This window comes from Oikopleura dioica, chromosome 2 (assembly GCF_907165135.1).
Source record: "Oikopleura dioica chromosome 2, OKI2018_I68_1.0, whole genome shotgun sequence".
NCBI lineage: Eukaryota > Metazoa > Chordata > Appendicularia > Copelata > Oikopleuridae > Oikopleura > Oikopleura dioica.
Genome location: NC_137292.1, coordinates 718632 through 844158, shown reverse-complemented (window position 1 = coordinate 844158; position 125527 = coordinate 718632). Strand labels below are relative to the sequence as shown.

The following is a 125527-nucleotide window of genomic DNA, read 5'->3' as shown; positions in this document are numbered from 1 at the left end:
ATTTTGACTATTTGTCAAAACAATAACGTTCTTGAGACAGAGAAGTTGTTGTTTAGTTCTCGTTTTCCAGTGTTTTTGTAGGGTGACGGGCGGCCACGTTCTGCCAGAACGGCGTTCTGCAAAAACAGAACGGCGTTCTGCAAATGCATAATGGCGTTCTGCATGAGAATTTTTACGATGTAACTTGATTCTTATCAGTTTTAACGCATTCAGCTAAGCTTAAAGAATAACTCATACTTGAAAAATTCTGAGATTTCCTTTAAGACAGGCGCGAAGCGCATATATTTTGAGTGCAGAACGCCGTTCTGTATTTGCAGAACGCCATTCTGCATTTGCAGAACGCCGTTCTGCTGCAGAACGTGGCCGCCCTACACCCTTTTTGTAAGATTTGACGGGAACATTCGGAACATTGGGGACATTCAGGGACATTCGGGGACATTGGGGACATTCGGGGACATTCGCTACATAGTCAGTGTCTACCATTTTTTGAATCTTGGTTATTACATAAAGATTTTTGGAGAATCAAACTGTCCTTCATTATATTTCTTGATCAAAGTAAGTTGCTTCTAAATACAACTTTTCGACTTAAATTAAAAGAGGGCAAAATTGTGAGAGTGAGCTTCATATATTTAGTTTGAAAAAATTTATAATTTTGTGGGCTCGAGGCGTGTTTGAAAATATGTGGAAATCGCTTTTTCCGAAATATGACACCTGATACTTGAAAATGACTTTTGCGGAGCAAAATTCTAGCCCCTATATTTCTTATGCTCATTCGAAAGAACAACGCCTAAGGATTCGAATGGTATAATTTTGAGGGTCTGAGTCATCACATATGACGTCATAAAGGCCCCCTTTTGAAAAATGGTCATGAAGCCCTGTATCTCCGAAAATTTTCAGAATTATATGGAGATTTTGCTATCGTTGAAAAGCTTAGCTTAAACTGTGTATAGGCACCCACTGCGCAAGAGAAAATTCCAAGCGAAAAAATATTTTTGAGACAAAAAATTTTCAATAAAAATTTTTTCAGAATCATTACTTGCGCACCAGGTGCCCATACACAGTTTCAGCTTGGCTTTCGAATGATACCCATATGTCCATACTTTTTCGAAAATTTGTGGAGACACAGGGCTTCATGACCTGTCATTTTCAGGTACTTTAGGCGCTAGAATTTGACATTCTTCGTGGCTTGGACACATAAAAATTGTACCATTCGACTCCTTAGATTCTGCGCTACAAACTAAGCACTAAAAATATTGAGGTCAGGATTTTGCTCCGCAGAAGTCATTTTCATCTATCACCTCCGCGCTCTCTAGCGCCAAAACTGCGAGATAAATTTTTTTCATAAAAATTTGATTTTAAGTTGAGGCATAGATCTCCAACCTAAGAGTGTTTTAATTCCAAAATTCAAGAGCATCTATCGCTCAGTTCTGTTCAAAAATTGCCGATTTCGAAAATGGGGACCCCCTTAAATGCGGGAAACTAGTCTATGATAATCTAAACTAAGTCCTTAAAGACGACCCTACTTAACAAGGATTCCGGCCAAATCCTCAAAAATTTTAAAAATTTTACTGATGAAAAGTATTCTTTAGACGAAGATTTAGAGGCAAACGTGGAGAAAAAATAGGGTTGCAATGGTAATAAAGGTCGTAACGGCCGATTTAAAAATGTTGTTTTTGCTTAAAAATCGTTATTTTTTTTTTTTTATTGAAATTTTCCAAAAAATCGCTTAAACCCGTAATTTTTTGATATTAACAGTTTTAATCTGTTAAAAAAATTAATTATACATAAGAAAATTAAGTTTTATTGGTTTAAGGACCCCTCCGTCATCTGATAATGACTTTTTCAAACACGGTTTTCGGGTTGATCCCCTTAAGTTTTTTGAAATATTTTTGAATTATTTTGTAGCCCGATAGTTGCTCTAGGGCACCAGAAGGAAAACAAGCTTATAGGCCTCTTAAGGGTGTCGCAACGATAAGTTAAAGTGAAAATATTTTTCAAACAGTGATATCATTGTGATCACCTTAACTGATCAAAATTTTTTTATGTTGAAAATTTAGCTGAGACCCTTGTCGAGGGCACCGCACCAAGTTTATGATGATATCTTAAGGGTTTCACTAAAGAAAAAGTGTTTGAAGGTTGGTGATCGGCCGAAAAATGGGCAAATTTAGCTAAAAAAGCCCGAAAATCATGATTTTCAAAGACGATTTTGAGGGTCAAAAAGTCGAAATAGAATTTTACGACAATAAAGAAAAATGATCCTCAGAACTCAGAGAATCAATTCCCAAAAATCGTCAAACATGACGGGTGGGTCCTTAAGTGCGAAAAAAAAAAACAAATTCTAAAATTCCGAAGAATCTCGACTTAAAATCAAAAATTTTCTATATCAAAGTTTATCCAATCAAAAAAAGCTGGGGACCAAAAATGATTCTTTTTTTATGGAGAATTCAAAAAAATAATCAAAAATTTGAAAATCGAAAAATAAAATTTCCGTCCACCTCCCCCTATATTTAAGGGGATGGTCGTCAATATCAGGGTTTTTCTTGAGCAAAAAAGCGGGAAAACCTGATTGGATAAAGATTGGATAAAGAAAAAACAAATTGTTATGGGAAAATAACAGGGTTTAAAGAATTCATCCGCGAAAACAAGAAAAAAATTTGGCTAGAAAGAAATCGGTCTAAAATCCCGTAAAAAAGGGCCATTTTCGCAAAAATCGACCAAAAACGTTCATTTTTTTAACAATTTTCTCAATTTAACCCCCTAAAACTTATTTTCATCATACGATTTTAGGCTCAATAGACTCGCCAGAATCTGTAGATTCCAAAAATATATAATTCATATGCACACTATTTGTATAAGTGTGATTTCGATCACCACTGAAAATCCATATTGACGTCCCCCCCTTTAAGCGTTCAAAATCTCCGAATTTGAACAAAAAGAAGACAAGAACAAACAAAATTGCCAAAGTCTTTCATAGCCTATAAAAATCATTTTCTCCTATAAATTATAGGTAGACTGATTTTTCTAGGGTACGTAACAAGTGAGAGCGGCGCCCGTCCAAAAATTTTTGAAATTTTAAAAGTGAGGCCGAAATATTTGAAGTAACAAAGTTTTACGTTATCGTATAACCGTAGTCCGGGGTTTCTTCTTTTGGCGTCGGCCCTTTTTTGCCAATTATGATGCCTTACTATTTCTTGCGGTCATCTTTTTTCTATAAACACAAAGAAAACTCGTTTAGTATGACGGTGCTGGTGACGATCTTATCTGAAAGACCTTTAAATTGACCTTCTTAAATCTTTAAGAAAAGGAGCCATTATGGCAAGAGCGGTCACCTCATCCGGAAGTTTCAATTATAAACGGTGCGTCACCGAGTTTCACGAGAAACGCCCTTTCAAAAGTTCATTTTGGATATCCTTTTCAAGATGTTCTTACCATAAAATTAAAAATGCCATCATCGTCATCATTCATATACTGTTTTCTGCGAAAATTTTTGTGTATTCTACTGTTGGATCTTGTGGAAGTTCAGCTACTTTTGGACAAGAGAGAATTTTCTGCCGAGTATTTATGTGCGTACTAGTCACCCATGTTCGATTTATGTTTATTTATCTTGATAAAATTAGACATTTCCTCATATTTTCGGCGGGAGATCATGTCCCAGTTTTGTTCTCGAAAATTGATTTCATAACATTGGTATCATTTGAAAGCTTAAATCCCGCTGAGAAAAATCATGATATCATTATTTCTTAAATATCATTTAAGTAAAATTCATAAATTTAGAAAAATGAGAAATCGGTCAGAGGAATAAACGTTGTGGCCGGATGATAAGGCTCGAGATCCGCGATGGTCGCGTGACAACTCGCGCGGCGCCGAAAACGTCGATTTTCTTGGATACACTACGTTTTCCTCAAACGACGTTTCGTTAAACCGACGTTCTCCTCAATGATCAGAACGTCGGTTTGATCAAAACGTTGTGTATCCGATTTTCTTAGGTGCCGCGGAAAGTTCAAGGAGGTGTAAGAAAAAAGAGTTCTTTTTTTTTGGAGCAGAAAAAGGCTTTATTTCTGTGAACAAAATGAGAGTGCACACAGTCAAAATGAAACGGCGGTAGAATGAGGGCAAAAGATGACTTCCGAGCTTTTCTTCTCTCCGTTTTTTACCTTCCAGGATCATTAACTGTAAATTCAAAATCGAAAGAGGCGATTTTCTGGAAATAAGATTTTCTGGCATATTAGATTTTCTTGCATATTAGAAAGTCTAACTGCCAGAAAATCGCTTCTCTCATCTTGGCGAGTTTGATCAGGCTTAGCATAAATTGGTGTTTAAAACTTTGCAAAATTACGGCATAATTCATCTTGAACAAAGAGATTTGAGAATTTCTGGGACGCTCAGAATTAAAGCTAAATAACCGATATTGCCAATATTGATCTGTGCTGGAGGATTAAACATCAAAATTGCAGCCTAATACTGGGTTGTCACTGTCATTTAAAATTTATTTGGACATAGAAGACTGCTTGCTCAAATTGTGAGCTAGGTAAGTCCCAGACTATTTTCTCTATAATTTTCTATAAAAGACCTCCTCAACGATTTTTTCGAAATATTGGAAAAACCCTCCTTGATTAACCTTTGTTAACATTTAGATAAATTATAAAAGCCTTTAACCCTGCCCCGCCAAATGCACCTCAGGAGGTGCATCTTTCGATTTTTCAAATTTTCAATCGTTCATAATTTCTTCTTTACGAAATGATTTTTTGAAATAGTCCCTAATTTATGAGAACTCTTCAGTTTCCTTTATTAACTATGAGAGTGAAAGTTCAACCTTAGTTGAAGACCCGAAAAAATGTTTGCGAAAATTGCATTTCGCGGGGCTGTGATTAACTCTATCTTTTGAATAATTCTGCACAAAATATGATGAATTTTTTAATGTTTGACTTTTTTTTTTTAGAAGCATATCTTTGTCTGATCGATATTTAATGGCGAACCCTCAGCTTGAATAGAAGATAAATATCCAATCAATCGGATTTGGGTCTGTCTTCAAAAGGCAAAATTTTTGTGAAACAGTGAGTGAGCTCTTGTTTAACTTTTTTCTGGCAAATTAAAGATATTCTCGAAAAACGTGCGAAATTGGCATTTTGTAGGCCGGTGTTCTCAGAAATTTTAATAAATATCCCAACAATTATATAATGAAAAGTTTTATTCGTCACCTCGGCTACCAAAAATCGAAAAAAAATTATGAATTTAACCAAAAGTGGACTGGCTTGAGGGTCTTTAATTTTTGTTTTCCTCAGATTAGTAACTACCAGCAGATTTAAAGAAGTTTCTCTTATCTACAGACTATCTTAGACTTTTATTTAAGTAATGACTATATCTTTAGGCAAGCCGCAACTCATAATCTTAGCTTTGTTAACTTAGCCCCGAACGATCTCTTTTTTCTCTTGTGACTGATTGCAAAATCGAAGACACGGGATATGGCAGGACAGCGCCAGCTAGCGCACTCTTTCAAAAGGCCGTCATAGTATTGTCAATTCCGTGAATATCTTGAAAAGAAAAAATAGCATGCGATAGTCATACAACCTGCTGATTTTTTTTAAACTTGTTTTTTTCTTCACTTTATTTTTATGATTTTTATTCCGGGCCTATAGGTTTTCGTAAATCTCTCTGAAAAATAAGGTGTCTTTTATAAAACTTTCGATCTAAAATAATAATCTGCCAAGAGCCATATTCTCCCAGGATCTTAATTTTTTATAATTTTGTTAATTTCGCCCCCTTCAACGCCCCCTAAAATTTTTATCACATGATTTTAGACAAATTCGGCAGGATCTGTTATTTCCAAAATATACAATTCATATGCAGACAATATGCACAAGTGATATTTCGATCACCCCTTAAGGGTAATGGTATACATCGGCGCGGCGCCGCTCGCTCGATCCGCGCTCCGCAAGAACCTATTTCTAACGAGGCCATAAAATCTGAACGGATCGAGATTTTTCCAAGATTTAAACAGATTCGGGATCCTTAAACTCTCTTCTATAAACTGATCGAAAATGGTAACAATTGTCAAAGAGGAACAATGTGAAAACCGCCAGTCTCCTACAAATGACATTGGAAGTATGCAATTAGCCTGGGTACTCATTTTTGAAAGTGGCCAACTTTCGCTACCTTTGCGCCTCCATTTTCCTAAAAAATCTCTAGAACATGTTATTTCAGACTTCAAAACAACCGTACCCAGGCTAATTGCAACCTTCCATGACATTTTCTCCGAATTTTCTCATCCAAATTTTTTGAAAATTAGACTGTCTTGTAGAGAATTGTCAGCTCTACAATTCCTGTTTTTCAGAATTTTCATTTCGGCTTAGCGCGAGAACCAATCTAGCTTCAAACCAAGCGCGGCGCGAGAAATATGCAGCGGAGAGGCGCGAGAAAGAGTAGCACTCCTTTCAAATTACGATATAAAATTAATGCAAGCTTAAAACAAAAATCTGAACAACAGGAGTTGTAGACCCGACGATTTTCTACAAGACAGTCTAATTTAAAAAAAATCGGACGAAGAATTAGTACTGATATAAGGGTTTTAATAGAGTTATCTTACTTCGAAAACTCCGATTTTCAAATTTTGAGACCCAACTTTTAATCGAAGGTCTTACATTATGGATTTTTTGAGTTTCTGAATTTTGTTGGGTGGCAACTTTAGACGAAGGAATAAGCTTCCTAAAAATATATGAAGTTTAAATTTATTTCAATATTTTTACGGTTTTACGCGTGTTTGAAAATAGGCAAAAATGGCGATTTTGCTCGGTTTGAGTAAGAATATCGCACTCTAGCTCCTCAAGCGGTCAAGAAAAATATCTTTTGGGAACTGGCAACTTTAGAACAGGGTTCGAGCTTTCTATTCATATGGTTTTTGTTCTTCAACTTCAGCTCAAATTTGTCTGAGCGCTGTTCAAAAACTGCCGAAATCACAAAAAGCAGGGACTACCTCCTTAACCCAAACTTAAACACAGCCCGAAACCTAAACTCAATTGTGAACCTAGTATCAATCCCAGACAAGTTACCAAAAATGAATGAAATGGAAGAAACTCGGGTGTCCTCCCAATCCCAGGGATTCGAAAGGTCAAATCCGAAGTGTTCTAGAAACGCTTCAGTGTTATATATTTAAAATTTTAAAACAAAAATATTCTCAAAAAAGGGTTAGGGTAATCCCCGGGATAACTAATCAACAATTTTTGAAAAATCTGTTTTCGGAATCTCATTTTGACCTTATTATGAAAATTATGGATTCTACAGGTCATAAAACGATTTTGAGGCTTCATTTTTTGGGGGTCTATCTCGACTCTAATACCCTCAAAATCGCGTTTGAAAACTGACTTTTGGACGAAAAATGACGAAAAAAAAAACCGAATTTTGCTGAAATTTAAGATTTTCGTTGGTCAAAAAATGGTCCGAACAAGTTTTAATGATGTATTGAACTTTTAGGCACACTCAGAAGCCAAAATATGGCTGTCGTGATATTTTCGATTTTTCGAATTAATTTGTTAACGGCGGGGGGTCTTTCTTTAAATTATAAAGTTTATTAGTTATATTATTTAAAGTTATATTAGTTTAAAACTAAGTTAGGGTTAGGCTAGAGACCACAAAAACAAATCCTATCCTTATTGGGGCGTTCTAGAGTCGTCGAAAATGGCCAGTGGTCATTGACCAGCCTCCGAATCCCGGGGTTTTCGGCATAACCCCGGGATTCCCTTTATAGGTGAAGGGAGGGGGTCCTTAAAGTTCAAATAATTTTTCGCGATGGTTATCTTGAAAATTATTTCCAAACATTTGTTTCACAATAAAATAAAGAATCCTCCTCCCGTCAACGTTTTGGTCAATAAATAGAAAATTCGAAAAATGAAATATGAGGCCTTCTAGGAATGTCTTGGGGTTAAACTCATTATTTTAACTTGTAAGTTGCAATTTTTTTTGGTTTTTAATGGATTTTTTAAGTTATACACACTTAGATCCAGGGATCTAACTTTTTTCGCAAAAATCGCAGTAAGCGAATATTTTGCGATTGCAATGCGAAATTTCGCAGAAAATTCGCAATCGCAAAAATGTTTTCGATCAAATCGCAATCGCATCGCAATCGCAGCTCAGTTTTTGCTAATGGTTCGCAAATTGCGATTTTTTTGCGAATTTCGGTCTTATCAAAACGCTCCCTTGTTATTCTTACATGGGTTTTCTTTGACTGAGAGCCTATTATCTATGTTCCAAAAGCTGAATTGAAAGCCTGACTTCAAAAATTCTTTTGTAATTCCTTGAAAATTAATTTTTTTACGCTAAAATTCCGAAAATAATGACAAAATCTCAATTCGAGAAAAATTCGCAATTCGCGAAAAAAATCGCAATCGCATCGCAATTTGCGGAGTATTCTGCGTCGCAATCGCATCGCAATCGCAATTGATTTTCGACAAAAATTTAGATCCCTGCTTAGATCGTTAAAATTTAAATGCTTCGATAATAAGACAATCAACATATTTTATTCATTTATGAACATATATAAATTTTGCAATTTGTTCATCTGCGAAAAAAAAACAATAGAATAAATGATAAAAATAGTATTTCTTTTATTTTTTTTTCAGAAAGGAGTTTTACTAGTCCTTGCATGGTCCGTTCCATTCACCATAATCGAGATTATCAAGTACAACGACAAGTGAACCAGAAAGGATACATTTAAGGTAATCGAAGATGATTAAAGGATTCAAGAGATGATAAAATTTTAAATCTAATTCCTCAACGAGAATATTCCATACAGGTTTTGCAGCGTAAATAGCAGAACCATGTTGCCACCACGATCCTGTGACGAGGGATTCTCCGATTTGTTCGCCGAAACATTTAAAATCCAAGAATTTGCATCCACTAAAATGCAATTTAATATCGAGTCCCATAAAGATCGTGAGCTCTTACTCGGCAGCATTAAGGGCAATGTAGAGGAAATTAACAACGGCAGGACAATAACGATTATTCCAATCTTCGTTTTTTCTTTGAGTTGCAATCGTCATCATATTGTTTTTTTGGTCAGTGTTACATTTGGCATGTGAGTACCCTACAAAGAAAGAAATTTATTGAAAAAAAAATTCTTAACGCTTGAACGCATATTGCGCTGATTTCTTCGCAGAGCCCCTTTGAAGCTCGATACCTCATACTTTGCTTGACGAAAATTTTAAATGGAACCCCACTTTAGGAGCCCTTTTTCGATGAGGAATTCGAATCTGGTATCAAAAAAAAATTTTTAACGTCAGAATAAAAATTTGGCTTAAGAAAGAAAATTTCCGATTTTTTCGTATCATGCTTTTAAGCTTTACAACAAAACTTTTTTCTGCATTTGTTCTTGAGATTAATGAAACAGAAAAAGAAATGGAAAAAACTGGTTAATTTTCAGGTAATTTTAGAAATCACTATCTTTCGCGAGGTTCGGGTTAGGGTTAGTATTAAGAACTATTATGGGCTTGTTTGCAAGTGTCTGAGCTTCATTTTCATAGCTTTGATTTATTCCAATCTCGACCACAATCGTCGCTAGAGCGCTCTAAAGGTTCTGCGCAGAATATGCGTTCAGCAGGAAAAAATTTCGTGCGTTCATGCGTTAAAAAGTCGCGCAGAACTTATATAGGTAAACCCTTCTTCTTAAAATCCGGATGTTTTAAGACTCTTCAAATTTATGCAAATTCAAACAAGCTGTCTGCCAACCAGACAGAAATACATGTAACCTACCTTCATCTGGATGATTGTCGACGATTAAAAAACATCTGTCATGAATTAAACAAGACGGTTGCAAATGACATGTTTTAATGATGACCTCTTCATTAACCCTCTTCAAAACTCGTGCAACCTTGTCGATGACATATTCAGGGCAAATACCCAATAGATCGTTCTTGAATATCTGCTTGAACTCGTGAACTTCTGTCGGAATTGAGCAGGGTCTTGTTTTGTTCGGCAAAATGTGGTCCCAACATTTGTCCGAAAGTGGTGTTGAATCTTTGCAACTAAATTTTATGTTACTTTTAACGCATGTGCGAATTGGCCCCTTTTTTCGAATGTCATTGATATCATGTCATTTTTGACATACTATTTTGATCATAGAAATTTTTCGCATATAATGAATGATTACAACGACGCAAATCTAATGTCTATCAAGGCTCGCTTAATCAAGCTTTAGAGCGAGTACAAGCATTAAAAGTCGAGTTAAAGCTGTAGCTCAGAAATTGAGTAGGACCTTGAGCGAGACTTGTGAGCGAGTGCTCCTATAAAAGCTCCTAATCATGCCCATTTAAGATGAGCCATTAAACCTGAGTCTGCCCTAAAACTTGAAAAATCGGAAAGCGTCATTGTCAGAACTTCGGAAAAAGAACTGAATTTTTATTTTAAGTTTAACTTACTATTTGTCAATAACATTCGTCGAGTCCGTTCTAGTCAGATCCTTCCAATCGTCAACAATGCATTTGTCGCCTTTTCGGGTCCGTTTGACATAAGCGTATTTATCTACAAAATAAATTTAAAAATAAAAAAATTTGGCACCTCTCAAGCTGAACAGAGGCGGCTGCTTATTAGAATTTAGTAAATGGCATGAGCCACCAGATCTTAAACAGTTCAGTTGAGCTACGGGCTTATGGTTTGCTTGAATAAGATTGCGCACTAACCATTTTCAGCTAAGGCCCGAAAGAAGAGAAAGTGGCCACCTTCAGAAATGAATTTCCTTCTAGAATTTGCGCGCAAAGGCCGTAGGCCCGCAGCGTGCTCTCAGACACTGAAGCTTTGTCTTTAAATGATGATCTTTTTCATGACTAAGCAGAGTAGTACTGCGTTTGTGAAGAATAAATCTGTTTTTGCAGAATAATTTACTTTTGCAGAATTGTTCTGCATTCGGCAGAATATTTCTGCAAAGCGCAAAATTGTTCCTCTCTTATCAGATTTTTTCTTTTTTTTTATGTACAGTCAGAGTCCAAAATAAGGGACACCAAGATAAGGGACTTTTTTGCTCAAAATACCGAAAATCAGCGGCAGAAAAAAATCGAATTTAAGGGACTTTCTGAGATAAGTAAGCTTTTTCTGTTTGTTGATTGCTAATAAAAGGTATCAATAACCTTGATTTCAAGCAGTTATGCGGCAAACGGAAGTCATTCGCCTTTCAGAATATGTTTTCCTCTTTCAAAAATGTCTTCAAAACCACAAAAACAATAAATTAAGCTTATTTTTCCGCTAAAAATATACTTCGAAAAATTTGGCAGCGACATATTTTTGCTTTGATGACCCAATTTAAGGGACTTTTTCGAAAATTTTGGAGCAAAAAGAGTTTCTTATTTTGGACTCCGACTGAGAATAGTTCTGCATGCAGAAAAATTTCGAGCTCCTCCCGTTTCAGCAATGCAAATGTATATTGAGGGAATTTTACCTTTTGAAATTATTTTTTGTTTATTTTAAGATCTTACCGGTATTGCCTGGACATTTTAATTTCATATCCTTGCATGGTTTTTCTTCGGTTCTGGTCTTGAATTATGATTGCAAGCTTGCGCAGCAGCGAAAAAGAGGTAAATGAGAAACTTCATCGTTTGAATTGGCCAACAAAATTTGACGAATTTATATCAGAAGTTGAACCTTTCGGTCTCAATAGCGCTATCCAAGCAATTTTTCTTGCAAGATTGCAGTTCATGAGCGCCGCGGCAGAAATGCTCCGCGACGCCTGAGTTCTCATTTTAAAAGAGGAAAGAAAAAGGCGAATTTCAAGCAAGATGTTTGTTTTCATTCCTTTTTTCTTTCAAGGCGCCTCTGCACAGGTAAAAATATTAAGAAAGCTCGACAAATTTTCACTTATGTTTTTAGACAAAATTTAAAGTTGCTTTTCTCAGTAGAAAGACAGTAGTCGAGAACTAACGGGCAATTTTAACGCTTGATCAAGGCATTAATATTGGAAGTTAAAGATTTATTTGTGATGCTGAATCGCTGATTCACCTTTCTATTACGCTTATGCTCAAAATAATGTATTAAAAATAAATAACATAAATAAAAATAAATAACATAATAATAAATAAATAACGTATTTAGTGCAACTCGGAAAAATTAACCTATTCGACTCAACCATGGGAAGCTTTCACCACGGAATGGATATCTGTTCCAACATACGCCGACGGGAATGTAAATCATGTTTTTAAACTTGATGGAATAAGAGAACGGATTTCATTTTTCAATAATTTCCATTTGAGTCGACGCTTAAATAGCAGAAAAAATATTGTCTTTTACTTTTGCAATCGATCAATTTATGTGTTAGAAATGATAGAATTAAAAGATTTCGTTCGTCTAAGTTTTTAATGAAATTCGATAAAGAAAAGATATTTGCACCGGCTTTCGAATCATGGCCAATCACGATGATTTCGTCCTTCGATCTTCTATTTTCAACGGCGTTCCTTATGAACCGGAAAATTCAACTTTTATAGGAAACAGTCTACAAAAAATTTTCTCATAATATCGATTTTAAAATTAAATGTGTTAAATGTTATAAAGAAATGGAAAATGATAGCTGTGAACATTTCGGCAAATGCGACGTTCGTCTTTGCTGTCCACCTTTTTCGGAAGAAGGAATTGATTCTTTCGGCTTTTTCAGCTGCGACGATGACGCAGAAAGACCCGAAGACGGCAGAATTTTTGAAAATGCAGAAGGAGGGCCCTTTTATACCCCCTATTTTGAAGGATTCGATCTTGTTGAAAAGAAAAGGAACATTCTTTTGGATGACGCGAATTTTCGTTTCGACATTTGTCAAGCTTTCGCGGCTCAGCAAGTCGACGACTCTTTTCAATTGAACTCGTTTCTTTTTGCTCAAAGCTTTTTCGAGGAAAGCAATCTAGCCGACTACGAGATCGAGAATGATCAAATGCGATTTTGCTGTTCAGGATCCGTCCATCCCGATATTCAACTCGATTCTTTAGTCGATGCTTATGTCGAAAAAATTGAGAACATTAATGTCTTCAAAAGAGCGAAACGAAATAAACGATTCCAGAAAAAAACCATTCAAGCTCTTGAACAAAAAAGGAGACAAATGAAGAACGAATTCAAGAAAAAACAAGATAATTGTCTTTTCTCTCATTTAGCTGAAATAAAGTAAGTCGATTAATCTTTCGATTATTCAATCACTTTCATCAATTTTTTAATTATAATTTTTCAAGACTATCGACTGCGGAAAAAATCGAAGACTACACAATTGAAATTTTCGACAACTTGGAAGTATGGGCAACTCAATACACTTCTCGCTGCGACGAAAAAGAATCAAAATTCACAATTAAAACAGTTCAGTCTTTAATGAATTTGAAGACGAAACTTCTTCTTAAATTCTGATTCGAAAATAAACATAATTGTCTCATAAAAATCCTTTTTTCCACATTTTATATTCTTTGAGCTTCTATAAAAATTTTTTTAGTTGAAAGGCAATTAATCTTAATAAAAATAATAAAAAAATCGGATAAAGACTTAAGGACCCCCCCGTCAACAATTTTCGAAAAATTTATTTTCGGAATTTCAAAATTTTGACCCCAGAATTGGATTCTACGGGTCAAAAAACGATTTTGAGGCTTCATTTTTTCGGGGTCTATCTCGACTCTAACACCCTCAAAATCGCGTTTGAAAATCGGACTTTTTGAGGAAAAATGACGAAAAAGTCCAAATTTTGCAAAATTTCAGATTTTTCTTGGTCAAAAGGTGCTCCCAACAAGTTTTTATGATAAATTGATCTTCCAGGAACACTTAGAAGCCAAAATATGGCATTTTTGAAATTTTCCATTATTTGAGGAAAATCGTTGACGGGGGTTCCTTAAGGAGGTAGATACCAAGAATTGGGATTTTCATTCATATTTTTGTCCCAAATATAAAAAAGTTACACCCTTGTTTCATTTTGAAAAGAAAAAATTAAGACCTTTTTCAAATATCTATGGAAGCCGAAATTTCGGATTTCAAAGTCAAGGAATTTCTCGTCAAAGATTGCTGACTTTCCTAAAATGGTCATAATGGCGACAATCGGAGGTGCCCGATTTGCATTGTCGCACCTCAAAAGCTCAAAAAATCTTTATTTTTGGTTTCCAGAGGAAATAGATAATTGCCTGAAATGATTTTTGAGCAGAAAAAATAAGGGAGTTACTATGTTAAAAATGAAAGAAAACACTGACAGGAAATCCGATTCTTCATATCTAGCCCCTTTCGCAAGCTGTGCAATTTTCTCGTTCATGGGGCGCTTGTTACATATTGCAATTCCTTACATAAGGCGAAAGTTCCACAAGTGCCTTACGATTGGCGCTGCAGTGGAATTAGTGATTAACCAGGCGTAAACTCGCTTTCAATAGTTAACCATCTCGATACCACCACGCTTCAATAATATTTTTATGACAACCATGATATTCAAGTTTTTATCAATCGACTGAATTTATAAATGGCTGCAATTGAGAAATCGGCAAATCAGGTGGTCGGCCAGACAATCCAAAACGGACAAGATGTGGATATTTGGAAGAAACCGATTTGTCCTTCAAAAAGAAGCAAAAAACCGGATGTAAGTAGAGAGAGAATAACTCAAATTGATCTTTACTGACGCAATTAAAAATGAATCAAAGCGTTTTTTACGCTCTATTTGGTACGCCTTTATATAAATCAAGAAAACGACTTACTTAGAATCGAATTCAGGTCAAGAAGCCAAACAAGAGAATCGCTCTTGAAACAGACAAAGAAGTCAAAAGGATGAAAAACAACGAGGCTGCCCGGAAATGCAGAGAAAAAGACGCATGAAAACCTGTAAGACTCATTAAAACGGCTCTTTTATCGTGAACTTCTAGTGGGATACATAAAGGAAGCAAAGGAAGCAGTTGCATTCAACTCTTACATAAGAAAGAAACTCCTGAACTTTTATCTTGGGCTCAAAAATGAAGAATATGTTTTTGTAAATTTTGATGAAAAATTGAGCCAAAATCAGAAAGCTTCAGGAAAAAACATTCCTCCAAATTCGATGCTCTTTAATTCTTCCAAAGCTTGCAATTTCCTTGGTAAGTTTTTCGACTCTTTTTATTGGTTACAATGAAATCATAGATGACTTCCTTGAAAAATCAACTGAAGCGAAGAAAATGGTGGTTAATGATCAGATGATGGAGCATCATCACATTTTCGGTATCAAATAAAATGAATATTAGTTTGATGATCAACTATTAAGCAATTGGACGAGAAACATTGAGAATACAAAAAATGCTTCATCAGCATAAGCTTGCTAAGCAAGTCGCCAGGTTTTTCCATTTTCTTATTTTCCTCTATGTTTTCTTCAGTCTGAACGCGTCAACCCCAAACTCGGTGTCTTCGCCTTCATCAACGAATTCGAGCAATTCGAATAGCTCCAACTCCCCACCGCAGAATAATTCCGGTGAGTCATTAATACATCTTCTTCAATTGATAGTTCAGACGAAATTTCGACTCCAACATCATCAACGACTTCTGATAGAACTGATGCTGGATCAAATAACTCTGAGGAGAGTTTCGGTAAGCACCTTATAAAACAAGCAATCTTGATAGGAAAATAAGGGTCTGACGAAACGAGAAAAGATGACAAAAGTCCTGATCCTCCACCCGGTAATTTAACCCTCTTAACAACGATTACAAAGCTCAAATTAGACATCATCAACATCGATTCTCCGTCAACATCAAAAAAGCCCGCGCTGGATAAGCTAGCCCAATTCTCATTAGGAACTAGCGTTATCAATCTAAAAAATGAATCGTTACGAAGCGAAATACGTTAGACAAAAAGCGTTGATAAAAAGAGACCCGCCATCGAATTCGAGAAATCTTAGCTTTATTTAACCCTAGGCACTGAGTTGTGAATTACATACAACTACAGTTGTTCGTTATTTTTTCTCGCTCCGGCGACCCGTCAGTAGCTTTTTTTGATGTAGCTAGAGTAGTTTAATGGTCTTTTCTCCAAAAGACTTACAAGAACTACTGTATAGAATATACAGTAAGATATGCTCTAGCTAACCAATTATCAGGTGCGAGTTAAAATTCGGAGAAAACTTTTAGCGTCAAATTTGTTGAGAGAACTTGAACTCGTAAAAGTTAAAAGCAGTTTAAAGCCCTTGAAAAACGAGGGATAATTTTTGTGTGGCTGATGGGTTGCCTGGTTCGGTAATTTGTCTTGGATCAACCCAAGCAAGGCTAAGAACTGGCGAAAAAAACGCTTATCTTTTTCGATAAGAAAGGACAATTTCATATTCTTCCGAGCAGAAGCATGGCTCCACGATCATCACAAGAAGGTCTCATTATAACTTTTTCTCAACCTGTTATATTTTTTTCTCTAGAAACACCGCGGAATACTCTGATGCCGACAACGAGAAACGACTCTTCAGAAGCAAAAACATGTTGAATATTTCTTCTTTTTCAAATCTAGATTTTCATTTTTTCTGATTTCCGATGCGTTCTCTTCCTTGATTTCAATAAATAATTTTATGTCAAAAGATTGTTTCAGAACCCACGGGAGCATTTAATTTTGAAGCGGATAACACTCGATGAGCGTCAACTCTGATCTGCCCTCACTCTCGTCATCCTTCTGAGGCTGACGTGAGTCGGCATGAAAATCCCGTGTCGTCCACTTATGTAAATCGAATGAGTCGCCAAGTCGAAACCTCTTCTAGCCCTTCACGTTGCACAACCAGAACGCAAAAATTCAGTACCCAAATTTCATTAAAACTTATCTTCAAAGTAGAACTTGTTGAAAAATTGATTTTCAAGGAAAATTTTCATAAAAAATCGAATATTTTCGGTCCTTTTTTTTGGTCAAATTTTCGACCAATGAAATTATTTTATTCAAATTTTGCCACTAAAAATCGATTTTTGTCGTATTTTATGTCTATTCCAGCCTTTTTGGTCTTTCAGAAAAAGGGGCTTTGGAATTTCTCATTATCGAAATTCGAAGTTCCTAAGGTGCTAACGGTCGATAATGAGCCTTTTCGTTGAGAGTGTAATCACAGTTAGGACACCCCGTTCACGTGATTTGCAATTTTCAGACTCTTCGTAATTCTGCGGCCCAATTAGTAAGCTTGTTTTAGTCAATTAGCGTAAATTGATTTGTTGACGCCTTGATTTTCGCAAGACCATGATTTCGATCAACACAAGAGTCAAGACTTGCGCGTTTTAAGCGAAACCGCAGCTTGTTGGGAGACAACACCGTTTCGTGCTCCGGGGTCAGGAGCAGGTCGGAACCGCCGCGTGAAATCCAAATAGAGGGACGCGATTCTGTTTGTTGACGGCACTGCCTGGCGAAGACGGATTACGAGTTTTTAGAGGACTCGAAATTGAAAATCAAAAAATGAAAAAGAAAATCGAAAAATCGACTTCTAAAAAAGCCAAATTTGCTGATCGAAATCAACAACGGATCAAGACGCTGCACCAAATAATAAAAGAACTTAATTCCTCTTATCTTACATTCTCAACACGCTGCTCTATTGCCGAGATAGAGGCTTTATCGCAGAGCTAGAACTAGCTTGCTTTTTATGGACATTTAACTCGCTCACTTGAGAGAGGCTTCCTTTCTCCCAACGATGCCTGGATAAGCCGCTAGTTTTGAACTGATAAGGGAGAAGGGATTTGCATAGTTTGCGTTTCCGCAACTGGAGTGGCTTCAATAGAAAAAAAATAAGAAGCAGAAAAAAAAATTAGATGAAAAAAAAATTTTTCATAAAAAATGAGAAAAAAATTTTTTTTTTCAAAAAAATAATAAAAAATTTTTCAAAAAAAGTTAAAAATTTTTCAAATTTCTAAAAAAAATATTTTTTTAATTTTAAAAAAATATTATTTTTTTTTCTCGTCCGATTTTGAATTTGGCTGATCTCCAAAGAATCCGCCATCCCCGTAACAGAGCACTTATTAACTCTCGAACTGTCAAATTTGACCATTTCCGGCGCGCGATTATCCATCAAGCTCGAATTTTTAAATTTCTAGTCGCCGAAAAATTTTCATGTCAAGTAGCTTGGTTTGCGCTCATTTTCAGATTGATTTTATCTTAATTATCGAAGACAAGGGCTGAAGCTCTATTGTTTTGCTATTGACCCTTATTTTTCGTGTCGAACATGTGCTGAGCGCAGCTCTAAACCTTCTCCTCCCCCATCTTCTAATCACCGACGAAGGGAGAAAAAACAAAAACAAAGAAGGCGAGGTCCAGGGTCCATCGACTATGGAGATTTATCATTTTCAGAATGAATTATAAATGTCGCTCTGTCGCCCTTAATTTATGGATAAGTATTTTATTAGCTATTCGATAGAAAGAACTTCTGGGCTCGGCAACCTGTGTTAAAAACCTGAGTCAGGGTATGATAAAGCTTTTTTAGAAACGAAGCATTTTCATACCCTGACTCAGGTTTTTTACACAGGTCGCCGAGTCCTCAGATAAAAAAAGAGTTCCAGAAAAGGGATGGCGTCTGGAACTGACAAAAATTTTGATAAATTTTGCGCGGGCGGCAACTCAGCTTCTGATTGGCAGATTTGCCGAATCAAGGCTTCTGATTGGTTCAGAATTTCAACGCAAAATTTGTCGAAAGTTTTGTCGATTTTTTGTCGAAAATATTTTGTCGATTTTTTGTCGAATTTTCGTCGAAAAATTTGTCGAAATCATGGGTAAAACAAAATAATAAGGGGTATCCTCTTAATTTATTCAAGTTGATAATTACAGAAGTAAAATTTTTCAAAGCAAAGATCAGAATATAAATCCCCCTCTTTGATCGACCAAATCCATTTCCTAAGAAAGTTATTCTAGCCCAAGGTGGCTCAAACTCTTCAAAAAAACTTCCTTTGAGTTGTCTTTTTTTTTCCATATTCCTGTTGTGCCAACAAAGGTGTTCTTTTATGCCTTGGATTTCGGCAACAGAAACATCAATAGAGCGCGTCCGGCGCAATATCTTTAACGCGCTCTTAGGCACGCAGCGCTTTTACTGACGAAAATGCAAGTGTTTTGGTAATACGAGATTTTTTGACAGAACTGCAGCCAGCAATTGATAATCTTATAAGCGCGAAAATAAAGATATTAAAGCACTTTCCCATCCAAAAAGTGGCATGGGTTCAAAAACTGCAATCTTCACAACTTTGGCTCCTTCAAGACAGCTGTGGACAATTGCATCAACCCTCTGACAAAAAAGCCACTTTCTAACATCCAAACCGTTCTTGTTCTTGTTATGTTGGGTTTAGAACCGCTGTCAAAGGTGCTATTTCCGTCTGAAAGCTGTGGCGTTTTTTTCTGTTGCGCGTTTACATAATTCGATTTGACGCCGAAATTGAGGCGAACCTGCCGACCCAAAACACAAAGACCTTTTTGCGCAAAACGAGCGATTCGGACAGCCCTTCCGATAACTGGATTAATGTTTTCGGATAACAAGCGGAGTTTTTGAACTTCTGGCTTCAAAAGATGTTCAACTGAAATATAAGGAGCTGGCGATATTTCGACCCGAAAATATCTTTCGAAAAAATTTTCATCTGCTCCAAGTATCACTTTATAATTCAAGTGCCACCCCTAAGATGGCACCTGTTTGCTTTTTAGACCCTTCAACCCTGCTCTTAGCTTATTCACTTAACAAATTTAGCGAGTTATTTTCAATTTTGGAATCCCAAACTTACAACAACCCGATTATTCAACCGAAAATTTTCATCATAAACATCCGTTTCCGCGAAATTTTGAAATCCATAATCCTTAATTGCATGAAATGAGCTTTGGAGATTTTTGGCTATGTTAAAAGACGGATTTAAAATTTAAATTGGAGAAGGAGATTCACCCATTTATCACCTGCTGATATAGAATTCAAATGAAAAAGGAGAAAAACGAGAAGAAGGGGGTTTTATCAGGGATAGATGCAGGTGCATTAATCTTGGCGAAAAATGGACTTCATTTTGGCGGCTTTCCAGACTTTTTCAAAAACCATAAATGCTCTATGGCTCTATTTTTTGTGGATGTTTAATAATTTTTTCAGTTCATTTTTGATATAATGAGTTCAAAATCGTCGAAAAAAACAAAAGAAAAATGAAAAATATTTTTTCTCAAATTTCCCAAAAATCTGAAAAATTAACCCGTTGCGCGTGTTTGGCGTAAAATTACCCACACCAAGAGGTGCAATGAGAAAACTTATTAAAATTGCGTGAATTGGCGAGTCTCACGAATGTTGCAAAAATATCTACCTTCTCCGAAACCGCCGCTAGAATTCCGAAGCGACCATCTTTAAGGGGTTGATATCGCGACCAATTTTGGTTAAGTGATTAGCCCAAGAATCAAGAAAAGGCGACCGCTTGGTACTTGAACTTATCATCTTCGTAAAAGGATTTATCATGGGGGCATACCTAGGCTCGGCAACCTGAGTACCGGTAGAAAACCTGAGTCAGGGTCTGAAAGATCCAAAATTAAAAGCCGCGTAGCGGCTTTGTTTTATCGAAGCCGTAAAGCGGCTTCGCAATATTTATATCCAATCTAATTTTTAAATTATTGCGAAGCCGCTTCGCGGGTTCGTTTTTTCATGTTTGATCTCTCAGATCTTTCAGGTTTATTTCTCAGGTTGCCGAGCCCAGGGGCATACAATAAGACAAATGGATAGATAGAACTTTTTCTACAATAATTTATCTAAATTTAAAGAAAAAACATAAAAAGTCAAGTCCCTTAGCATTCGCCTTTTTTGTAGCAAACATACTTTGGAAGAGAAAGCAAACTTTAAATAATTGAATAGCGGTAATTTTGTCTGAAATGCAAATATTGCCTTTTTGCTGGGCACGAAATTTGTTGAGAATATCAGCATTCTTCAAAATTATGAAATTCTCTCTTTTTATTCTCCCTGTGCTCCTTTCTGCCGAAATCGGTAAAGCCAAAAAAGTATGCAAGAAAGAAGCGAAGAGATATTTGAATGAGTGTTTGGAGGAGTGCTCTGGAATCTCGGACAGACGATGTATATCAGAATGCAGGAATGAGGATAGAATCGATTAGCAAAAACCTAAAATGTGCCTTAGTATGGTTAGCACCTTTGTAATTGGCTTTATCATTTTAATATTTTTTTATATAATTCTATCCAAAAATCAAGGAAAGACATGAAAGCAATCAAGAATAGCTGCTTTGAAAAACTTGATGAACAAAAAGCCCAAGAAGATAAGCAAGAGAAAGTAAAACAAAAGATAATAAGCATTCTCCAAGGAAACCCGGTAATAATTATAAAAAAAATAACCTCGCTTTAACAATTCTAGGAATCACAACCAGTTGAGCCAGAAACCGAAAAAGAAACACAAATTCAATTATTTGAACAAGAGGCGGAACTTTTGGTTAGACAATTACTTCTTGATCGAAGTAAGACTTGATAATTTAAGGCAAAAGAAGATGAGATTGAAGTTTTGCGCTACCACAAAGAACAGCTCGAAAAGAAACTTGCAGCGGAGGCCAAACAGGAGTCAGATTTGCTGGCAGAGCAGATTGCAGTACTTTTGCAGCAGAAGAAAGAACTTGATGATTTAGCAGAAATAAGATTCCCATCAACTACTGAAACTATGACAACAACGACCACAACGACTAAAAAGTCCGGCTTGAAGACCTTTGGAAAAGTAATTGGTTGGATTTGTTTTGGAATTTTCTGCTGTTTTTTTGCTCTTTTTGTATTTGCTTGCTTCATACCACAAGGAAAAACGTTATCATAACAACCGCGAATGCCACGGCAAAAAATAAAATATCGAGTGAAAAATAAAATTTCTAGTAAATACGACTAAGTAAGATCTTCGTTCCCTAGTTATTGCAAAGAGAGAAAGTCCTCACTTGGCTTAGCCAGATCTGCTTGAACAAGGGCGCCATAAGTGGATTTTCAAAAGTCGCCATATATGGCGATGATTTTCTCGGGGCAATTGAATGAAATACTCGGTAGACTAACTGTTACAATATTGAAGATATTTTTAAATTTTTCGATAAAAATGGCTGTTTTCCAAAAAAGTTAGCATCGTCACTCAGCGGGACGTCCGGTTTTGTGTCGATTGGGCCCTCTTGAATCTATCTGACAAAAGCAGTTTTCATTCTTGAAGAAGTTTTTAGGTGCCCTTAGCAACCCGCCGCGCCAATTGAGCTTTATGCGCGGAGCTTCCGGTCGATTCCGCTTCATTAACAGGAAGTTGCCCATAATGCCAAAGAACCACTGCTCCGCGAAAAATCGATTCTTCATTGATTTTCAAGAGCCAGGCTTGAATTTTTATGTTGTTTTCTTCTTATTCTTTTATTGTTCCGTTTTTCTCAAAAGTCAAAAGTCTGATTTCAATTTTGAATCATAATTAACGACCAAGAACAACCTTGTCTCTCAGAAGAAAATACCGGGGTTATAAAATTTAAATGCTTTTAAGGCCGGATAGTTGTTAAATTCAAATCCATCACTTTTTGGGTCGTTTTTCCCACTTCTTCTTACTAGAACTTTTTGAAAGAAAAACAATGAAATAGTTAATAGAAAGAGATAGTCAAGATCAGAGTTCCGAATCACTTCATTTCAACTTCAATAAAGTTAACTTTGAAGTTAAAGTGATCAACTTTAAAAAAGTAACTTCACTTCACTTCATTTTTCTCGGAAAAAATATAACTACACTATAGGGACTATACTCTAGCGAGTAGATACTTTCAAACATAACTGCTCAAGCCTTGAAAAGTGTTACTCTCTGTTTCCTCTTATCTCCAGAGCTCAACGCTCACCTCTTCTGAATCTGAAATAAAACGACACATTCGCCTAAAACCTCGTCTCCTGAAATCACCCCCGAAATTGCAACTAGAGATTTGAATAAAGACAAGCTTAGAGATTCTAGAGAGCAGCTAGAGAGATAAACTTTAGTCTTTAATCTTTAGTCGCAGAATACTAGTCCCATTATTGGTGACTGAGTCCGTGGACCAAACTGACGAGTGTGAGTGTCACAGCAGAGAAAAACAAGCAAAGGTAAATTTGCAAAACAACAGAAAGATGGGGAAAGGTATAAGCCTCATCGACCTCAAAATAAGTCTTTCGACAACAAAGGCAAAGCTCTCCGATTGGGCAGATATTTTAGACAAAGATATCCTTGTTGGGAACCCCTCAAAAGAGGACATACTTTCTAGATTTACGGAAAGGGGTAACGCTGTCTCATTTGTGCTTTGCTACAAGGGTAATAAAGTGTTCATTTTCCCCGCAAAAATTGTAAAACTAGATGCAAACCTCTACTTAAGTCTAAGTTCAACCGATAACTTTTTCACTAAAGTAAAAGAATCCTATGGACATGTTAATATCTTACGGCATGCCAGAGACTAATGATTCATTCATTAAAAGTGCATATTTCAAGGGCTCCCAGAATCAAAGGCTAAAAGCGGATTAAAAGCCATCGCTACAGATGAGCTTGCTGAGCCAATTTCGAAATTCTACATATGCGATTTAATGACGGCTCCAGTATTACCAGGTGGGACAACTGTAGCTCAAGGAATGCCAGGGCCCACTTCACCAGGCCCAGTGATAACAAATCAGTCTTTCATACCAGGCAACCCACCAATCACGGTAATTTCAAGTTTACCATCTGAACCTAGAGTTTCGCATACGTCATACCCACCAAGGTCAAGGCGAGTGAAATTTGAATTTGACCAGCCAGAGCCCGATTATCAGCAGGGCCAACAAAGGTCTGAGCCAACACCAAACTCTTCTGAAATACCTGACCAAGAGAAGATTTTCTCACCAAGGCCAACCCCTACAGTTGAAATCAACAATCTTTCGCGAAACGAAAAGCCATTTTCAAAAATAAAGCTCCACCCATATGATGAATCACAAGACCTCTCTCGGTGGTTAGATAATAGCATGACTTTGCTTAAATACCTAGGAGTGTCAAATCTAGATCGAGTCATCGGTTGTCTTTTGGGTGAGCTTAACCCGCAACTTCAAGCAAAAGCGATAGAGGAATTGGCCAACCATCCAAAAGTTAAAACATTTGCCGAGTTTAAAAATATTTTATTGGGTACTTTCGCGATTTCCGAAAGCGAGAAAGAAAGGCAAATTGAGCGCTTAAATTACAGTCCTGATCAAGCGGTTAGAACCTTTTTCTTTTCGCTAAGAGGGCTTGTAGAAAATCTTCTAGGACCGGATACTGAGGCAAAGGTTCTAGATAAAATTACACTTTCTTACCTGAAAAAGAAGCTACCCGCATTTGTTACTCGCGAGGCAGCCTTTATCGCACTAACTGAAAAGAGCAAAGACGTGAATGAGATCCTAGCGATGGCCCAGACTATAATTGACATGAAAAACATAAAAACAATAGAGGTTAATAATTTTGCCCAAGAAAAACGACAAGCGCAAAAGAAACCCCGCACTTGTTGGTATTGTGGTTTAGTCGGGCATGTGAAAGCAGAATGTCGAAAAAGGCAGAAGGAAGAAGCAGAAAAAGATAAGAGCGGACCACAACGTTCTGAATCCACGAAACAGCGAAAAGAGCAGATCGTCTGTCGGCGGTGCCTAAAGGTTGGGCACAAAAGCCCCGAGTGCCGAACAAAACTGTAAGAAATCTAGACAGTCAATAACTAACAAATGTTGCCTATAATAACCATTCAACTAATCAATTATGACCTTCACAATGATAAAATCTTTTCTATGACACTGAATAACTGTCTCCTAGACAGTGGTGCTACAAATAATTTTATTAACAAATCTGTTTTAAATGCACATTTCCCAGCTCAAGAAAAACTAAAATCATATTCAGTTAACAATGCTATTCAATCTAATCTTACCAAAGTCACGGAAGAATTAATCTGTAACATCAAAATTAAGAAAAAGGAGTATATCAATTGTACATTTGACGTGATTCCACACATGAGTTATGACTGTATATTAGGATTCCAATTCTTAAAAGATCATAAAATCAATTTTGATGGAGACCCAAAATTTCTTAATGTTTTACCGGCCGAGGATTTTCCACTTGAAGTGGAGGTGGACAGTGATCCTGAAATTTGCAAAAGTTTTACACTTTTGCTGAAAGAAGCTACATTTATCGAACCACTAAGTTCGATGTGGGTACCCTGCGAGGCAAAAATATAACTTCGGAAATGGTAGAGGGCACGGTAAAATTAAGTGTCCCACAGAAGTTAGGCCAGTACGGTCTGGAAATTGAAGAAGAGTTTAAGACGAATTGGCGCCGAATTCGCTTAACAAACAAATCTTCTGAAAATATTTTTCTTATGGAAGGAGTTACTTTAGCGGTTGTTATTGAGGCAAATACAGAAAATGAGGCTATTGCTTTTCTTAATTCCCTGATAAAAAACGACCAGCTTTCAGAAATGGAAAAAGATATCGCACTAGCGGAAACGGAAGCTTGGAGGGAAATGAGAAACTGCCTTGTCGAGAAAGTTTCGGTGCACAGTGAGATACAGAACGCTCTGAAAAACGTGCCAGATTGGCTGAAACCAAGATCTCTCGAAAAACTAGAAAAGCACAGTTGGATCTACGCACGGTCCGCAAACGACGCAGGACTCAACAGCTATTTTACCGTCACTCTAGATACAAAGGAAGGTTCCCAGCCTTCGTACTCAAACCAGTACAAGATTGATCAATCTATGATCCGAGAAAGTAGCGAGCTGATCGAAAACATGAAAAATAATCTGATCGTTGAATCATGCATGAGCGCGTGGAATTCACCAGCGATTTTTCTTAAAAAGCCTTCGGGACAATTAAGACTAGTTAATAACTTTTCCAGTAAGGGTGAAAATTCCGTGAATAGCAGCTTACTTCCTGTGAAATTCCCGCTAGCAACAATCAGAACACTCATGTCCCAAATCAGCCAGGCTATTTCGAGGTTTAGAGAAGAATTCCCAGATGAAAGAATAAGGTTTTCAACAATTGACCTCAAAAATGCTTTCTTCTGTTTGCGAATACATTCAAAAGATCGGGATATCACAGCGTTTAGCTTTAACGCCGATCAAGTTCGGTACAAAAGACTCAGTATGGGTCTTTCAGTGAGCCAGGAATCTTCTGCTTTTTCATAAACGCCATTTTAAAGAATCTGCCAAACAATGGGAAAATCTATGAGATTGTTCCATACATGGACGATTTTATGCTGATATACCCTGAAAAGTTCTTACCTGAGGTACTTGGGGAAGTCTTAGAGCGGCTTGAGAAAAATGGTGTTGTAGTTGGGTTGAGTAAATGTGCTTTTAACGAGAAATCGGTCAAGTTTTTAGGCTACGTAGTGACTGAGAAATCGGTGATGCCTGATCCGGACAAGCTCAAAGCCCTCATTGATAATTTTCAGTACCCTGAGTCACTAAAATCTGCGCAGAAGTGGCTTGGAAGGCTTAATTTCTATTCTCGCTCCTTAAGAGACCTATCAGTCAACCTTGGACCTCTTAAAGCGGAAATTGCAAAGGGCCGTAAATACAGTCTCAACAACGAGATTAAAATGGGCTTGGACAGAATTAGGACTCAACTCGAGAATGGCCATCTCAAACTGAGTCACTTAAAGTTCTATGATGGGTCGGATCATCGCTTTATATTTGTCGCAGCAGACACTTCGGGTGTCGCTACTGGTGGCATAATCGGAAACTGCCACTACAAGGATAATGTGGTCTCAAACGTCACAATTGCGGCTTACACTAGTAGGCCTCTGGACAAAGTTGAAAAATTACTCAGCGCCCGTTGCAGGGAGCTAATCGGACTCACAAGTTCGATTAAGGCATTTTCTGACTTGATTCCGAAAGACAGACCAATCTGTCTTTTTGTTGACCATAAGAGTCTGTCAACAATGAAGGAAATGCCCGAGGCAGACAAATACAGGCATACGAGGACAAAACTTGCCTATTCGGTTCTCCTTGAATTTCCGAATGCAAGAATATTTTACTTGTCAAATCAACATGAGCTCATAAAAATTGTAGACGCTTTGAGCAGACCAGAAGTCCTTGATGTGGAAACTCTGCCAAAAGAGTACTACAACCCTAAGGCTAACTTTTCATCAGAAATGAACGCTTTGGAAATAAAGCAAGCTCGAACAACCGTTGATCGGTCGGTCATTGAAAAAGACCAAGACAGTGATCCGATTGTGTCGACACTAAAAAATAATGTCCGAAAATCCCCTCGGAAATTTCCTGAATATACAGTAAGAAATAATCTCTTGTATCGAAAGACAAAAGATCGAATGAGAGATCTGGTAGTCGTCCCGAAAAAGAGTGCCGAGGATTTGGTAAATTATTACCATGTTGTAACGGGACATGCAGGGCGTCAGGTTCTTGAAGACCGACTAAAAGAGAACCCCTATGGATTTATAACAGGAACAATTTAATCGTAAAATCAGTGCGGAGTTGCCTCCTCTGCCTAATACGATGTCCGGAAAAATTCATACGCCCTAAACCGAGTGAGTACAAAAGAATCATTCCGAGTCTAGCTCCCTATAAACACGTCGGAATCGATTGCATTGAGGTGAAAGTAGACGATCGAACTGCTGTCTTCTTAACAGCAACAGATCATTTCAGCTTGAAAGTTCACGTAGAACGCATCAAAAATAAGGCAGTGGAGCACATGGTGCAAGCCTTAATGATTTTCTGTAGTGAACACAGCATTTGCTCGTGGGGCCAACTCACCTCCGATAACGGATCAGAATTCGTTAACAGATGTATAAAAGAAGTTTATCAAAAACTCAATATTTCTCACTCAAAAACTTCATGCTATAATTCGTCGGGGAATCGGGCGGAACGAAGTCACCGCGACTTGCGTGGACTTCTTCGGACTCAGACATTTACATTTGATGAGGTTAACTTTACGGTCCGAATGGCTGTAGCCCTCATGAATAATCGCCCGAAAAAGCGCTAGACGGGTTAAGCCCTAATGAATGTCTCCTCGGAATTCCCCCACCCCTCTTATTCGACGATTTAGCGCTAAGTCCTCTTGAAAAGATTGATAGTAGGATTGATCGTCATATGAGTATCATGAACGATATCCACCTGAGCCTCGGGTTCAAAAAGGTTCAAGATTACCCTGTTTTGTCAGAGCCCTCAGGTGTTGACCTAAAGGAAGGCGATTTGTGTGTTGCAAAAAGTACTTCGGTAAACTTAGGTCATAGGCGAAAAAACTTAGGCCCTTTCAGAGTAGTTCGAGTTGGCTTATTTGGGAGCTTCGAACTAGAACACATACTAACGGGTTGGCGAACTACTAGAAATCAGAGGCATTTACTCAAAATCTTTCTTTCAAAAAATGATGAAAAACTGTTAAATAGTGACAACCTTTTTATTGAAAATGACTATCTGTTAAACCCTTTATTTCAGCCAAAGGAAATTGCAAAATCGCCACTTGAACTGGCTGGCGAGTCGCTGACAGAAGACGAAACACACAGCTACAATTTACGAAGCAAAAATGCGAATAAGTAAAGTTGCAATTTGTTTCACAATTATTACTAACACGATCGCTTTTTCAAATGTGTTTATTACTAATCACACAAAAACAGCTTACTACATTAATGGAGAGGACACCAAGGAAATCGCACTATCCGTGAGCCCAGCGCCAATCACAGAAAAATTCGACTTCCCCAACTGTTACAATACCACGATTAATATTACTGAACACGAAGTCGACCAGTTGAACTGGATGGTCGCGGATTGGTTAGGAATTCAATATCAACCAATTAATGACTTTCAAATTCGAAACGGGCGATTTTTCTTTTCCCCAGATGTCGAAAAATCGAACCTACAAAAGTATATATAACTGCAGGATCACAAACTAAAACCAAAACTAACATTCTTTATCAACAAAAAGTTATAAATGATAATTACCAATCATCCCAACGCTTTTGTCAACTTAGAGGGGATGGAACCAATTGTCATATACACTTGAAATGTCTTCAATGCCGAATCAAGTTCTCATTCTCGGTAATTTATTTTTGAAAAATGAGTTTATTTGGACAAAAGCACTTTTCGATGGTAAACCAGTCGAGGTAAATGAAGTCGATATATTAAGCTCCAAGTTTAGAGCAATGAGTGCAAAAATCGAAAATTCACTTACCGACAGCACTGAAAATAAAAAACACTTTTTCACTTTCACCGTAAGTTTCAAAAGTTTGAAGATTAAAACCAGTATGGTCGACGGTAAAAGTGTGAAAATCAATGAAGACTGTACCAAGCTAGAAATCGCGCAAATATGCCCAATATTCAACAACGAAAGGAAAAGACGCCAAGCGATGCTTCTCGGAGTAACAGCACTCCTCAGTGGCGTGATAGGAGCAGAAACCAGCTCGTTGTTCCATTCATCTGATTCGGTCGCGAGGTTTGATGCAGAAGCAGCAAGAATAAAAGAAACAGATCTTGTATCCGCTAAAACTTACGGCGATATTTTGAAAAAGTTTTCAAAAATCGATGTTGCTCTAGCTACGGAAACCAGCGATCTGAACGAGTTGTATAATAAAAACTGCCGCACCAACTTCGCGCTGCTTGAAGAACACTTAGAACAAGAAATAAAAACCGCATTTCTGGAGTTTCAGGTAAAAATAAGGGCAATAATTGCGTCGTCCTTCAGCGTTTTCCCAACAGGAAAAGTAAGTTCCATTATCATAAAACACTGTTCCATGGCTAACAAAGATATGGAAGCACCTTGCGTAGACTATTACCGAAAGCACAGAGAATACCGTGGTGTGTCAGCTGTTTTAAGACCAGGAGAATATCCACGCATTCGGATACATTTTGAATACAAGGCACCTGTTTTCGCCAAATTTGACAGAACATTACGCGTTATGTCCGCACCAATTCCAATTTCACAAAACAAAGAGACAAGAACATACTTTTATCTTAACGTCAAGCACCCACAAGCTATTGCCATCTTGAATAACACAGTACTAGACTTAGAACAATGTGACGAAATATCTGAGTTTTCCAAGTCAATCTTTTGCGCAAACAGCATTCTTCTTCCGTCGAGCTTGTGTGCATCAGGTATTATCCACGGTGAAACGACAGCATGCCACACTGAAGCACTCAAAAGTAACCAACCATGCTTGTATAATACCTACAAAAATTACGTGGTAATATCACACTTTTCTCCAGTCCGCCAAATTAAAAATAACAAAGTTCGAATACCCATCCAGTTGCTTGAGAACCAAGGAGAGAACAGTAAAAATGTAACCACCTTGAAACGCACACAAGAATCGATGCAATTGATTTGCGGCACATCAACCCATTATTCACCAGCAATAACCAATCTCGATCAACCAGAAGAACTCGTAACATTACCTAAAATAGGGTTTAATCTCAGATCAAACGTTATCGATAAAAAGACACTGTTGGATAATGTTAAGATGGAAGAATTCAAAAATCTCAATTTGACTGACCTGGCAAATGACAGCAAAGCGATGGAAAAGCTCGCAGTCCAAGACATAATAGTCGGTAAACACTTGCCAATTTCTTTCAGTTCTCTAGCACTTCTCATGGTTATTGCCGGTGCTGTTTTTCTCTACATGCGAAATCGACGAAAAAATCGAGCGACAGAAGAAGTGCGCATTGTCCGGCAGGGCTCGTCGCGCGCGGTATCAATGCACCACATGCCGCGATTGGACAGCGCGCTGTAAGAAAACTTCACACCTTTGAAAATTTGTTAAACTGCGCTTCAGTTTAAATTTTCTCTTTTAATTTGCCTAAAAACTTGCGAAAAAACAAAAAATGTTTCCCTATAATTCCCTGTATAATTTCCCTGTGTAATTCCCTAACCCCCGTTTAAGTACTAAAAATTTTATTCATTGGAAAGGAGGCAATGCGTCCAAGTTCAGCGTTCAAAAAGAGTCTAACCGGCGCTTCCGGTTGAAAGTATTGAAAAGACCAAAAAGAGAGAATGTTTCTCCAACAAGCTTGATTAAGCTTCTGAACTTGTGACCTAATCCAATCTTCCAAAATTCTAGGGAGGAGAAATATAGGGACTATACTCTAGCGAGTAGATACTTTCAAACATAACTGCTCAAGCCTTGAAAAGTGTTACTCTCTGTTTCCTCTTATCTCCAGAGCTCAACGCTCACCTCTTCTGAATCTGAAATAAAACGACACATTCGCCTAAAACCTCGTCTCCTGAAATCACCCCGAAATTGCAACTAGAGATTTGAATAAAGACAAGCTTAGAGATTCTAGAGAGCAGCTAGAGAGATAAACTTTAGTCTTTAATCTTTAGTCGCAGAATACTAGTCCCATTATACACTTCACTTCAAAATTCTCTGAAGTGATATTTTTAACTTCACTATACTTCACTTCAAAAATTCGAAGTCGCGAATAACTTCACTTTACTTCACTTTAAGTCAATGAAAAAGTAACTTCAATTCACTTTGAAGTTATTTTTGATGAATAAAAAATCTAGAATCGCTCATTATCAAGCAAAACTTCCCATAAATGTCTGAGTTTCTTTCAAAATGACGGTCTTCACCTCACTTCAAAATTTTGATATTGAAAAATAACTTCACTTCACTTCAATTTCAAATGAAGTTATATTTTTAACTTCACTTCACTTCACTTCATTTTCCTCAAAAATATAATCACTTCACTTCACTTCAATAAGGCAATGAAGTTATTTTTCAAAGTAACTTCACTTCAATGTTAAAGTGAAGTGATTCGGAACTCTGGTCAAGATGATCGCGTTTGAAGAAATCAAGGAATTGCCGATAAATGATGAAGCAAATTTTCAATACAGCGATGATTTTCTCAGCATGCACTGGTCCAACGAAAATGACTCGAGAGAAAACAGTAAGAAAAATCAAAATCCGCACTGATCAAAAAAGTTCAAAAGGCAATTCAAAAGAAAAATGAACTGAAAGAACAAGATCAAATTTCGATTCAGCAAATTTTTGTCATTCTTTTGACAGTTTTTCTTTGTCTCTACTCCGTTTGCTTGAAAATAATGGTAAATTGAAGAACGCGAGTCAGAATTTAAATGTATATTTTTCAGAGAACAACACTACGAAATCATCACAACCGAAAATTTGTCGCCTGATTGGTTTTCTGTAAATAAATATCAGTACAACGAACAAGATTTATCTTCGTGATCGCAAGTTAGAAATTATCATCAGTGTTCTTTCATAAAAATATGCTTTCAAACTTTTCTTCTTCGTTGAAATCGTCAAAATAATAACAAGTTTACTACAGTTTATTATGGAATTTTTGGACATCAAATTTTTGGACATTTTTTCAATTTTAAGGGGTTTTCTTGGGTCACTTTTTAAAAACGCTTGTATCAAATTTTTGGACATTTTCTGCGCCAAAATTTTTATTCTACAATGAAAAAACAGTTATTGAATAAGATTTGACATTTATTTTTATTAAAAATTTTCTTTTTATTAAACTTTTTCTTTCAGAAAGATAAAATTAAAGGTTTTTCTCTTTCCCCAAGAATATTTTTGTCTTTGGAAGAAGGAGGAAAAAGAGGATGATCGAGTTTTTCCTCAAAAAAAAAAATTTTTTTAAGCGATTTGGTTGGGACATTTTTTTTGGGAGCGTGTATCAAATTTTTGGACATTTTTGAGAAAATCATGGGATAAAAAATGTCCAAAAATTCCATAATTAACTGTATCAATAAAAGCTCAAAAAATGATTTCCGAAACGAACGAGCCGAGCTGGGACTATTCCGCAATAACAAGAAACCACATCAATACAATTATTCTATTATTTTTATCGTCTTCAAGAGAACTTTTGCACAATTATTATCATAAATTTTATACCATAAGTTGAAAATTGTAGTCGTCCTTCCGCTCACTTTATCATTCAACTTTGAGCCACAAAAATATACAAAAAAATATACGAAGACAATAATTTCTTTGGTAAAAAAGATGGTATCACTAAAAGTCTTGGAGAGAAAACCTAACATCGAAAAAGAAGATGATCGGATATTGACGCTTCTTTTTTGCGTTGTCCTGTTCGCCTTACTCCTCAATTTCTATTTTATTGGCTTCAAAATGATAAAAATGATGATGGTGAGTTTTAATGGTTCAGATTTTATTTTATATTTTTTATTTTAAGAAAGCAGAAAGCCGAAACCGAAGTCAAAATAAATCTGTTTACCGATGATTCTCTTGAATGTTACTTATGAGTCATGATCAGAAATAAGAAATAAATACAGTACTTTTTGACCACGTGGTTGCGTGCGAAATTTCATCAAGATGTGTTGGGACGAGGTTTGAGCTAGGTTGTTATCAGGGATCCCCAAGATTAGCTCACTTTACTACAAACAGCTCAAGTACTCTATCTACACGTCTAAGCTCCCTCACTTGCCCGTAGCATGAACAACGTGAATATACGTTTGTCTCTCCTGCCGACAGATGCAAACGCAGAAGGGTGACTTTTTGGGAGAAAAAACTTCTTCTGAAAAAAGGGATTGGCGACAAAAAAAAATCGACAAATTTTGCGTGGGCGGCTACTCGGCTGCTGATTCGCCGGTTTGCCGAGTCAATGCTTTTGATTGGTTGAAAATTTCCACGCAAAATTTGTCGAATTTTTTTTTGTTCGTCCCAGAAACTTCCCCGAAAAAAACAGTGAGGCGCGTCTAAAGCCGGCTAATTAAGAAGCTGTGTGCTCTTATGCAATCCCCCCTTCTCGTCCATTTTTGCTAAATACCAAAAAGGAAGTAATGACCGGATGTGAACGCGGCCGCATCATTGCCCACGTGGTTGTGTACCAGCATCCGAAATTCCATAACTTCGATGCGAACCATAATTTGCTGCTCAGCGTATTTTTCATACAAGATAATTTGGATTCATTTTCAGACTTTCTTTTTGGTAGAAAGCCGCAAAAGACGCCACGTGGGGAGAATTTGAGGCAAGGGCGGTCCAGATCCGATTCGCGATTTTCGATCCGGGGCAAGGAAATTCTACGGGAAGAAGAAAGCGCGACGCCAAATCTACCGGGGATTTGAGGAATCCAGCCTTCAAATAGGAGCTTTTTCATCTTTTCCTTTCTTAGGGATATCATCTTTCTAAAAGCTCTGCCTTTCAATTTTTGAAGATTTTGATGAAGCAAAATCCCTAGAATCCTCAAAAGAAGAGGGTCTTACAGTGCATGCTAGAATCGAGAAGCCGCTTGCGGCTTCGAGTGAACGAAAAAGAAAGCCGCGCTTTGCGCGGCTTTATCACTCTTTTGCTCGAAGCCGCAAGCGGCTTCTCGATTTTTGAGTAAGGCAAGAATGAGTGTTGAAATGAAATTTTTCTGAAAATAAACGACGCCATATGCGCTTATTTGAGTTCGACAAGATGTTTAACAAAACTGAATTTCCCGTTGATTCGTACGTATGAATAACAGGCCCAGCTGCCGCCCGGGTACTCCAAACTTGTCAAATTGCTAATTGACTTTAGATAAATAAGGGGTCGGAAATTGAGAAACTGTCAAAATCGTAACTTTCGAACTTCCGGCGAACAAATTTGACTTTCATGGGGAGAAAGAACAAGCAAGTTGTCTAAAAAGAACATAATGATTTACTTGGAAGACGAAGGCGCGCTAATTGCTTTAGTTATCCAGCTCAAGTGTTCGAAAGCGCGGGCTTCTTTGCGGTATCCGCATGCTCTTCACTTTGTCCGGATTTTTCCGAGCTCCGAGATCAAAGCAGCCTGAGCTTTGCACCTTCTTTCTTCCTCTCCGCGTCGAGTTCACGCCTCGGTGACGACACATTCTTACACCAGTAGCACTGAATGCGCTTATCAAGTGTGTTCTTGATTTCTAGAGCTCTTGAATACGGTACATATTCTAGAATATTAAGTTAATTAAGATCGAGAAGCCGCTCGCGCGGCTCAAAATTTTTTATATCTCGAAGCCGCGAGCGGCTTCTCCATTTTGGCGGATGAAAAGTTAGAGTCAAATTTCTAAAACGAACTCAATCAAAAAACAACGCCTCCATTTCGCGCAATAGAAAGAAAGAAACAAATTAATTTAAATAACCTAACATGCCATCAGAATAGTTTTCCTCGACCGGGCGAATGGCAACCCGGCAATCGAGGAGAGCAGCTTGTGAGAAAATTTCATTAACCCGAGCGCGCGGTGTGTTATCCATAGGTGGTACACATTTTTGCGCGGTGTTAATTTGAGAAACGGTCGGCTGCGAATTTCGAAATTAGGTCCCTCCTCATATGTTTTCGGGCGGAGATATACAGTTAAAAAGAAGATGAAATATCGGACGACACTGGTTTTGTCGCCGAAGGTCTCCTAATGTCTCCAAATGTCGCCGAATTTCGCGGAATGTCTCCTAATGTCGCCGAATGTCGCCGAATGTCTCCAAATGTCGCCGAATGTCGCCTAATGTCTCCTAATGTCGCCGAATGTCTCCTAATATCGTCGAATGTCGCCGAATGTAGCGAAATGTCGCTCAATGTCGCCGAATGTCTCCAAATGTCGCTGAATATAGCGGAATGTCACCAAATTAAAAAATGACAAAAATGTCGACATTTGGCGACATTACCAGGGCACCCCAAAATATCTGTCGCCAACTTGGGTAGAAATCAAAACTGCGAAACGCCAAAACCAACTTTGGCTTACGAATATTTGACTTGATGAAAGGGTCCTGTCGGGGTGCTCCAAGCGTATTTGGATTGTGTCAATGCTGACCTTTGACAAGTGATTACACGATTCAAGGGGATTAAAGATCACCGGAGTCGTCTTTTGTTTGAGATCTTGATTTGGGCTTGTCGATTTCATTTCTTGAAGTTTTGAATTAGAAAATTTAAAGCTCGAGATTTTGCAGTTTTATTTTGTTGATCGGCTTTTTCGATTGATAAATATTCATTCCAAAGCCACGGCATAGTAGCTGCTTTAGCGGATAAAGAATTCAACGGATAAATCCTTGTGAGCATTTTTAATGCGATTGTGGTGGCCTCATACCGTTTTCGCACGTGTGGCGAGACAGACAGCTGGCTGCATCTGACTTAATCTATTCCAGTGGATCATCAAAGGCACAAGGAGATGGTTCTTGTGCTTCGAAAATATCCTCAAAGAAGAGGGGGTTCTTCAAATCGCGTTTTGAATAATCAAAACAGCTTATTTAAATATGGTTGCCCCATATTCGAAGACAACTCTTAATGATCTTTCTATAATTATTAAAAACTTTTAAATTGATATCTTTTTTAAATATATAATTTTCCTTCATTCGGCGTCATTCGGAGACATTTGCCGATATTTGGAGACATTTGCCGACATTTGGTGTTATTTGCCGACATTTGGTGACATTTGCCGACATTTGGAGACATTTGCCGACATTTGCAGACATCTGGTGACATTAGGAGAGATTTGGAGACATTCGGCGACATTTATTTTCTATCGACAATAATTTCACCAGACCTTGAAGCTTCGAAATCGCCATTTTGAATTCTTTCTATTCGAAAAATATTAAAATCCTCTTTTCCAGCAGCGTCCATCCCTGCTGAGTATCTTATAAACTGGCACCACGCCCATAAATAGCCCCATAATGGGCTTCTTTGAATTATCATTGCCGGATTACCAAGCTCATCAAAAGGAATAACACTTGACCGCGTCATTATTTATTCAAAAACGAAAGAATATCTTAAAATGCGGATTATTTTAGAAATCCATATTTCTTTCATATTGGAACTTCTCCATCGAGGTATCAGCGCCTGGGTTTGAGATAAATCTGTTGCCTGAAAATAAATTTAGAAAAAGGAACGAAACTTATACTCCAGTGACCCTGGCTCCCTTATCGTTTTTATTTTGACTCGAGATTGATATTGAAGAATAAGCAATTCGCTTTAAAATTGTTATTATGCAGGAAAAGCCGGGTTAAACTATTATCCGGAAGCCGAAACAGCCTCGTGGAATTCCTCACTTTTCGGCGGTTATTAGCTTATCCACAGGTGCGACTCTTCCTACGAGATTGCCCTTTCAACTGTTCCACGAGACGCTCTGTTCACAGAACGCTCAAATCTGAGTAAAACTTATTTTCAGTTTCTTTTTCACAAAAAAATTTTGCTAAAAACCAAAATTCGCGGCTAAAAATGTTCGTTGAAAAAAAACCAAAATCGTGAGTTTTCACGAAAAAAGAAAAAGAAATCTTTTTTTTATTGAAAAAATCAAAATCATGAGTTTTCACGAAAAAAAAATCTTCTTTTTTTTGAGAAAAGAATCAAATCTTAGCATTGATTCTTCCGTTTTCATAACAAGGGAAGGTATTAAGAAAGCGATTTATTTCTTCACGGGACCCAGCGTCCTGGCATTTGTCTATTTTTAAAAGGCGACGGAGTGTTCAACTTGAAACAATAAAGAAATGACAGGCTTTCGTAAACCGAGGATATTATAATTTTTGGAGCTTGCGGTTGGATCTCTTCGATCGGAAAAATCGATTTGTTCAACTCTGATTTTTTACTTTCTCGTTTCTTCATGGGGTTTTTTAGTTGAGAAAGGCAATGAAATTGAAGTAAGGTACATCTTTATTTCCAAAACAGAGGGAACATGGCTTGTAAAGTAGGAGATTATGTCAAGCTCGAAAAGGTGCTAGCGGTCGCAGTGAATTTGCGGATGTGGCTAGCAGCGCTGCCACGTGAGTATTACTTTGCGCGGCTAACGTGCCGTAAGTTGCAAATGTCGCGGACGTGAACCGACACCAGCCAACCTGTCCAAGTGCCAATTATCAGACGTCAGTTCCTGGCCGAACTCGACACCAAAACCTTGTTAGAAGTCAGACGATACAAATCTGCCTGTCTTTTTCGCTTGTTTTGAGAGTCGCTTAAAAACTCAGAGTAGACAATAATGATCTTGCTTTCGAAAACAAAGATTCAAAAAACATATGGCTTAGTATTCTAGGAACAGGGGAACCCCCCCCCCATTTGTCCTTGTGGACGGAACTCCCTGATGGAGGGGGGGCTATCTCTCTCTAGTGAAGTATTCCCCCCCCCCCGTCAATTAATCCTAGTTGACGGTACCCCTGATGGGGGTTTCTTTCTCTTGAAAAAACTTCCCCTTCAATTTGGCCTAGTGGACAGAACCCCGGATGGGGGAGGATTTTCTCTTGAGAAGAAACTCCCCCATATGCCAAAAACGGGGAGCTCTACCACCGTAATATCATCGATAATAAACCATTTAGGTACCTTCTGAGTCGATATGCGCCAACGGGTTAATTTCTTCAAAGCCCTTGGTATTTTTATTCGCTTGAAGTATCGCCCAATCCTTCCGCCATTTTCATCCCGCCTTCCCATCTCAGTCGCTCCCCACGGGGGTTTGCCCTTCCTGGATCAATAAATCTGTCTAATTAATTATCCGTACTTATGGCTGTTCGGCGTGTCTTCACCCCAGGAGCCGTTGTCCATAAATGTCCACGGAGGATATAAATTTCTCCCTTTTTCAATCAACGCGCCCGACCTACTATCGAGCGTATTGATCCGTAGCCCGTGTCCTCTAAAAATGATTGAATAACCGCAGTCCTCAAAAATCGACTTTTATTAACGAAGAAGCTATTTTTTGATTCCCGCGGCATCTGGCTCGCGACCTGTTTTGAATTGATGCTTTATCGAGTGTTCTTTTGGGTTAATTCAAGTTCAAATTGAATGGGGTTGATAATTATAGAGCTCGAAAATCAATCTTTTGAAATTCGGCAGTTGGAGATGATTTTTCGTTACATAAGTTAGTTTCTTGAATGTCGCGAAATGACAGCTCGAAGCGGTGATAAGAAACGAGTTGTCCTTCCAATCGGGGTCAAACATTGTTATCTTTGTTCCCGAAAATATTCTATCTCTTTCGACCTGCTGAAAAGGCCAGCGCGATACTGCGATTGCTCAACTCGGCTCGCCAATTTGCATTTTCGGTATTTTATTTTTCAAAATTTCTAATTTTATTTTCTATTTTTAAGAATTTTTATTCGGGCTCAGCTCAGATTCAAATCAGCTCGCTAAAAGTGAGCAAGCTGAGCATTGAGCTGAGCTCAAAAAAGTCTGAGCTGAGCATTGAGCTGAGCTCAAATAAGGCTGAGCTGAGCTTTGAGCTGAGCTCAAGAAAGGCTGAGCTGAGCATTTTGCTGAGCTCAAGTAAGGCTGAGCTGAGCTTTGAGTTAAGCCCGAGAAAAGCTGAGCTGAGCTCAAGAAAGGCTAAGCTGAGCTTTGAGCTGAGCTCAAGGAAGGCTGAGCTGAGCTTTGAGCTTAGCTCAAGAAAAGCTGAGCTGAGCTCAAGAAAGGCTGAGCTGAGCTCAAGAAAGGCTAAGTTGAGCTTTGAGCTGAGCTCAAGAAAGGCTAAGCTGAGCTCAAGAAAGGAAGAGCTGAGCTGAGCGAGCCTGAGCTGATCTTTTGAGCTTATTTTCGCTCAGCTCAAATTGATCAAAATCAATGTCAAGTAAATAACCTCCTGATTCAAGAGCTATTATAATTTCAATCAAGGGGAAAAGGTGCTCAACGAACCAGTGCCAAGATAAGCGGGTCATGAATTTGAGTCAAAGAGCTAATGAGTTGATCAGGGAGGGGATTAATTAAAAATATTCTTCAGATTAGCTTTTATTGATTTCAATTTCGGTATTTTTTCCTTGAACTCAAATTTCTGGATAATTCCTCTTTTTAAATTTCGAAGATTTAGTATTCTAAAAGGGAAGAAATAGTACCACCACGGGATTACTAGTTACGTCTGCCACTAATGTGGCATCCTGTGGCGTGGCGTGGTTCTTTTTTCGATGAGCCCGTAACTGACCGATAATGCGAAAATGAGTTTTCACGATTCGTGGTTACTATAATTGAATCTCCCCGCCGAGCAATAATTTGCAATTTTCATCATGCTTTAGAATTTCCTTCGCTCTGCACTTTTTCGCTCAAAAAAGAGACACTCTGTATCTCCAGAAAGAGCAAATTTGCCATTCGGAAAAAGATTATCAGATATCGCGGAATATCGGAGATATTCTTCCGGCTTGCAGAAGGGGTATCAACCGTTCTGATTCAATATTTATTCTTTTATTTTGATTTTCCCTTTTTCAAGACTTTTGGCACATTCTGGACCTTACAACCTTGATAGGTTAGGGTTAGGGTTAGCTCATGGGCGAGTTCCAGGTTGTCGAATTGTTGTCGATTCGAGTAAAATTTTACGATGAAAAAGTCGATAAATAATGCCAAAAACCGCAGAAAACAAGATCCTGATAGCGCGAAAATTAAGTTCGACGTAATGTCGTAGTGAGGTCACCACGATAAGGCTCCACGTTCCCAGCTCCCGTCCAGATTATTTGTAGTTACATATCTGATAAGCATAATTCACTGCGCTTTAATTATCCGACTCTTACATAGTCTCGCTTCCGGGAACGTTGCGGCTGCTCGGTTTTGGAAGGCGCACTCACGTGGGAAGCGAGAAATTGTGATAACAGCGGGAAGGATCAAACAAGGTAAATATTTTGACTAGAACGGGGATAATTGCTTTATATTGAGACCGGAGCCAAATTGTTCATAGAAAAAAGTGCTGAATATTTATTTATTTTTCAGTGGGTCGATTTTGTTAACTCATCGACGCATGATTGTCACGAAACAGCCAACTTTTCCATTTTAGTCATTTCAAAAAATTCCGTGTAAAATGATGGATATTTTGGACTTGTGGGCGATTCCAGACTAAAATTAGACTAAAATGTTAAAGTTGTCGATGAATTGGGAGAGTTGCGTCGAAGGGTTAAAAAATTAACCTATTGATAACTCGATTTCTTTTTAAAAATTTGTATTCAGTTTTAGTTTTGAGCTGATCCGTTTCTTTTTTCAACAAAAGCTTTTCCTGTTTTGGATTCGAATTTGCATAATCCCATCTCGAAATGAATCTTCGGTGGCATGAAATTCGACTATCCTCAATTTTCAAAGAAGCATGTGTGGTTCTCCTTGGTGGTTCCTCCCAAGACTCCACGGGGCTCCGCGGCGGTGTGCCTGGCAGGATTAGCCGGATTTGGAGGATCTTTTTCGCAAATCCGCGCCTATTTTGAAATTCCCTGCTTTTTCGCACTTCGGAGAAAACTTCGCTTGTTTCCGAAATTTAAATTATTCTTTGGAAAAAGATTCGAGAGGTGATTTATTCATTGAGCCCGATGTGGGCTTGTGTCGATGCAGGATGTCCAGGTTCATTCAAAAGCGGCTCAATTAAGAAATTATAAAGTCAGGCGCTTTTGTTGGCTCAATCGGAGGTTTATTCAAAAGCAGAGCAGAAAAGAGAGCTCTTCAAGAGCACTGAGACAATTTGCCAAAAATGATATGCCACATTTTCTCGATTCAAAGTCAAGGGGTTTTTTGGCTCGAAAATTTGAAAATTTCCATATTTGAGTAAATTTTTAAAACTTTCGAAAATCTTTTTTTTTTATTCGAGAAGCCGCTCGCGGCTTTGAGAAACGAAAAAAGAGCCGCACTAAGCGCGGCTTTTTCATTTCAGAGCTCGAAGCCGCGAGCGGCTTCTCGATTGCGCATGTTCTTGAATTGGTAATTTTTCAGCAAAACAATTTGTTTCTTGAAAGTTTCCATGAAAAATTTTAAGCGTAAAATTGTCGCCTCGTTCAGTTCTGACAATTTCCTTCTTTGGCAAATAGCTATCACGAGCTTAGTGGTTCCCAGAGCGGTGGCGAGGTGGGTTACCTCAGCGGGGTAGCGTACCAATCCGCTACCACCGGTGAGGCGGATTTACTTCTGATCCTTTAGGATCCGCAAAAATACGCGCACTGATACCATGGGAGGGAACCTATCAGCTCATTATTTCTTCCTTTAAAATCTGTCAAAAAACTACCTTGGTAGATAAAAAATTATAAATCGAATCACAGACCACGTTTTTGCACTGTACTTAGTAGCTTGTAATAAGATAACAACCCTTTGATCCTCCATCTCCAATTCGAGTACGATTATGGTTAATCCAGAAGCGCTGTCACGCTCCATCCGCCGCGTAAAAATCGGCTGTCAGTTCCAGATTCAAAAATTCCGAAAAGAAAAAAATTGCAAGTTTTCAAAATTCAAAACTCAAAAATTCACCTCGCCCCAATGTCGACTTTCGTTCAATGGGAACAAAATAGTGACACTTCATCCGAGCCGCATAATCCCCTCGCCAATTGATTTTCGGGACGTAAGAAAGTAAATGAGCTTCTTTTTTTGGGCACTAGAATTTCAAAAACTGGAAATTTCAAATTTCTTTATCGCTTGAAAAAAAGGTGAAAGAACTTCTTTTCCGTGAATAATTTTTTATTATCACCTGCTCAAGAAAAAAAATAACAAACCCGCTTCTTTGAAGAGGGAGAGATTATTTTTTCTGGATTTATTTTTCCTCCCTGGAGCTGGAGACATAAAGGGGCCGAATTAAAATAACAGTTTGACGCCCGTCTGAGTATACAGAAGCGGGGCGAGGTCGAGTGGTTAAACGCATCAGACCGGAAATTTTGCACAAAGAAGGATTTTTTTATTGTGCAGTTTTTAGTGTACTGGAATTTTTTCACGGGGAATGTCCTTTTTCTGATGATCTTATATGATCAATCGTCTACCAAACTATCTGTCTAGTAGACTGTTTAATTATTATTTATCATATACAGGCAATATTATTTTTCATCAATTATTTTAGCCTGTTATTTGCCAGCATTTTGGTTAACCTACGAAGACGGGTTAATTGGAATTCCTTCCCTTTTTTGAAACTCAAAGAGATCAAAAAAATGACATCAATCTGAAAAGAGTCTATTTCCACCTTGAAAAGTGCTTGACCACAATTTCCATAAGAGTAATCCCCCGCAGGGAATAACCTTGTTAGCTTGCCTCTGTGTTCTTTTCGCAGAAATGGATCAGATAAAGACGGCCACTTCCAAGCGCGGCCACCGCGGTCGGTAAAAAGGCCGTTAGGCAACATTTAACACCTTTTTTTGGAGTTTACTCAAGCAGCTACTAATTACACGCGAAGGCGGATATTTAGGGTCAATTTTAAAAAAATTATTTTTTATTAATTTTCAAAAAATTATTTTCAATTTTTGAAAAAAAAATTATTTGGACGGCCGAAATAATTAAAATTTATGAAAAAAATGGCCGCGAAAAAGTCGATTTTCAAATTTCCCGCGAAAATTTTTTCTTATTTTGGCGCCAGATTTAAAGAAACGAATATTTTTTGCGAATTTTCTTGGATTCTTTAGAAATTTTTCTCAAAAAAAGACGTCAAAAATGAACTTACATTTTTCGAGAAGTAACAGTCATTTGACATGTTTTTGAGAAAAAGATGTTTCAAAAAGAACATTCTGCCGTTAAATTGCAGTTCAAAATATTTGTGGCTTGGTCTGGTGATACACAAACGCACGAGTTTTTCTGCTTTTGGGAGCACGTGGCTCCCGCTGCAGCTGACCGAGAAAGTTTTGGATTAGCCCAAATTTTCGGAACTGGCAGAAGAATGACAGTCAGAGGATTAACCTTGATTTTTTTTTCCAAATTGAATGACGGAGATCGGACACGGGAAGATAATGCTAATGACTGATTGATTTCTAATCGCAAGAAATAAACAAAAGAAGGCAAGGACTTTCTCAGGTTATTTTTTTGGTTTCATTTAAGTGGTTTTCAGATAAATTGGAGGATACGCGCCAATTATTTTTCTCTCTCTGAACACCATAATTCTTTGATTATCTATCACAATAAGAATTTTTTCGTGATGCAAAAGTTGATTACTTTTTGAAAAACTCTATTTCAAGTAAATGGTTTGCCCGATGAAAAATGACCTCTTTTAAGTCTTAAAATTTAAGAGCATATAAATCAGGAAAAATAATGACATTATCATTCTGACTATTTACCCTTGGGGTTTTTCTCATGCCCCTTGCTGGTTTTGGGCTTTTCAAGGTCATAAAAAGTGGCCAATCTCGGATAGATGCTCCTAACTTCTTTTCTCCCCACTTCTGGAGAAAGCTGACTATATTATATAGTCTATATAAGCTTGTAAACTTTACAAGTTGTAAAGGAGGCTTTGACCGTTCAGAATAAGTATAGTATGCCAATTAGGCTTGAAAAGGATGATACAGACTTCTGATAAGTAGAAATTTTGAAAATTGCGAATGCCCTTCTTATTTCTCTAGAAATATCATAAAAATCAATGCAAACACCAAAACTCTGATATTAATTTTCTTATTTTGTATTTTAATTGAGAAATAAATGTCGATTAAATTATATTACCAGTATAAGATAGAAGCATTATTCCAAAGACTCCTGTTAACCCTCCCTCTTAAAAATGAGATATCATAAAATGTTATGAATGTTCATCGTAAACAGATTTTCGACTCCGGACATATCGAGTAAAAAGCACTAGAAAAAGAAGGACCATATCTTGCGTGTTCCGCTCTGCTTCTCATTTGAGCTACTTACTCTCCACCCCCTTCATTTTCGCCGATTTTCAAACAAAACAGAAACACCCGGCCTCAAACCTAAAACAATACATCCACCTTTCACCAGTTCATCGGCGCAAAAATCAGATCAAAGGCGAAAAAACTTAACCGTAAGCGCTTCCCTCTAGCTTTTTATTTTTTGAGGCACCCCCTGTTTTGTCAGCGGAGAAAAGCGCAGCGTGACGCAACAGTAAATAAAAAAATACCGACAAATTTGCCGGAAGTAAAGAGCGGAACGAGTTCTTAGCCTTTTTGGGCGCTGAAAGAGGGTTGAAATCGAGCGTGGAAAGTAATTATGGCGGCGCGGTTTTATGGCCGCCTGATCGATCAACATATGGAAGGTGGGAAACGAAATTGCGCTTTGATATGTTTTCGGTTCTTTTTGGGTTGAGGTGGGAAATTCGGGGTATTTGAAAAGGAAAGGGATGTCGGATTGATAGATTGGGCCGAGAATTGAATCTGAACGGAAAGAAAAAGTAATCAAATTTGTTCAATTTTCGACCAAAAAAAACTCGACAAATTTTGCGTGGGCGGCTGCTTGGCTGCTGATTGGCCGGTTTGCCGAATCCAGGCTTCTGATTTGTTGAAAAATTCCACCCAAAATTTGTCGGGATTTTTTGTCCCCTTGGAATCCTGCGTTGAAACCTGAGTCAGGATCGGAAAGAAAAGCTCAGGGTTTTACACAGGTTTCCGAGCCCACGTACTTTCTTTTTACAGCTTGAATGAGTTTTTAGCTTTGTGAAAGAATTTATATTTTCGCTGCTGGAACTCCAATTCGATTTTCTTCTTTTTTGTCTTTGAAAATCAGGACACAGCTGGAGTTGAAAATTCGTTGTTTAGGTTTTGGAAAATTCTTTTCCACTGGTTGCATAATTGATGATGTCTTTCCATTGTGCGCAATTGTGCAGAACCTGGCACGCGTTTTCCAAATTTCAGGCCATTTTTTACACTTGATGATCTTCTTCTTCAAAACCAAGGAGGCAGCCCTCGTAGACTTTTAAGAAAAAAGCGAGCGAATCTGCTTGTATCAAGTATTTAATATTTTTGGAAAGACAAAAAATACAACTAAGAACATGGTGTTTTGCAAGAAACTTGGCATGAAAACGGTAATTTTGTAGAGCCAACAAGAATGGAGTTGTGAATGCATATTAGTTCACAGGGAGTTAATGTGAGTCCCGGGAAACTCAATTATGGATAGGGTGTTGATATAACCAATCCAACCATCCATCCAAAATATGGACCCCCAAAAGGAAAAGACGATTGGATCGCTAGAAAAAAATCAGAAATCTTATATCAACACCCTAATTATGGAATAAGAATCTAAATTATTTTGATTAGGGAGAATGGACCCAAATGACAAGTTAAGGACCCCCCCCCTCCCCGCAAGCTTTTTTCGAAAAATCAAATTTCGGAATTTTAGAATTTTGACCCCGGAAATGGATTCTACTGATCCAAAAATGATTTTGAGGCTTCATTTTTCGGGGGTCTATCTCGACTCCTTAACCCCAAAAATCGCATTTGAAAATTGGACTTTTCGCCGAAAATTGACGAATTTGCCCATATTTTGGCAAAAGTATTGATTTTTCTTTGTCAAAGATTCCTTTTATTCAGTTTTTGAAGCAATTTTAACCTTGGGACGCATAAAGAACCAAAAATATGGTGTTCTTAAAAATTTCCATTTTTTGTAGGGAAAATCTGACGGGGGGTCCTTAAATATTTTTTTTATATTTCATAATGAAAATCTTTTTTCTGTATTATTTTCGTTTCCAGCTGATTGATCCCCTTATTCCGTAAAATTTCGTCCATCGCCTTATCCCCTTGATCCGCTCCTTATCACAACACTTTTTCGTAATCGTGATAATCGCTCCCACAAGACGCAGGTCCCCCTCGCTCCTCAGCACCTTCCACTCTTTCAGTTCCATTTTCAGCTCCCTAGCGCGCTCACCGCTGCGTTCTCCGATGCGCGCGCGGGGTGGCGCTGCGGAGTTCCCAAAAATCGCGCGTTTTTTTCGCGGCGCGGTACCGATCTCGATTTTTGTAGATTTTTTTTTGAAAGACACGCCAACTGAGTGATTAGCGATTGGCTTTTTATTAGGTCGTACCTTTTTATCGCTTCGAAAAATAGACCGTGTCGTCAACTGATTTTTTTCATATTTTTATAAAAACTCGGAAATAGAGATTACAAAAGAAGAAAAAAGAGAGTCTCAGAAGAATAAGAAGAATTAACACTTATGAAGAAAAGATTATAGAAGAGCGAAAAGACAGATAAAAATGCTGACAGGTAAAAAATACGATTTTTTTCTTAAAATTTTAATAAAAAATAAATTTTTAAAAAAAAAATCTAATTTTTGAATGCTTCGATTTGGTCAAAAATTACTTTTTCTACTGAAAAAAAAAAAGAAAATTAAGGGTTTCCCTATCAAAAATGAATTCTAACAGAAAAACTTTTAAATATTTTTCATAAAATGATTTCTGAAATTTTCTTATTTTAGCTCGAATTTTTGAAGTTTTCTGTAAAATTTTCATGTTTTTTTTATTAAAGTCTTTTTTTGATTGTTTTCGTTGCTTTATGCCCCCAAATATTTGCAGATTTTATCGACTTTCGCTACTGATGGAGAAAAAGATTATGCAACTTTCGATGGATAATTATGGGAAAGTTTCATTTTCGATTTTTTCTTCGAATTGAGCCAAAAGAGTTGGATCAATTATCATTTCCACGGGTGAGCCGCGGGCCACGAGAAATAAATGATCGATAGAAAGAACAAGACGAAGAATTAAGATATTCTATTATCGCGAGGCCGAATCTCTGTACCCGCCCTTTTTCGCGGTTTTCGCAGCTTATAGAATTTTTTCCTCAGAACGAAATTTTCTAGGTTGATTTTGAAGGTGGTTTTTTCGATGAAAAATTTATTCAAATTCTAGTCAGCTAATTAAGATTCATCTAAATCGAGAAGTTCCAAATTTAGCCGGCCGAATTTTGAACTGTCAATCGGTTCGTCCGTCCGGTAATTTATTCTTTTGCCGATTTATCGCCTGTCATTTCGCGCGGGGCAGGAACAGTCGTCTTTCCCAAGATGTTAAAATGTCAATTTATTCAACCCGCTGTCAAAATTTATCTTTCACAAATAGAATCGCTTTCTCCCCTCTTTTTTGGGTACCTGAGAAAGTTTGCCAATGTTTTGAGCAAATCGTAAAAAAATTTTTTTCATGAAAACTCATTTTCGACGCAAAATTCGCGCGCGAGAAGTTTGAATTGATTTTCGTCGGAAGAATTAGCTGGTTAAACTGAACTAAGCCGGATAAATATTGCATAATAGCGGAAAGAAAATCGACATTTTCGCGCGCGAAAAAACGGACGCTTTTCGAGTCGAAAATGAGGCTTCATGAAAGTTTCTTTTTCGGATAGAAAATTGAGGTTTTTCGAGAAGAAAATGAGTTTTCATGAAAATGTTCTTTCGGCTCGAAAATGCTCTCTATCTTTAAAATAATGTTCACTCAAAATATACAAATGATTAAATTTTCCTGTAGCATAAATAATTATTCAAACTATTCAAATAAACTGGCTCTCCTCCCTGTTCAAAAAATTGCGTCCACGTACGGATAGTTCAGTTCTGAGCGAAATTTAGTTATTTATATTCTCATGCATGTTATTTTCTATGTTCTATTTTGAGTTGCTTTTCAAGTGCTCTGACACTTCAGATCCAATTTCAGCGGCATGTTTCACTCTTCTGAGTTTCTTTTGTACTTTCCGTGTCCTTATTTTAACACACGCGCCTGAGGGCATGTCAAAAAGAAGGAGCGATACACGCATGAATAGCAAAGCCAACAATTCAGATTTCTTCATTTTTTTCGAACAAAGAAGCGCGAAAAACTAAGCTGGTTTTACTCACTTGGGCACACTCAAAAAGAACATGGGATTATGGCACAATTGAGAAGGCGGATTTAGATGCGCTTTATTAATATAAATCCGCATGTTGCGCTTAGTAAAGTTAATTGAGCGCGAAAGTTGTCAATTTGTAAATATTTTATGCGCGAAGCAGATTTGATGATGCGAAATAATAATAAAGAAGATACCGTTTAAAAAATTTTAAGGATTTCAAAAATTTATTTTTTAAGAAATTATTTAATTTGCTTTATAAATTGTATACTTCGATAAATATTCGATTAACCAATGAAAAACCCGAAAACTAAATGATGACCAATCGGAATTCGAGATTCTATTTTTTTGAGAAAATCTTAATTATGATTGGGCTCAATATATTATTAGATTTATTTTTTGAAAAGACCTAATTTTTGCATTCAAAATCAGCTTTTTAGATAAAAAAAACTGACTCTCGGAATTCTTCCTTCTGTCGCCAACAGAAGAAACGAATTCTGAAGAGAACAGAACTTAAAAATGTATGTTAACGATATTTGTTCAGCATTGATCCTTCTGCCGGCGCTGGCTTCTGCGCGCTCGCGGACGGGATGTCCGGGGCAGACGCTGGATCTGGTCTGCCCCAGCGGCACCGAAATCAATATCATCAAGGCCATGTTTGGCAGATTCGAGGTAAGCATTTTTCGTCAGTTACAGGCCTGTCTGTATCTGCCCAAATCTGTCAAGAACATTTTCCAGCGATTATTGTTTGTTTACTCGTGTTCAAAAATTGTTATTCTAGTCCGACGTCTGCCAAAGCGCCAAAACGGAACTTGCGCCAAACAAGAAATGTTCACTTCCTGTCGTCCATACCAAACAAGGTACATTTTGTGCGTAAACGGATTACACGCAAAAAGGAGAAACAAGAATAGAAATATTTTGAGCTGTTCTTCCGGAATTTCAATCAATAAATTTCCGGAGCTGATACCATCAACTCGATTTTTTTCAAAAAAATATGATGTTTATTTTTTAAAGAACAGTTTTAACTTCTTTCTATTTTAAGATTAAGGGTGTATCTCAGCTCTTTTTACAAGAATAAGAGCAGTTCAAATCCTTGAAAATTGAACGAAGCAATCAAAATCCCAAAAAGGATGCATTGACCAATCAAATTCCACCTTTTTTCGAGCCATCTTTTTTTTCGGTTAAGGGTGTATCTCAGTTTTTTTCGATAAAAAAAGCAATTCGAAACCTTTACAAATTGAATAAACCAATCAAAATGCGCAAAAAAAAAGCATTGGCCAATCAGATTCGAGCTTTTTTCATCCCGTCAAAGACGCTAAGATCACAATGATGGATGCCCCTAATTATCTCAATTTTTTCAGCTGTCTCGACCGCTTGTAATGGAAAGCCCCAATGCTCCCTGGCAGTCGACCCATCCACTTTTGGCACCGACCCTTGTGACGACGGCACTGGCTACCTGACCGTCGAGTACGACTGCGAAGCCGTCGACTTCGAATGCCCCGGCGTCGCTCTTGCTGCTTCGACACCCCGAGAACAATTTACTCAATACAGACAAGAGGTAGGATAAAACTATTGGAAATTGCCAAATTGAGTACCGCTCGGGTCTAAAAAAGGTCAAATCGAATTAGAGCGACCACGTTCCCGCCGCAACCACGTTACTAACAACTGGATTCAATTAACCCCCCTCGCGCACTGAAAAAAAGAGAACAAATCGCATTCTCGCGCTCATTATTGCAATCAAAATTGCAGTCAGTTTGCCAAAAGCTGAGAATATCAGAAAAAAAACTTGCCCAGCGACCTGTTTTCTTTTGATAAGGAAAAAAGGGCTTGAGACTTCAAAGTGCGTCTCTGTTTTTCTTTATCGAGTACCCAGTGCACCTATTAACCTCTTGGCTCTGGCCGAGAAAGATCAACTTTAAAATTGCGAAGCTGGTGATTAATTTTCGAGATCATTTGAAAGATTCGTTCTCAGACCATTTTTGATGACTAATTTTGGCGCTGGAAGTTTTGGAACATAGCAAATTGAATCAAGTAGAACTAAATTTCGACACTCTCAACTCATGTATCGAAATTGGAAATCCGGATGATTAGGCGCTGAGCCAGAACATATGGCTTATTTTGAGCCGAAACAAAAAAGCGATACTATATTCTATTTATATATCATTTTCAAATATTCATGGATATTCAAATATGCATCAAAAGCCTTTCCCAATTTTCAATTTTCCCAAATCCTAAAAAAGCGCTGGAATTTTTCAACCATGAACTTGCAACTACTAAAAAGTCGTTGAATAACTCATTTTCTTCAGGGAGCCTGGGCGACCGATCCTTTGGACAGCGAAAGCCGCGTGTACTTCCTCCCGTGGGATCAGTCCGGAGCCACCGAGTTGAAAGAATTCCGCAGCTTGGAGAGTCTCGTTCAGGGCAGCCAAGAAACCCACTACAGGTAGAAAATATGCAACCAATACATGCAAAAGTCTTGATTGAATCCTCTCCGCAAAAACAAGAATAGAAAAAATTCCACTTTTACCGAGTTGACCATCTTTTTAGGCTGGACACGCGCGCGGATGGAACTGGATTTGTTGTTAGAGATAGGAAGCTTTACTACAATAAGCGACAATCAAGACAGGTAAGCTTCTACCCCTGTTGACACCCTTAATGGGGAGGCGTCTGGAGCCGAAAAAAATTTCGACAAATTTTGCGTGGAAATTTTCAACCAATCAGAAAACTGAATTCAGAAAACCGGCCAATCAGCAGCCGAATAGCCGCCCACGCAAAATTTGTCGAAATTTTTTGTCGGGTCTAGACACCATCCCGTGTTGACACCCTTAAATCAAGCAAAGCAGGTCCCCCATCCAATCACCAATCCTTTCATCACCCAATAAAAGTCAAGCTAAATATGTCTCCGGTACCCTTTAAACTTTTTTTATGGAGGACACGGTCCAAGTCATATACCTGCCAATCTACCTCGTTAAAACCGAAAAGCCGCTTCTCAAGAAAATTTTAAAATTTCACGGGCTTTTCTGTTTCCATTTTCAAGTCTCCTATAAAACCAGTAGCAAGAAGAAGAGCTCCTTGATAGATAGCTTCTCGGAGCAGCCACATCATCAACTGCCGGGACAAGTGCCAAAACAGGCCTCGCTCAAAGTGATATTTTTCGTTGATAAAAATTATGTTTCCCAAACATAACTCCTCAATGCTGCCTTATGCTGCGGCCTGGATATCTCAATCACCCATTTGGTGGTTCTTGATATCCTATCTTGTTCGGGCAGTTTCGGCGAAAAGAACCTGTTATGCGAGGAAGAAAATGATTAATCAGAAAAATGATTGGCAATCATAAATTGGTGATGATCAATTTATGATCGCCGATGGCCGTCATTTTTCACAAGTACTAAACAACTTCTGAGGAAGCCGGTCAGAATCTGGTCAATTATTAATCGACTCATTTTTCTTTGAAGAAAATCGGGAAAATGAGAATGAGGAGCGAGGCGCAATTTTGGAACTTGATCGCACTTAAAAAGCACCACCGCTAATTTTCCGCCCAATTATCTTTCCAAGTGTTCGCTTCACGGATGAATACCATCCGCGGTCCTCCAAGTACATCTCAACCGGTTACGCCTCCCAAATAATCCAGCACAAGTTTGGTAATCTTCCCTCTCCTTAGCTCGTGTGCAGCTATCCTCTTACCAAGGCTATCCCCCTCTAACCGCGAGCACTTGAGAGGATGGTTCGCGGAATGTGACGCGGGCAGGAGCACCTCTTGGCACGGATTAAACAAAACTTTGAGATTAGCTCAAGACAATTTTTCGATAAAGATGGACCTTGTTTATTTTATTTTTTGTCACGGGAATTTTTTTTCTGAAAAGTCAAACAATTCTCAAATTTTTCTTCTAGATCGTCATGTACGATCTGGAGCGGCGCTTTGAATCCCGGACCGTGGAGCTTCCCGATGCCAACTACTACGACACCTCTCCTTACTCCATCGATCGCAACACAGACATCGACCTCGCCGTGGATGAATCCGGGCTCTGGGCCATCTACGCAACGGAAAACAACAACGGTCAAATCGTCCTTTCTCAGCTCGATCCGTCAAGTCTCAAAGTCTTGAAGACCTTCAACACGCGTTTCGAAAAGACGATGGTTGCTGAGGCTTGGATGACGTGTGGCATTTTGTACGCAATCGAGGCTGATACGAATCGGCTGCTCTTTATGTTCGATACTGTCAACGGGAACCACGTGGATGAGTCGATCGTGAGTCGGCTCGAACTCCAAGGCTTTCCTGCGCAGACAACAAGTGTCAAATATGACCCAAAAGTCCGTTCTCTCCAAGTCTGGAGCTCTGGAATCGCCATCACCTACCAGCTCCGTTTCCAGCCGCGAGACATTCTCAAACCAACAACCACCACCACAACGACTACGACGAAGAAAACGCCAAGAACAACACGCTCCCCGAAAAGCTGTCCACCAATGACCTTTTGGGGCCTTCAATTTTCCGCGGCAGAATATGGCGCTTCAAGCGCAACCTCTTGCTACGAATCTCCCGGAAAGGCAATTCTCCGATGCTCAGGGTCGAATTCCCAACCTTATTGGACTTCCGAGCCGGACATGAGCCAATGCCTCTCTCCATGGGTTCAAAAAACAACCGCTCGAATCAGCAGATCGAATGTCGCTCAAACAACCGCTGAAGACCTCCTCAAATCCGTGGTGGAAAACAAAAGCAGCCTCCGCGCTTGGGACTTGAAGAAAATCTTGGAATTCGTCGACCAGCTTCGACAAGAGAATCCAAGAGATCTTGACAGCGGAAAACTAGAAACGACGCTTCTAGAAATTGTCAGCGAAATCACCCCAGTCATCGAGAAGAAAAAATCCAGCCTGGATCTTCGCCGCGAGTCAGTCACAGTTGTTCAGCGATTGCTCTCTAGAATCAGCTGCAAGCTGCGAGCAAACAAGCAACCCTTCGAAGTCAAATTCGACCACATCCAAACATGGCTCGAACCGGCAGAAAATCCATCATCGAATCTGCCCATCGCTCTTGAATTCGATCAATCGGCGCCTTCGAGTTCTTACCGATCATTGATCAAAATCGGCAGCGATCAGTGGATGGGATCGCTTCACACTGACTGTAACGAGCCTGTCAATTGGTCTGTCCGATACCATTTCGACATGAGCTCTGCTGGTTGTTCAGAAGTACAAGGAAACAGCTGCAGACACGAAATAAACGCCGAAACAGGATCTACAATCTGCTACTGCTCCCGCGGTTCCGGCCCCGTTTCTCTCGGACAGGGGCAAAACACGCAAGAATCCTACAGCGAAGAAACGATCATGATTTCCGAAGAAATCTCTACAGTCGAAACGATGCTCATGGCCGTCCTCGTTCTCGCCGCTCTTCTCCATGCAGCAAGTGGAGTTGCGAGCCTTTTGTTGCCAGAAGCGAGCATTGTGGATGCTGGAGGACTGAATAGCGCAGCCAGAGCGATCAATTTTGTCCTGATGGTTGCGCTCGTCACGATTTCTTCAACGAATTCGAAGATGAATGCTTCTGACCCGGTAAGATATTGAAAAGAAAATCGAGAAGCCGCATGCGGCTTCGAGTCAAAAATATTAGCCGCGCTATACGCGGCTTTTTTCTCCAACCAGAAACTGCGATGCAGCCGCTACTCAATTCTTACCAAAAAGAAACTACTCCTTTTCTAACTTTTAATTGAGAAGAAAAAACAGTTGTAGGAATAGAAGTAGTGTTATTTTATAAATTGTCGAACATGTTTTTCTTTCCCTAATTCAAAAACATCGCTTCCTTCCATTTTTCCTCGAAAGCCAGCGAGAGGTTCCATTTGTTTTGATCCTCTCAGCGCCTTTACGCAAAGCAATAAAGCGCGGAACAAACTTGAAAAGCACTTTTCCGGCTCTGGCTGTTTTCTAATTCCGAGAGGCGACAAAGTACCTGCGCTGGATTAGACATTCCCCGCAACATTTACTCATGTTGCGGCGCCTGAAATTATGAACCGCTCAAAATGCAAAAGCGCTCGAGTGCGGGTGGTGGTGCATTATTGCTTTTTGCAATTTCGATGCTAGAAATTGGACACGATCGGAGCTGCAAGACGTCGTGTAGAAAGGGTGCAAATTAAGTGGTTTCATTAAAATATCGCGGCTTTCGAGACTAAATTTCAAGTCATCCCTCTCTGTTCTCCGGCGCTAGAATTTATCGATAAATAAGAGGGAAATATGCCATCTTTGATTTGCGACTGCAAAACAGCCTCTTGTCTCGCAGACTGTCTAGAAAACACCCCGGCGATTGACCTTTTCGACAGTTTTGAAAACAGATTTTCTTCAATTTTTGAATTTTTGATTCGAATCTGGATCGAAAAAAAATGTTTTGTATCAAAAAAGTGGGTAAAAATCAGATCTGTCTACTAGACAGTCTGTGAGACATTCGAGAAAAAGACGTTTCTTGACAATTTTCGAAACAGGATTTTCCTCGATTTGTGATTTTGAAATATTCATAATCAAATAACGCTTTTCTCTTTTTTTCTCTTTATCTTTCTTTTGCGGACAGATGTGTCAATCAAAAATGACACGGCGGATCGGATTATTGGAAAATGATGATATCTCCGATAGAATTTATAAATTTCTTTTTTCAGGCCTGCAACGTTGTTTCCGTCTTTATTCACACAATGTGTCTGATGAGCTTCTGCTGGTGCCTGGTCCGTCCTGCTTATCTGGCGCTTCTTTGCTCCCAGCCGCTGAAAAATCAACCCATCGGATGGTGGCTTCACGTGGCCTGCTTCGGCTTACCGATTCTGATCACTCTCGGAGCTGCGGGCACGCAAATGTTCCCGAGAACGGACAAGTTGTAAGTACATGCCAAAATTTGGTTATCCGGAGTAAAGATTTTTTAATCGGAAAAGGGTTTTGATGCATGAGGAATTTGTCTTACTGATCAAAAAGGATGGTCTTCAAGTAATTGAAATTTTAACCCTAAACTGTCGATAAACCTCTAGAGTTGTTTCCTAAATTATTCATTCCGAAAATTTTGCCGAAAAGGCACTGAAGGGGCTGTTTTTTTCAGTGGCCATCGAATTTCTTCGACCCGAAACTGACCAAAAAATCTATTTAACAGTTTTCTACAGTACTGTGCAGTGTTCTATGCAGCTCAAATTGCTCTCACATTTCAGTAGCGACCATAAATGCGTGCCATAATCGTCATTTAGCCGAAATACTTGCCGCGTCCGCAAATATTTTCACCAATTTCGCGTTCTTTTTGGGCTCAAAAGTTTGTATCAAAATACCATCGTGAGAATCTCTCATCTCCAAAAGGGCTCAGCCCGTTTTTTCGCCGGTTCCAAAGTTATCTGTACCAATTATTGACGATCCATTTCGCGACGTTGTTTTAACGATTTTCACGATTTTCGCGAAACGGAAACCAACCATCAACAATTTAAATCTGGCCTCCGTAGTTCGTACCAGGGCGGATTTATTTTTCTATTTACACGATTCCGTCTGACTGAAAAAAAACCTAAGCCTCAGAAACAATATCAAAGCTAATCTGCCGACCACCAACATATCTTCATGATCGGAGGAAATGTCCTTTTAGCCAAAAAACAACCATGTTTTTGGTCCGAAAATGACAGCTTCGGAGATCGACTTTGATTTCTTCTTCGTTCAAAAAATGAATCGAATCGTCAGAAAACGAAATGCGATAACTCGGAAAAGTGGCCGGGCGCGTAATTTAACCGAGTGCCTGAAGTAAAAGATGAATCGTTAGTTCTTGTCAGGGATTAAATTAACCCATCACCGGTCGCTTATTATTGAGCCGCCGCGCGGTCGCCCATTTCCCACATTTTCAAAGTTAGCTCATTCTAATTGTTAATTTCAGGCTTCTTTTTTTGTCTGCTTTAGAAAACTATGCTTTTGAAAACTTTCAGCCTCAAAATCAGAGCCATCTAATCTTTGGTTCACAATGTTAAAAACATGGCTCGAAAACCTGTGTAGAAAACCTGAGTCAGGGTCTGAAGGATCTTCAATAATAAGCCAAGTCAAAATCGAAGCCGCAAAAGTGATTTTAACGGTCTCCAGCCCGTTAATTTTATTTTCACATGACTCAAGAAAAAAAATCGAATCATTCTCCCCTCCGCTCGTCTATTTTAGCCATATCAATTATCCGAATTCAATATATATTTATGCTTATATTCACAACACTTTCCCCTTTGTCAACCACTGTGGCGTAAATTTCTCCATTTTCAAAAAGAAGCCAAAAATTCGCCTCATTTTCGAAAATGTTGTTTAGCCTGACCACATCCACTGACTCGTGCGAAAGGTCAGTGCTTTTTGATCCGCTGCCCAGATTCTCGAAAACGAGAAAGAAAAGTCGTCATTTATGATGAATAACGCGCGGAAATGGGAACGAGTTAAATTTTTGTTGATACTTTATATTACTCTCTTAAATTTTCTGCGCTCAATTGAAGAGTGGCAGTTCGCCAATTCGAAATTTGGAGAGCCTTTAAATCTTTATGGTGCAGTATTCTGACGCTGATTTTGCTTCTCAGGAATCCAAGAAACCATAAAAGCATTCATACAGTATCAAATTAGACTTTTTTGTCTAGAAATAAAGTGAATTAAAAGCTCTTTAGAAAATGAATTAATATCGTAAGCTAGAAAGCAAAAATATAAAAACCTAAAATTTTTTCCTTTCAGATGCTTCGCCGGCGAGTCAATCTCATTCACTTGGTCAGCTGCGGGTCCAGCCGTGATTCTCGCCTCACTTTCAATGCTCCTGATCCTCTTCAGCGCGACACGACTGCGAGACAATCCGGAGTACCAGCTCCATGTTCAACAAATTCGGTAAGTTCGCCCCCTTCGCCAAAAGAAGCTAGCTGTCATTTTATAAGACCTCTCAAACGAAACTCTAAAACTCAAAATTACACCTCAGCGAGTGCGATCAGAGATCGAGAACGTTACAATTTCGCGCGTCTCCTTGCGCTGATAACGCGCAGCGGGTGACAACACACACAAGCCCGGACGTAGAGCTTCTTATCGCAACTCTAAGACAACTCGACTCTCCATTTTTTTGGGCAGAATTTTTATTAAAAAAACGCGGCTCTCAAGACTTAATTGCCGCGTTGAGACTCTCAACTTGAGAGCAGCTCTAGAGCACGTTGCGAAATCGAGCCGAAATTTTTCTTATCGGCGAAAAATTCTGTTTATGTTTTCACATCTGAGAATTTTTTTTATAATTTTGTTTTTGCATGACGAGCTTTTGGGTTAGACGGACACTCAGGCTCGCTGGCTGCAGGCCAGGGATTTCTAAAGAGAGAGAGAGAGGAGAAAATGACCGGGCAGAGACTGAGCCGAAAATAACCGGATAGAGGAGGAATGAGTCCGAAACAGATTTCGGGGAATTTCGATTTCACTCAGAACGTGGCTCTTTCCAGTGATTTTTTCGACCCAAAACTAAGAATTTGGGTCAGAGCCTGTGTAGAAAACCTGAGTTAGGGTCCGAAAAAATCTTTTATGAAAGTCTCTTTTTGCGTTCCCTGACTCAGGTTTTCTACACAGGTTTTCGTGCCAACACTTTAAATCAGCTTGAAAATCGTCTTTAACGACGTCTACCCCCTTAATTCCAGTCATTGCCTATTCATATAATTTTTCTGGCTAATCACAAGTGCCACTTAATACCTCCGCTCCAAATCAATTCGACCAAGTCACGTGTCATGTTCAGAATAAGATAAATCAGATCTAAAATTTTCTCTCTTTGGACCCACGTTTTTAGAAATCCATGCCGCTGCTGGTGAATTTGTACAAAAATCGATATTCTGACTCTCTCGCTCACGTGTAGTTTACAACTGATTATGCGTGTAACAACTTGCGCGTATCCGATCGCGCTTCCCCTCTTTCGCGGCTCAATATTGTCATTGATAATATCCAAAATAAAAAACCGCTTCTTTTAGATCCACGCTGCTTTGGGTTGGCTTGCTGACAGTGCTGCTGTCCTGCGAATGGGGATTGATTCTGCTCTACTATGCTCAAGGAGAAGGAAACGGGGATGAAACTGTCGCGATCTTTCTGGCTGCGATTGCGATTTTCCATGCTGTGGCCAGCTTTATTTATCATTGCCTTTGCAATATCAAGGTAAGAATTGGCAAGATGGACAATTTTAAAATAAGAAATTTTTGGAAAAATGACTCTTCCTTGATTTCAACGATCCTAAATCTCCTCTTTTCAGGCTCAGCGTGGCTGCAAAAGCGTCCTATCCAACTTCGGCCTCCGCGATCACGGCGAAAAATCACACGGTGCCGAGTTCTTCTGGAGTTCTGCTCCACTCCATTCTCGCGCTGATTTCCAGCACACTCTTCGACCCGTGCCCGACTGTGTTCAAATGACTTACACGACGGATGAATCGCAACTCTCGCAGCTTCCGAAGGGATCGATGGCGGATCAAAGCACGCTCCAGCAAATGCAATATCCTCCACCTCAGTTTCACTACCCGACGCACATGATTCCGGCCCAGCAAATGGGGCAGCAGATGATTGTCAACCCGAACCATTTGGGACAACGAAGCGTCTACACTCCCACTGGAACCATCCCAAAGCTTTCAAACAATGGAAACTACCCAGGCTTCGATCCTTCAAGAGGCGAATTCGAGTACAGACCACCGAACCAGAACGATATCTCGTCTCATAATTTGAACTCGTCTTCGAATTTCCGACAACCGCTGCTGCACCGTGGAGATGTTGAAGTTTGAAACACTGTTTGAAAATATTTATGCCAAGAATTTCTTCACTTTGCCCAGCTTACGAAAATGTACAAATCAATGACAAAAACTTACTTTCTGTTCTGTATAAACTTTTGTTTTCATGATTGACAAAGGAAACCCAATAAACAAAACAAAACTCAACTAATTATTATTTCATAAAAATGAGTATAACATCGAGAAATTTATATAAGCAATATTTATTTCAAAAACTATTGAAAAAAGGGGATCGATGGAAAGCCACTGGCTCAACCGGAGAAAGATTATAGCGAATTGTTCCGACATTTTCCGTTTTCACTTTCATTACCTCTTTACCATTTTGAGTTTTACTTATCATTTCCTCGTCATCATGAACTTCACCGTCTTGCCAATCAATCTGATCGATTCTCGCATGATATTTTGTGACACCTTAAGATATGAAGACGATGCACACGAAATTTTGCACACCTCCATTGGTTATTCGTAAATAATGATGAGGATCTTTTTAGAGCACAGTTTTTCTTTCTTTGCATAACTTCCTGCAATAAATTCCATTTTCCAATCCCCATATTGTATCTTTCGGTTGAAATGAGTGTCTATCTAGATTCGAGTTTTGATCTTTTGATATTTGATGTTTTAATAAAAAACTAAAGCGTTGTTTTCAAAAAGGGAAATTGATACTTTTTATTTGATTAAAATTCAATTCCTTTATGTTTACGGCTCCACCAATACTGAGCAATCTAAGAACTTGACTAAGTTGATGATCATTCATGGTTTGCCGAACTTTGGAGTCATCAGGGCCATAATAAAAACCAGCACCATTAAACATTCCAATTTGATCATCAAGGTCCCACATTTCTAAGCTTTTATGATTTTTTATATAGGTGACGGACGCCTGCAGACTGCTGAGATCCTTAAAACATGCGAACATGATTCCAAAACCAACACTTACGTCTCGTAGTTTTTTCATCTCCCGGTCTTGCTGCTCTCTATAATCTCTTGTCGCCTTATTTTCTGTCTCTAGAATCTAGAGTCTAGAATCTTGAATCTAGAGTCTAGATATTCGATTCGGTCGATTAAAGCTATTTTCCGTCTGAAGCTTCTTGATAATGTCTTCTGGCTCTTTGCTTTCATCGCAAGATTCAGAGTGACAAACTGATTCTTGAAAAATTTGAAGAAAAGGTTCATGTGTTTGAAGAACCATGGCATTTTGGGGCCGTTCAGCCTTGTCAGTGTTGAGACAAGATGCAAGCAAAATTTCGAATTCACCAAACTCGTTTTCTTCCCCACGAACTTCTGAAATCAGAGTTCGCGAGCCAGAACGAATATTTGCAACTAAAAAAATATAGAAGACCGACTCATTCAGAATTTTTACTTATGTCTTCCTGATTTTTCGTTGGAGTTTTCCCATTAATCCGTCCGAATGGATGTTCAAAAGTTATCAGCTCTTGCAAGACGATTCCGATACCCCAGACATCAAGTCTTGCAGATTTTGTAATACCATCCCCTTCAAAAGTCTCTGGTGGAGCATAAAGAGGAGTATTCTTGACACCAGAACTCTCAGTCCGTGCAGTGAGGACAACAGATTGAACAGTTGATGCACTACCAAAATCACCAATTTTTAGCTAGATAAGATTTGCAACTTATATCGCTCAAATATATACTAACCGTCTTTCCATCAGCGTCGACAAAGATATTTGAAGGCTTAAGATCCTGATGTACAATCATCTTTTCATGGCAGAAGCTCAGTGCTTTAACTAGCTGTAAGCCCATAATTTTCGCCTCTTCGAGAGATACAAGCTCATTTGCAAGTTTTCTTCTTTCAATCAAATCTGATAAATTTCCGTTAGAGCAAAATTCCATTATTATGAAGCACATCGGCCCAAAAGACCATTCAGGAGTACAACGATCGATAAATTCGATGAACTTGACAATGTTTGGATGATCAAGGCTTTTTAACTTCTCAGCTTCTTCCTTGATTCCTTCATATTGCGGCTTCGAAATGACATGTAGCCCTTTATCATCACATCATCCCCTGTCTCTGTGTCACGAGCTTTTGTTACTCCCCGTAAACTTTCAAATGCAGATTCGTCAATATCAGCATACTTTCCATCGATCAGGAAACTTGTCATTTTCTCTTACGAAAAAAGTGAGAAAAAGCAGGAGGGTCCTGATGAGCGGATAATATTTGAACACGGTAATATTTGCTTTCTGAAATTATTTGGATTTTTATCTAAATTTCATCTTAGCCAAAATTTTCGATAAAAGTAAATGATTTAATTTTTACTGTAGTATATTTTGAAGAATACGAAATCAAAATTCTGACGCAAAGCGATCTTGACAGTTTTTGGATCATTTATCGAGATTCGCGGCACCGCGGCGAAGAAAAGGGCTGATGTCAGCCTGCCTTGGTTCAGTGACCTTACCTATTTGATACAAATTGCATTTATTTCGCTCCACTTGAACTAGGTCTATGCGGGTTTGATCTAATGATTCCACTCAAACGCTGAGCTGCAGAGAAAGAGAATGCCCTGAATCTATCAGAAAAAGAAATTGAAGCTTCGAATTGAAAGAAACTGTGTGAGGTCTTCTGTATCAAAGGAGGGTTATTTTATGGGACCGAGAGGCTCTCAGCTGGAGGACGCATTTCAATTCAAAACTGCACCGCGGGAAGCTGAATTCATGGAGCAAAATGGGCGACTTGCTCGACAAGAAGCAGCTTGAGCTTTCAGAGAAAAATCTAACAAGGGTAAGAATTCAGAGTTCTTTAAGGAATAAATGCTTTTTAGATTTCACCAAAAGAAGAGAAAATTTCGAATAATGTGAGACTTGTGGTTCAGCAAAAGATTTTTGGGACTGTTCGAATTTTTCGTTTTACGTTCAGAATCAAAAAATATTTTTGAACAAGAAAAGAAAAGCCACATAAAGAGTACGACATGCTCAACATCTGCAGATGGGCAATGTTGCTCCTTTGGTTTTTTGTTTCAGCTACGATTGCTGTTTCTTCCATCCGCGATTTTTCAAATATTCCTGCGGTTCTAGAGAGAAAGAATGACATTGGGAAGCCGGTGGATGACAAGAGAGACTACAGATTTCTCGTCTTGGGGAATCGAATGCAGGTGATTTTGATTAAAGATGACCAAGCGCCGAAAGATGTGGTTTATTTGGGCATCAATGGTGGTTCTCTTGAGGACCCAAGGTACAGGATGGACATCAACAAGGAATAAATTTTGTTTAGGGACATGTACGGAATGGCTCATTTCCTGGAGCACTCGGTCTTCCTCGGATCAGAAAACTACCCAGGCGAGCAGGATTTCGCGAAATTCATGAAGTCGAAAGGCGGTCGCCACAATGCAGCCACAGCTTTCACCAAAACGACGTACTACTTCGATCTTGTCCCAGGACCACACATAATTGAAGGAGTCAAGAGACTGACTGACTTCATTGTCAGCCCAAATTTGAAAGCATCCTCGGTTTCCAGGGAGCTCAAAGGTTTGTCTTCTTTGTTTTCTTTTTGATAATTATTCTGAGAATATTTCTAACAGAATTTCTAGCGGTAAACTCGGAGTGGAAGGGCAACACGCAGAGTGATTTTCGTCGTCAAATGCAGATTTTCTGCTCGGCCGCGAATCCCGATCACCCGTATAATTCGTTTTTCTCTGGCAATACTAAGAGCGTGCGCCAAAACAGAACTGATGCGCAAATTGCGGAAAGGCTGAAGCAATACCATTCCACGCATTACTCCTCGAATTTGATGGCAATCGTTATTACAACAAAAACTCTCTCTTTGGACGAACTTGAAAGTGGTGTTTTGGACACTTTGCTGACTATTCCGGACTTAAATCTGCCAAAACCTGTTTATGACTATCCGTTTCGACAAAGAGACTTGGGCAAACTTATCAAAATGGAGACGGTGTCCCGGTCTCACAAGCTGAAAGTATATTTTCAAATGGATGGTAAGCTAAAGTTTTGCCAAAATCATTTATTTTATAAAATCATTCATTTTAAGACCCTCCTGCGGATATGAAAGTAAACCCACAAGAATACTTCACGAGTCTGATCGGCCATGAGGGCCCCGAATCACTCCTCCAAGAAGTCAAGCGCCAAGGTCTCGTTGACACCCTTGTCACCAAAAAAGACAACACAGCTCCCGGAATCAACCATTTTGAGGTCTCTTTCAACTTGACTCCCAAGGGGCTCGAACGATGGAAGACAATTATGCGCCATTTATTCGAATACATCAAAATGCTGAAAACGACAATTCCCTCTCAGCGGTACTGGAATGAGATCTTGAAGCGGCAGCGCATGAGCTTTCAAAATCAGGATCACGTGACTTCGTACAGATATGCCAAACAAATCGTCGATGAGCTCCTTTCCGGGAGAAAAGAAAAAGATCGTATTCTCGCTGGTCCACCAGAAGATGATGGGTACGACCAAGAAAAAATGCAGCAAATGATGAACGGACTCAATGCGAAAAATATGATAGTTTTCCTCATTTCGCCGACTTTTCGAGGGAAGACGGAAAGAATTGAGCCTTGGTATGGTGGAAGGTATAATATTTCGGATATTGAAACTGAGTTTATTGAAGAACTGGATAATATCAGGCAAGGGCTTTGATTCATAGATAATTTAGCAGTCTGACAAAGGTCTAGGGAACGCGTCCAGGGACACTTACCGTAAGTTCCGGCAGCTGGAGCAGAGGTTGGTTTGTAGCTGAATTTTGATTTCAAAATTAAGAATAAATAATAGTAAATGGCTTTACTAGCGTTTTACCAATATTTTTTCTTGATAAAAGTTTCATTTTTAAGAAAAGTAAAGCTATTTTATTGGGCGACACTGGGAATGTCTCCGAATGTCTCCGAAATTTGGAAAATAAACATGTTCTAGAGATTTTTTTCGAAATTAGGCAAAAATAAATATAAGCTAAAAAATAATGTTAGATACTGAAAAAATGATTTTCTTTTTGAAAATCCGCTAGAATTAAGCGCTCCGCGCAATTTGTGGTAGAAAACTCATTGATCGGGTAGGTAACACTTTAATTTACACGCCTCCTATCGTCCGGACAAAATTCGGATATTCGTAGTTTCTAGAACATTTTTGTTATTTTAGGAGACATTCGGAGACATTCCCAGGGCGCCCCATTTTATTTGCTTCTCTTTTTATACAGAGAGGCAGGTGAAATTAATTCACGAAAAAGTCACATCTGGGCACCTGACAGAAAAAAAGACCTGCAACATCACCTTGAAAAAATAAGGCCTCTATTGCAAAATGCTGATTTTATCTAAGCTGATCTAAGTTAAAAATATGGTAAATTATTTTCAGCCCTGAAAAAGTCCAAAGCCATATTTCCGTATTCCAGAACCGAATATTTTCTTTCCTGATGGTTTTGAAATCGAAAACCAGTTCGATCACCTCGACGACACATCAAAACATCCCAACCTGGTCCTCAACCGAGAAGAGCTCGAAATCTGGCACCACCAGGACATGCGCTTCAACAAGCCAAAAACGCACGTCGAGCTGAACATTCGAAATCCTGCTTTCATCGGAAGCCTGAGGACCTACATGACGACGAAACTTTACATCGAGCTTTTGATGGATCAGTTTCCACCGCATCTCTACCCAGCTTCGCTCGCCGGAATAACTTGGAACCTCGATTTTGACTACCGACCATGGGACTCTGGAATCGTCCTGACAGTTTTTGGATACAGTGAATCTATTCCAAAGGTTCTCAATAAGATTGCCGAGCTGATTGAGTCGTTCGAGCCGTCTCCAACTCGATTTGAGCAGCTCAGAGAAGGGATGATTCAGAAGACGAAGAATTTCGACACTCTCGAGGATCGGTTTTTGAAAGACCATAATTCTGATTTTCGGGCTTCAAAAACCGTTAGCAGGCAAAAGAAATGCTGCACCACGAACGATACAATTTCACAATCGACGGATACCACTCAATCAACGACAAAATCAAAGCTCTGCAGTCCGTAACGTTCCGGCAATTCAAAGCGTATCTCCGGGATAATCTCGTCGGATCCAAAGTGGTCGCCCTGATTGCCGGCAATATCCGGAGAAATCCCGCTATCAAGACGATTGAGAGCTTTGTAAAGAAAGCTAGAATTACGGGGCCGTATTCGGATGCGTACAGATACACGGCTTTTAGGTTGGTGGAGTTTGAGCAAGGCGCGAATTTAGGAATCAGATTCTAGATTTCGACGAGGAAAAATAATAAGTCTTTTATGCTGTGGTAAAATAAACCTTTTTATAAATTTATACTAGATGATAATGAAAATCAAGCTCTACCATTGCGAACCCATATTGTATCACCATAATAATCTGAATAAGTCGTTAAACGAAAATCGAAGTACTCCAAAGAACATGGCATCCTCATTTCTTATCAACTTGGAGACATCACTCCGAAACAATGGATGATGGCAACTATTTTCTCCCATGCTACGAGCGATGAGTGTTTCCACTTCTTACGAACTGTGAGACAGCTTGGATACGTTGTCAAATGTAGCATGGTCGAAGATTCAGGAACGCTGAGCTACAAGTGAGTAAAAAGAGAAAAACCATAAAATAAATTTGAAATTTTTGAACGGAAATTTAAATTTTTACTTTTAATTGAGTTCAAATTTCGAATTTCTATATGCCATTAACCGCTCTTAAAGTCAATCAAACCATCAAAACACCTTTAGCATTCTGGTCCAGAGCGGCAACGACACAAACACCATCATTGAGAACATAGAAGAGTACACCACCTACGCTGGGAATTTTCTCGAAGAATACTCAGTTCATAAATTCAACGATCTGGTCCGGCAAATGAACGATTCTTTCCGTAAGCTCTATTTAAAATTCTATTCATCATCCCTTCCAGGCCAAGAGCTACCAGTGCTAAGAAGCCAAATAAATCGCTGGATGGATGCGATCAAATTTGGCAAGCGCCAGCCCAACTTCAACGTCCCTATCGAACGAGCAGATCTCCTTTCGGAAATAACGCTTGAAGATATCTCCAACTTCTATAAAAGCGTAAGATCCCTATTTTTCTCCGCTCTCCATTTCGTTCGATTTTTCAGAAAATCATGAGCGTGACTCGCAGTAGAATAACTTTCATCGTGACGAATAAAGACACCGAAGAAGACACATTGACTCAAGAAGAGGTTTACGCACTTGGCCAAGACGTTCAGGCAACGATTTTGAAGCTTCCATAATTTTTAGTTTCATGCAAAAATTCTCAAAATCGAAAAAGATTTTGGATGATCCGTTCGACTTCAAAGCCAGGAGCCGCTTTTTCCCGTCGTTGGCACGCCTCTACGCATAACAAAATTGGTTCGACTGACGCTGTGAATCTCAGTCGTCGACTTTTGTTCGAAAAGTTCAAAGTTCAAAAATTCCTTTCCTTATCTTCATTCTGCATAGACTAATAAAAGTGACGATTCGCTTTTAAAATGATCATTGAAAGAGCTAATTTGGCCTTGTCTTTTGCATAGATAATAATTGAAGAAACGCTTAGAAAACTGAGATTTTGATGACTCCCATGCTTCAAATTCTGAAGGATTATAAACAAAAAAGAGCCTGAGTAGGCGAGAAAACGAGATTGAAGTACTTCCACGGGCTTTTCCGTAAGTGGTCACCACGGATACTCAAAGCTATCACAGGCGTTGACAAAACGTAAACATTAATTTTCGTAAGATAACTGGACTCCTTCCTGACCTGGTTTCCGTCAGCAAATTTTCAAATCAACTACTTATGCTCTGAATAAGGCATTAATCGACGGAAAGTTTTTTGTCAGGGATCTTTAATTGGTAAATTTTCAAAGAAACACAGTTTGTATTTCAGAGCCTGCAATCTGAATTCTCAGATTTTGATCTCACAGTGGGTGGCGCACTGAACCCCTGTGTCTTCTATAGCGGAAACATCACCACCGCCGAGACCGCGTCCAGCACCTCCGATTTGTGCACTCGAAGGAAAAACTAAAAGATGAAGATTCGCAGCATTTGAACAGAGAGCGTTTCCGTATTTCTCCATGCATTGCCAAACGCAGTTGACGTTTGCATCGTTCGAGAAGGAGGAGAGGAAGCAACTGAGCCCACAGTCACGACACTTAAGTATCGAATATCAAATGTTTCCTTATGAAAATATACTAGATACTCCATGTTTGGCTTGTCAATCGGGTGGGAATAATCAGGAGGACCACAAGTCGCGACCCAGCCATCATTGACTGCACAGCATCGGCCCGTTTTTGCTCTTCTTTGTTTGAAAAATTAAAGATTCAACATAAAATAACTTGAGAGTGAAGGTATTGCTGGATAATATGAAAATATTCTTTCAAACACCCTAGGAGAACATCGCGTTTCCAAACGCATCGAGGGTGTTTGTGACCCAGCAAACATGATAATCGCCGGTTTTTTCGAGAATTTCCGGTTGCATTATGCGTGCACAATCGAGTGGATGCATATTTTCGCTCTTACAAATTTTGAGTCTTTCTAGCATGATTTCACCAGTAATCGGGTCAAATTTCTGATCGCTTGCGCAAACGACCGCGATAGAAAAACTTGAAATTTTCATTTCAAAAATGATGTTGAACTCAGAGATCACGAGATAAAAATATGAAAGCATATGCTACCGTCCCATAGACAGATGCTCTCCCCACTCATTACCAATACGGTATTGGCAATACGGTATTTCCCGAAGAAAATTCAAGTTCCAATGGCAGGAATAGTCCTTGACGTGAATTTGCTTTATGAGTTGGGTCATTCAAATCATCAAGTAGATGCGCTTGAGTAATGTTTGCCAGGAAGTTATTTTGACTGCAATAATTTCATGCACTTAAGCTTTTTCTTCCTGCATAATAGACCGTGGGGCTAGGAATTACTCACAATTAATTTTTTTTACTAGGACTCTGACCTTTTTATAAGATAGGAGAAAAAAGGTGGTTTAACAAATTTATGGAAATTATTTTACGGATCAGGGCTTTGATTGGCCGGTAGGCCAAATACAGCAATCTTATTGGTCATCCAAAAAGCACTTCCATAAACTCGTTTAGTCCTAAGTTATTCAGTAAAGTTTGAGAGATCCGAAAAATAAAAATTTTTTGTCTCTGAAGAATTCGAAAGAATAAACTATTAAAAATTTGCTCGGAAATATTTTTTTCAGCTTTTTTACCGAGAAGCTGACTCAAAGTCATTTTGCTAAGATTCTTGATTTCCTTTGACATGAATCATGTCACATGATTGTGTTCCTATAAAAGTACGGACAGAATTGCGTAGTTTTACGAGCGTGGAATGTTGTTCTTAATTGCACAGAATGGTGGCTGTGTTTGCAATGAGTCGGAGCCAAGTGAATGATGTCAATATAAAAGCGACCGATACTCGCCGATTTGCTGCATTCCGTAAACATGAGACGATCACTCAAATTTTTAATTGGCTTTTTTAGCTTCGCCGCAGTTTTTTCGATTATTTTCTTTCCAGGTAAGAGATCTTTCTTTTTCAGTGAGAAGATGTCGATTCATATAACAGCTACTAAAGTGCCCTCATCTTTTTTCAGTCTCTTCAATACATCCTTAAAATTAATTCTTCAGCATATTTCGTCCCGAAAAACAAAACAACCACAACAACCGAAGCTCCCACCACAGAAGAGTACACAACCGCATATTCTGGCGACGGTTCCGGATCTGGCGATTTCACGACTGACGATTCTCCCCTCTTCAGCACAGATTCGTCCTCGTTGAAAACTGACGGTCACTCTGAAACGACTTCTTATCGGTCTTTGAGGAGAGAGGATTTTGAAGAAGACCGTGTTTTCGAAATCAACTTCTAGCGTCTTATCATTTTTATACTGTTCCCGAAACTTTGCGACTGTGTTAACTAACTGAACTGTTCAAACTGTTATGACGTTAGTTTTCTGAATAAAATGATTTTTTGTAAAGAAAAGCATTATGAATCATCAGAATTTGATAATAATTTTCACATATTTGAAATCAGCGGCTCAAGAAACACATATTTTGAAATTTTCAGGCCGATTGAATGATATACCATTTTCCGTGAAAAACCCTAATTATGATTTAAAAATTTTGATACCGATGATTTCAATGAAATTGTGCCTGAAATTATGCTTCTTTTATCTTAGAATTCTTCCAGCAGGAGGAGTCCTCCAGGCGGTAGAGCGAAAGAAATCTGCTCGCTTGGTGTCGCTTATTTGAGCTTTAGTTTTCGGCGCAATCTTCAAAAATCATCGGTATTTCAAAGCACCATAAAAAAATTCTAAGAGGGAATGGACGATATTTTTAATTCTTGTAAAAAGACGGAATAAACTACCTGTATCAAGCTACCTTGTCAAATAAAGACTTTCCGCGATTATTAATAACATAATACTATTAATACGGCATAAAACTTAAATCATCTTAATGATAATCATTGTTTACATTACTTCATTTTCAGAAGAATTTGCCAACTGAAGAAATGATCATAAAATTTAACAAAGAATCAACGCCCCACCAAATCCTGTCAATTAAAACAATTTGAGTTCAAGATTCTTGAACTTCAAGAATCTCTTTTTTTATTAAATTGAGATGGGAAAAGACATCGCTGAAAAATATGCCGGAAAATGGAGGCAGGAATCGGTTGAAAATCTCAAAGAGGTGATTTTTACCAGAAGAAGCCTTTTTAAAAGTATTTTTAGTTGAATAAAAAACTTGGTCTTCCAAAAGTCGCGAGAAAAATTGCAAAAAACATGGAAGTAAAGTTTGAAATTATCCCCGAAGAGTCTGTAGGATCAACTTGATGACCGAGGATCAATATTTTTAGAGCTTAAAATTTAAAATGAAGACGAAAATCATCACGAAAAAGTCATCCCTTCCCTATTCTGGAGAAGTGTTTGAAGATGAAGGAATGAATGGAGAGAAGATCCAATCAACTCTGAGCTTCGATGGAGAAGACATGATTATCGTCGGAAAAGGGATCAAAGCTGGCGACTCTTTGAAGGTTATTTTATAATAAAGAATCGAGTCGACTTTCTTCTTTTAGGAGATGAAGACAGTTTTCAAGCTGATCGACGGAAAACTTCATCTTGAGCAAACAATCGATGATGTGACCGCAACCAGAATTATGAAAAGAAAAGAAGAAGTCTCTAAGTAAACATTCTTTCTATCAATAAATCTTCCTTGATCTCATCATAAAAACGTCAAACATTGTCAAGTGTTAACTAAAGTTCGAAAAACAGCCCAAAAAGCGACCAAAAAAAGGGTGGCATCAGGGACCGACAAAAAAACGACAAATTTTGCGTAGGCGGCTACTCGGTTGCTGATAGGCAGATGGAGCGAATCCAGACTTCCGATTGGTTGAAAATTTTTACGCAAAATTTGTCGAAATTCTTTCTGAGCTTTTATCAAAAAAGCGCTAATTGGCAATTATTAGAAGTTCACAGGGCTGCGCTTCTTTCAATTAAGCTTTGGGCAGCATTTTCAGAAAACGTGGCTCAAGTTGCTTTTTAGAAAAGAGCGGAACCAATCTCGGCGGATGATCGGCTTCTAATCAGTTATTGCCGATTTACAAAATCGGTTATTGCTGGTTTAATATTGCGGCGGTTCAACACACCTAACCCGTAACCGTCGCGGTCACCCGTTTTTGCTATAAATAGCTCGAACTTAAACTCGCCAAAGCATCAAAACCAAAAATTCAAATTAGAGAAAGAAAATTTTAAATATGAAAATTTCACAAATTCTTATCAATGGAATTCTCGCCGCTCCTTCTTCAGAACTTCTCAAATGTAAGACAAAAATTTTTTTTTTGATTTTTTTTTTTGAAAAAAATCTTCGTTGATTTCAAGAAATTTTCGCTCAAACGCATTTTTAGCTGTTCCAGGATTGGCAGAATTGATGGATTTCCAAGAAAATTTGGAGCGAAGCGCTAGAAGCGACGGAAATGCCTTCTTGATCCGACAAATGCTAGAATTTTATCTCTCTCAAGCTGGATTCGACACTTCCTTGGCCGAACAAATGCTCAACTACGGATGTTACTGCAACTTGCTTCCGAATAGATTTCAGGTTTGTCAAATGATTTTGAAAGAATTCAATTTATCGGGATTTCAGGGCAAAGGTGATCCCGTCGACAACTTGGATCTCTTCTGCCAGCAATATCAGCGATGCTCGAAATGCAACGTCTTCGACAACATCGGAGTCTCCACCGACAACGGAAACATCTGCTCCGTCGAAAACGCACTCTATGAAATCAGCTTCAACGCCGAAATCCAACGACTTGATTGCAGCTCAACTGCTTCTCAGGACTTTTGCGGCGCGAATCAGTGCAAGGTAGGAGGACAAAAAAGGGACTTGAAAGTAATCAGTTCTACTGTAGTGCGATGAAGAGCTAGCTTTTCAATTGGCTGCTCATGCCGAGTTTTTTGTTCAAGAACATGCTGTCGCGGAAGGATTTGATTTTGCTGATCAATGCATGCCTTCTGGGAACACCGGTGGAAGCCTCACCGGTCCAGGTAAAGCCACAATTTTGAGATAAGAAAAAATATGAATTCTTTCATCAGGAAATGGCTCTACAAACACTCCCCCAACTGCTCCTGGTCCGATGCAATGCTGCGGCGAATACCCACGACGATCTCCATTCCATCCTTTTGGCGGCGCCAAAGCTTGCTGTGAAGCTTCCGGAACTCAGTACGATACTTTGAATCAAAAATGCTGCCCTTCTGGGGTTAAAAATATCAATGCCCAATGCTAGTTCCCTTTCTGTTTCACGTGAGATCGGCTTTCTGTCGAAACATCTGTATAATTATTTTCGCTGACTATTATGACTTTTTCGTGCTGAACGAAATAAAAATTATTCAATATATTTTTCAATGACTGTTACAGTATTAAACAGTATCTCTCAGTAGTCTGGAGTGGTTGGAATCCTCGTTGTAGTTTCAAATTCTCCCATCGAGCAAATAGCTTTGAATTTTGACTCGCAAGCATCGGGAAAGTAAAAGGGAGAATAGACAACATTTGTTGTACCGTAGATGAAGTATTCTTTGGTGTAGTTCACCACCGAGCATTCTCCGTTGTCGTTGTTGATCCAGGCATGTTGCTCGGCACGCGGATCCACCACGTCGCTCGTGATGATTTCTACCATCTAAGAAAGAGCGTAAGAAAAGTCACGGAAAAAAAATACAAACGTGATGCCAGCAAAGAGGATTCATCCAATTATCTGGCACTGAGGAGAGCTCCATGCCTTGCTCATAGCAATATGCTATGGCTTCATCGTAAGTAAGTAATTCCTCGGTTTTATGATAGATGATGGGACAGACTCTTCCTGGTTCAGTCGGTGGCTCCGTTGACTCGGCGGTTTGAGGCGCTGCAGTGGTTTCTTGAGCAGTTGAGACTCCGCATTTTCGTCGCTCGAAGTTCTGCTTAAGTCTGTTGCTTCGCCTTGCAATTTGTCTTGGCACATTGCCTCTCCCGTTGCATGCAAATCTTCTCGCGAATGATCTGATCGCAGACATGATCTGAGAGTTTAGCTTGCAGGAGTCTTCTTTGTCGAAAACAAAGAAGTCGTTGGCATCATCATCGGTGTCATCGCACGGGGCTCCATCTCGATCGTTTGATTCGACTACTCGCGCTGCCCATTTTTGAATTTTTGCGACGTGACGGGCATCTTTTTTGTTCGTCAGATCCAGAGCTTGGTCTGCAAGACGCTGAATGACCGTTTAATTTATGTTTTCGCAAAGATTGAAGAACTAAAAATTAAATGTTTTCACTTAATCAGGGCAACTCACGTTGAGATGTCCCAATATTTTATCATGTCTCTTCATCATATCGCCGGCGTATGCAGAAACAAGGATTCCTGAAAGAAGTCTCATCGTAGATCTCTTTTTAGTAATTTTTTTATGGTTTCGGTTATGATTCAGATTTATAATACGAAACGGAGGGCGCGCGAGATGTAGTCTTATCTTGCTCTGACCATTGCATGCGCGACTTTTTCTAGCGTCAAGCATCATAAACATCGCTCAAAATATGCATTATGAATTTTTAATGTTTTTATTTTGCGATCTTCAAACCGACAAAATTCAATTGAAAATTCCCTCTCGAAAATCGGGTGAATAAAAACAAGGTTTAATTCTTTCAACTTCCGAATTATAAAAAAATTGCTCTCTTTTATATTATATAAAGCATTTGTTAGCTCTTCAGTATTTTACCCCGAAAAATGACCGTGTTCCGATCTGTCTAATCTTTAGGATCTCTACGACGAAGATCCACCAGGTATGAGCATCTTTGCGTCTAAGTCTTATTATTCATTAAGATTAGAAAGATGGAATGCAGATTGCGTAGCGCTTTAGAAAATGGAAAGCATTATTTTGAAATAAAGTCTGCTCCATTGTTGATGGCGACTGCCTCGTTACGTGCATTCTATTATTGAACAAAACTTTGCACGGCAGGAAATGAAAAAACAGGGGAGGATCCCTTAAAATGGAAAACCACGGTATGCTCTTTGTCTGAAATTTTATTTTTATTGCTTTTGTTTTTGACAAAAACTAGCACAATGCTCTCTGAATTTTTAATTCATTTCTTGATTTCATCGGTAAATTAAGGTGGGCGGAAACTTTGATTTTCGGCCCTTCATTTTTCGTCTAGTTTTTGAGAGGTTATTCTTTGTAAAGATTTCTTATCATATTTTTATAGATAAATTTGAATGTGATCAACATTGTAGTGTCTCAAAAGAGAAATTCAACAATGTGAGCGGATAGTTAATCGTCTCTTCTGATATTTTTAACCATAAAATTCACAGAAGTTATGATTTTCTTTACAGTTTGGTTATCTGTCACTGAAACTTAATAATAGTGCTGCTTGAATGGATTTTAACGATTTTGGGAATAAGATTTTTTCTCTTCGGATCTAAATTCCTTATGCAAAAGCTGCAAAAAGGCCTCTAGCTTTTTCAATTCTTGTAGAAAAAAGTGTCCTTTGATACTTGAAGACTTCAAGTTGAAGTGACCAATTTTTCTGCATTTTCATCAAAATTCAAGAATAGCACATTTTTAGAAATGCTGTGAGCTAAGCTTTATGTAAATGCCCGAAAATATGGGTCTGGGTTATGCCCAGAGGGCAATTCACAGGGTTGAAAATTCCAAAATCGTACATTTTTTGATCGTCTTTGTTACATAATCATTTTTGGGAAATCGAAAAAACGAAGAACCGCTTCACTAGATTAGTGCTAGAGCATTCAGAAACAGCAGGAAAAAATTTTTTGTAATCTAAATTTTTGGAGTAATCTCAGGTGAAAAAAATGGCCAAAAACGCGATTTTCTGTGAGATGCTCTCCTTCTCGGCGCCTTTGCGCGAGATATGGTTGGTTTTAAAAAAATCTGAGACAGGCTTCACTAGATCTAGATTTGATCTACTTGCACGTAAAAAAATTAGTGAAAAATATAAGTCTGTATCGGCGGGTGTAGGGCGGCTTCGTTCGCAATTTGCGAACGCCGTTCGGAATGAAATAAAAACTTCCCGTGAGTGTGCGTTTCGCGCATTTTCTGGTAGAGAACTCATTGGCTAGGTACCCGCTGAAGTCAAAAGGGCCATTTTCAACCCCTTTAATTAAGCACTTTCAAGTTGCAAATCTAGCAAATGATAGTTGACACTAACTTTTGAGCAAAGAAAAAAGATTTTTATCGAGAAAATTTTGCACGTGATCGAATTTTCATTGTAAATTGACGTTTTTCGACTGTAATTTGTAAGCCTAATAGAGCCTAAAAATTTTTTGGGAATGAAACTATCATTAAACATTCTTTTAATACACAAATAGTATTATTAGAAAATCTCAATTTTTCGAACTTTGATGACCTCGGGTGACCCCAAGATGAACTTTTTTCGAACTTTTGACCTCGGAATTGAACTTCTAGATACTTATTTACTATAGTCACAGAGTTTCGTTCAAAAAGGGATAACATATCGACCACCTATTTTTTTCAGCGGGTACCTACTCATCGGCTTGGCAGGAGCAGTCTTTCTTTACCGCTGGGACACATTTTGAAAAAAGGCGTGAACGATTTTCGGCCAAAATTTTTTCGATTTTGCGAACACCGCTCGTAATTTGCGAACGCCGTTCGCAAAATGGCCTTTGCGAACGAAGCCGCCCGCCACCCGTATATATAAATGGCCATTTTCAGAAAAATCGTTGGGGACCCCCTTAACGAAAAATCTGTATAAGAGGAATTGAAAAGCAGAGCATTGTCGACAAGAGCATTCAAGTTTCATAAAATTTTGGATGAAAAATGAAGGAGAACATGTCACAAGAAGAAAACTGGCGATTCCAAGATAACTCCTCGATTACATTTTTTTGATATTCGCAATAAGAAATATAAAAAACTTCAAGGATTTGTAATCTTTTTGAACCTAGACAAAATCTTGCTCCGTTCAGATTTTCTGCCGTTGTAAAAAATAGGTTCTGGCGACGCGTTGATCGAGGAAGCAGCACCGCGCCGATGTATACCATTAGTTATGGTCCATCCTTTTTTTCATGGTTTATTCAATTTCCCGTCAAAAAATACCCATATTTCTATGTTCTAGAAGATTTCTTGAGTCCAACCGCGATAGACCACCCGGTTGACCACTCGGTTCAACCGCGGTTCAGTCTTTTTTGACTTTGATAATTGTTTATTATTGTTTTAAAAATACAACTAGTGAGTTTAAAATTCAAAACCGGAAGTTTCCGACTTTTCCGATCTTCAAGGTCATCTTTTAGCGCCACTTGAGGGCGCTAGACAAAAGGGCAGCCCGATGTTATGAGCTCTACTGAAAGCTCAGAGGCTGAGCTTTCTTTTGCAACCCCTCTGACTGAGAGTAACAGCGCGGCAGGAAATCACGCCCCGTGTTAGGTTCGAACCTTTCTGAATAAGGTGACAAGTGGTTCGATACATAAATCCAGGGATTTCCGGAATAAATCTCATTCATGTCAAGTAAATAATGAAATTGACAGTTGTTGATGTCGAAAAATACTTGTTTCTTATGAAATTGAATATAATATTATTTGAACGGATAAAATAAATAATAAATTATTTATCTCCATATTAAAATACCTAGAGATAAAAAATTTCTTTAAAATAACATTGATTTTGATGATTTACTCCAAAAGCTCCTGAGGCGCACGCGCCTCCACGCTTGCACCACCACCCAATGCTCTAATTTTGATTTTTATTGCGGTTAAAGAATCAGCTTCAAAATCTGATACAGTAGTTTTCCAAAATAAGGCAGTCTAAAATAAGGCAGTCCAAAATAAGGCAGTTTTCTTCGAAAAATCGCAAATATCGTCTTCAAAAAAATATCCAAAATAAGGCAGTTTTTTCTATGAGATATATTTCTGACACAAAAATGGACGTCATTGAAAAAAACTGCTCGACTGCTTCATAGGACCATTTTCTGGTTCTTTCGCTTGATTTCCATGAGTTGGTTCAGGAGCTGCCTTCGGAGTTATAGCTGGGCCAACCTATATTTCAGAAGCAACGAATTTCTCAACCAAAGCTTCTTCCTCTTCTTTTTCCAGAACTGCGTCGGCAACATTGTAGTCATCATCATCGCCGATGATTCATCGGCGATTTCTTATTCAAATTCGTCTTCTTTGATCAATTTTGTATTAACCCATGATTTTTTGAAAATCAAAGGCTTCTTAGTTGATAATATTTGTTAAGCATAAGTTATGCATAAGTTATGAATTGACCATCCTGATCCATCCTGAGCGATGGCATTAGGTTTAAAGGTGGTTTCTAGTGTTAAAAGACCTGCTCTTTCTGATGGTGGTACTCGTTTTTGCTGGGGAGCTTGCAAATAATGCATAATTTTTCAAAAACAAGCCAAAAAGGTGATTTTGGGGACCCAGAGCCCAAACAAGTGACCGAAAAAATTTTTCTTTTGCATTTATGAAATCAGCTCGCTCCAAAGAACAAAATGATATGTAGATATCTCTAACACTTAAGAATTTCAGAATCACGTGTCGTCACCTATGACGTGCTTTTTTTAAGGTTCCTGTATTTAAAAAACCCACTTCGACCTTTTAACGCTGTTTTTCTGGCAAAGGAATATTGATTCTTTATATCGGCAAGATTTATTGCAGAATGATTTAAAATAAACACTTTTGCAAAGAAAAAACATCGGTTCTCGAAGATTTTGCTTTAAGGATATAGGCTCATATCATATAGGCCCTATATGATATAGGCTATATCATATAGCTGTTCTTCATTTAATATATTACCAATTTATAATTGGTATCATTTTGAAACTTTTCGTATTCCAGCTACGATATGGTTATTTCATGAAGATTCATCGCCGAAAAAATAAGTTCCTTGGTAAAATAAAAATCGGTTAGGGGAATTAGCGTAGTCGCCAGATGAAAAGGGAGGAAGAATTCTTGAGACAAAGAATCTGACTTTCACAAAATAAGTCATTTTGTCCTCTGACCTACCCAAAGTATTCTCTCCACATTTCAGTGTTAACTTTTATTACATGTCGGATATCCTTAACTACCGCTTATGCCAGTCAATAACGTACCCCCTCCCAAAATTCGCCCGCTTTTCGTGGTACATTTCCCAAAATTCGCTCCATCTAATTTTTTCATCTGCCCCCAATTTCGCTTCTCCTAACTTTTTACCGGGCCCACAAATTCGCTCTCAAAACTAAAATTGAAGGATTAGCACGCGTCGTTGTCTCGGTGGAGAGAAATACTAGCCTGATAATAGATTTTTTTTGCAATTTATCCATATTCAATTGTGTTTAGGCGTTTTTAGACAATCTGCAGAGCGAATTTGGGGGCCCGGTGAAAAATCAGGAGAAGCGAAATTGGGGGCAGATTAAAAAAATTAGGGAGAGCGAATTTTGGGAAATGTACCACGAAAAGCGGGCGAATTTAGGGAGGGGGTATGTTACCTCTAATTTCGCTTGGGTAAGCTACATGTGTCGACGTTCATATGAACCGGTGGGGAGGTGTTCTAAGTAAGATAAACGTGCTCAGCAGCTGAGCCTGAGCTTCTTTTGTTATTTGTTTAACAGATTCACTTGAGCTCGTATCAACTATGTTTTCTGACGACTCATCCTTTATTCTGTAAAAGATCAAGATAAATATGTACAAAAATGCATTTTAAACATATTCGGACGGCTCTGAATCAGAGTCTCGTTCATAAATCAAGTTTCGCAGTCGCATATCTTCTGGATTACCCTGTTTATCTTCTTGTCCTTTATTTTGGGAACACAAAAATAGGCATATAACAATTTTATTTTTGTGCGCCCTTCCCGATTTTGACAATAAGTCCACCAACCCAAGCGTCGCTCTCTTTTAGCTCATTTTTTGCGACAACTGTCCCATTCAATGTAAAAATCTGCATTAGTTGTCCGTCATTCATCCTTTTTTGGTAGAAAACAACTTTATTCCATTCGTTGTTTTTCGCTGGAAAATCCCAACCACTCCAGCGTTTATCACCAGTTGCGCAGTAGGCAACGTGAATATTTGAGTTTTTCGGACACTCCCAGATACAGAAATATCGTTCCCCAAAATGTCTATCATTTGGTTTTATACCATAATTTTCCTTGTAGAAACAATTTCTGATATAAACCCTATCCATAAGGAACTCCTGCACTCATGTACAATAAATTCTTGAAGCAGGATGGATGCGAAGGCGACCAGAAAACTTCGACCGATATTTTAAATGTTTTGTACCCTTTTGTCTTCGCAAGAAGGTTTCCTTCTGGTTTCAAAGGAATGTCGCCAATAAACGTAATTTTCTCTCGATCGGAAAGATTCAAAACGCAGTTCGAAGACTCAAAGTTTAAACTCATCTCGACGGATCAGATTAATAGCCACAATCGCTGATCGTGTAGTTGGACTTTATAATCGGCTTTGGCGCCTCTTTACGATCCCACTTGTATGGATCGTAAACAGAGCCTGATTCCGCAACGTGGTCTTCGTAAAACATCCGGTCTTTTTGTCGGAGCAATCGTGGATTTGAATTCCAAAAGCGAAATCGGTCTGGGCAATGCGCGCCTCATGTTCTATCAAGGATAATTGACGCTGAAATAATGCATGGACATACCAGAGACAGTGGAAGTAGCAATGGAAAAATCTTACCAATCTGCGATAGAGCGAATTGAATTCGGTTTTGCTGGGCCAGATTTTGACAGTTCCATGTCTGGTTTACAATCTTTCACTGCCAATTCCAATGCTTAAGGACCCCCCGGTCAACTTTTTCTCAAAAAAATCAAAATTTGGACTTTTTCGTCATTTTTCCGCGAAAAGTCCAATTTTCAAACGCGATTTTGAGGGTGTTAGAGTCGAGATAGACCCCCAAAAAATGAAGCCTCAAAATCGTTTTTTGACCTGTAAAATCCATTTCCGGGGTCAAAATTTTGAAATTCCGAAAATCGATTTTTCGAAAAAAGTTGACGGGGGGGTCCTTAATTCAACGCTTCATGAATACAAACTTTGATATTTAGCTAACCATCGTAAATATGTTCGTAATCGAAGACTTCCTCTTCAACAGAAAACTTGGACTTGGGCACCTGGTGCACCGCGCCGTTGCTCAATTCGGCAAAAAATGACGAGCTACAGGGGGTGCTTGCTGTTGGACGGTTAAGTGGCTCGGTTGAAAGGCACTTTTCGATCAAATTGGAGAATATGGCGTCGGGAGATGCTTTTTTCGTGAAGTTAAAAGACTTCCATTCTTTGAGAAGGTCAGGGGCAGCTCCGGACTCGTGCTTGATTGGAATCGTACCAGTTGCCATAATGTACAGAACGCAGCCAAGGGAGAACATGTCCGAGCTACAAAAGAATTCAAGATAAAGATGGTGACGTGTGACTAACCTCAGGTCATAGATGCCAGTTCCAGCTAAGACTTCAGGCGAGTGATAATACCGCGCATAAGCGGGAATGGAGAGGCAGCGCTTGCCGAAACAAACGTCCAAAATCCTCGCCGATCCGAAGTCGCCAAGCTAAAGATAGAACGCGTTAAAACGCTTCTCCTTCAAAATTAACGGTCTTGGCACCTTTACAAATAGCGTGTCAGGGTTGACGAGAATATTGGAGGGGTTGATGTCTTGGTGAATGATGCGCGCCGTGTGGATGAAATTGATCGCTCGCACCAGCTGATAAGAAAAAAGACGACAGTGGTCAACACCCAAGCCAGCCGGGTAGTTGTCGAATACGCATTCAAGATCTGTGTCCATCAGTTCCTATACATGGAAATTTTATTTTTGACGTTATATGGTAGTGATGATAATTGATGCATTTCACCAATTTTGGAACGTAAATTTCAAATTCATCAAATACATATATTATATGTCATATAATAGCCTTATAGGAAAAATATACCTACAGTAGGTGTGGTCAATTTGGGAGGTTTTTTTCGGCCAATTTCCCTGAAAACTCCCAAATTGACCAGTGAAAATGGTCATATTTTCGAGAATACAAATTCTCTGGGGTGTTTAATTCTGTCGCCCAGAGTTCCGAATCACTTTCCATATTGATAGTCGGTTTAAAAATTGATTCGAAATGAAATCAACTGAGAACAAGAAAAAATCAAAACTCAAATAACATCTCAGACCAATGGCGCCTAGCGCTGTCAGTAACATTACAGAGATGAAACTTAAATGGCGATTTCCCAGCCCTGATGGTCAACATTTTAATCCCGGATAAATTCTCACTACCGTGGTTTTCCATTTTAAGAGCGCCCACTTTAAGAGCGTTTTTGCCTATTTTTTGAAAATGTTGTCATCCGCCAAAATTCCAGTTTAAGAGCGGTTTCGAAGATCTTTATTAAAAATCAAAAAATTTTCAGACTTACAGTGAATCATTTATTAAAAAATTTTGTAATCTTTGACTGCTTTTCGGGCCATTTTGAAGTCGAAGGCTTTGCAGTGTCTCTATCTCTTGAACTTGAGGTTCCTGTTCAATCTTCATCGGAGTCGCGGCTCGTGTTTCATCGATTTGAAGCGCCAGAAAATGCTCGACCAGCTCTTCCTCGTCTTCTTTCTCCAGCACACTTTCCAAAACATCCAAGTCTTCAAAATCTTCAACAGCTCCTTCGAATTCTTCCTCCTTGATCAGCCCAGTATTGATCCAAGAGCGCTTGAAGATTGTTGGATTTATGTTCATGAAGATTTCGTTCGCTTTGTTCACTACTAGTGAATCACTAGATCTTCTTCGTTGATGTTCAGATGATCATCATCGACGATGAAATCGTCCAGAAAACATCGGATCTTTTTTTGTAATTGCAGAACGCAAGGTTGTCACAAAAAATTAAAAATCCCACTGTCATCCTACCTTGATTGAAAAATTTCCAATCTAAGAGCGATTTGAGCGAGGCCTATCATCCAAAAAACGCTCTTAAAATGGAAAACCACGGTATTTCAGAATCTGACCATAAAAGTTCAAATTAGTCGGCTTCTTATAAAAATCAATAAAACACACTAATCTGATGGAGTGTCCATAAAATTAATCAAAATCGGAGCCCACCGGAAAAAGCTTAATTTTATCATCAAGAATAATCATGGTCGGCATGGCTTAATCGCCTTCAAGAATCTGAAATCAGACTCATCGCTTAAATATGGAAACTTTGATTTTCAGCCCGTCATTTTTCGTCCAGTTTTGGCAGGTTATTGATTATCAAGGTTATGATTCAGGTTATTATTAAAAGATGGCGTTAAAGTCCATGTGCCAAATATGGCACAATTTTCGTCGGCGGGTGAAATTTGGGTTTGTCGTCGCAAGGTTAAATTCGATTTCCTATTTTCTTTATCACAAAAATCACAAGAAATACAATATCAAGCGAAAAGAAATTGTAGAATTCTTGTGAACGTTTTTCTGACTAAAACATTGTTGTAAGCATCGAAAATTTTTCTCATGTGAAGCATCTAAAAAGCCCACAATAAGCCAGTTAGCATTCAATAAACACTGTATATCATACATTTATAGATTCCAACAAATCAATTCTCATTTTTTTAATGATGTTATTTTACTCAGTGTCATATGTTTTTTAGCTGCTAATTGCAAATGAAAAAATAAAATTTGGCGTTAATAATTTCATTATTATCAGAAACTCTTTTTTCCTTCCAAAGGTAAATTTGATAGACCTCGTCCTGGTCATGCTCATTTCGATATATTATATAACCCAATCAAAATCTGAATCCATGTCTGAAAGTCTCAAGACAAAAGTGTAAAAAAATGGAGATTCGAAATTCCGAATTATACATTTGTAATTAAAAAAAGCCACGATGCGGCTTTTTATTAAAGCTTCTGAATCTGCTGCTCTTTCCGTGACACTCTTTCCGCTTACTCCAATTACAAGCACAAAAAGTCTACTCCAAAGTAACACTCTTTCCCTCTTCGAAATCCTCTTTTTCCCCTATTTCCCTCCTTATTTTCTGCTGCTAAAATTAAGCAGTGCTAAATGAAATGAACTTTTGTTTATCAAAATCTCCTCGTTAAAATTTCTTCTGCGTGATGCTCAAAATTTAAGAGATGCGTGTACGATCGAAAGCGTATCTTTGATAGTGCCCGGGGCTCTTGCTACCGAAAATAATAGAAAATAGACAAGCAATAGAAATTCGCTAAGGGCATATTCTACGGTAACAATTTTTTCAACCTGACTTTACCGGATAGAATCCAGCGGCAAAAAGAGAATGTCGTCGGAGTGCATTCGGATAAGAGGCAGATCGCGAATCGCGTCATTATTTAATTATTTTTTGAGCCTTCTCTTTGCGTATTATCTCGGCAAAAGTAAGTTTATTTTCCTCAAGATAAATTCATGCAGTTACATTTTCTTCTAAGATTTCTCAAATAATGGCTGCTCAAAATCACCATTCAAAAAAGGACCAATTCGTCTGAAAAACATCGAGGATCTTACCGATGCGGAAATCAAAAAAGTACGAGTTCAGCAGGAACCTTGCCGGTCTGGAAACTGCACTGCCAAAAAGTACAAGAAAATCGAATGGCCTCGAGTCGACGATCAACATCCGATCATTTGGGTGGGCGGAATGCCTCGATCTGGGACGACTTTGATGCGAGCCATTTTGGGTAAGAAGATATTTCTTTATTGAATTTACAGTCTCTTTTGAAAGATGTTCATCCGGATGTGAGATGTGGCGAAGAAACAAGAGTTGTTCCGAGGATGTTGGAGGCCCGCAAAGATATGCAAATAGTATTTTACGACGGTTGGCAATGAAAATCTTTAAAAAATAAAAAGTATTTATAGGAGAGTTTTCTTCCGCAAACGGACTTTTCGGAGAGAGCAAAGAAGCAGTTGACGACGTCACGAAGCGATTTATCCTTCAAGTCATCGAAAAACACGGGCCCGTGTCGAGACGACTCTGCAACAAGGACCCCTTTGCTTTGAAATTCATGTCCGAGCTGAGCGGCTGGTACCCGAACAGCAAATTCATTTATATGATTCGAGATGCCCGCTCAGTTGCCCATTCGATTTTCTCGAGAGAAGTCACAATCAGTGGCTACGACATCAAAAACTTTACAGATCTCGTTCACAAGTGGGACATTGAGCATCAAAAAATGTGGAAACAATGTCAGGATCTGGGGCCGAAGTTCTGCATGCCCGTTCATTACGAACACTTGGTTTTGGAAAAAGAACCGGTTCTTCGAAAAATTGGTAAAATTCCAGCGTCATTCTTGAAGTTAACAGTGAGTTTAGTCAAGTTTCTCGGACTGAAATGGAACGACGCCTTGATCCATCACGAAGAGCACATCGGCACGGACATAAGCCTTTCAAACATGGAAAGAAGTACTGATCAAGTTGTCAAAGCAACTTATACTTCAGGTTTGCTTTTCATTCTTTTTCGATAAACGAGCTGAGAAAGAGCTTTTTGGCACTGATATTTGCCAATCTGACATTTTATAAATTGGTTCTAGCGTTGAGCAGTTGGGAGGGCAAAGTCTCAGATGAAGAACTTGACAATGTTGAGAAGATGGCGCCGTTGATGAAAGAGTTTGGCTACAAACCTGAACTCCATTTTGGAAGCTACGATCATTTTTTAAGGAAAACGTCCACATTCTTCTAGTTCTTATAAATTCTTATAGTTCAATTTTTGGAGACGTTAAATTAGTTCAAAACAATCGAAATCCTTCAAGAAAACTTTTCCCTCTGGGGTTTAAATGATTCGGGAAATGAATCGCCAACCTGCTGTCTTCACACAAATAAAATCCTCGAAAAAAGCATTTTTCTGGTCGTATAATCGAAAATAAATTATTTATTTTTACAAAACTCGAATTTATCAGAGTGAATTGAAGAGTAAATTGGCATAAATAAGCTGGGTGTTTTAATCAGTGGCTTCGTCAGCATCCAGTTGTCCAGTTATTTCCATGTATTGCAAGGCATGATTGTTGAACAAAGAAAGTCCTCCGCAGACATCTATCGTTTGGCCTGAAATTCTGCTAGAGGAGGGAAACTTTCAGTAAGACGCACCTGTAACATATTTACAAGCAGGAGAAAGAAAGAACATGGTCGGAGCGACGAGATGCTCATCAACTTGGCCGAGCATTCCAGCTGGAATGATCTTCTCTGTGTTGCCAAACATCATTTCTCCAAGAGGACCGTAGTTTGCCATGGCCGTCGGTGAAGTAACGACACCAGGGCCGATGTTGTTGATTGTTATTCCTTTTCTCGCCCATTCCAGACCTAGAAGTGCTCGATTCAATCGTTCAGGAGTGTAGATCTACCTATGCTTTGAGAAAGCGACTTGACCCCAGCTCGAGCAGCAGAAGTATGGCTCAATCCAGCCATTCCAGTTCGATTCGTCGTCACGATGTTGACAATATGGCCTCCATTCTCGCTCATGTATTGATCATACGCTTCCTGCATCATATTCCACGGGCCGTAGAGATTCGTCTTCACAACAGCGTCGAATCCGTTTTCAGAAATTGTATGAGCTTTGGCTTGGAATTGTCCGCCCCCGTTGTTACACAATCCATCTAAGAAAGAAATAGAAAGAGACACTAAGTCAGCAGAATTCTTACCCAGCCGACCGAAATGCTTGATAGTTTCTTCTACCATTTCCGCGCAGTTCTCTCTATTTCGAATATCGCAGCTGAGCCCTAGAATCTCTGCCCCGTTCGTCGAGTATTCCTTCAATTCTTTCGCCGCGTTTTCAATCTTTTCTTTCGATCGAGAAGCGATGACCACATTACTGCCAGATTGAAGAAGTCCCTTTGCGATTCCAAAGCCAATTCCGGTCCCGCCACCAGTGACGATATTAACTCGGCCGGCGAAAAGAGCGGGGGAGAAGACCTTGTTCATTCTGAAGAATTGAAACTTTAGACAGTTAGGAATAAATAATTTATGAATCAGGCTTGAATCAGAACGAGATTTTCTCTAAAAAGTTGAACGACAGATCTTTCTTCTTTCACGACTGTTGCTTCTTCAGGAACTCCTCCAGCAAGACAAGCCCCTGTCTGTAGTTATTGTGCAAGCTCTGTCCGCCACAAACATCTAGCGTCTGCCCAGTCGTGTATTTCGCCCCCTCAGAAAGCATGAAAATCACTGACGGCGCCAAATCATCTGTCGTGCTTCCCAAACGTCCCATCGGAATCGTCTGTACCGCACCGTCGAAGAGTAGTTCTCCGAGAGGGCCGTAATTGGCTTGAGCTGTGTCGGAATGGATGGTTCCCGGGGCGACGTTGTTGATGACGATTCCGTATTTTGCCCATTCGGCTCCTAAAAAGGAGGGGAATATATAAAAAGGAAAGCTGAGCACTTCTCCTTACCTAGAGACATTGAAAGATTCTTGACACCGGCTCTGGCCGCACCAGAGTGCGCCATGCCGGCCATTCCCATTCTGTTAATCGTGACGATGTTGACAATCTTTCCTCCATTCTCCTTCATATGCTGCTCGAACGCTTCCATCATACAGTGATAAGTTCCATACAAATTCGTTTCCACGACGGCGTGGAATCCATTCGGCGAAATATTTTCAGCAGGAGAGTGGAATTGGCCGCCGCCATTGTTGACCAGCCCGTCTAGACGGCCGAAATGATCGAGAGTGTCGGAGATCATTTGTTTCACGCTGTCGCGGGAGCGGATATTGCACTGGAGACCGAGCACTTCTCCTCCGTCCTGGCATTTCGCGGCTATTGGAGAAAATTTAATTCGAATCAAAAGAATGGACCTTACATAGAAGTTGAGTCGCTTCTTCGATGCGTTCTGGATTTCTAGAGGCGATAACGACTTTGGATCCGAGTTCAACAAGACCTTCGGCGATGCCGAGCCCGATTCCACTGCCACCGCCGGTAACGATGTTCACCTTTCCAGCGAAATAGCCCGGTCGAAAGAGTTTACTCGCCATTTCTCTGAACTAAAACGGAAAGAAAACGATCTGCAGCAAATAAACAGACTAAACTAAAAAAGAACAAATTCAGGACTTCGTAAACTTCTCTTTCTCTGCGAACTTTTCACTGAATCTCATTGGGCGAGGGCGCGAAATTCAAATTGGCCAAAGCAAATATTTCCGAAGGCCTAGGCGAAAATTTGGCGAAAGCGAGGCCTCGGCGAAAGCGAATTTTTGGCGAAAATCGGGGACAAAAAGCGAAAGCGAAGCGAACATCATGAGTGTCATTTTCGGGGGGCGAAAGCGAAATTTTCGATTCGCTTTCGCTTCGCGAAACTCGCTTTTGGCGAAAATCGCCAAGCGAATTTATATGCCTGGGCCTAGGGTTCCGAATTCTCCTCGTTTACGGTTCCATATTGCAGAAGAACATTCTTTATCGAAGCATTGATTTTATGACTATTTGAGAAGTTTTTCCGAGTAACATTGTATTTCGAGGAAGCCAGAACTAAACTAAAAGAGAGTAGACAGTCGGTAGCAGTTCTTCAATCATCTCTATTGATCGAGACGATAACGTCGTCAATCAGTCCAGAGAAAAGGTCAATTCCGGTTCTAGCAATCGGTTCGAAAGGATTTGACGGTTCGAGGCCCTCAGACTCGATTTGCATCTTCTCTTGGGCTGTCCTAAGACCGGTTTTGAGATCTGCCTTGATTCCTTCTTCAATCGCTTGATTTCAAATTAGATTTTCGTGCCTAGGAAACAAGTACCTTTAACACTTTCGTTGCTTCGGAGATTTTTCATCTTTTCCTGAAACTTTTCATAATCCGTTCTCGTTTTCGCTACAATAAAGGATTAACATGAGAAAATCTGAGCTTATCGTACCCATAAGACGCTCGTGGTTGATTCTAGTTCGCTCCAAAGATTGCATGAATGCGGCGTTAATCTGCTCTAGAATTCATGCCTTGTATTCATCCTCGATTTTTATCACTAGAATTTCACCTGGAGTTTTAATGTGTATCTTTGAATGGTAGGAAACTCTAGCTTCCTGCTCTTCTCCTGACCCTTCAATTTCTCGAATAACCCGGGCATAAGCAGCGAAAAGCAACGAAAACGCGATAACTCTCATTTTTTTTTTTTGAAAAATTACAACCCTTTTTTGAGAAAGAAGAATGAGCGGATGAGTTCAGTAAACAGTCAACATCCTTCTATATTTGCCTGTTTTTATTGTTTAAAGAAAAACAAACGTCACAGGAAAGAACAATTTGTTAGTGGAAGGGATCGAAAGGTCGTTAGGTTCAAAGAAGGGTTGATTCAATCAATGTCATTTCGAGAGCATCAAAATCGGGCGGTAGATTTGAATGAGCCGAGGCGATGAGAAGCGACGGATTCCGGAACAATGAGGACGGAAGGATCAACGGCGACATCTTGCTCATCATCCGACTCGTCCACGTCGTTGAGTTGGCACCAAACTTGGTGGTACTAGAAATTTGACGAGTAAAAGGAGATAGAAAATGGCTTACCTTCCATTTGATTTCCCGCTTTGCTTTTTCCAGCTTGGCGATTTCTTTGTCTTTGAGTTGTTTTTGCAACCGAAGATTCTAGATAAGAATATAAAAAAGGATAATTATTAGATTTCTGAATATCAATATTGAATTTCTAAAGGAAGGTCGATCGAATATCATAAGAGAGTAAGAGTAAAAAGGTTGTTATTTACCCACTCACATTATAATAAGGATCATTGATGACGACTTTTGGTCCTTCTTCCAGTCGCTTATCTGAACTTTTCCTGAATAATATTTTTTAAAAATGGACCTACCGATGGCTTTATTAGCCTCCTCAAATCTTCCCATCAAGACTCGATGATTTTCTTCCAACTGCGCTTTTCTCGTGTTCAAATTGATCAACGCCTGATCATTGTTCACAATTCCATCAATTTTTGTTCTCAGCGCGTTTGCTTCATTCTCAAGTTTTCGGATCTGCTCGGTTTTCTCAGCGGTAATTTTCGCATCTTGGTCCTTGATTTCGTCGTGCGTCTTATGAGCAGTTTCGTTTTGTTGCTTCGCGATTTCGAGCTTGTGGTTTCGACGGGTGAGCTCCTTTTTTCGGCGGTTTATTCGTTCGCGAAGTTTTTCATTTTCTGCCTAGGAATTTAAGTTCAACGAATTGAAAGACACCAAACGATTTCAATCACTATGTTTTTTCATGGTTTTCTACACCAAAAAACCTTATTTTGACCGCCAAAAGCTATGTTTATGGTTTCCCAAAATTAATAAAAGAAAGCTCACTTTTCTCTCTTTTAAAAGCTTCTTGAACTCAGACTCCGTATCTTCTGTCATTTCCGGCCCCGCCACAGTTGCTCTTCTCAATGTCTTGATCTTCTTATCCGCTTCATATTTCTTGTCAACCAAAGAGTTGTAATATTCAGCGAGTTCTTCGTTCTCAAGCTGCGCGTCGAGCCGCTCCTTTTTCACCGTCAAAGTCATATTTCGAATTCCATCGAGATTCTTCTTCGCATTTTCGATTTCCTTGTACGTCAAGTTGAGATTTTCGATCTTGGTCTTTTGCCGATCCCTAAAAAAGAACGTAAAGGAGTGTTTCGTTGAAAAAGAGACCTAGTAATGATGAGTTCTTCCGCTTCGCCGAGGAGGGTTTCGGCATCTTGAAGTCGTCTTTTCTTCGAAAGAAGAAGAGCTTTGAGTTCTTCAAGCTCAGGGTCTGGTGATGGAGGTCCTTGATTTGGGCTCAAATATTCTTGATTGATATGGAATGCTAGAATGGCAGTTAAACTTTGAAAAAAGAGATTTTACGTAGAAATAGGGGAGGTGTCTGGAATCGACAAAAATTTCGACAAATTTTGCGTGTTAATTTTTAACCAATCAGAAGCCTGGATTCGGCAAACCGGCCAATCAGCAGCCGAGTAGCCGCCCACGCAAAATTTGTTGAAATTTTTTTGTCGGTTCCTGACGCCACCCCAGAAATAGTTTTTCAAATCTTCATTTGCAAAACTCCCTTGATCGCCAAAATTCTATCTAACCTGGAGGTGGAGTAATCATTGAAGACTTCTCGGAGTCCAAAATCATCGGAAGATTTTGGTATTCGTGATTGGTATCATACTCCGGAAAATGCACATGAGGCGTTTGGTACTGGTTCTCTTCGTTGATTTCATGATTCATCACTGGAACTTGTTCTTCCAACTGTTTTCGAAGTCCATCATTGAGAATTTGCTCTCTTTTGATTGTGTTGCCATGAATGCGCTGTTTTTTCTCGTAAGCTTTTTGAATCAACGAGGCAGATGATTGAGGAACAAATTGAAACGGGCGGTTCCGGTCGGCTCTCTCTGGCAATGGCACAGAACCAGTCGTTCTGTATACATTTTTCATTTTTGAGTGGTTTGAAAATAATATTTGTGGGAACCGAAAACGCAACAATAGGATCGTTAAGAAACACGGACAATTGGTCAGCGAGGAGACGTGGATGCCTCGTAAAATATTTTTGTGAATGACGTTTGCTCAAGTTTACATTTAAAAATTTAAAATGATGATTTTCAAATAAAATTTTGGCCATAAGAAAAACTTGGTTTTAGTCGATAAATTATTTATCATAAATACTCTCTGAAAAATTTTCCTGAAAACCGAATCAGTCGACGAGTATTTGCTCATTCTCTCTTTTCCCAAAGACAATAATTATGAACGATAGGAAGTAAGTTCTGAGTAGAAACAAATTGTTGAGAATCATCGTCGTAGTTAAAATCTTTTGTCAGGAGATAAAATTTGCCCTATCGTAAATGCCACCTGCTTTTTTAGGATTCTTCCATTTTTTTCGTCCCATGATCTGCTGATCAACAAATTATCGGGGAAAATTAGCGACTCCAAATTTCGCCAACCCAAAAGTCAATAACAAAAAGGTCATATCTCCTTTATAGCCTCAAATTCGAATCTTGATTCAAGATTCTGTTTATTCAACTGCGATAAAACATGATCGACGTTACCTTGCTTGCAAACTAAAAGAAAGAAAATCAGCAGAGGAAAAATAGGAACCCGATAGTAGTGGTTTCAAAATGTTAAGAGGCAAATAAGTCCTGACAGCGGGGCAAACAAGGAAGCTGACTGCGAGCACGAGAAACTGATTAAAAAGGGACTTCAGAGAAGAAACTCAGCGAAATCGATCTGAAGAGAAAGATCTGAAAAATGGGTTGTGGTGCTTCTAAGGTAATCGAAAAAGCATTTCTAGCCCCTCTGTTCTTTCTAGGAAGTCGTAGAAGAAGAAATCCAGGAAGAAAGACGCCGAGAAAAGCGGCGTCGGGAGAGAAAAGAGAAAAAAGCCGAGAAGAAGAAGAAAAAGAAAAGCAAGAAATCGAAGAAAAAGAAGAAGAAGAAATCTAAGGAACAGCCACAGTCAACAACAATCAATGTGACGGTTCCAAAAGAAGAGAAGAAGGAAGAGCCAAAGAAAGAAAAAACTCCACCGCCGCCAAAAACAGCAGGAAAGGGCTTGCAAATTCAAATGAAAAATTTCTAAAAAAAGAAGCTGATTTTCTAAGCCAAGCAAAAGAACCAGTGACAGTTATCGTCCAGCAACCGCCCGCTCCAGTTCAGCAAGAGCCTCCACCACCAGCGCCACAACCAGAATCAGTCCAGCAGCAACCCCAGCCACAAGCTCCTCTCCCGTCCCCTCCCGTTCAAGCTCATCCGCAGCAAGAATACTACCAGATGCCGTCTACAATGGGCGTTTCTCTCGAAGACTTGTCGGACAAAATCTCGTTGATCGAGCAGAACATTCAACTTCAAAGCCAAACAAACGAGCAAATTCACAAGATCATCATCGCCATCGCAGCTAATCAGAACCGCCAAGCTCTCCCTCCTCCTCCACAGCAGCCCCCCATCCAGATGATCCAACCGCCTCCCCAACAGCCCCAAGTCGTTCAAGTTCCAGTGCCCGTGCAGGTCCCTGTTCATGTCCCTGTCACTCCTGCGGCTCCTGTTTATCCGGATTTTGACAATATTGCTGGATTCCAGCCCTCTCAGACAGACAATATGACTTCTGGTTTGTCAAAAAGTAGCCTTATAACTGTGTTATTTTCTGAATTTTAGCTGTTTTGCAGCAGCATCTGACCAAGCTCAAAAACGAGCAAAACATGCTGATTCGCGATTTGAACAGAATCAAGCGCCATGGCCACTACGATCCGAACAGTTTCAAGGTCAAAAGTATCCTTTCCTACATCCAAAGTAAGCAAACATTCTCCAGACTCTTGAAAAATTGTTTTCAAGATCAACAAAAGGCGATTGAACAACTAGAATCAGCAGTCAACGCGTCGAATTTTGCAGAAACGGACTTTGCCGATTTCAGCTTTCCCACTTACTCGCAACCGGCTCGGCCCCAGTCGATGAATTACAAACCAACAAGCTCGGCCCAGTGGAATGCGAATGCTGCTATGGCACCCGTTGGCACAACAGGGGGCCAGGGCGGATGGATGTATCCCCAACAAGGATAAGTTTTTGAGATAAAAATATGAGATTTGATTCTACTCCTAATACCAAATTTATGATTACTGTTAAATACTTATCGTTGAAAATGATAAAACGAGGCAAATCCATACTTCACTTTTAAAATTTAAGTTTATTGTTTTTTTCTCGGATTTTTTTTCACTCTAGAAAATCGAGAAACTCTTCTCAGCTCAGCCAAATTACCAGCGAATGGAAGTGAAGACACCGCAAGTTAACCCTCACAATACAAGTTTCCCTGGCTATTGAAGCCAACACATGTCTGTTTAAAAATATATTTTCTTATTAAAAAATCAAAACGGATTTATATTGTGTCCTTATATCCTAATAAGCATCTTTAGTCAATCATGCATAAAGATTCTAACGATTTATTGGTGACTATTGAAGCTTGTCGCGTGTTTTGCCCAGAGTTTTCATCGAATAAAATATAGGAGGGCAGAACTACACTCAATATCTTTTCATTAGATTAGATATAAATTGTTCGTTCTCTACTGCTATAAACTCCGCTTGGATGATCACACGGCTACAACTTCGTTCGCCGACTAAGAACGAGTGTGTAAGAAGAAAAAAAATCAATGTAAAATACGAAATGGAAAAGAAATTAATAATTTTACTTTTTGTTTCATTTTTCATCGGCATTGGTCTCCCGATTTATCCATTTATTATCGCATTTCGAAAAAAAGACGAAGATGTCAAACAAATTAGCCATTCAAAACCGCTAAAAACGATCGGCGCGTGGGATCCTAACGAAGAGCACCTTCAAGACAAACACCTGGAAAAAACAGAAGCCGTAGAGCTTTTTGAAGTCAGAGCATTTTATTGGGGAAAATTGATGGATGCAATTATATCGCCAACTTCTTTACGTAAGAGGGATTTCTGGGTAAAATATCGGGGCAATAAAAAATAACAAAAGCATACGAAGAAGCAAAAACCTTCTGCTTGGAACACAACGGTACCATGCTAGAAATGAAAATCGACACTTTCATGCCGATTCCTGACCACATTCATCGACAGACTTTTCTTTACTGGATAAAAGCAGAGTACTCTCTCGATCTCGAAGGTCTTGAAATCAACGAAGAGTTCCGCGAAAATATCCAAAATAAGCTCGATCTTGCCAAAACAAAACCCGGGTATATCTTTTTTATGTACAAAGAATGCATCTCGCAAGACAGGTGTTCATTTTGCTTGTATAATGACCTTTCGAGCGGCTCGAAATGGCGAGAATTTGAGTTCGTCTGCGCTGATAAAGTTTACGACGACGGAAAAGTCCTTGTTCAAGTTGCTTCTGAACCCGACTGTGACATCCTACAGGTACAACACAGTGTCATTCTTGCGCGATACATTTGTACTCGATAGCTGAACACGACGTTTGTGGAGAAGAACAAGCTCTTTCTCGGCAATGATAAAAATCCGTATTGGAAACGAGTCGACAACATCAAAGGAACGACTTCCAGGCCAATTCTTTCTGGATACTTCGAAAAAGGTTATCGTCCAAAAACCAAATAAACATTTTTGTCAATTTATAATACAAAGGCGGTGAAACTGGCGATATTCCATGGTGCCGAAACAATCCGAATTATCTTCAGGGCGCATATATTTACAAAGGCGAAGTTTTTCTAGGGAACAGAGCGAAAAAGTAAGAATTTTGTGACTGAAATGTTCTTTTTTATTAATTATTTATAAAGAGCTTATGCAGTCTGTCTTCGTTAACGATCGCCGCCGCCTTCAATTATCTTCATCTTTTCTTCTTCTTATGCATCGTTATTTAAAAGTAAGTAAAACTTTACTTTAGTTTGAAATCATCAACTGTCTTCTCGTATTTTGAAACAAATAAACAGAGAGTTTCTTGAAAGCTTGACTTTGGTTGTTTTCTATCAGACAGGCAGTTGAATAACATGACAACTTTTTATCATAAATATCTGGGTTTTGTTTAAAAGCCATCATGATACGCCAGAGGTGGACCTTTTTAACCCGTTGGGAAAATAGACTGTGCCTTCGGGAGGACTTCGTAAAAAAAGAAAACCGTTAAAAAGAGAGAAGACCTTCGAATTTGGAAATTTCAGAGTAGCTGTTTATTTTTTTATATAACTTCTCAAAACTGTTATCTTTCCCCTCTTTGACAGGTAGTCGAAAAACATGTGAAGTATTTATCGAGTCTATCAGTGTTAAATCAGATTTTTAAACAATCTCCTACCGGTTTTTATTCGCGGCACTGTTTCTCAAAAATGCCACTTTTATCGAATGAAAAAACGAACTGTAAGACTTCTGAAGATTGCTCTCTTTGTAATTATATTTTTCGGGATTTCGTTGAATCTCTTGAATCCTACTTTTCTAAGCAAAAGAGAGGTCTTCCTACAAGATGGATCTAATTCACCAGGATCAGACGACCACCATTCTTCGACTGTAGCAAGACCAGAGGTTAATTCCATGACAACAGTCGAACCGCAAAACACTTTGTTCTCAACAATTATTTCAACAACCGACCCTATGGCAACCAGCCAATCGATAGGCGCAACAACCAGCATTTCGACTGCAAATGCGACGATAACTTTTAGCACAAGAAATATGATGATTCCGACAACAACAATGATGCCTCCAACACCTGCAATGATTTCGACAACACCAAGCTTTTTGAAAACAAAAATAACAACAACCATCATCGTCACAACCACAACAACTCTTGAAACAACACGCAAAGCCCGAGTTTGGTTCGAACGAACTCAGGAAGATCCTTCTTTGACGATGGAAGGAGCTGAATTGTTTTGCCAGGACCGAGGCGGCCATTTGGCCTTCTTTCGAACCAAAGAAGAGTATGACGTCTATGTCGATCAATTTTCACCAAGATGGGAGCACCTGGGTTATCGCCAAGTAACTTGGAAGTCATCTTCGGAGTATTTTTATCGAAACACGGACGGCTCCAACACGACATTTCTTCAATTCGGTGTTGGTCAGCCAAATGTCTACTATGCTCCCTGCATTTTAAACTACTGGTATGCATCTTCAAAGCAATGGGCGGCATATTATTGGTAAACTTTAATTATCCCACGGTTTTCTAATTGAGAAGTTATACTTTGAGAAAATTCACCTGTCGCTTCGAAGAGAATTTCGACGCTCAAATTGAACCGACAAAACGACCGAAAAAAGTAACTTTCGTTCAACAGGATGGATTGTCGACGATGGAACTCGCCGAATTCAAGGTGAAGTTTGTTTCCTAAAAAATCGAGAGAGGGGATTTTAGTGCAATCAACAAGGAGGAAACTTGGTATTTTTCGATAACGAAGAAGAGTGGAACGAATTTATGAAGCTACCACAAAGAGGCTTTGAATATATAGGTAGGGTTTCACTCTTGGCTCGAAAACCTGCGAAGAAAACCTGAGTCAGGGCCTGAAAAATCTTCATGGAAAAATTTCGTCAGATTTTTCAGACCCTGAGTCAGGTTTTCTTCGCAGGTTGATGAGGTTAGAGTACCCTGAAGAATAATAACATTTGAATTGGAAATAAGGAGTGCGAGAAGGGTCAAATGCGAAGCAATACTCAACTGTGACTGGCAATCGAAGTCCATTTTTGAAATGGTATGGATACGAACCAAACGATCCTGCACACCCATGTGTTTTCATCAATTATGGGCTCCCCGGACATCTTGCTGATTTTGTTTGCTACGATCAACTTCACTATTCTTGCAGATTTGAGACCTGAAATAGAATATAGAAAATTTTGTAGCGCATTTTGGTTAATAAAATTTCCGAAAAATAATCAGCAGATCACAAAAGCTACAAATGAAATTATTCCGATTGCGAGTCAATGTCAATCAGATCGACCTCATCATCATCCTCTTCCAATAAAACCAAACCGGGCGAATCACACTTTAGTTCAAGAAATTTCAATTTTCCGCTCTACATCGCCCAAGTTGCCCTAAAATCTCGATCTTCGGAAATTCAAATCTTCAGCGCAGTGCACCTCATTGGCCCCGGAGCGCATTTTGGCGACTTTCCAAAAATCGGCTAAATTTGAAAAAAGACTTGAGAAATCGCCGGAGCGAGAAAAAACGAAATCCGAGAAATTCTCTTTTGTCCAAAAAACGGAATAATGAGAGGATAAAAAAATAAACGAAAAAAAATCTAGAAATCGACCGAAATGGGGGATTCTAGAGAAGAGTCAGAAAGTTCCGAACAGGTAATTTTTTATTTGATAATTTTTATTTTTCTGTTAATTTATTAATAATTTTTATTAAAAATGATTTTTTAATAAATTTTATAATAAACTGCAAATCTTCCTAAAAACTTTTTTTTGTGAAAATCTAATTTTTTCTCATTAATTTTTTTTATTCTGGAAAAAGTATAATTCCAGAATGACTTTTTAAAAATCTGAAACATTCTAATTTGCGATTGCCTTCCTAAAACTTTAATTAGTCGCAATTTCTCCTTTGACACCTTACTGTCATTTCTATTGAGCGAGTGGCTCTCTCGTTCTCTCCCCTGGGGCCATGTCAAGTAGCAACCTTCTTCGCGTCATTTTCGCCCCCGTATAGGGGCTCATACTCTTTCCACGAGAAACTAGCTCTAAACACAACAATCACTTTTTTTCGCTTCTCATTTGTGTGCTTTTTACTTCGACAATACTGTCTCTCAAAACAGTTATAAAGAGAAAAAGCTGAATCTAAATAGAAGTTACGAAGAGAAAATTTATCGCGACGTAAGTGAAAATCTAGGTCAATTTGGAACAATTTGAATTCGACCGAAAAATGGTCAATTTTTTGGTCGAATTTTGGAGTCAAAGAAAATCTAGAAATTTTGCTTGTAATCAAAATATTGGCCAAAAAATTGAAAATTCAGAATTATTGCGAAAAATTGACCAAAAATTTGGTCCAAATTTTTATTTTTGATAACTTTTGAAATTTGAAATGGCAAAATTTTCAAAAAAAAAGCGGCCAAAAAAGCACTTTTCTGTTCCAGTTGGAACCGGAAATGACCAAACTAAGGTGATGAGGTTGAGTTTCCGTCAGACCCATCTTCCAGCCGCGTCGATTGCCAATTAATCACTTTCTTATATCTTTTTTATTTAAAAAAGAAACATCTTTTTTCTCCAATTTTGAATGGAAAAGAAAGGTCAAAAGCAGCAAATTGATGAGCAGTTATTTCAAGATCTGAGAGCATTTTTAACGAGCAAAGCTCTTTTTTGCGCCGTTTCTTTTTTCCAAGAAAACATAAAAAGAGAAAGTTAACAAATAGAAGGTTTGAAAAAATGAGATGTTTTGGCAAGTCAAGTTTCTCAATTTTAAATATTTGATTATTTTCGCTTTCGATTTTGAAAAACGAAAAGCCGCTGAATTCATGCTTTATTCACCGCCATTCTCCACTGGAGAATCACTCTTCTGACCGTGGATAAAACTGCCTTTTCCCAAGAGAGCCTCAAAATAAGACCCGTTTTTATTAATGATTTTGTGAATATAAAAGAATCTCTAAGAATTGGCAAGGGTACATTTATCGATTTTATTGGCTGTCTACAAAAGATTTATTCCCTCACCGTTTTGACTTCTCTGTGAAGAAATCGCCGGGTCCGGCAATCTGTGTAGAAACCTGAGTCAGGGTCGGTAAAATGATTTTTTCAGTCCTTTTTCAAGATTTTTGGTATAACAAGCTCTTTCGTATTCCTGACTCAGGTTTCCACACAGGAGTCTGTGAACCGAAAATCAGAAACCTGTATTGAAAACCTGAGTAAGGGTACCGACCCTGAGTCTGAGGCCTTTTCCCTCCTATTTACAACCAAATTATTGAATATTATGTAATAACATGACCTTCACCTTCGATCTTTTCGAGTTCACATTCAAGCTCAAGCTTACATAAGCTGGGTGTGTCATTCCTAGCCCGTTTCCCACTTTCAAAGAATCGAAAAGATTCGACAAAAGTTGCGTTTGAATTCTCTAAAAAACCGCGAGAGCTTGGGAGATCGATCTTTGCTAATTCCATCGACCAAGAGAAGAAATCAATCTCTCAAATTTAAAGAAAAACATCTATCTTTCGATTTTCCGAGGATAATTTCTCCGAATCTAACAGTTGTAAAAAAGGTGAATCGAGCTCGTAAAAATAATGTTATTTTCGATGAGTTACGGCGTAGCTATTTGGAAAGAGGAATTTCGGAGAGAGAGAAACAAGCCTGAGTTTGGGTCCTGAAAGCAGAGGGCGGCAACCTGCGTTGAAAACCTGAGTCAGGATCAGAAATCATTCCCGGCGTTTCATCAAGGATCTTTCATACCCTGACTCAGGTTTGCTTCACAGATTACCGAGCCCAGTCAAAAAGAAGCTTCATGAATGATGATTCTTTTTTTTCTTCGAGAATCTTTGAAATTTTAACAAGACAGTAAACCGCCTCAAGAATATTTACCGAGACCTTCAGAAAAATGAGACCGAGACTGTCTAAATGCATTAAAAACAGGCTTTAGCCACCCCTCTGTCTTTAGAATCATTTTCCACTGAAGTTCAGTGACTGAACTGTTTCTCATATTTTCGTTTTCAGAGCGTTATGCTGTCAGATATCGGCAAAGGCGAATCAAAATGGCGACGATTTCTTTGCTGCAGATGTTTTGCTCCCTTCAAGAAGCTGAGGAGGATATTCTTTACGGCGAAGGGCTTTTTGGTTTGCTTTTCGATGTATATTTTCTTCCAGGTAAGAATCTTCAAATTCCTCTAGGGTTTTGACAACTCTCTTTTCAGTCGATGGTTAGCTCTGGCTACACAGCTGGAGTCTCAACTTCGATAGAACAAAGATACTCCCTCAGATCTTCTGAAATCGGGACGATTATCTCCGCCGGCGATATTGGAAGTTTAAGCACCGTCGTTTTCGTCTCTTGGTTTGGTGGGAGCGGCAATCGTCCCAGATGGGTTCGTTTCCTTCTTTTTTGAACATTTTCCTAAAAACGCATTCTTTAGGTGGCAGGAGGCGGCTTCCTCGTCGTCCTGGGTTCCCTCCTCTTCACCCTTCCGCAGCTGATTTCGGGTCTGTACCAGCCCAGCGGGTCGGACCCAAACAGCATCGACGGCGACCTGTGCCAGTCAAACTACTCGGTTTTCAATCCAGACGACTGTCTTAACGTCGGCCCAAAGAACTCGCTTTACATGTTCATTTTTCTGCTCGCTAATTTGATCATTGGCATGGGTGGAAGTCCCATTTACACTTTAGGTAAAAGAACGGCGAAGGCCCCGACTGTTATTGGATTTTAGGGACGACTTATGTCCACGACGCTGCTCCAGTGAGATCTGCGCCTGTTTATGTTTCGGTGGTCTATCTTGTTGGAGCGATTGGACCAGCAGCTGGTTATGTTCTTGCTTCACAAGGTAATGGGGGGGGGGTATGCAAATCGAACTGAATTACGAGATTCTCTTTAATAACTTCGTCTCGATTTCGTAAGAAAGAGAGTAACAAATATTTAATGCATAACAATCGATTATTTACCAAAAATAGTGTGATAGCTTCGTTAACCCAGGAGAAATAGTCTACTTGAAAATGAGTTAACAGTTTACTCAAATTTTTCTATTCAACAAACTGGAATTCGATTATTTTTAACGGCTCGGCAGACTTTATTCCGACAATTTCCCGAAATCAAGATAACGCTTGAATTAGAAACAATTGAAATTGTTGCATAAACACTCCACAATTAAGACCGAGTAGTTCAAGTTACTGCATTTTTACAATCAAACCAGCCTTTCTATCTTCTATTTAGTCGAAAACCGCTGGGTAGATCCGTTTCAAGAGCCTTCCGTCAGCCCAGCCGATACAAGATGGGTCGGTCAGTGGTGGCTTGGATACTTTATCGCCGCTGTTTTCGTTTTCCTCAGCTTGCTTCCCATGTTTCTGTTCAAAAAGCAGCCGCCTAGGTGGGTTTTGAATTTAATCGGGCAATCTTTCTTTGGCTGTAGCTCCGAACTTTTCTAATAAACCTCCAACATATGACACATGGTTGGAAAGAGCTTTTTGAGCTCTACAAACTCTGCATTGGAATTTCCGAAATCTATAGAAATTCCCGGTTTTTGCATACGGATTTTTATCTGAATTGCCGGTTTTCACCAAAATTAACAATCAGATCCTTTTCGATCTCCCACAGGTTGATAAACTCTGCATTTGAATAACAAATCAGCCAAAAATTACCGGTTTTCAGGCGTTAAAAATGTTGAAATCTAATCTGAATTCATGTCTCGCACTGTTCAATTTTCAAAAATGCAACCCAGTTTTGAAGGAAAAACTCCGATAAAACTGATTATATTTGATATTTTTGGAATTCCAATGCAGAGTTGCTAGATCTTGAAAAGCTCTATCCATACATGTATGATATGTTTGGTTTATGTTTTCAAGATCAGGGAGAGAGCAGGACCAAGATTGCCCGATTAAATTCAAAACCCACCCTAGCAATATCGTCGAGCTCAACTCGTCGGAGAATTCTGAATTGAACGAAGAACTCATCAATCAATCGACAACAAGCTCACAGATGAGCTTTGGGAATTCTATAAAAGGTAATTTTCAATCTTATTCCTTTCGTTCTGAACCCCTCTTGGTAGATCTGCCTCGAAACCTAATCAAACAACTGTCAAACAAAGCCTTCACCCTGGTGACTCTCACAATGTGCTGCGAGTTTACAATCGTCGTTTCATTCCTTACTTTTATGCCGAAATATCTTCAAGAACAGTTCTCCATCGATTCTTCAATTTCTGCTTTGCTCTGTGGTGGCGTTCTTTTGCCAGGTAAGAAGTCCTGTAATTTTTTTTTCTCTTTGGATTCATTAGTTACGAAAGTTGCTTATTTCTATTTTTCAGCCGCCGGACTTGGCATCGTCTTGGGCGGGTATTTGATCCGTCGCTTCGATCTGGACATGGTCGGCTGTGCGAAAATGGCCACTTTCACTTCGATCCTCTCGATTTGCCTGATCATTCCTGTTTTCTTTCTGAAATGCGGAAGCGCCCCTATCGCAGGCGTCACGATCGACTATCCTACAGGTAGAAAGGACTCTTCTTTACCGCTTTTTTACCGATTCGAATAGAGAGCGATACGATTAGCGATCATGGGGAGCTGCCGCTCGCCGAATGCAATCAAAACTGCGATTGTAGCGGCGTTTATCAACCGCTGTGCTACGAGCACGTGACTTTCGTCAACCCCTGTCTTGCCGGCTGCCAGATGTCAGTCAATGGCTCCTTTGCTGATTGCGCCTGTCTTGGCAATCCCGCTGCGCCATCGATACCCACTGGTACGCCTCTTTCGATATGATAAAACTGATCATCCTTTCAGGCGCTTGTGAAAAGGACTGTTTCCACATGATGGCGCCATTCCTCGTCTTCGTCTTTGTCGTAACATGCGTTACTGCTAGTGCCCAGACTCCTGCGATTATGATTACCCTCCGTTGCTGCGCAGATGATGAAAGACCGCTGGCGATGGGTGTCCAGTTCCTCATCATGCGACTGCTTGCTTATATTCCCGTAAGTTCGCATTTCATTACCAAAATAATGATATTTTGTAGGCCCCCATGTATTTTGGCGCCGCTATTGATATGGCTTGCATTCTTTGGGACAATACTGCTTCTGAATGCGACGACGATACAGGCGCGTGCGCAATTTACAGGTATTCTTTGCTCGCAAAACTGATAATGATTGATTTTCCAGTCCCGATATTTTCCGCTACATCTACTTCGGCTTGACGATCGGCGTCAAGCTCCTTGCTTTTCTGCTCGCAGCGGCACTCTGGCGAGAGCTGTTCAGAAGAAAGAAATGCTCCGAAAACGGATCTTTGCACGAGTCCACTTCACTGCCGACAAGCGACTCGATCGTGACCCCAACTGCTGCTTCATAATTTATTTAGCTTTTTTACCATGACTATTTTTTTCTTTATTTCTTTTCGTAAATTCGACAATACGGAAATGTTTTCGTCACAAACACTCGTAAATCCGAGCGTTTGTGTATCCGAATTGCATTTCCCGAAGCACTATAAACACCTCGTAGAAAAAACAAGCTCTTTTTCTAAAAGAATCAGGCTCCTAAAGGGGACTTCTTTTATGGAACCCAGACTCAGGGTCAATAACTCAGGTTTCTCAGAATCTGTAGTTCATAGGCTCCTGACTCAGAGAAGAGTCCTGAGCCCGGAAAAAAGTCACCTGATCCCCTCAGAACCTCCTTCCTTTTAGAGATAAAGCTTGTTATTTCATCATAAATCTGCAGAATATACCTTAAATTTGTACATACCCTCCATAACCAACCCCTTTCTTTTCGAACCCAAAACTTAAGTTCTCCAACTTTCCGAAACAGAACTACGTTAAAGCTCTTGAATCCGTTAAACCCGCTTTTCCTCCCCTTTTCATCTGCCTTGCCGGTCGAGGTCTTTTGGAATCGGGAAGACGAGTTGGTATTCTTTCGAGCGAAAAACTGTAAATTATCTTCAATTAAAAATGAAAACAGATAATGCTTACTACTGAGAGCACTTTTCTTCTTTCAATCAAAGTAAATAAATTTTACCAAAGCAGAAAACTACTTTGTAATATCCGTTATCTACGGTGGTATCGAATTATCAAATCTAGACCGTTATAAACTCGAAGCAATAAGTCTTAAAGAGCATGATTACTAATTGAATTTGAAAAAAGCGCTTCAATTAAAAAAGAAACTCGCCAGGAAGCGCCACACGTTGTCTCAAATGTAAACTGAGCATTCACGAGAATTAGCAATTATTGTGATCGTGAACATTAAGGTCTGTTATTGCTAAAAACCGCGTAAATTTGTTCGGGCGCCTTGTAGTTTTTATTAAAAACACGTAGCGCTCTATTTAAATGCATTTGCGTCCGCTTTTTGTCATCATACTTTTTCTTCGTTCGGAAAATTGATTTTTTGAAGAGACTTCCAGAAAATGAAGGTAAGATCGATTTCCTTCGTGTTTTTCCCACGCTAATTTTTCGTATTCTACAAGCAGATCAAGAGATACATGTAAAAATATGAAGAAATGTTTTGAAAATAATGTTTTTGACATTTTTCATCATAGAGTCGTATTTTTATTCGTAATTTTTTCCTGTTCAAAAGTGTCAGGAAAATAAACATCGTTGAGTAGAGAAATAATTTTGAATCTAGCTTGCCTGGTCATTTGCTGCTCTTGCCTCAGCCCGTCTGGGCGACGAAACAGCCCTCTCTGAGGATCGAATCTGGACCGCTGATGTCACTGACTACCAGGCCTTCACCCTCGACGCCGACAATCCCACCGCCTCCTGGTCCGTTCCCGTCTTCCCCGATGCGAGCGGTTACGATCGATACTTGCCTAACAAGTACTACCGAATCTACGTCACCGTCCCGGAAAAGAAGTCAATCTCCGTCTCTTTCGCAAATTTCGACGTTGAAGAAGCCGACGTCAACGGCGAGTGCAACTTGGACGCGGCCATCATCATCAACGGCCCTGACGGAAACGCCGAGCTCGCCAGATACTGCGGAAACGATCCCAAGTCGAACTCGATCGAAGTTGAGCCTGTTTTCGGGACTCGCGAGGACATGACGCTCGTTTTCAAAACAAACGAAAACACCGTCGTCCACCGGGGCTTCACTGCTACCTTCACTCTCATCGACCTGCCGGAAAATGTGCTCGCTTGGAATATGATCAACAACGCGTTTGAAAACTTGAAGACTGAGGTCTTCAACGGCCATGGTCATCGACAAGATCATATCCAGAACAAAAAGGTACCTTTTCCAACTTATTTTTGTCATTAACGATCTGCTTCTTCCAATAAAGTTCATTTTAACCCTCTCTTTCAGTCAGCCCACATGCAAAAAATCATGGAACGATTCGTCTGGATGAAGGACCACAGCTCCGTCGACCCACCGTGCACAAAAAAGGCGATGCCCGGAACCGGCGATGATTTCATGCAACCAACAACCGACTTTTCCGACCCTTGCGCCGCCCTTGGAAACTTTGTCGACTCGATCAGGACCTTCCACTACGCGTACGTCTGCATGGACGGCATTTCGCTAGCGGACAAAGTCCCTGGAGAAACAAAGAAAGAACGACGAGCAAGAAAAATGAAGCGGCCAAGCGTGGCCGTTAAAATGCTTCATCGACAAAAGAAGTTTTTGACCGACAAGAAGTTCCACGCCATGGGCTGCCTGCTCTAAGTCTCCAAATCATCTAACACGAACGAATGAAAATACAAGTAAAACTCTTTGTACAAACAATGTGACTCAGAAGAAAAATCAAAAGCTTGATGATTTCTTCTCTCTTTTTTCCCTCGCTTTTTCCTGCTAGAAATTTCTACATTTATCGATGAACAAAGCTCAGGTCCTGAAGCTCCTGGGCTTTTTCAAGATAAATTCATACTTATCAGCTCTTTTTCATTTCTTTTCTATCTTTTTCTTCACTGTAAATGAGATGAATAAATATGCTCTTTTTGTCGAGAAATCAACAAAAAAAATTCTCATATTTCAAATTTCATCTGAAAAGCCGCGATGAGGAATTCTAGCGACACTTGCTTTGCCGTAATCCGCAGGTTCCGCCCCCGGCCCTTTCACATAAAAAATGCACTGAAATGTTTCGATAAAAACATGCGGCATTCTCACTTGAATTACTAATGAAAGCACTCAATGAGGCCTCTTCCGCAAAGAATTCTAGCTTCCGTTGTTCTTCTTTTATTCTTGCAATTTTATCTTTTCAAGCGAGAAGGCGATGTTAGGGGCGAAAATGAGGAGAGAAATGATGAGCTGGAGTTTTCGGAAGAATTTTCGGGGGATGATGTGCTGGCGGAGAATTTCGAGATTAATTTTGATGGAGAGAAAAAGGACGATGAAGAACTAAGCTTTCGATTTCCAGGCTTATCGAGGTATTGTCTGATAATAATGAAAGAATCCAGAACGAATCCAACTAATTTCCTTTATAGGCCGCCAAATGGAATGTTCGTCTTCCACAACAAACTGCCAAAGTCGGGTTCAACAACGATGAAATGGCTGATGAGCCATCTACAAAAACGAAACAACTTCAAACTGGACCACCAACGATTCTGCATCCACAAAGACGACTGCTACGAGCCTTACCGCGACGATGGGCCGAATGGTCGGCGCGATTTCGCAAATTACATGCGAAAGACGCTGGAGAAGAATAAAGGAAGAAAATATATTTTGCTGAAGCATCATCATTGGTTTAATTTTACGGAGTTCGATCTGCCTATGCCGACGTTTATAAACGTAGCGAGAAATCCAGTCACTCGCTTCGCGTCAAGATATTATTTCCAGCGATTCGGGGAAGGGCTCATTAATTACCCGCTTTAAATAATAATGGATAGTCTCAAATTGTCAATAAATATTACAGAATAACTTCAAAAAAGATAAAAATAAGGGTATCCCTTACCAAACTAGCCGCGCTTTTCCATCCCCAATTTTGAGCCCTTTTTAAGTTGGAGCATGGGAAAATCCGGCAGTAGGACAAACTTCCACGGTTCGGCAGAAGATCTCGACCGGTCCCTCGACGATTGCGTCAAACAATCCGTTCCTGAATGCACAGACGCTCTCCAAGTGATGGTGAAATACTTCTGCGGAACGTCCGACGAATGCAACAAGCACTCTTCTCATGGCAAGACGAAATGGAGCAAGGTGGCAATTTCGGCGGAAATCGCAAAGAAAAACATTCTCCGTGAATTTTTCTTCGTCGGCCTTTTGGAAAAATTTGACGAAACGCTCGAAATCCTGGAAAATATTCTTCCTGGGTATTTTGATGGAGCGAGGGAGATGATGAAAAATCCGGCGATTGAGAAGAAGAGAAGCAAATCTAAGTCGAAGATCAAGGCGGTTTACTCAAATGAGACGAGAGAAGCTTTGGAACATGGAATTCTTGTAAGTTGAAGAAGAAATTGGGTGAAACCAATTTATCGAAGTGATTTTATGGATAAGGGTTTTGATTGGCCGGTAGGCCAAATAGAGCAATTTTATTGGTCCACTTTCATTAATTGGTTTAGTTCGGAAAATTCAGACTATTTGTTCGAGAATTTGATTTTCTTTGACTAAAAACCGGGAAATTCTATTCTTTTTAACGGTTTTCGGAATATTCAGACAATATTTTAAGAAATACGAAATGGAAATCTACTCTCTCATCGAAAAACTCTTCCACGAACGACTGTCTTCTCTGAAGAAATGAAAATAAAAAACGACCAATTTGAAATTCTTTGTTCAAAAGTTCATTACTAAACTTGCAAAATTTTAAAAAATATACACTGTGCAAAATTTATACAGAAGCTGATGATTGACTTTTGACCAGGGCAAAATTCGAGTTTCCTTTGGAAATCGCTTCTTCTTTTTGAAGAACAAGAACTTTGACGTCTCTTTGTATTCTCGACCTGAAGCCGATTTTGGCCAAGACGACTATCACTGCGCGTTTGATCTTCCGGCCGTAGAGGGCGTAGAGAAAGGGGTTAATGCAGGAGCCGAAGATTAGGAAGCAGGTCGATATGATGTGCATGAAGGGGATGATGGAAGGCAGGCCGATCATGTTTTCTTCTGGAACGATGAAGTTGTAGATCACAGGAATTGTTATTAGCGTGTATGTTACTGAATCCAGTTAACAAGACGTTTCTTACAAGGGACTCAATCAAAGGTTGATTGAAGAAGGCCTGGTAACCGATCCTTGGTTTGGGCACCACGTGACGAAGAAAACAGCAACTATCAAAAGGCAGACCAATATTGCTTAGATTTGAATTAATGTTATTACTGTATTTGCCGATTTTAAGAGAATAAGATCTCACCTTTTCGTTTGGCGACAACAGATTGGGCCGATACCTCTGACTTGAGCTGGAGCACTAGATAAATAAAATTCTCAATAGCTTGGTCAGTTTCGTCCATTTACCGATGGTTATCAATAATGAATTGGCGACAATTAACACAACAAACGGAATGAGAAAACCACCAATAATTCTGATGGCCGAAAAGGTTGTCAACGCGGTCAGGTTCTCGTCGAAATTTGGTATGCACTTATCGAGGGGTAAATTCTGGAGAAATTGAAAATGTATTCTTACTCTCGTGATGGTCACATTTCTGCAAGTGCCGTCGATGCATTTTTCACGCGACGTAGAAATAGTGTCTGAATGATCTTTTGACATGAATGGAGTAACTTTGGAGAACCTGTATACCAATATATCGGCAGGGCTCCTAAGATCTTGGGTGGGCAAATGTTCGGAGGATCGGGGGTTTTCAAGACAAAGGACACCCTTTCAAGGTAGCTTTCTGGCGTCTGATTGGTCGAAAGAAAAAATTGTCGATTTTATTGGCTTACAGAAGAGATCCTCGATTTTGATTTGTTTAAAGAAGAAATCCTCGATTTTGATTGGCTGACAGTAGAAATGCTCGATTTTGATTCGCTGATAGAAAAAATACTTGATTTTGATTGGCCAAGGTACTCCGACGGACAAAATTATGCCCACCCTAGCCTATGATCGCCAAAAGCCATAAAAAGAAGATGATAATTTTGTGCGACTTTTTTCCAGTCTGATGGACTAGGCTCGTTTTTGATTTTCTAACGAATGAATTTCGAAGAGTTGAACATCTTTCCAGTGATAAACTTGAGATAAAAAATGACATGGCTTTCATTGAGTTCACTTGACTTTTCTTCGATTAATTTTGAAACTTGCAAATAAACGCGTCTTTTTAAACTCCTGTCAAACATGCCCACGTAGAATAAAAACGCATTGAGGCGGCAAAGAAACGCGCCAAAGATCCAAGTAAATTCGAGATAGGCGCTAATGGCGAAAAGCGGCAGTGAACAGACATATAAGATGTCCGTTAGTGTCTTAATTGTCATGCAATGTATGAATCAAATATTTGAACTCGACGTACCAGATGAAGAATATAGACCTCGCTTCAATGGAGTCGATCGTTTGAAAAGGAATGCATCAATTTTTGATCGTTTCAGTTAATTTTGCTTTTAAAATCATTGACTCCTGCCTGGGAGATTTGTTCTTCATGGAAACAAGTGCAAAGAAAACAATCAGATTTGCGAAACTGCCGAAAAAGAAGGCTGAAAATGAAATAAAACATCTTGCTCGATTTAATATTGATACTTAAACTTGCTCGTGGCTCGAGATTAGCATATTTGGGGAGGGTATAGATTTGAGTGTTTCTACTTCGCACTATATTAGTAAGAGTAGCGGATTAGATTTAAGAGTTCAGAATTATTTGAAATCAGAATTATTTCAGGATAATTTCTATTATTTTAATCGAAATGAAGGAGTGCTAAGGTCAGGGTTTGAAAAGTCTGAGCATGAGCATGCTCAGTGTGCTCAAACTCAACGGTAATTTCAGCTTGTCGAGCTAAGTCGTACTCAAGCTCAATAAAATCTGAGCATTCGAGTGCTCAGCGAAATTTGAGCCGACGGATGCTCAAACATGCTCAGGCTCAGCGAAATCTGAGCACGCCAATGCTCAACCGTGCCTATGCTCAGTCAAAATTTGTGACTTTTCAAACCCTGGCTAAGGTTAGGGTTATTTATTTTTCAACGAAAAAAATTTCAAGCATTATCTTTTTCTTCGGATAAAATGGTTTTACTACAAAAACAAGTTCACAAATTCGATTGAAAAATCTAACCACTAACCTAATTTTTACTTGAAAATCCTAAGTCCTTACCTTTACTCAACTCCAATCTGAATAACCCAAATTAAAAATTAAAAAAAAAAACTAATTTTTTCTAGTCCAAATTTTTCAACAAAAATCTCGTACCACTCCTGTAGACAAAGGCAATAATCGAACTGAGCATTTTCTCTCGATAAATTATTCTCTTTGAAAAACAAAAAAAAACTGAAAATTTCCTGAGAGAAGACGGAAAATAATCGTTCATAATCAACTTCCAGTAAACGGGAAGATGGACTGGCGCTCGTCAGCTCTCTCAATATTCAGAAGGGCGGCTTCTTGATCACCTTAGCACACGAATTAGCAAGTAATCTAATGAATATCTTTCTTCTAAAAAATGACAAGGTAAATCAACAAATGGAAGAATCTTCTTTGAAAGCTGCTTTTTTCAATTTTTAAAATGATAGCTCGCCCAAAAAGCGTGACCCAGCACACAAGGGGCGTCATAATGGGCTTTGGTCAGATTTACTGTAATCTACGAAAGAAACAGATATGCAGAAGGTACTCTTAATGAAAATATGTCATTCTATCGTCTCTTCTTCCTTGACCTAAATTTTGAACTGGAATAATGATGCTTTACTCTTCTATTTTGCGAAGTTAAGGACCACCCATATTTCTGATAATGATTTTAAGGACCCCCGTCAATAATTTTCGAAAAATCTATTTCAGAATTTTGACCCCGAAAATGGATTCTACGGGCCAAAAAACGATTTTGAGGCTTCATTTTTTGGGGGTCTATCTCGACTTTAACACCCTCAAAATCGCGTTTGAAAATCGGACTTTTTGACGAAAAATGACGAAAAAGTGCCAATTATGCCAAAATTTCAGATTTATTGTTCAAAAAGTGCTCCGAACAAGTTTTTAAGATAAATTGAACTTCTAGGCACGCTGAGAAGCCAAAATATGGCTTTTTTCGATTTTCGATTTTTCGAGGAAAATTGTTGACGGAGGGGGGGGGGGTCCTTAATCGATTGGCAGGTCCTTAGAATGATTCGGGTTTCCTTTTCCTGTATGATTATTTCAGAAAAAATATGGGTTTTATCGCGAAAATTTCGATTTTTCCTTTATTTCCGGGCAGAATTGCAATTTTCAAAAGCGATTTTCGGGTTGAAAGAGTCGAAATAGACCCCCTAAGAATCCATTTCCTGGGTCAAAATATCGAACACCCGATTTTCAGTTTCTCGAAAATTGTTGAGGGGGATCCTTAATCCAAGATGTTTAATTTGTCCGACAAGATCAGAAAAATCTCCTGAAGCAAATTTGCTGTTAATTATTTTTTCTGACCAATAATCATCAAAAAATAACAAACCTTGTTTCAATGATGAAAGAGTTTTTTTTTTATTTAACGAAGAAAAAAATTTCTCTATTCATTTTTTACCGATTGAATGACTTTCTGCAAATATGCTCTTTTTTTGCTCTAAAAAAGAGAGAGATAGAAAACTATCAAAAGAGCTCTTATGGGAATTGGCGGTTAGTTTAGCCAAGAATATAGAGAAACAAATTATTAAGCTTTCTAGGATCAAAACGAGTTCATAAAGAATTGCCTTTACCGCAATTTGACTACGTGCCACCGCCACCACGGTTCGGTTTCGCAAAATGGCGTCTCTCGAAAAGATCAGAAACGGTCTCCCAGCTCAGCACTGATAAGCAAAGGTCATTTTCCTGCAGACCTGTCGTTTCGATTACCCATTGATAAATTCAATTAATTATCGGAGAACCAAGTACAGTAAGACATGAGCGGACGATTCAGCGGATCAGCCGCAGCAATTCAAAGGAACGGTTCAACCCGATTAATTTTTTAAATTCAGCGGCATTTTGACTCGATTAGTGTCAACTGCTGTTCTGTGTATTTTACGATTGAACCGACGAAAAGCGATACAGAATGGACAATGAGCCTCTAGGAAAGGTCTCGAACACCAATCCAGTATACCAGTAGATACAGTACATTTTCTGAATTTATTATTCAACTTCCTAATTCAGGACTTTTGTAGCCAAAGGCTTCATTATTCAGAATTGAGGTTTTTTCTCGAAACATTGGAAATATTTTAATTAGTTCTCGGAATTGGCGCTTCTCATGTTTTTGCGCCACAATTTGTTTCAAGAGCCGAAATTCGAGAGATGATAATAGACCTTGTTAAAGCACATCCTCCTTTGAAACTGTAAAATTACGCATGAAAATCTCTAAGTCTATACATTATGGATAAATAAATGATTCATGGCCGATGATAATTTTGCTGAAATCGACTAAATAAACGACTGTCTATTCCATCTTGCATACCGTTAATAATTCAGGTGCGTAGCTCTAATCTTCAAGAATGGAGCAGAATCTCTTAATCGTGCATAAAAAGTCGAATAGGGAACCTTCCAAAAGCCTTCCAAATTATCTCGGTATTCGCAAATTTAATTCAATCTTGACACATTTTCAATTACGCTTGAATTGAACCGTCATCCTTCAAAAGAATTACACCAATTTAAAATTAAACAATTGAGTTGGCGTAAAACTGGATCAATTTTATTCACCATAAAATTTTGGACAGCTTCATTTTTCTCGGAATAAAAAATAGATCGTCCATTCTCTGCTCCCCAGCTTCGATGAAAATGGCGTCTATTTTTTTAGTTTTCAGTCTTTTAAAAATTCAATATTTACAGAAAAAAAGAGGATTGAAGTCGCAAAAGCTTCATCGCGCGAGATTTTCTTTTGCCAATTTCTCATCCTCTTTGTTGTTGTTCTTTTAAAATTTGCTTTTTCGATTTTTTCTTCTTCTTTTTAAAGTTGCCGGTTTTTGAGTTCACGATTTTCTCCGGAGACTTGATCATCACCTTTTTGTAAAGTTTATGGGACTAAAACACGAGTAAACAAATGAATATACAGTTTTTTATGTTTTTTTTTTGAGATTGGCAAGGCATCAGATCTCGGGTTTATTCAGTGTAGTGGAATCTTTCTTTCGTCGTTTTGATCATTCTAGCGTTCACTCGTTCTTTTGTTGGGTCGGAAACCTTACCCAGACTGAGTTTTCATAAGAATTAGCGGCGAGGGGTGGGTAAAAATCGAGGGGGGAGGGCAAGGGGGCTTTGCTCGACTCAAATTGGTAGAAGATAAAAGTGGTCGTTTTTTATAGGCTCAAAGGTGGGGGCGTTATGGGCCATGGGGTTTTGCTCGCCTGTGATTGGGAAAAAATTGGGATTTCTTATTGGCTTAGAGAAAAACCTCTCTTGATGGTTAATTGAATAGCCCATTGGTTTCAAAAGGCTTTTTCAAAGTTGATTTTCTGCTATTGAGCTCAATATCAGAACAAAAACCTGTAAAATTAATGGCGCCAGTGAGTTGCTAGAGCTCGCGATTTCACGATCTCCATCAATTTCTCTCCTCGCGAATGAGTATTCTCAATTCACGACCCTTCACTTGGCCAGATTCAGTCTCCAAGAACCACTTCCATGCCTTTTCTTTTAATTTCGACGTTTTCTTTTCTAGTCGTTCCCATATGTGGCAATTTTCCGCGATCTGAAAGCGAAACATCAAAAACTGAAAACAAAGATTTTGCTACCTCAAGTGGAGCGAGTCGCATCGCCCTGACAATTTTGGTCCACATAGCTTCCTGTGCATTTGGTCTGAATTTTCGACGAGCATCAGCGCCTGCTTTGCCTTTTTTCTTACAGTCGGGGTACAGCTCGTTATCGCACTTCAACTCGTTTCGCTGGAGCCTAGAAAAACAATAGAAGAATTAACAGCTTTCTTCCTTACTTTCTGTCTTTGATTTGATTCTGCAAAAAGTGAAAGTATTTTTCTGGCCGCCGAGATACTCTTCCAGGTCGAAATTTTCCTCCCTTTTTCGGAGGTTCCGCTTCTCGTCGTTTTCGGACCCAGGTGTAATCTTCATATTCTCGTTCTAGCGCCAGGAATTCCAAGTCATCCGTTCGTCTCTAGAATCATCATAATGTAGATTGCAAACAACCGACTTTTCTTACAGTTGTCAGTTCATTCTCAGCCCCATTTGAGCTTTGTTTTTCGAGTCGTTCGGCCTTTTTCTTGAGCCGTGCTTCCTTTTTGATCGCATTTGCTGCTTTTCTTTCTTCCTTGATGAGCTCTTTCTCGTCCTTGTCCATTCTCTCACCTTTTTCGCCGCCTTCCAGTTCGCGCTGCTTCTTGCGCTCGGCAATCAGAGCTGCGTCTTCTGGACTTCGGCAGCGCTCGAAAACTTTTTTTCTGGTTTATCACATGATTCATGGCCAACGAATTGTCATTTATTTCTATTTTTTTGAAAGGGGATCAAAACTGACCTCGCTTTTTTTTTATAAATTTGTCAATTTTATCCTCTCTTTATTGTCTCTGACAAACATTCCTTTAGCATATCGATCCGGAAGAGCATCCAGCCTCTGCACAAGTCGTTTCGCCTTCAGCTGATCTCTTTGCGAATTTCGCCCAATATTATTGAACACCCACTTTTTCGCCTCCTGAACAATCGCTTCCATCCGAAACTGAATGTTTTCAACTTCGTCTTCTGCCGCGGTTCTTTAAAAAAACATTTGAAAAAGGGAAAATTGAAGCAAAAACCTAGCAAATTTTGGCATCTTCTCATTATTTTCTTCGTTGATTTGAAGGGTTGTTGTGCTTGGAGCAGCAGTTGTTTTTGCCGCTTGCTTTCTTTTCTATTCGGGATTTTTAATTTCGAGAATTTTCAAGTCGCGTTAAAATCAGAAAAATTATTTTCTTAAAAATTTTTATATTTTTTTTTCTCATTTGCGCGATTGGATTAACAAAATAGTCAAGAGTTTTGTAAATAAAGAATAGTATGATGAAAGTCACACAGTATGAGTCATAGTTAAATAACTTTATATGCAGTTATTCAAATAAAAAATTGCAAAACCCAAGCTTTCGCTGCCTGGCACCTCTGACCATGATATTTACGGGCGGTCTGATACCACTCATCAACGCTGGAGCGTCCATCGTTTCTTCTTCCCCTTCGTCTTCGTATTGAATCACTTGGGCATCATCAAGCATGGAGAAGTCTTCAAGAGGTGCATCACTTGCATCGTAAATTCTCGGCGCATTGGGCCGGGGCTTTCGCGGTCGATTGTACAGATCGAGCTCGTTGAATTGAGCAAGAACGACTGTCTTTTGAAAAATTCGATAATTTTTGAAATTTATTAAAATTTTTTTCCAAAAATTTTTCGAAAAATTTTTGAAAAATTTCCGCTTTTTATAATTTTTAATGAAATTTTGTAATTTTTTCCTGAAAAAGCAGCAATCTTCGTATCATCTTCATTTTCCTTTCTCTTTCCTTTTTTCTCTCTCAAACTAAACTCTCTGCCTGAAAATGAAAAAGAAGAACTATGTAGTGGCGAGTTTGCGATTTTGAGTTAGACGCACGTTGGCAAAAGGTTGACGGAAAGGAGAAGGGCAAGTTTTGTCCGAGCTAGAAAGAGTAAAAACAGCGAATAGAGAGTCCTTGGTCGGCTGACCTTTCATGCTTCATTCGACGATTTCACGAAAATAAGAGCACTCATAGCGCCACCACCGTTCACACTCGGAATTACGGTACTTCAACCGTTCCTGATCAAATTCAGTCTTTAACGGTACTGTTCATATGATTCCAGACAGCAAGGTCATCCTCCTGAACACGACTGAGTAGACCGCAATGCGTGAATTTAAGGCCACGTTAATCCGAAGTTTCATCAAAAATCGCCTAAATAAGGCGATAAAAAACCGAATATGACGTAAAATCATGCATAAACTGTGGCTCTTGCTCCCCATCGGTTGTGCTTTAAAATTCATTTGTATGTCGAAAAATTTCTTATTGATCCTTTTAAAATGAAAATTCTCAAAATTTTATCTTTTGCAAAACTAAATGCAGTCCCGATTGACCAGCAAAATGCGGGAAGCTCAGAAGAGATAGAGGTAAATTGAGTCTTATAAAAGAAGTTGGTGAAAAAAAACATGCCTAAAAATGGTTCGACCTGAGAATGGCAACAACGGCAACAATGGCAACAAAGGCAACAAAGGCAACAACGGCAACATGTTGCCATTCTCAGGTTCTGATGAATTTTGCGCGATGTTTTTCTTGTTCTTTTTTTTGCATTTTTTCTCTAGAGCGCAGCTTTAGATGTTATTTTTTTGCAAATGCTTGTCAGATTTAAAATGGCAGTATTGAAAATGGAAGTATGGAACTCATTATAAGGCTCAATATCTGTGTAACTACAATATTATAAAAGAAAAGTACTTTTTGTTAAATAATCAAATTTTTTTTCCACGGCTCTTTGTTCGTTGTTAAACTTCATAGATTGACCAGTTTGCGAATTGTAATTAGCCAACTTGAACTAATTATAAATTCACCGTTTTAGCAAACAAAATCAAAAGTCAAAGAGTGAGTATGCGCTTCGCGCCTGATTTTAGGAAACTCAAGGGGTTTTAAAGACAAGTTTGCTTCTAGAATGTTGCCGTTCTTGCCTAACTCAGGCTATGCGAAAATATGAATTATTTTTATTTGGCCCTGTTGCCGTTGTTGCCTTTGTTGCCGTTGTTGCCGTCGTTGCCTAACTCAGGTTGTTCGCTAAAAATCATCTTTTCTTTTTTAGAAACTTACGCAACTGGCACTTGATAATGGTGAATTTCTTAATACCGCGATTTCATTTTGAGTGACTGCACTCTCATTTAGAATAAGTAGAATAACTCGCCGGGGCGACCAAGTTTCCCTCGACTTTTCCAAGCCGAAATGCGACACTGACCAACCGTCTGAGCCCTCAACTGACCCACCGACTGAGTCCCCAACTAAGCCTCCAATTGATCACACAACTGAGCCAACGACTAAGCCACCAACCGAGCAAACCGACTCTCCCACAACTTGACTCCTCAACGGAGACAACGACTGAGACATCAACTGAGCCACTGAACGATTGAAGAAGTGGATTATTATATGTCCTCTCACTCTATGTGAGGAAAATGTCTCGGAAAAAACCTCGTCGGAAAAGTTAATGCTCAAGAGAATTTTGGAGGTAATAACGAGCTTTTTGGTATTTACTCAAATAATATGAGAAAGGCAAACAGGATTGAATGCACACTCGTGAGGAAGCTTGGATTATTACCAGCTTTCTTCGCCCAAAAATAGAAAAATGGGAAAAGAGAATGAAGCATTTGATGATGTCGAACTTGGGTAGGGAACTTTTCCGGCGAAGAGAATAAAGAATTATTTATTCAGTGATATTCCAAAAGCGGGAGCAGAATTTCAGAACGAAGAATTTCCCCTTCCACGGCTTATGTCCCACAAGGCGACATAAATATCGAGTCTGAAGGATTTGATGAGGTCAATCGAAGGCCCTTTCTTATCAAAGTTTCGCTAACAGGTTAGATAAGCAAATGAAACGTTAAATTCATTTGAAAAGTTTGCTTGCAAATGTGCCTTCTTGGGGCGATGACGTGCTGGATCTTGTTTGATTATGGGACTGCTTGTTATATTTCCGAGAACTGGTGGTTGTACTGGGTCGTTATTCTTGTCTTTCCCATCGTGGCCTGTATTATGGCTTGCAGGATCGTTTTTGGATAATCAAGGCACTTCATTAATTTTTTCGGCTCAAAAACTGGAGAAAAGTGATAAGCTCATGCGGACATCGCCATTAAATATAATTTCGTTGGTCGTTTTCAGCGTTTTGATGGCGTTTATGTTCGCATTTCTTGCCGGAATGTGGTCGACCGCTGGAAGTAACTGTAGCTACGATGTATTTTGCAAGTGAGTTTAGCTCTATATGTTAAAATTTATGAATTTATTTAAGAGCTGATGAATATGGTTGCTCATATGGAAGTAGTAGTTCCAAATGTGAAGCCGTAGAAACTTGCGTTCAAGATGCATTCTGTAAGTACAAATCTTCTTTCATCAGTTTAATCTTAATTTTAGCCGTAATCGTGCCTGCTGGAATCGGAACCGCGTCAATTTTCTTTGTCAGCTTGATTTTAACCGTTTGCGGCTTTGGTAAGAAAAAATTCCTTTTCACTATTTAAAGCGTTTATCAAGACATCTTCAATCATATGAAAATCGTCATCATCATCTATTTCGTTCTTTCCTGGCCAATCGGTCTTCTCGGATGGTTCCTCTTCCCGATTGAAATTTACTGGGCAATGCTTTGGTAGGTTTTCATTTGAAAATAGCTCTCTGATTTCCAGTGTCTTCGTTATCTTCTGCGGGAGCGTTGGAATTCTTTTTACACTCTCGCTGATTGTCAACAACAAGTACGACTTTTCGCCCGATGAGTGGGTTCGAGCATCAATGTACATTTTCATGCAGGACTCGGATCACGTGACTTTTCAAATTCCTCCTTTCGCTTTCCAAATTTAAGATCCAATAAAAAGATAGGAAGAATTTTCATCTACCTAATCGCCATCATTGGTGGTTCAGACTAAAGATTGGTGCATGAAGACTCTTTTCTCTAGAAACCCTTTCCTGTAAAAAAATAAATAAACGCGAAAAATCAGTTTTGGAATTTTTCTTGGTCTGATGGCGACGCTAGAACCCCGGAGAGTCTCCGTCATGGGAGCGCGGAAAACCGCCTTCAAATCGAGAAAAAAATCAACTTTCAATTCGCCTCTTGCTGAATTCGGAATCACACAAGATCAAAATGACGAGAAGAAGAAATCGGTGGAGCAGCAAGAAAGCCTTCTCAGTACAAAAAAGGCGAATACAAGAAAGTCGATCTTCAGCATCGCCGATTTTCATGCGGACAAATTTGGCTGCGACGAGAAGTTGGAGGCGGAGAATGAAGTTATCGAGAAACTTCCATTTGTGATTCATCCCTACTCGTTTTTCAGGATTTTTTTGGACTTGACTTCAGGAAGGTCTTCCTTGTTTTCTTTCTTCTTTAAAATTTGGGAAAGTGTCTGGAACCGACAAAAATTTCGACAAATTTTGCGTAGATATTTTCAACCAATCAGAAGCCTGGATTCGGCAAATCGGCCAATCAGCAGCCGAGTAGCCCCCCACGAAAATTTATCGAAATTTTTGACGCTTCCAGACACCATCCCCAAAATCTGAGGCCAATTGTGAAGATCTAAAAAGCCTTGATCCTCTTTCTCAACATCTATACGATCCCGATGTTCATCGCTTATCCAAAGTTCGAGAGCATCTACGCCATGGTCCGTCCCGACACGATTCATCCCTATTTCGCCTTCTACTCGACCCTCGTCTCGGACCTCTGGTTCACCTTCGAAATGATGTGCAACTTCCGAACGGGCTACGAAGAAGCCGATGTCGCAGTTTTAAACACAAAGTTGATCCGGAAGCGATACATGCGAGGCTGGTTCTGGCTCGATTTACTGGCGACGCTTCCGTTGGACCAGATTGTGGCCGTGTTCTTCAACGACACGGATATTTACGCAGCAGAAACTGACATTGCCGGAACTCAAAAGTAACCAATTTCATGACTCCCGTTTTCTCATTATCTTTCAAGAGTGGCTGCAAGTGACATCATTCGATACCTCAAATTCATCCGTTTGACGAAAATCACTGGTGTTCTCCGACTCATGCGACTGACTCGACTGTTTCGCAATCTGACGATTTACATGGAGAAGGTTTTCAATGCTGATGTTGCAAAAGGGCTTTTGAAGATTTTCCTCTTTGTTTTCGTCCTTCTTACTTGGATTCATATTTCTGCTTGTTTTCAGGTAACCGATTTCCCTTTTCTAGTCCGACCGATTTTTCTTAGTTTGCCGTGACGACTTTTCATCCGGCTTTTCCTCATAAAAGCTCTTGGACGACAATTCAGCAGCTTCATCTGGACGGGACATCATTTAGCTTCCAGTACATGTAAGAAGAATCCTCTCATCCTTATTCGAGAAACATATTTTTCTTTAGAAACAGTGTTTTTCGATCGCTGAGTCACATGTTCATCGGCTACGGAAGCATCGTTCCCCAGAACTACCACGATCTTTGGGCCGCTTTTTCTTCCGCTTTCATCGGGAACTTGCTCAAAGCAGCTTTCATCGGTATCGCTTCGTCGATGATGCACATGATGGCCGCATCAAAACGCCTCTACAACGAGAAGATCGCCTCTGTAATGGGCTACTTGGAGACGAAAAGAGTTCCAAAGGAGCTTTCTCAAAGAGTTTTGGACTACTACGAGAAACGATACGCCGGAAAGATGTTTGATGAAACGAAAGTACTGAAGATCCTCAATCCAAAGCTGCGAATGGAGATTATTCGCCACAACTGCGCGCCGTTAATCAACGGAGTTCCCTTCCTCAAGGACGCGCCGAAAAACTTCGTTGACGAGGTCCTTCCGTTTATGAAGCTGGAAATGTACATGAAAGACGATGCCATCGTAAAAATCGGCCAGGTTGGCCGAAGCATGTATTTTATCACTCAGGGATCTGTCTTGGTGGAAATGCCGGATACCGAAGACTTCAAGCCATTCAGTAAGTTCTATTCAGAAATAAGAGAGTCATTTTCTTAGTTTTGAAGGAGGGAGACTTCTTTGGTGAAATTTCATTGTTGATGCCTACTGTCAAGCGCCAGGCGACGATTACAGCGATGGGTGAACTGTATGTCTATTCACTTTGCTACGATGATTTTCAGGACAGGGATTTATTAACAAGATAACTTTGGCTTCCCCTTTTTATGGAAAATCAAGTTGATCCCGACCACAAGCAAATTGCCGAATCATACCCTCGCGAACAAGCTCGACTCCTTGAAGTCGCCAAACAACGCCTCGGAGACAAATACGAAGAGCTCGCGAAAGACCTGCCAAAACCAGAAGAAGCACCAACTCTCACCATGACCACCTCTGAAATGGACTTTGCACCAGTTCACCCAGTCGACCCGTACGCCAACGCTGGTCAACTTCACAAAGTGGAAAGAAGAAGCTACAGCGCCGGAATCATGAACGCAACAGAACATCAAAGACGAAAACAATCGATTATGAAGAAAATGCCAAGCAATATGAGCTTATTTAGCGTCAGAGCTCAGCAAGCTCCGATTATGCCGATTGTACGAGAAAGCGATGATGATTCGGAAGAGTCGGAAGAAGAGCCTTTTGGATGGTGATTTTTGTAAAAAAAGGAAATAAATATTTAAATTATTTTTCATAAATTTCGGCAATTTGACAAATTTTCGACTCAAAGAGGACAGTTTTCCTTGTTGATTTTCTTCAATTTCATGACCTTCTTTGCGGCATTTCTAAAGAGAAATCAATTTTAAGGGGAGAGAGAAAGCAGACGGTAAACTTCCTTCTTGGTCTGTTCAAGTGACTGAAGATAGTTCTCGTAGTGATGACTTTCCGTCGGGATCGTTTGGAGGACTTTGTTTTTGTAGTTCCGGAGCAGCGTTTTTTTGATGGGATGTTTGTACTGCATTCCAGGAATATTTGGCGGAATCTACGGCGGTATCGATATTCTTGGAGGAAAAATTGACTCGCTTACCTTTGGAATGGGATCAAAGGGCAAGACCAGCCGATGCGCATTTTTCACATTTTTTCTGAAAACTCTGCAGAATTTCGAGTTTCCAGTTTTTGGCGCCCCGAGAGTTATGCATCTGATTCTGTCGCTGAAAACTTGGTCCAGGGAGATTGAAAAATCTACTGCACAAAGAGACGCTAGAGCGCCACCAAGTGAGTGGCCAGTGATGAGGATTTTTGGAGGGTTGTATTCGGCCAGGTTGAAGAGGGTCTTTGAGAAGAGTTTATCGCGAATGGCTTGATAAGGGTTTGAAGAAGCGAGGAATTTATTTATTCGAAGGGTTCTCGAAACCGATCCTGAGTACTGCTTGTAAAAGCCCGAATGAACCAAGCCTCCGAAAAACGGAACTTTCTTGATTTTCAGATCCTGCATCACATCTTTGAAGCTGAATCCATCGACCATCGTAAACGCCGTCCCTCGAAACGCAATAACCAAAAAGTGCTTGTTGCAAAAGACATAAACATCTGTGTCTTCTTTCTTGTCATTGATGTACTCGAACGTCCGCTTTTCAAATTGAAACAGAACGTTTTTTATTTGGCCGGTTTTTCGCTTCGATTTTTTGGTCAAATTGCAAGAAGAGCTTTCGAAATCGCCGCATTCGTCGATGATCTTTTTGAACTCCTCGTGTGGAATGTAGGCGAGTCGAGAGCAGCGAGCCGCGAGGACCCACTCTAGAATCGTGTTGATAGGCGTCTGGAGGATCCTTTTCTGCTCCCATTTGCGGGAAAAACGGCCGAGATAGTCTTGGACTAGTTTGCATTTGAAAATCAACGATGATGTCACAACTTTTGATAGATTTTAAATTGCCGATTTTTTCAATTTTTCTTTTTTCAAAATTATAAAATCATAGCCCCTGCCAATCGCTAGAATCGTCACCAAAATAATTGCCATTTTTCAAAGAAATTTTCTCTCATAAAATTTAAACTGATCAAGGTTTCCAATCTAAGACAAAATCTACAAAAGTGCTCTAGAAATTGAGAAAACATAATTGGCAGTTTCTTATTTTATTGGTATTTGGTCTCAAGGCACTTGGTGAATGCAAAAAATCAAAAATTATTTTTCATGAAGAATAATCTTCAATATCTTCTATATCTTCGGTCTCGTTCGCGCTCTCTCGATCTTGAGCGCGAGCGTTTTCGGTCTCGACGATCGCGGGACCGGGAGCGGGATCTGGATCTTCTTCTGTCTCGAGATCTAAGAAAGAAATGAGGATGAGAAGGAAAAAGATTTGCCGCAAACCTTGATCTTGAGCGAGATGATCGTCTTCTTCGGTCTCTTGATCTGGATCTTCTTCTATCCCTCGATCTGCTTCTCGATTTCCTTCGATATCTCTCCCTCGATCGGGACCTTGATTTTCGCCTCGCTCTGCCGCGAATAACATCCGGCTTGACTGGCAATTCTGATTCGCTATTTCGTTTCTTCTTTTCTTCCTTCTCCGGCGTTTTTGGTCTTCCAGCAACTTCCGGGCGACCTGGCGAAATGGATCGTTCCCTGATGATGGTTTCTGGACGACCTGGTTCCAAATTCACTACTTTTTTCGAAACAGCAAGTTTTTCAGTTGCATGGCCTTTGTAAACCCCCGGCGTTGGACTGTGACCGCGTTTCGTGACCGAATAGTCAACTCGAATTCTGAAATTGCTTTTTAATTTAGTTTTTTGGTAGATTCGCGTACATTTTGTCGTTCCATGAGCTTTCATGAGCTTCCTCTTTCGCTTTCTTTGCGGATTCTAGATCAGCAAATGTGATGAAGGCGAAACCACGGGATTTTGATTTCTTTCCTGCTTTGACGATTCTAGCGTCGGTTAGTTTTCCCCATTTTTGGAAATGTGTCTTTTTTGGGCTTTCCCGAAAAGATTTCCTAAATTTTCAGGAAGGGTTGAAAAAGAGACCCCGTAGAAAAAGCCCTTCCCTTCAAAGAATCATCATCAATCTCCAGCGGAATATTAAACACAGCCAAAATATTCGTCGGTTCTCCGGAAGTCTCATTTTCCTGCTCGTTTTCTTCTTTCAGCAACTCTTCCTCTTCCTTTTCCGAAATTTCCTCAATCTCTTTGTCATTCAGATTTTCCGCGAGAAGAGGCTCGGTCATTTTTATTGCACTCTTTTTGACCGCCTATTTTTGGCCGATTTTTTTTCTAGGGCGCGTATCACCCACGCGGGCTTGGATCAGCCGCGGGCAGAAACGCGAAAAATAAATTTCTTGCTTGACGATTTATCGCTTGACATCCGCGATGATCGTTAATTAGCGAGAACTGATGCTTTCTTTTCTTTCTGGATGCAAAAATGTCAATTTGTCAACAATGGTTTTTGTTGAAGAAAAATTGGGAGAAGGTTTAAAGGTCTCATTCTTTTGGATTTAAAATAGAAAAAATGGAAAATAAAAATGCTTTTTTCTTGCAAGCTGACGGTCTAGACTCGGCAACCTGTGTAGAAAACCTGAGTCAAGAGCTCCTTCAAATCCTGACTCAGGTTTTCTACACAGGTTGCCGAGCCTAGATGAAAGAGCTTTGAGAATCAATATTTGGCTTCTGAATAAAACGTTTTGTCAAAAAGTTGGAACTTGTTTTTCAAAAAATTTTTAAGTTTTTGTGATGAACTTGGTGAAGAATTTTCTTATGTTGACAGCGTTTTCGATCCCCTCAACGGCGATTTTATCGACGGATGCTTTATGAGAGTCGACATCGAGAATTTCAAAGAAGCGAGAAAAATGGTTATGTTGTTTGGCGCTGTTGTCTTTTTCCTTGCAACGCTCATTTTCTGCTTTTGTAGGAAAAAAAGGCTTCGTTTTTTTTTAAAGATTTTTAGTGACGAAAATGATTCAGAAAAAACGCGAAGATGAAGATAATTGAAGCCAGCAAGGAGCATCAGCGAAGACAAACTGCAAATGCTCTTTTAGAAAATATTTAATAAAATAATTAAACAAACGAATTCTTACTTTTTCGCTTTGTTTCCGAGATAGACTTCGTTTTCGTAAATATATGCACCCTGGAGACGATTTGGATTGTTTTCGCACCATGGAATATCGCCAGTTTCACCGCCTTTGTATTATAAATTGACCAAAATGTTTATTCGGTTTTTGGAAGATTACCTTTTTCGAAGTATCCAGAAAGAATTTTCCTGGAAGTCGTTCCTTTGATGTTGTCGACTCGCTTCCAAAAAGGGTTATTATCAGGGCCAAGAAAAAGATTGTTCTTCTCCACAAATGTTGTGTTCAGCTATCAAGAACATTGTAAAATTGTTCACGGTTCATAACTCATAGATTTCTTTGCGCAAGGATGACAAGTTGTTTCGGGAGACACTGAATTGTGCCGCCCTGCGCCGCCTTGCGCCGCCCTGCGCCGCCCTGCGCCGCCCTGCGCCGCCCTGTGCCGCCCTGCCTCACCGGGTTTGAAGATATTTGGTCTTTCAAAGGCCATAATTTAAGTTTTTTATGTCAACTTAGTTATTCTCACTTATTTATATTGTCAAACAGTTAAAATTTGTAAAACCTATAATGTAGGGTGCCAGGTTCGTAGTTCTCAATCAAATTCAGATCTTGCATAAAATCACTAATTTATTGAGCACGCGACGGGCCAAAGGCCCTTACGCGTGCATTTTCTGGTAGAGAACTCGCTCTCTGTCGCTCTTGTTCAGAACTCTTTCCTAGGTCATGGTTTGGTCGAATGAGAGTCGATTGGTTCCGGACCGGGCGACGCTGGGCGGCGCAGGGCGGCGCAGGGCGGCGCAAGGCGGCGCAGGGCGGCGCAGGGCGGCACAATTCAGTACCCCCCGTTGTTTCGTACCTGTAAGACATCACAATCGGGTTCAGCTTCAACTTGAACCAGGATTTTTCCATCTTCGTAAACTCTATCAGCGCAGACGAATTCAAATTCCCTACTATTTGTTTCTATGCTTTAAAAATGCTCAAATTGGAGGGATCCGCTCCCGAGAGATTCTTTTATATCTTTGAAATCTCCGTGGTCTGACGATCATTTTCAAATATAATTTTGAGCCGTTCGTTGGTTCATTATACAAGCAAAATGAGCATTTGTTGGGCAGATTGCAAACTGTATACATAAAGAAGATGTATCCAGGCCTTGCTTTACTGCGGTCAAGCTCATTTTGAATTTTTTCGCGGTACTCTTCGTTGATTTCAAGACCATCGAGATCTTGAGAGAACTCAGCTTTTATCCAATAAAGAAAGGTTAGTCGATGAATATGGTCGGGAATGGGCATGAATGTGTCGATTTTCATCTCTAGCATGGAACTGTTCTTTTCCAAGCAAAACGCTTGTGCAGCCTCGTATTCTTTAATTAATAAAATTAAATAATAAAATTTAATAAATAATTATATTGTTATTATTAAATAATTTATTTATCATTATAAGATAATAAATAATTAAATAATCATTTTATTCAATAAATTATTAATTTAAAATTAAATAATGTTCAAATTAGTTATTAAATATTTTTATTACAAAAATTAATTTGATATTTTGGTGAAGATAGACTTACGGAGAAGTGTTGGCGAAATAATTGCATCAGTTAATTTTCCGCGATAAAAAGCTTTGACTTCGAAAAATTCTGCTGCTTCTTTTTTCAATTAGATTGTCATGAAGGCGCTCTTCGGTAGGAGTCCATGCGCCGATCGGTTTTGCATCACCTAGATGGCCATTTTCTTGAACTTCTTTTTGTTCTTTGCGAAATGCGATAATTAGCGGGTAGATCGAGAGGCCAACGCCGATGAAAAACGAAACAAAAAGTAAAATAATTATTTTCCTTTCCATTTTTTAAAGGGATTCGTTCTTCGAACACACGGGTCCAGTGACGGTGAAACTGTTTGATCATCCAAGCGGAGTTTACAAGGCTCGTTAGCCATCAAGACATCATGATAAATATATTTTAAATTGTTCAATATTTTGCGTTATTTGACCGAAATTCTTTCAATTATTTTGTCAATTCTTGCCGCCAACCAAAGTTTGAAAAAATGGTGAGCGCGAGCCACGAGCGAGCGCGAGCGAGTGAGCGAGCGCTCATGCTCACTCGCTCACCATAAAATTCCGGGCTGCCGCTCCCGCTCACTCGCGCTCGCCAACAGCCATTTCTAGTTTATCCACCCTGGAGACAAAGTATTAACATATTTGATAAATTTTTCTTTTAATCGCGTTAGAATGCCCGTCATTGACTTTTTATCTTAAATTATGCGTTAAAAATAATATTTACCATATTTACATATTTACAGTTGTGAAAGGGTCGTATATGGCATATTTTTAGAAAGGCTATGAGCTCAACTTTCTATTTATGCCAGAAAATATGGGTTTGGGTAATGCCCGGAAGGCAATTCACATGGTTGAAATTTCAAAAATCGTACATTATTTTGATCGTCTTCGTTACATTATCATTTTTTGGAATTTGAAAAATCTGAGATACGCTTCACTAGATAAGCGTTAGACCTTTCAGAAACCACAGGAAAAAAAATATTTGTTTCCTAAATTTTTGGAGTAAATCTCGGTCAAAAAGTACCCAAAAACGCGATTTTGCGCGAGATGGTTACCTTCTCGGCTCTTTAGCGCCGAATGTGGTTGGATTTAAAAAAACTTGAGACACGCTTCACTAGATCTAAGAATGATCTAGTTGTACGAAAGAAAATTTTTGAAAAATCTAAGTCCGTGACGCCGTGAGCGCCGTTTGAAAATGGCTTATTTCGGAAAAATCGTTGGGGACCCCTTAACAAGTCTGAAACGAGAAATTCATGGATACTTATAATTAATAAAATAGGGGATCCCGTTGTTCATCCTTGACTTTGATGAACTTGGGCACCACACGTTAAAAGTCAAGGATG

The 125527-nt window shown here is 39.2% G+C and overlaps 24 protein-coding genes and 1 long non-coding RNA gene across 27 annotated transcripts; 16 read left to right on the top strand and 9 right to left on the bottom strand.

Annotated features, from left to right (window-relative positions):
• The first annotated feature begins 14252 nt into the window (after positions 1-14252).
• Positions 14253-16469, top strand: LOC145698826 (uncharacterized). The gene is made up of 10 exons (XM_081776045.1): positions 14253-14555; positions 14687-14794; positions 14836-15042; positions 15086-15163; positions 15207-15276; positions 15316-15410; positions 15449-15526; positions 15569-15616; positions 15659-16293; positions 16339-16469. The coding sequence occupies exons 2-9, from the start codon at positions 14767-14769 to the stop codon at positions 15781-15783; spliced, it is 729 nt and encodes a 242-aa protein (XP_081632171.1). The 5' UTR covers positions 14253-14555; positions 14687-14766; the 3' UTR covers positions 15784-16293; positions 16339-16469.
• A 4614-nt stretch (positions 16470-21083) lies between these two features.
• On the top strand, positions 21084-21719 carry LOC145699870 (uncharacterized). Its single transcript, XM_081777122.1, has 3 exons — positions 21084-21202; positions 21245-21319; positions 21365-21719. The coding sequence occupies exons 1-3, from the start codon at positions 21092-21094 to the stop codon at positions 21686-21688; spliced, it is 510 nt and encodes a 169-aa protein (XP_081633248.1). The 5' UTR covers positions 21084-21091; the 3' UTR covers positions 21689-21719.
• Positions 21720-46315: 24596 nt separating this feature from the next.
• LOC145700545 (uncharacterized) lies at positions 46316-59054 on the top strand. Its single transcript, XM_081777834.1, has 11 exons — positions 46316-46561; positions 48702-48829; positions 48939-49017; positions 49519-49715; positions 50464-50600; positions 50705-50783; positions 52049-53701; positions 54793-55004; positions 56846-56992; positions 58099-58279; positions 58374-59054. Exons 1-11 carry the CDS (start codon positions 46552-46554, stop codon positions 58890-58892), a joined length of 3342 nt encoding a protein of 1113 aa, XP_081633960.1. The 5' UTR covers positions 46316-46551; the 3' UTR covers positions 58893-59054.
• A 2468-nt stretch (positions 59055-61522) lies between these two features.
• On the top strand, positions 61523-63512 carry LOC145696404 (insulin-degrading enzyme-like). Its single transcript, XM_081773432.1, has 6 exons — positions 61523-61629; positions 61670-61738; positions 61799-62079; positions 62119-62372; positions 62435-62836; positions 62890-63512. The coding sequence occupies exons 1-6, from the start codon at positions 61573-61575 to the stop codon at positions 63495-63497; spliced, it is 1671 nt and encodes a 556-aa protein (XP_081629558.1). The 5' UTR covers positions 61523-61572; the 3' UTR covers positions 63498-63512.
• An 852-nt stretch (positions 63513-64364) lies between these two features.
• Positions 64365-66295, top strand: LOC145696184 (uncharacterized). The gene is made up of 7 exons (XM_081773180.1): positions 64365-64604; positions 64772-65054; positions 65217-65424; positions 65570-65709; positions 65749-65900; positions 65948-66058; positions 66121-66295. The coding sequence occupies exons 1-7, from the start codon at positions 64365-64367 to the stop codon at positions 66190-66192; spliced, it is 1206 nt and encodes a 401-aa protein (XP_081629306.1). The 3' UTR covers positions 66193-66295.
• Positions 66296-68181: 1886 nt separating this feature from the next.
• LOC145699495 (uncharacterized) lies at positions 68182-68741 on the top strand. Its single transcript, XM_081776768.1, has 2 exons — positions 68182-68341; positions 68452-68741. The coding sequence occupies exons 1-2, from the start codon at positions 68269-68271 to the stop codon at positions 68688-68690; spliced, it is 312 nt and encodes a 103-aa protein (XP_081632894.1). The 5' UTR covers positions 68182-68268; the 3' UTR covers positions 68691-68741.
• Positions 68742-69399: 658 nt separating this feature from the next.
• LOC145700015 (sodium/calcium exchanger regulatory protein 1-like) lies at positions 69400-70012 on the top strand. The gene is made up of 4 exons (XM_081777276.1): positions 69400-69510; positions 69552-69638; positions 69677-69853; positions 69896-70012. Exons 1-4 carry the CDS (start codon positions 69442-69444, stop codon positions 70004-70006), a joined length of 444 nt encoding a protein of 147 aa, XP_081633402.1. The 5' UTR covers positions 69400-69441; the 3' UTR covers positions 70007-70012.
• A 527-nt stretch (positions 70013-70539) lies between these two features.
• LOC145697483 (uncharacterized) lies at positions 70540-71738 on the top strand. Its single transcript, XM_081774693.1, has 5 exons — positions 70540-70637; positions 70724-70914; positions 70960-71178; positions 71225-71360; positions 71409-71738. The coding sequence occupies exons 1-5, from the start codon at positions 70574-70576 to the stop codon at positions 71597-71599; spliced, it is 801 nt and encodes a 266-aa protein (XP_081630819.1). The 5' UTR covers positions 70540-70573; the 3' UTR covers positions 71600-71738.
• Positions 71700-72794, bottom strand: LOC145697482 (uncharacterized). The gene is made up of 3 exons (XM_081774692.1): positions 72633-72794; positions 72033-72551; positions 71700-71989 (listed from the first exon to the last, which is right to left on the bottom strand). Exons 1-3 carry the CDS (start codon positions 72714-72716, stop codon positions 71747-71749), a joined length of 846 nt encoding a protein of 281 aa, XP_081630818.1. The 5' UTR covers positions 72717-72794; the 3' UTR covers positions 71700-71746.
• A 6535-nt stretch (positions 72795-79329) lies between these two features.
• LOC145696178 (mitogen-activated protein kinase 4-like) lies at positions 79330-80071 on the bottom strand. Its single transcript, XM_081773175.1, has 3 exons — positions 79879-80071; positions 79697-79824; positions 79330-79654 (listed from the first exon to the last, which is right to left on the bottom strand). The coding sequence occupies exons 1-3, from the start codon at positions 80056-80058 to the stop codon at positions 79330-79332; spliced, it is 633 nt and encodes a 210-aa protein (XP_081629301.1). The 5' UTR covers positions 80059-80071.
• Positions 80072-82367: 2296 nt separating this feature from the next.
• LOC145696511 (putative protein-tyrosine sulfotransferase) lies at positions 82368-84059 on the top strand. The gene is made up of 6 exons (XM_081773558.1): positions 82368-82609; positions 82661-82906; positions 82951-83043; positions 83085-83492; positions 83535-83660; positions 83753-84059. The coding sequence occupies exons 1-6, from the start codon at positions 82513-82515 to the stop codon at positions 83899-83901; spliced, it is 1119 nt and encodes a 372-aa protein (XP_081629684.1). The 5' UTR covers positions 82368-82512; the 3' UTR covers positions 83902-84059.
• An 11-nt stretch (positions 84060-84070) lies between these two features.
• Positions 84071-85136, bottom strand: LOC145696513 (peroxisomal trans-2-enoyl-CoA reductase-like). Its single transcript, XM_081773559.1, has 4 exons — positions 84857-85136; positions 84560-84811; positions 84306-84518; positions 84071-84263 (listed from the first exon to the last, which is right to left on the bottom strand). The coding sequence occupies exons 1-4, from the start codon at positions 85134-85136 to the stop codon at positions 84160-84162; spliced, it is 849 nt and encodes a 282-aa protein (XP_081629685.1). The 3' UTR covers positions 84071-84159.
• A 31-nt stretch (positions 85137-85167) lies between these two features.
• On the bottom strand, positions 85168-86220 carry LOC145696357 (peroxisomal trans-2-enoyl-CoA reductase-like). Its single transcript, XM_081773378.1, has 3 exons — positions 86010-86220; positions 85604-85966; positions 85168-85553 (listed from the first exon to the last, which is right to left on the bottom strand). The coding sequence occupies exons 1-3, from the start codon at positions 86179-86181 to the stop codon at positions 85243-85245; spliced, it is 846 nt and encodes a 281-aa protein (XP_081629504.1). The 5' UTR covers positions 86182-86220; the 3' UTR covers positions 85168-85242.
• Positions 86221-86640: 420 nt separating this feature from the next.
• LOC145696922 (uncharacterized) lies at positions 86641-87371 on the bottom strand. The gene is made up of 4 exons (XM_081774034.1): positions 87161-87371; positions 87044-87109; positions 86929-87000; positions 86641-86887 (listed from the first exon to the last, which is right to left on the bottom strand). Exons 1-4 carry the CDS (start codon positions 87285-87287, stop codon positions 86706-86708), a joined length of 447 nt encoding a protein of 148 aa, XP_081630160.1. The 5' UTR covers positions 87288-87371; the 3' UTR covers positions 86641-86705.
• A 5-nt stretch (positions 87372-87376) lies between these two features.
• Positions 87377-89582, bottom strand: LOC145696921 (uncharacterized). The gene is made up of 7 exons (XM_081774033.1): positions 89196-89582; positions 88774-88930; positions 88447-88732; positions 87978-88302; positions 87884-87936; positions 87682-87759; positions 87377-87640 (listed from the first exon to the last, which is right to left on the bottom strand). Exons 1-7 carry the CDS (start codon positions 89539-89541, stop codon positions 87497-87499), a joined length of 1389 nt encoding a protein of 462 aa, XP_081630159.1. The 5' UTR covers positions 89542-89582; the 3' UTR covers positions 87377-87496.
• Positions 89583-90170: 588 nt separating this feature from the next.
• Positions 90171-91955, top strand: LOC145696177 (uncharacterized). Its single transcript, XM_081773174.1, has 5 exons — positions 90171-90369; positions 90410-90650; positions 90713-91204; positions 91252-91386; positions 91429-91955. Exons 1-5 carry the CDS (start codon positions 90349-90351, stop codon positions 91650-91652), a joined length of 1113 nt encoding a protein of 370 aa, XP_081629300.1. The 5' UTR covers positions 90171-90348; the 3' UTR covers positions 91653-91955.
• Positions 91956-92270: 315 nt separating this feature from the next.
• Positions 92271-93479, top strand: LOC145699797 (uncharacterized). Its single transcript, XM_081777057.1, has 5 exons — positions 92271-92525; positions 92576-92973; positions 93019-93145; positions 93196-93298; positions 93348-93479. Exons 1-5 carry the CDS (start codon positions 92495-92497, stop codon positions 93370-93372), a joined length of 684 nt encoding a protein of 227 aa, XP_081633183.1. The 5' UTR covers positions 92271-92494; the 3' UTR covers positions 93373-93479.
• Positions 93480-95626: 2147 nt separating this feature from the next.
• Positions 95627-102164, top strand: LOC145696879 (solute carrier organic anion transporter family member 5A1-like). Of its 3 annotated transcripts, none has more exons than XM_081773983.1 (13): positions 95627-95835; positions 98176-98325; positions 98373-98540; positions 98589-98838; positions 98880-98993; positions 99380-99533; positions 100063-100166; positions 100212-100394; positions 100467-100646; positions 100691-100894; positions 100936-101123; positions 101165-101265; positions 101307-102164. In XM_081773983.1, the coding sequence occupies exons 1-13, from the start codon at positions 95797-95799 to the stop codon at positions 101491-101493; spliced, it is 2022 nt and encodes a 673-aa protein (XP_081630109.1). In that variant the 5' UTR covers positions 95627-95796; the 3' UTR covers positions 101494-102164. The 3 variants fall into 3 exon arrangements, with proteins under 3 accessions (XP_081630109.1, XP_081630111.1, XP_081630110.1); XM_081773985.1 differs by lacking the exon at positions 95627-95835 and adding an exon at positions 96227-96354; XM_081773984.1 differs by lacking the exon at positions 95627-95835 and adding an exon at positions 97569-97726.
• A 241-nt stretch (positions 102165-102405) lies between these two features.
• On the top strand, positions 102406-104094 carry LOC145696789 (uncharacterized). Its single transcript, XM_081773879.1, has 3 exons — positions 102406-102543; positions 102756-103352; positions 103428-104094. The coding sequence occupies exons 1-3, from the start codon at positions 102538-102540 to the stop codon at positions 103782-103784; spliced, it is 960 nt and encodes a 319-aa protein (XP_081630005.1). The 5' UTR covers positions 102406-102537; the 3' UTR covers positions 103785-104094.
• A 144-nt stretch (positions 104095-104238) lies between these two features.
• On the top strand, positions 104239-105869 carry LOC145696173 (uronyl 2-sulfotransferase-like). The gene is made up of 4 exons (XM_081773169.1): positions 104239-104485; positions 104543-104915; positions 105018-105491; positions 105721-105869. The coding sequence occupies exons 1-4, from the start codon at positions 104250-104252 to the stop codon at positions 105790-105792; spliced, it is 1155 nt and encodes a 384-aa protein (XP_081629295.1). The 5' UTR covers positions 104239-104249; the 3' UTR covers positions 105793-105869.
• A 197-nt stretch (positions 105870-106066) lies between these two features.
• Positions 106067-106614, bottom strand: LOC145700164 (uncharacterized). Its single transcript, XR_014134164.1, has 3 exons — positions 106498-106614; positions 106397-106450; positions 106067-106337 (listed from the first exon to the last, which is right to left on the bottom strand). It is a non-coding gene; the product is annotated as an uncharacterized LOC145700164 (long non-coding RNA).
• Positions 106615-110774: 4160 nt separating this feature from the next.
• Positions 110775-113740, bottom strand: LOC145696172 (uncharacterized). The gene is made up of 9 exons (XM_081773168.1): positions 113642-113740; positions 113180-113386; positions 112826-112920; positions 112606-112783; positions 112240-112461; positions 112016-112194; positions 111819-111975; positions 111670-111775; positions 110775-111245 (listed from the first exon to the last, which is right to left on the bottom strand). The coding sequence occupies exons 1-9, from the start codon at positions 113738-113740 to the stop codon at positions 111193-111195; spliced, it is 1296 nt and encodes a 431-aa protein (XP_081629294.1). The 3' UTR covers positions 110775-111192.
• Positions 113741-115335: 1595 nt separating this feature from the next.
• LOC145696171 (uncharacterized) lies at positions 115336-116597 on the top strand. Its single transcript, XM_081773166.1, has 8 exons — positions 115336-115421; positions 115467-115611; positions 115651-115795; positions 115857-115994; positions 116038-116117; positions 116160-116234; positions 116277-116388; positions 116426-116597. The coding sequence occupies exons 3-8, from the start codon at positions 115662-115664 to the stop codon at positions 116595-116597; spliced, it is 711 nt and encodes a 236-aa protein (XP_081629292.1). The 5' UTR covers positions 115336-115421; positions 115467-115611; positions 115651-115661.
• Positions 116598-116756: 159 nt separating this feature from the next.
• On the top strand, positions 116757-118853 carry LOC145696167 (potassium/sodium hyperpolarization-activated cyclic nucleotide-gated channel 2-like). The gene is made up of 6 exons (XM_081773161.1): positions 116757-116922; positions 117315-117663; positions 117706-117919; positions 117961-118061; positions 118110-118669; positions 118708-118853. The coding sequence occupies exons 1-6, from the start codon at positions 116757-116759 to the stop codon at positions 118851-118853; spliced, it is 1536 nt and encodes a 511-aa protein (XP_081629287.1).
• A 1873-nt stretch (positions 118854-120726) lies between these two features.
• Positions 120727-121693, bottom strand: LOC145696162 (uncharacterized). The gene is made up of 4 exons (XM_081773155.1): positions 121662-121693; positions 121380-121565; positions 120947-121336; positions 120727-120901 (listed from the first exon to the last, which is right to left on the bottom strand). Exons 1-4 carry the CDS (start codon positions 121691-121693, stop codon positions 120784-120786), a joined length of 726 nt encoding a protein of 241 aa, XP_081629281.1. The 3' UTR covers positions 120727-120783.
• Positions 121694-125527: the final 3834 nt, after the last annotated feature.

Coding starts and splice junctions, on each gene's coding strand:
- LOC145698826 (XM_081776045.1), top strand. CDS start 14,767: ATGCAGAGAAAAAGACGCATGAAAACCT. Junction 15,411..15,448: donor CCCACCGCAGAATAATTCCG/GTGAGTCATTAA, acceptor TTGATAGTTCAG/ACGAAATTTCGACTCCAACA. Junction 15,527..15,568: donor TAACTCTGAGGAGAGTTTCG/GTAAGCACCTTA, acceptor TAGGAAAATAAG/GGTCTGACGAAACGAGAAAA.
- LOC145699870 (XM_081777122.1), top strand. CDS start 21,092: ATGAAAGCAATCAAGAATAGCTGCTTTGAAAAACTTGATGAACAAAAA. Junction 21,203..21,244: donor GCATTCTCCAAGGAAACCCG/GTAATAATTATA, acceptor TAACAATTCTAG/GAATCACAACCAGTTGAGCC. Junction 21,320..21,364: donor AACAAGAGGCGGAACTTTTG/GTTAGACAATTA, acceptor TGATAATTTAAG/GCAAAAGAAGATGAGATTGA.
- LOC145700545 (XM_081777834.1), top strand. Junction 49,716..50,463: donor TTACTCAATACAGACAAGAG/GTAGGATAAAAC, acceptor CATTTTCTTCAG/GGAGCCTGGGCGACCGATCC. Junction 55,005..56,845: donor TTCCCGAGAACGGACAAGTT/GTAAGTACATGC, acceptor TTTTCCTTTCAG/ATGCTTCGCCGGCGAGTCAA.
- LOC145696404 (XM_081773432.1), top strand. CDS start 61,573: ATGGGCGACTTGCTCGACAAGAAGCAGCTTGAGCTTTCAGAGAAAAAT. Junction 61,739..61,798: donor AGCAAAAGATTTTTGGGACT/GTTCGAATTTTT, acceptor AGAAAAGAAAAG/CCACATAAAGAGTACGACAT. Junction 62,837..62,889: donor AGTATATTTTCAAATGGATG/GTAAGCTAAAGT, acceptor ATTCATTTTAAG/ACCCTCCTGCGGATATGAAA.
- LOC145696184 (XM_081773180.1), top strand. CDS start 64,365: ATGCGCTTCAACAAGCCAAAAACGCACGTCGAGCTGAACATTCGAAAT. Junction 65,055..65,216: donor GTTGGTGGAGTTTGAGCAAG/GCGCGAATTTAG, acceptor AATCTGAATAAG/TCGTTAAACGAAAATCGAAG. Junction 65,710..65,748: donor GCAAATGAACGATTCTTTCC/GTAAGCTCTATT, acceptor CATCCCTTCCAG/GCCAAGAGCTACCAGTGCTA.
- LOC145699495 (XM_081776768.1), top strand. CDS start 68,269: ATGAGACGATCACTCAAATTTTTAATTGGCTTTTTTAGCTTCGCCGCA. Junction 68,342..68,451: donor TTCGATTATTTTCTTTCCAG/GTAAGAGATCTT, acceptor TTAATTCTTCAG/CATATTTCGTCCCGAAAAAC.
- LOC145700015 (XM_081777276.1), top strand. CDS start 69,442: ATGGGAAAAGACATCGCTGAAAAATATGCCGGAAAATGGAGGCAGGAA. Junction 69,639..69,676: donor AAATTATCCCCGAAGAGTCT/GTAGGATCAACT, acceptor CAATATTTTTAG/AGCTTAAAATTTAAAATGAA. Junction 69,854..69,895: donor AAGCTGGCGACTCTTTGAAG/GTTATTTTATAA, acceptor TTCTTCTTTTAG/GAGATGAAGACAGTTTTCAA.
- LOC145697483 (XM_081774693.1), top strand. CDS start 70,574: ATGAAAATTTCACAAATTCTTATCAATGGAATTCTCGCCGCTCCTTCT. Junction 70,638..70,723: donor TTCTTCAGAACTTCTCAAAT/GTAAGACAAAAA, acceptor ACGCATTTTTAG/CTGTTCCAGGATTGGCAGAA. Junction 71,179..71,224: donor GCGGCGCGAATCAGTGCAAG/GTAGGAGGACAA, acceptor GTTCTACTGTAG/TGCGATGAAGAGCTAGCTTT.
- LOC145697482 (XM_081774692.1), bottom strand. CDS start 72,716: ATGAGACTTCTTTCAGGAATCCTTGTTTCTGCATACGCCGGCGATATG. Junction 72,552..72,632: donor AAATATTGGGACATCTCAAC/GTGAGTTGCCCT, acceptor ACGGTCATTCAG/CGTCTTGCAGACCAAGCTCT. Junction 71,990..72,032: donor ATCCTCTTTGCTGGCATCAC/GTTTGTATTTTT, acceptor GCTCTTTCTTAG/ATGGTAGAAATCATCACGAG.
- LOC145696178 (XM_081773175.1), bottom strand. CDS start 80,058: ATGGACACAGATCTTGAATGCGTATTCGACAACTACCCGGCTGGCTTG. Junction 79,825..79,878: donor CTGACACGCTATTTGTAAAG/GTGCCAAGACCG, acceptor TTCTATCTTTAG/CTTGGCGACTTCGGATCGGC. Junction 79,655..79,696: donor ACTGGCATCTATGACCTGAG/GTTAGTCACACG, acceptor ATTCTTTTGTAG/CTCGGACATGTTCTCCCTTG.
- LOC145696511 (XM_081773558.1), top strand. CDS start 82,513: ATGTCGTCGGAGTGCATTCGGATAAGAGGCAGATCGCGAATCGCGTCA. Junction 83,044..83,084: donor GCAAATAGTATTTTACGACG/GTTGGCAATGAA, acceptor AAGTATTTATAG/GAGAGTTTTCTTCCGCAAAC. Junction 83,661..83,752: donor CAAAGCAACTTATACTTCAG/GTTTGCTTTTCA, acceptor AATTGGTTCTAG/CGTTGAGCAGTTGGGAGGGC.
- LOC145696513 (XM_081773559.1), bottom strand. CDS start 85,136: ATGAACAAGGTCTTCTCCCCCGCTCTTTTCGCCGGCCGAGTTAATATC. Junction 84,812..84,856: donor CAAGCATTTCGGTCGGCTGG/GTAAGAATTCTG, acceptor TTTCTTTCTTAG/ATGGATTGTGTAACAACGGG. Junction 84,519..84,559: donor GTCGCTTTCTCAAAGCATAG/GTAGATCTACAC, acceptor GAGCACTTCTAG/GTCTGGAATGGGCGAGAAAA.
- LOC145696357 (XM_081773378.1), bottom strand. CDS start 86,181: ATGGCGAGTAAACTCTTTCGACCGGGCTATTTCGCTGGAAAGGTGAAC. Junction 85,967..86,009: donor AGAAGCGACTCAACTTCTAT/GTAAGGTCCATT, acceptor TTTCTCCAATAG/CCGCGAAATGCCAGGACGGA. Junction 85,554..85,603: donor GAATCTTTCAATGTCTCTAG/GTAAGGAGAAGT, acceptor CCTCCTTTTTAG/GAGCCGAATGGGCAAAATAC.
- LOC145696922 (XM_081774034.1), bottom strand. CDS start 87,287: ATGAGAGTTATCGCGTTTTCGTTGCTTTTCGCTGCTTATGCCCGGGTT. Junction 87,110..87,160: donor GATACACATTAAAACTCCAG/GTGAAATTCTAG, acceptor CATGAATTCTAG/AGCAGATTAACGCCGCATTC. Junction 86,888..86,928: donor AAGCAACGAAAGTGTTAAAG/GTACTTGTTTCC, acceptor TTTGAAATCAAG/CGATTGAAGAAGGAATCAAG.
- LOC145696921 (XM_081774033.1), bottom strand. CDS start 89,541: ATGAAAAATGTATACAGAACGACTGGTTCTGTGCCATTGCCAGAGAGA. Junction 87,937..87,977: donor GGAGGCTAATAAAGCCATCG/GTAGGTCCATTT, acceptor GGAAAAGTTCAG/ATAAGCGACTGGAAGAAGGA. Junction 87,760..87,883: donor TCAATGATCCTTATTATAAT/GTGAGTGGGTAA, acceptor ATTCTTATCTAG/AATCTTCGGTTGCAAAAACA.
- LOC145696177 (XM_081773174.1), top strand. CDS start 90,349: ATGGGTTGTGGTGCTTCTAAG. Junction 90,651..90,712: donor GCCAAAAACAGCAGGAAAGG/GCTTGCAAATTC, acceptor GCCAAGCAAAAG/AACCAGTGACAGTTATCGTC. Junction 91,387..91,428: donor TATCCTTTCCTACATCCAAA/GTAAGCAAACAT, acceptor ATTGTTTTCAAG/ATCAACAAAAGGCGATTGAA.
- LOC145699797 (XM_081777057.1), top strand. CDS start 92,495: ATGGATGCAATTATATCGCCAACTTCTTTAC. Junction 92,526..92,575: donor TATATCGCCAACTTCTTTAC/GTAAGAGGGATT, acceptor AAATAACAAAAG/CATACGAAGAAGCAAAAACC. Junction 92,974..93,018: donor CCGACTGTGACATCCTACAG/GTACAACACAGT, acceptor TGTACTCGATAG/CTGAACACGACGTTTGTGGA.
- LOC145696879 (XM_081773983.1), top strand. CDS start 95,797: ATGGGGGATTCTAGAGAAGAGTCAGAAAGTTCCGAACAG. Junction 98,541..98,588: donor GCGGCAATCGTCCCAGATGG/GTTCGTTTCCTT, acceptor CGCATTCTTTAG/GTGGCAGGAGGCGGCTTCCT. Junction 101,124..101,164: donor GACTGCTTGCTTATATTCCC/GTAAGTTCGCAT, acceptor GATATTTTGTAG/GCCCCCATGTATTTTGGCGC.
- LOC145696789 (XM_081773879.1), top strand. Junction 103,353..103,427: donor ATCATATCCAGAACAAAAAG/GTACCTTTTCCA, acceptor CCTCTCTTTCAG/TCAGCCCACATGCAAAAAAT.
- LOC145696173 (XM_081773169.1), top strand. CDS start 104,250: ATGAGGCCTCTTCCGCAAAGAATTCTAGCTTCCGTTGTTCTTCTTTTA. Junction 104,486..104,542: donor CGATTTCCAGGCTTATCGAG/GTATTGTCTGAT, acceptor TTTCCTTTATAG/GCCGCCAAATGGAATGTTCG. Junction 105,492..105,720: donor CTTTGGAACATGGAATTCTT/GTAAGTTGAAGA, acceptor CAATATTTTAAG/AAATACGAAATGGAAATCTA.
- LOC145696172 (XM_081773168.1), bottom strand. CDS start 113,740: ATGAAAGGTCAGCCGACCAAGGACTCTCTATTCGCTGTTTTTACTCTT. Junction 113,387..113,641: donor TCCGTCAACCTTTTGCCAAC/GTGCGTCTAACT, acceptor ATTTTTCAAAAG/ACAGTCGTTCTTGCTCAATT. Junction 112,921..113,179: donor TGAGTGGTATCAGACCGCCC/GTAAATATCATG, acceptor AATCCCGAATAG/AAAAGAAAGCAAGCGGCAAA.
- LOC145696171 (XM_081773166.1), top strand. CDS start 115,662: ATGTGCCTTCTTGGGGCGATGACGTGCTGGATCTTGTTTGATTATGGG. Junction 115,796..115,856: donor GCCTGTATTATGGCTTGCAG/GATCGTTTTTGG, acceptor ACTGGAGAAAAG/TGATAAGCTCATGCGGACAT. Junction 116,389..116,425: donor ATTTACTGGGCAATGCTTTG/GTAGGTTTTCAT, acceptor TCTGATTTCCAG/TGTCTTCGTTATCTTCTGCG.
- LOC145696167 (XM_081773161.1), top strand. CDS start 116,757: ATGGCGACGCTAGAACCCCGGAGAGTCTCCGTCATGGGAGCGCGGAAA. Junction 116,923..117,314: donor GCAGCAAGAAAGCCTTCTCA/GTACAAAAAAGG, acceptor AGATCTAAAAAG/CCTTGATCCTCTTTCTCAAC. Junction 118,062..118,109: donor TCATTTAGCTTCCAGTACAT/GTAAGAAGAATC, acceptor ATTTTTCTTTAG/AAACAGTGTTTTTCGATCGC.
- LOC145696162 (XM_081773155.1), bottom strand. CDS start 121,693: ATGAGACTTCCGGAGAACCGACGAATATTTTG. Junction 121,337..121,379: donor AGCTCATGGAACGACAAAAT/GTACGCGAATCT, acceptor AAGCAATTTCAG/AATTCGAGTTGACTATTCGG. Junction 120,902..120,946: donor TCATCTCGCTCAAGATCAAG/GTTTGCGGCAAA, acceptor TTTCTTTCTTAG/ATCTCGAGACAGAAGAAGAT.